General features: G+C 40.5%; 1 protein-coding gene across 4 annotated transcripts; it reads left to right on the top strand.

Moving 5' to 3' along the window:
* Positions 1-15,109: 15,109 nt before the first annotated feature.
* Positions 15,110-114,212, top strand: EPSTI1 (epithelial stromal interaction 1). 4 transcript variants are annotated; one of them, XM_045477533.1, is made up of 12 exons: positions 15,115-15,420; positions 32,427-32,485; positions 34,940-35,023; positions 37,261-37,334; positions 37,977-38,060; positions 48,549-48,622; positions 67,935-68,028; positions 76,049-76,081; positions 78,409-78,492; positions 100,947-101,020; positions 107,219-107,318; positions 113,668-114,212. In XM_045477533.1, exons 1-12 carry the CDS (start codon positions 15,242-15,244, stop codon positions 113,674-113,676), a joined length of 948 nt encoding a protein of 315 aa, XP_045333489.1. In that variant the 5' UTR covers positions 15,115-15,241; the 3' UTR covers positions 113,677-114,212. The 4 variants fall into 4 exon arrangements, with proteins under 4 accessions (XP_045333497.1, XP_045333490.1, XP_045333506.1 ...); XM_045477541.1 differs by lacking the exons at positions 107,219-107,318; positions 113,668-114,212 and adding an exon at positions 106,855-107,103 and having other exon boundaries at positions 15,110-15,420; XM_045477534.1 differs by lacking the exon at positions 76,049-76,081 and having other exon boundaries at positions 15,111-15,420.
* Positions 114,213-131,770: the final 17,558 nt, after the last annotated feature.

Raw genomic sequence — 131,770 nt, forward strand, 5'->3', positions numbered from 1 at the left:
TGTTTCTTTCTGGCTGTCAGACAGGGCCATTTTCAGCCCCTGGAGGCCACCTGCATTCTTCAACATATTGTCCCTTCATCTTTATCTTTAAGCCAGCAACATTATGTCAAACCTTCTTGTGCTTCACATCTTTGACTTCTCTTCTGCTTCCAGCTGAAGAAAACTCTCTACTTTTAAAGAACTCACCTGAATAGGCAAGACTTACCTACCTGAAGCATCTGATTTGGGGCTTGAATGATATCTGCAAAACCACTTAAGAGCAGTACCTACATTAATGTTTGATTGAGTAAATGAGAGACAAGAATCTTAGGGAAGCTATCTTTAGAATTCTTTTTTTCCCCATATTGTTATGGGAATCATGGGAATTAATCCCAATGGATTAAAATATCTGTGTGGATGGATATGGAAGAGTGTGTGTGTGTGTGTGTGTGTGTGTGTGTGTGTTTCTTATGCATGTCTTTGGAAAGAGCTTAGAAACAATGATACCCCAGTAAAAATATATACACCTTGCACTCAAATGGTTTCTAAATATCATTCCTCACTAAATGGAGAGAGGGTTTCTTGGATAATTGTATGGTTGAAGCAGGAAAAGTACAAGATAAGCCTGGAACATCTTGTAACAGAAAGTAAGGAAGTACTCGAAAAATGATGGGGACATGTCAAAAGTATCAGGAGCCAGCATGAAGGGATTTCTCATTGGCCAAATGTGGCAATCTAAATAAATAATGATAATAATGGATTATAACCCATTGAATAAAATAGATACCCATGAGTCCTTATTTGTATAAATGGATATACAAGGGAAAAGAGAAAACTCTTCCTTAAAGCAGAATGTCACCTAATAAGTGTTGAAGAGATGATGGAGCCAGAGATTAATTTTGCAATCACAAATGACTCAGGAAAAAAATATCAGTGAATGTTAAAACCAGTGTGTAAAAGTCTGATGAGGAAAGGGATATTTACATAGTCTCAGAGTATCTTCCCACAAATGACAGACCAGTTGCTTATTAATTATTCATTAAGTATACAATGGAGAAATTGAACATGTACTATTTTCAGCAAATAATAATAGCATGACCAATATTGGAATAAACTGCCATAATACATTTCCCAATCTGATGTACTGAGGAAAAAAGACAACCTCTGTTGTATTTCTGCCAAAATGCATAGCTTTATTGGAATTTTGAGGAACCATCAGACAAACCTTTGCAAAGAACACTGCAGAATTACTGGCCTGTACTCTTCAAAAAATGTCAAGGTCACTAGCAACAAGGAAAAATTGGGAACAGGTCTAGCTTGAAAGAGATAAGAGTCACGACAGCTAGATTGTTCTAGACTGGATCTTTGATCACGAAGAAAGGGGGAATGGGGAAAAAGTTTGCTCTTTGTTTGCTTAGTTATGAAGGATTTTTTGAGGCAACTGGTAAAATTTAAGTGGAATATGTGGCCTAGATGGTAGTATGGTATCGATGTTAATTTCATGATTTTTATGTGTATACTATGGTCATGTCGAAGAGTGTCTCAATTTTTAGGAAATGCATGCTCAAGTATTTACGTGTAATGGGGCTGTGTGTTGCTGAAGGTTGAATTGCGATCCCCCAAAGAGATAATGTTGAAGATCTAACCCTATCCCTGTGAATGTGTCCTCATTTGGAAATGGGATCTTTGCAGATATAATCAAGGTAAACTTGAAGGCATACTGGTTAGGGTGGGCCCTAAATACAATGACTGGTGTCCTTATAAGGACTAATGCCCCCAAAGGTGATGGCATTAGTGGGTAGGCCTTTAGAAAGGCAGTTAGGTCATGTAGGTGGAACCCTCATGAAGGGGCTTAGTGCTTTTATAACAGAGATTGACAGAGCTTTCTCTGCTCCTTTTGCTATGTGAAGATACAAAACAAGAAGTCTTACCCAGAAGGCCCTCACCTGACCATGCTGGCACTTTGATCTTGGACTTCCAGGCTCTGGAACTGTAAGCAGTACATTTCTGTCTATAAGCCACCCAGTCTGTGGTATTTTGTTCTAGTAGGCCCAAACGGACTATGACAGTATCTTTTAATTTTTATTTTCTTACTGGATAGTATCTCCTTTAAAATGCCCAATACGATGAAGCAGAGTAAGATAGTGCAGAGGGTAGTAGAGAATTAGGGGAATTCGATTTGAAGCCTACTTTGGGAACTGACATAACACAGGTAAAAATGCCTAACCATGTCTGACACACAGCAGTATGTACCCAGTAAATGTATATGTAAATATGTGCGTGCACACACACACACACACGTGTGTGTGTGTGTGTAAGAATTCTTATGCAATAGTTCTGAATTGCTTGCTTGAAATTAAAGATCAAGAAACTAACATTCTTCACAGGTTGTGTCAGGGTAAATAATGAGATAATAAACGGAAAATTTCTTTTTAACCTTGAACCTCTCCTGCAGAGAACATTTACATTATCTGTAAAAATGCTACCATCACACTACTGCATGCTTACAATACTATTTATAGATCCAGATTATTGGGTATGCCATTGTTAACTTGTTAAGTAATAACTATATATATAAAAAAAAACACCTTTATGATTTCCAGTGCGGAAGGATCACATTTGGCCCTGAAGTCATGTAAAAGCAAATGGGGAAGAGTGGTTTCACACAGAGGGAAACAGGTTCAGAGAGTCGCATATTCGCTCAAGGTCATGCCGCTTCTAAGAAGAGACAACATGGGGAACTTTTCTTGTTTAAAATTCTTAAAGTGCCCGTGTCAGTCATCTCTTTGGAACACGTAGCCAGAAGTAAACACCTGGTTTGAAGCACAGATTGTTGATGGTACCAGAGAACGAATCCACCTATTACTATCATAACAGAATACTTTTGTTTGCTTCATTTATTTTCCCAGCGGGTTGAACATTCCTCTTGGCATATTCCGTAACTCAGGAGCATGGTTTTTTTTTTAATTTTTTTTAATGTTTTCTAATTTATTTTTGAGACAGAGAGAGACAGAGCATGAGCAGGGGAGGGGCAGAGAGAGAGGGAGACACAGAATCGGAAGCAGGCTCCGGGCTTTGAGCTGTCAGCACAGAGCCCAACTCGGGGCTAGAATTCATGAACTGCGAGATCAGTATCTGAGCCGAAGTCGGTTGCTTAACCTACTGAGCCACTCAGGCGCCCCTTTTTAATTTTGTTTTAATGTTTTTTTTTTTATTTATTTTTGAGACAGAGACAGACAGAGCATGAGCAGGGGAGGGGCAGAGAGAGAGAGAGGAGCATGTTTTTTTTCTTGGATTAAATACACCCCCTAAAAGGGAATAACAGCATGATGATGCAAGGCCATTTGCGTCTGAAAAGCATTGCTGACAAACACAACTAGGAAATACAAAACATTGGTTTTTTGTTAGGGTCCCGACTTCCTGTTTTGTGGCAGCCTCTGTGTGAGTATGTGAGGTTTTGAGACCAAATCTACTGGGTTGTTTTAATCTACCTTGAGCAGTAAAGAACCCCTATCTAGTACTGACAGAGTACGAACTGTGCCACTTCACGCACATTTTTCTTGTTCTTCCTACTTTACAGCTGTGATAAGTTATTGAATGCACAAGGGAGTATGGCTGATGTGGGCTTGTTCTTCAAAATACTTTTATTTCTATAACACTGTGCCACAAAACTCATGTCATCAAGCTGACGTCCCCATATTCCAGCCACAAGAACAGTGTGAGCTTCTCAGGGTCAGCTGCACGGGGGGCCAAGCAGAACCCACAGAATCTCTGACAAACAGATTTCCCAGATGTGTGTTCAGAAGGAGTTTTGAAAGCACTGCCGAACCAGAAATTTCTTACATCGATAAACAATGTTTGTATCCTTACCTTTTCCACATTCTCCTAAAAAGTGTCAGGTATTCCATTCACGGAACAGCCTGTGTTTTAGTACACTCTGTGTGCATATTTTGTTGTCCTTTGTTCACAGGCCAGCCGATGAGTCTGCTCTATGTGGTACAACACCTACTCTATCACAAACCTCAAAAAAAAAACCCGAATTGTTGTTCTGCGAGCAGCCAGCACTTAGTCTAGGCCTAATGTTCTGAGAAATGACCTACGGGAAGCAATACAAAATATAAGTTCAAGACTTCTCCCTATATATATATATATTTTATCAGTCTTCTAAGCTGTTGTTTTGTTACAGTTTAGTAACCTCTCTGTAATGTCCTTCTGGACAAAAAGCAAGCCAAGAGCTGCTCCTAAAGGAGCTGATAAGGATGCCTTATGAACTGTAGTGTTTTTCATCTACAGGGCTGATTCTCAACCGTGGCTGTACATGGGACTCCCTGGCAAGTATGTAAAACCCCCAGTGTCCATGCCGTACCCTAGACCAATGAAATTGGAAATCTGGGGTGGGACCCAAGTCTCAGTGATTCTAAAGCTCTCCAAGTGATTCCAAAGTATAGCCAACATTGAGAACCACTGAGCTAGAATATAAAGAGTTGGTTCACCAACTGCAGTGTTGGTCAACAGCTTTTCCACCTTGTCTGTGATTGTGTTCCTGATCGGACTTGAGTTTCGGAGGTTCGGGTATGTCTGTTTGTTCTTACACTCTCAGTGTTCACCCCACACCACCAAAACATTGGCCTGACTCACTAATGTCCACTCCTGGATACCTATACATTCTTACTAACTCATGGGCCTAGATCTGGAGTAAGCAGGGAGAGAATTCTAGTTCTCCTTCGATATTGATGTTTCTCTTCCATAGTGATAAAATTCCTTCTATAATTTAAAACTAGGGAAAAGGACACCCAAATTCTCTTTTCTGTTTAAACTCACTTTCTAGGTAGTCTCATCCAACCACTTGACTTTAAAAACACTTCATAAGCTAATGAGTTCCAAACTTGTATCTTCAGTCTGGACATCTTCCTTGAACCCACACTGGAACTTCAACAGCTTACTCTACTTGGATGTCTAAACTCGACATGTCCAAACGTGAGCTCATGACAATACCCTTCCTCACCACCAATACCAGAAACACCCGTCTCACAGCCTTCCCTAACTTCATTGATGGTAACTCTATCTTCTAAGGCTGAAAACCTACATATCATCCTTGACTCTTTTTCTACAAGTCAAATCCAATCTGTTTCTGTTCATCCTACACTTAAAATCCTGTTCATTATACTTTTAAAATATATCAAGAATCTAGGCATTTCTCACCACCTCTACTGTGTGTGTGTGTGTGTGTGTGTGTGTGTGTGTGCGTGCACGTGTGCACATGTGCATGGTACAAGCCAACATCATTTCGCATCTGGATTATTGCAGCTGCCTCTCAACTTGCCTCCCTGCTTCTACTCTTGCTTTCCTTCCCATCTGTTCTCAAAATATCGGTGAGAGTGACCTTGTTAAAACATGCTATATCATGTTACTCCCCTGCACCAAATCCTCCAAATGCTTCCCATTTCACGCAGAGTAAAAGCCAAAAGCTTTACTATGACTTAAAGGACCCTATATGGTCTGGCCCCATATTAGGCTTTTATCCTCACTTCCTAGTACTCTCTCCTTCTGCTCACATCAAACTTTTTGTTGTTTATCAAAGACAGACATTCTCTCACTTCAGGGTATTTGACTATATTCCATTTGCTCAAGGCTGAAAATCAGCTGGGTTTCAACATGGGGCCCTAGGGAATGTTTTTGAACTGTATTAGCTTTTATTGGGTGGGACATATGCTGTGATTGGTCAGTCCCTGTGTCATATTGGTTGTTCAATGTTTTGAGTATCAACACGCTCTTCCTGTACCCTTGCATCCCTGAGATCCCTATTGAGAGGTCACAAGAAGATATTCCCTGGCCACCCTATCTAAAATTTCATACAAATTTTATTTCCCATTCAATTTCCACTTTAATTTTTCTCCTTGTACTTGTATTCGTTATCCATTGCTGCATCATGTATTACCCCCAACATATAGTGGCTTAAAAAAAACATTCAGTATGTGTTTCCCCCAAAAGTTTCTGGAAGGCAGAAATTCGGGAGCAGCTTGGCTGTGTGGTTCTTGTTCACGTTGCACCAAGATGTCAGCTAGAGTTACAGTCATCTTGACAGGGGCTGGAGGTTACACCAGATGGCCGTCTTCAAAGTTGGAGGAAACTAATTAAGGGCAAGAATAGCAGAACACAAGAATCATTGGAGGCCACCTTGGAGACCAGCTACCACAATACAACCACTGGTCCCCACAGGTTCACATGCAAGTTATCCTCATGTCCTCCCAAGACCCCCTCCCCCCAAGTCTCATGCCATTACAGCATCAGCTCAAAATCTAGACTCTTGTTATCTAAAGCAAGTCTGGTGCAGGTGAGACTCCACACATGTAGTTCTCGCGTATAGCTCATCTAGTATGGTTTCTCTTGACCTGAGACCTGTGAAGTAAAGGGTCAAGTTATCTGCTTCCAACATATCCCACATAAAATGGTAGGATGTGCATAGGATAACCAGTATAGGTGTTTATTCAAAGGGGGAAAATGGGAGGAAGTTGGTGCCGTTGGGCTATAGCGATTCTAAAATCCAGCAAGATAGGGGTTGGTACTTCCTTGATTAGGACTCAAGGCATGAGAATAATTGTTTGTGGCATTTGGCTACACACTGTGGGCTTTAAGTTCTGCCCTTTGAGTTATCTTTCCTTTTCCATGAAAAACAACCCATGTATGTGGTTGCTGGTATTCCCCGCCTGATCTCTGTCATAATGAGACTTTTCATTTCATCATGAATCTGTCCCTTTCAGTCCAAACTGGTGGTATTTCTGAAAATACAATTGTCTTAAAAAGTCTGAGGGGTTTTTTTATAAATCTTACTTGGGCTTATCCCATTGGACAAAAACCATATCTTGTCTTCTGTCTTCTTTGGTCTTCTGCCAGACTGTTAAAGGACAACATTTTTAAGCTTCTGAAAGTTTTATTCTTTGGCTGAACGGTTCCTTGAGATATTTATTTCCTTGGATCGTTCTGATGTCTTAACAAAGGAATTAATAGCCACTCTCGCATTTTCCACTTTAAATCAGGCTTTCATGATGGTTCTCTGATTTGATCTCTTCCTGGAGCCAATTCTTAACCTTAGCATAGTTTGCCATTTACAGAGGTTGAGAACTACCAAAATCAGCAATTCCTAGCTCCTTTTTGGGCAATAACCTTTCATTTAGGTTATCTCTATCTTCCCACATCTTAATATAAGCAGCAAGAATGAATCAGGCAGGACCTTCCACATTCTGCCTGGCTATCTCCTTACCCAGCTCACTTAGGTCATTAGGTACCTTTGCTTCCCACATCACCGCAGGTAACAGTGCTGCTATCTAACACCAAATAAGAGGGACCCCTTCTATAAGGTTCCTAAACTTGTGCCAGCATTTTCCTCAAAGACTTTCCAGCTTCTGCCCTCAGACCAGTTCTGAAGACAAGCCCATGTTTTCATTTTAGACTGCACCACACTTCCAGGTGCTATAATCTATAAGTTGTTTCCTGCTGCATTACAATTTATCCCAAATTTGGGGTAGGAAGCGAGAATCACTGGAGGCCGGCTTGAAATCTGATTACCTCAGTATTTAACAGTATCTAACACATTACATATTTTACCTACTTGCTTTGTGAGTTGCCCATCTAGAATGAAAGAACATGGCAGAGGGATTTTTTTTAATGTTTATTTATTTTAGAGACAGAGAGAGACAGAGCATGAGCAGGGAGGGGCAGAGAGAGAGGGAGACACAGAATCTGAAGCAGGCTCCAGGCTCTGAGCTGTCAGCACAGAGCCCGACGCGGGACCGGAACTCACAAACTGCGAGATCATGACACGAACCAAAGTTGGGCACCTAACGAACTGAGCCACGCAGGTGCCCTGAGGGATTTTTGTTGGGTTTATCCACTACTGTAGCCTCAGTGTCTGGTTTATACTAGATACTCAAGAAATGTGTGTTAGGTGTCTAAAGTAAGACTACACTCCCTGGCCTTTCTTATAACTAGGTGTAGCTGTGCAACTAAATTTGACCAGGGAAGTGTGAGCAAAAGTGATGAGTGCAATCTCTGGGTTGTACACCTAGAGGTAAACTCGCCCTGCAGTTTCCCTTTCTCCCTCCTCACTGGCTGGATTATTTATGCATTTGATGTAGATAAGGGAAGCACCCGAGAGAAGGCAGAGCAACACAATAGAAGCCTGGACCCTTGACACCATAGTAACACCATCACTGTGCCAGCCCTGGCCTGCGTGTGCTGAGACTAGCACCTAAGAGACAATTTCTAAGCTGCTAAATCACAGTTATTTTGAGTCTCGACTATTGCGGCCGAACCTGTAGTTTAACTAATCTAGGTGACGTGAGTGAGAGGGGCTAGATAGAAACACCATCATGCCTGAAAAGAGCTTGAGGAAGTAAGAGAAATGGCCAACTAGCCCTTTAGGACGACGACTATAGAACTTCTCATAAGTAGTATTACACTGTAGGAATATACCACCGTTTATTCGTCGGTTATCTTGTCTTTGCCTTATTTCGCGTAGTTTTCTGGTTTTGTTAAGATATAATTGATATCCGTCGCTGTATAAGTTCAAAGTATACAGCAGGATGGTTTGATTTACAATCCATCTACTATTGATAGGTATGTAAATAGTTTCTGTTTTAAACTCTGATGAATCATGCTTGCACTGGACTTGGTGAGCACGTGAACAGTGGAATGTCTAGGTATGAAAATACTCGGCCCTAGAAGGTTCTGCCAATTTTCCAAAAAGGCACTAATTTACCAGTCCTCTAGTGGAGCACAAGAATTTCAGTTTCCCATCCTGTCGCATGGTAGCTTTTTTTTTTTTTCATTTTAGTAATTCTGTTGAGTGTATAGAGGTATCTCATTGTAATTTCAGTTTGCATATCCATATATTTACTAGCCATTTGGCTGTCTTCTTTTTTTTTTTTTGAATTTTATTTACTTATTTTGAGGAGGGGGGAGGGGCAGAGAAAGAGAAAGAGAGAGAGAGAGAGAGAGAGAGAATTCCAAGTAGGCTCTGTGCTGTCAGCACGGAGCCCAACGTGGGTCTTGAACCCACGAACCCAGAGATCATGACCTGAACCAAAACCAAGAGTTGGAGGCTTAACTGACTGAGCCACCCAGGTGCTCCTGCGAATTTAAATAGTATTGATCACTATATTTATTGAGGATACCATGTTGGATACATGGTACTGAGCACTTTATGCTTACCTAACATGTATGACAACTATCTTCAGTAGGTTTAGAACTCATTCCATTCTATAGTTGAAAAAACCGAAGCCCTGAGATGTTCAGTGGTTCACCCAAAGTCTCTCGTGTTATAAGTAGTGGAGACAAGATCTAAACACAGGTCGATCTGACAAAGCCTGAAGCACGCATGCTGAACCCTTGTTGAATAACACGGGATTCACTCCCTTTCTTCAGACTGCATGAAACTTCATTATTGTAACCATTTTCATCACCCTCCCTTTGTCAGAGATTGTTTTACTGGAGCCCCAAAAGAGAAGCCATATAGTTGGGTGGCTGCTGAGGACTACTCAGGAGAGTCTTGAACTCTAGCCGCTGTGGTATGCCTGCAGGGAATTCCGACCCCAAATCGCACTCTTGGAAGCCTGCAAGGCCAAGGGAATTTCTAACATGACTCCTTTCTACAAGTAAAGTAAAATAGGAGGATCCTAAGTTTTATCCATAGAAATGGAACTCTTGTTGGCTGCCAGAAGATATTAGGGATGGAATACTGCCCCAGAATGTCTATAGAGTGCTCAGGGCCTTCCAGTTATGCCAACGGAATTCCAGCTTCACTGGGGACTGTACTCCTGTGACAGGCGTTTATATAGTGGTAGGTAAAACTATATACTGCTTTATTTCTATTCTGAAAGGGATTTCAAGATAAAGCACACTGAGGATATAGCTCTATGATGTTTTAGCAATTGGAAGCTGGGAGCTGGTAGAACTAAAGTTAAGAACTCTTTGAGGACAAATTTAAGTATTATTGGAAAACATATAAAGTGCTTGCATTGACAGCTCAAGAAAAGCCACAACACGATCTTCCATTTATATGGCATCAAGGTGCAATTTACGAACCACTTCCACAAATGTTCTCTCATTTGGCCTTCACCAACCCCCGAAGGTAGATTGGACAGCTGGTCTTATTATGATTAATATTTCATCTTACAAATGAAGCAACCAAAGCTCAGAGAGTTTCAGTGTTTGCCCGAGGTCACAGAATTCTTTTTTTTTTTTATTTTTAAATTTTTTTTTTCATTGTTTATTTATTTTTGGGACAGAGAGAGACAGAGCATGAACGGGGGAGGGGCAGAGAGAGAGGGAGACACAGAATCGGAAACAGGCTCCAGGCTCTGAGCCATCAGCCCAGAGCCTGACGCGGGGCTCGAACTCACGGACCGCGAGATCGTGACCTGGCTGAAGTCGGACGCTTCACCGGCTGCGCCACCCGGGCGCCCCGGTCACAGAATTCTTAAATGGCTCTGCCAGGTCTCAAGTTCAGGTCTTTCTGCCCTTTGTCCCTATGCCATACTCTCTGTTACATACCTGGCTATACTTACAAAGGATGTGAATACCCACAGGAGTTGGCTTGGAGTTAAGACGTCAGGACAGTCAGAAGTTCCCTAAGAGAGGGCATTTTTGGAAAAGGCATAGTGGTGGGGTTTAAAATGGGTAGTGCTATGGAAAGTTTCTGTTTGGTTCATTTATCATGGCTAAAGAAACTCTTCAGGGGAATTTCTCTCCCATGCCACTGACAGAGTCTTCAGAACTTTCCCCAGTGAAGGGAAATTTCTTTCATCCCTGTAGCCAGCAGAGGTCTGGTGACAGCTACCATACAGTGTGACAACTCAGAGATGGAAGCCATTACGCTTTCCTCAGATATGAATTTATAAACAAAGAAATGCAGCCACCTTCTGGAAGATCGCAAATATTATTAAAAGCACATTTCTCCTCATTTCCCCAAGTGACAGTATTCATTGTCATCAGAAAAACAGAGCGAACAAATGTACATCTTTCCGTTTCTACACTATGAAGCTCACTACTTTATCACAGTTAAAGAAGAGGAATTCTAACCCAAATTTAGCATGTTTTCTATTCACAAAAATTTGACAAGTTGTACAAAGCACTGTCTATTGTAAAGATTATTTGACCACATAATTATAGGGATGAATGTTGGAGTGCAACGGTTTTTATTAATGTTGATTCTAATAGGTTTACAGACTTTGCCATAACCGTTCTGGGAAATAATACAAAGCTGCTCGTGGGGAAATTATAACAAATGAAAAGCATTCCAAATTCTGGATTTTGTCAAAAGATATATATTGTCACAATCATCTTCCAAAATGTAGAAAGCTCTATGTGGACTCAGAAGACCTAAATTCGGTTCTGCCACAAAGTTGTCACACAATACTGGAAGTCACTTGACTTCCCTAAGTCTCTGTTTCCTTCTGTCTAAAATGAGGTGATCTTAATCAAGGGGTTAGCATAAGAAGGTTCTGTCTGTTCCCCACTGTAGCTGCTGGGTCTGATGGAGTGAATGGTCTGTGCTTATTATTAATAAATATTTATTACCTGAACTTAAGGTGACTTATAATTGTAGCATTCCATGATTTATGGCATAAATTTAAAGAATTTCTAAAGAATGTGATATTGCCACAAATGTGCTCTTATGCAAACACACACACACACACACACACACACACACACAAAATGAGGAGTGCCTAGTAAAGTAGTCACTGATTCACGTAGATCCTTTGTTGGAAGAGAGAAATCAAATCTTTAGCTGCTGTCCTCACCCTACTGGATTAATGTAACTTTTCACTGCAGAATCAAATTTAAGGAAGCATGACTTTTTGGAATTTTCAGAAATTAAGATTTTTCTCTTTCTTTCTTTCTTTCTTTCTTTCTTTCTTTCTTTCTTTCTTTCTTTCTTTCTCTTTCTTTCTTTTTTTAAAGTAGGCTTCATGCCCAACACAGAGCCCAGGGTAGAGCTTGAACTCAGGACCTTGAAATCAAGACCTGAGCTGAGATCAAGAGTCCAATGCTTAACCAACTGAACCACCCAGGTACCCCTAGAAACTAAGATTTTCACTGAGACGTTTTATGACAAGAAACAGCTGAGAATCTATGTCTGTATTTATTCACACTAATGAGAGAGTAATCGAAGGCAACTAATTTAAAAACCAGATATGTATCTTCATTTAGATCCTTGGAAGATAAAAGACATACTTGGATATGTTAGCATAAGCCCAAATTGGTGAAGTTTCTTTTTGATTTCATCTTATCTTTAATCTTATCCCAGCACGCTGGGCTAAAACTGCTCATTGTAGCCTTGAATTGCCATTTCCTATCAATGTCTTATTTTACAACGTTTTCCTTTGTGTACCCTTTTGAATCCTCTTTTTTTTTCCATTTTAGCTTCCCTCTTCCCCAACCAAAATATCTTTTGCTTATATTAAACTCCTTTACCTAAGGAATGAATAAATGATTATTTCCCGGATGCAGTTACATTTTACAAGAAGGCCATTTCCTAAGGGAATCTTTAATTGGCCAAATTTCAGGCCATTTAACAATCTCCCTAGATTTCAGGTAATCCCCCTTGTCCCTTAAAATATACAGGTAATTGTCTAGTATAATGATTCCTTGAACTTTCAAAGCCATGGAGCTCTTACTCAAACAAAATCAGGTAGCAATCCAATAAATAGAAGAGATAAGGGCTGAGGCAGGGGTGGGGATCCAGAATCTTCTCCACTCTCCCTATTTCTCTCCACTAGCCATTGCTGCAGAGGCACACATCTCTGAGCAACCCTAGTAAAAGGCCAGCCCATATCTTCACACAAATACACAGACACATAAGGTGAAAGAATATGTGATATGCAAATAGATAACCCACTCTCAAGTATCTTAAAGGAGCCTGTAGTGTCTACTGCAATAATAAACCACATTCACATTTTTTAACACTTTAGGAATGTAGCAAAATGACAAATGAACAGAATAAGCAATCTAGATTTTGCCTATTATCCTCTATTTCTATTTCATGTTTGAAACTTGGGTGTGCTACGCGGTCGGGTTTTAAAATAAATACGGTCACCCGAGTGTATTCCTTGAAGTCAGCATTACTCGTACTAGTTCCTTTAGAAGAACTGATTTTCCTTTATTCAAACTTTGAATTGAATCCAATCACCAAAACAACTTCTTTCTTATCCTCTGAAATAAAAGTTCCAGTGGTATTTTCCCAGCAGTTGACAATTTGAAGAAAATTGCCTCCAGGAAGATCACCCAGATCCACTTTTGGGGGGACTCTGGAACTGCTTTTCTCACCCTGCAGGCACCTACAACCCGGAAGTTCCCCAATCAAACTCTTTCACCCTTGCCAGAAACCTGTCCCTCCTCGTGGTTACTGATGAATGGTTCCGCTTTCCTCCTATACACAAAGCTAAAACCTTATAGTTACCATCAAACAGCAACCATTAAGTTACTGGGACTCTAAGCTAGGCATATTACCTAGATCAGGATTTTCCAACCTCAGCACTATTGACTTTTTGGGCAGGATGATTCTCTGTTCTGGGAGGCTGCCCAGTCCATTACAGTATATTTAGCAGCATCCCTGGCCTCTACCCACTAGATGCCAGTAGACATACCCCTCTCCCCCTTCTAGGCTTCACAAAAAATGTCTCCAGGCATCATGAAATGTCTGCTGGAGGCAAAATCAACTGCGTTTGAGAAGCATTGATGTGGATTGTCTCTTTATTCCTCACAGTATCCCACAAGGTACATACTGTAACTTCATTCCACATAATGCAGATCAGGAAACTGGGCCTCTAGGGAATTGAGTGACTTGTCCTTGGTCATGGGGCCGGTATGTGGCAGAGCTGGGTTTCAGAGTACTGTACAAACTGTCTCCCCATCTGTCCCATTTGCTACCTCTGGAGCTCAGGTCCCTTCTGCATCTAGTTTTTTTTTTTTTTTTTTTTTTTTTAATCCAACTATGTTAACCTTTCATTTGGAATGTCACGGTTTTGTCCCCTCCTTCCTACTTCCCATGCTGTTGCCTTAGCTCAGATTTCCCACCTAGATTATAATAACTAGGCTTTCAGTTTCTCTCTCAGATTTCAGCCTCTTCGTTTTTCAATCTGTCTTTCACATTGCTGACAGAACTTTCTCAAACATATTATTACATAACTGCCCTACGGAAAAACCTTCTGTGCCTCCCACATTGCCCACAGCAGGGTTCTCAAAAGGTGGCCCCAAACCAGCCCCATGGGTATCTCTAGGAAACTTGTTAGAAATGCAAATTCTTGGGCAAGCTGAGGGCTAGGCAGCAATGATTCTCCAGGCAGCCTTGGTCAGTAATTGATCAAACATTCAAGAAGTATTAGTTTCATACACGGTCTGTGCAAGACATTGGGCAATGATTCGACTATGGAATGGAGATTTTTTCCTTCCAAATTTGGACTTGCAAGACTCTGTATCTGTAGGTCTGGGGGGTGAGTCTCAGCATCCATATTTTTAGAAAGCTCCCAGACGATTCTGATGTGTAGTGGGTTGATCATGACTGTCCTAATGCTGGCTATACAAAAATGAGAGAGATCTCTTCCGTCCCATAACCTATGTGGTAGGAGACACGTAAGCAAACGCTAATGCCGCCATCATAAATAACAAGAGCTTGCTTCCCCTCTTTTGGGCTTTCTTTGGCTTTTGATTTCACTTTCGGCTTTTGATTCCACTTCACATTTCCTTTAACTTGAAAGTATGTGCACAACAACGTAAGGCAAAATTTTGTTCAGATGATTTTATTTATTCACCTAATCTCTGGCGTTCCAAGGTTAATCTATTGTTCAGGGTCTCAAATTTCCAGCAGTAACCTCAAATTAGGGGTTACCTATTACACAGCCCTAAAGTATCTTTGAGGGTTCTAGTCCCCTTGCGGCTACCTCCTCATCCGGCGTCCGTGGTTGACCACAGGTGGCTGCGAGACCTTGAATCACCACGGGTAGGGGCGGAGCAGGCTCACTTCTCCCCGCCAGGGCGGCGCAGCGAGAGCCTTCACCCGCGCTGAGGTCAGAGGGCGCCCGAGTGGAGCCCAAATGGGGAAGTCCTCCGGGGGCGGGCGCACCTGCCGCTGCTGGCGGGAAATCGAAACTCAAGCTGTTGAAACCGCTGCCCCTGCCCTTTCGAATCTCATCTCGAGACTCCCGAGGCGTCTCAGCCCGCGTCCCCGCCGCAGCGGCGGCCGGGCACCCGCGGACTCAGAGCTATGTTCACCCGCACTCGGGTGGTGGGCTCCGGGCTCGGCGCCCCCCCCGCCCCCCGCCCGGCCCGGGACCCCCCCGGGCGGCCTCGGGAGCCGGGCCAGCTGCAAGGTCCCAGACCGGGTTCGCAGGCGACCCCCCAGAGCCCTTCGCAGGAGAGCCCACGGCTCGCCGGCCAGCGGTGGTAAGTACTTAACAACCTGGCTTGGGGGCGGGAGCCCAGACCTCAGACAGACTCGCGAGCACTTTCTTGATCATCGGAGTTTGAAACCACGGGGGCCCAGTAACGGGGTTTCTGAGAGAGTGCAGGCTCGTTTGCCTACCCAAAAGCTTTCAGGAATTATTACCTTATAAATTGAGTGTGCCAGTCTGCGGTTCTTTGCTAAATAACAGCTCTCGTTCCTTTCAAGAACATTGCTTCCCCAATTCTCGTGACTGGCTACAGGATTGAAAAGACGTGTGGAGAACTCGCCTGAGCTTCCTACGAACTTTACAGGTGTCTCCAGAACTCATACTCTTTAGCATGAATTATTGTTTTCCTTCCTGGTTTAAACCGTCGATGCCCTCAAGTGGTGTCTCCGCGTCAGCTGCCGGGGCAAGGGCGGAGAGGGAATGTGTTATGGGGTAGATGCTCCAAATGCTGGCTCTGGGAGCACGCTTGCATCTCAACCAAGTTCCCAGATAAATGACCTCTTACGACCAGAGGAGTGGGACCGGGTGAGGTCGAGAGTGGCCGCAGGGTTTCCTGTCATGTAGGTAACCTCGATCTTGGTCTTTGGTTCAGAGTCTACAGTTGGTACCCTGAAAACGTTTGTTACGTCGCGTCAGTGATCCTCGCTTTCCTCCCAATGGAAGGAGCTTCTTTAACAGGATAGTATGGCTACACAGGGCTCCGGAAGTGCTGCTTCTGTGCATTGGAATCCTCTGAGTAGTTTCATTTTCAGTTCCCCCCTTTCCATCAACTTGTAGTCGCACAAAAGACCTGCTGGTTGCCAAGGAACAGTGTATCACCATATGACCCGTAAACGGTAACTTTTCTTTCATCCCTTAACTTTGAAAGAAGTCATGAGTACTGGGCTTTTGATATTATTCCACTTAGGGTTGCCCTTAGATGGGGTTGGTGACCCGGGTGGTTGCAGTTAGAGATTGCCTCATTTGTCACCTTTGCGGAATGAGAGGTGTCTTGCTACGATAGAGGTTCATTAAATTCAAGTAATCTCAGTAAGCTGTAGCATTTAATGTAGCAGAGGTCATGGGCATACAGTCTCAGGTTGATGATGAACGCCCTTTACATGCCTTTTTGTTGTTAAAGAGCATCTAGTTAGATACAGTCATTTATTTGCAAGCTCATATCATCTCATAAATATTAGCATTTGCATCTATCTGTTTTTTCTTTCCCTTTTTTTTTTCTTTTTTCTTTCTTTCTTTTGTTTTTTTTTTTTTTGTTTTTTTTTTTGTTTTTTTTTTTTTGGCCGTCAACATCCCCAGAATCTTGCTGGACGAAATTGCTCGGAAAGGGGCGGTTTTCTAATTCATTGTCCAGGCCTCAATACCTGAAGAACTCACTGCATACTATTTTGTGATTTTTAAGATTTGCCGGTAGACCGTTAGAGAGTACATGGGAGAGTTGGCTTTCACAGAGCTCTTTTATTTTATTTTTTATTTTTTTTTCAACGTTTATTTATTTTTTCAACGTTTATTTATTTTTGGGACAGAGAGAGACAGAGCATGAACGGGGGAGGGGCAGAGAGAGAGGGAGACACAGAATCGGAAACAGGCTCCAGGCTCTGAGCCATCAGCCCAGAGCCCGACGCGGGGCTCGAACTCACGGACCGCGAGATCGTGACCTGGCTGAAGTCGGACGCTTAACCGACTGCGCCACCCCGGCGCCCCAGAGCTTTTTTATTTTCAAAAAATGCGAACCGGTTGCAATACGTAGAGCGTTATGAGAGTCATTCCCTTTTAGGTGTTCAGTAGAGGAGATCCTGTTTGGACCACTCCGAATTCTTACATCTCCATTAGTCACTCCTATTGTTTATTCTCACTTGTATCCTTTAATGGGACTGGAAAACCAAGGAAAATGGTTGAATGGTAAATAATAGTAAAATGCACACACAAACCCTAAAAGAGGGCTTTATTCTTTTTTTTTTTTTTTTGGAGCGGAATTATAGCATTTTCTGGTGGGAAGTAGAGAAAAAGGAAGGATGAAGTGCTTAATAAGCTTCATTTGTTCATTCTCAATATGCGCTTATTTACATGACAAAGGATTGGGATTTCACCTTGTATTGTGCACATCTTTCCATTCATTCCTTAGGGAAGTGCCAGTGAGGGCACAGGAGCATGGGCTTTGATGCCAGACTCCCATGTTCTCATTCTGCCATTACTTGCTCTCTGAACTTCAGCAAGGTGCTCAAGGACTTTATGCCTCAGTTTCCTCATTACTTAAAATGAGATAATACCAGCCTCTGAGGGCTTCTTTATTTGTGTGTAGGTGTATGCGTAAAACAGAACTTCATGCCTGGCAGGAAGGAAATGTCCAGTAAATGTGGGATGCTGACAACCTGAAATTCATTTAACAGATGTTAATTGATCAAGTACTGTGCCGTCACCCTGAAGCGGAGTATTCGTGCATTGTAAAAACACACTGGTTTAAAACACCTACTTCCACGTGGAGATGTTAAGGCAATCTCTTAATATTTTAAATGACTCCTGAGAACCTCCAAATAGACTCTAAGGCAAGGCTGTGTTCTTGACTATGTTTGGATTTAAATAATTATAAGTGCTAATTCATGTTGGCTTTCCCAATTATTTTTAGTTGGTGATTTTTATCTTGTCCCTAGGTATCATAAGCAATTTACACAGATTTAAAGAGAAGAAAGGCTTATATATACTTCGAATCCAAAGTAACAATTTACCTTCACTGTCCCTTTCAATATTTTGCTTTTGTAAAAAAATTTTTTTAAATGTTTGTTTATTTTTGAGAGAGAGTGAGAGAGCACTAGCAGGGGAGGGTCAGAGAGAGAAAGAGAGAGAGAGAGAGAGAGAGAGGGAGACACAGAATCCAAAGCAGTCTCCAGGCTCTGAGTGTCAGCCCAGAGCCTGACATGGGGCTCGAACCCACAGACTACAAGATCATGACCGGGGCTAAAGTTGGATGCTTAAGCAACTGAGCCACCCAGGCGCCCCAATATTTTGCTTTTTTGCAAATATCTCCCACTCACTTATATAATTTCTAGATAAGTATATGATTAAGGCATGGGTTTAATCTTATATATGAAGAAGGAGATTTTTCACCTGACTTTACCCAATTCTGGGCAATAGACTCTTGCTTGTGATAGCAACACAGGGTTCCCTCAGCTCAGGTACTTGTCTATAATCATACCCGGAAATAGTCCTTTAGCTTGATGCCATTTAAAGTAAATAAAAAGATATTCTGAAAATGAACCTATAATGTGGAGTCTTGCTATACAATTTACTTTAACATCAGGTGAACTGAATTTGTATATAAATTAACATATTTGTGGCCTACTTTATGCTGAGAACTGAAGAGAGTTAAAGATAAGCAATAAAATAACATATGTAACAGTTAACGTGTGAAAGTGTGTTATGTATATGAACTCAGTCCTCACAACAATCCTGTAAGAAGAGAGGATCTCTGGCTCTGGATATTTAATTACGAATTCAGGGACAAATAACTACTCAACAAGAGATAAGCCCTCATATGGCTTATAGTCTAATTGATGGGGTACACAGTTATTAGATAATTATAGGAATAACAGTATATGCACTATAAAGGAAAGCCAGGGTCTGAGTTCGTCTTGGGAGCAGGAGAAGCATTACCAAGAAGTGATGTTTGCGCCGCAGTCTACAGGCTGGTTAGGAGGCGTGTGGTTTTTTTTCTGACATCAAACACATTATTCCAGCACCAACCAGCTTCAGTTCAATTCAGTTCTGACACTACCCAGAGTTAGTGCAGACCCCACAGGTTAGAGCTCAGTTTCACAAAACTGCCCCTGTTTCAGACACCAGCCACAAATGGGGTCCCCAAACTACCCACACTTCTGCCTGGCTGACTACAGATGTGGGGGTTTCCGTGACCTCTCTTCCCCTAGTTTTCTAGAACGAATCAGAGAAATCATGGAAACTGTTGTGCTTACGATTACAGTTTTATTATTAAGGATACAATTCAGGAACAACCAAATGGGACAGATGCAAGGGTAAGGTAGGAGGGTGGGGCATTGCACAGAACTTCCATGCCCTGTTTAGGTGGGCCACCCTCTCTGCACTTGGATGTTTTCACCATTCTGGGGGCTCCTCAGTCCCTATTCAAGAATTTTTATTTAGCTCCATTACACAGGCATAGTCGATTAAATCATCCTCTAATCTCATGGTTGGTTTTCCTGGCAAATCACTCCTATCCTGAAGCATTCTGGGGTCCTCTCGTTAGCATATAATCAACACTCTTATCACGTGGAATCCCAAGGATTTTTGGAGATCTGTGCCGGGAACCAGGGTTAAGGTCTAAGTATTTATCTGTTATTATACCACAGGAGTTTATGTGGCCCCTATGACAGCCAGGGAAACTTTGTGTTCAGATGTCCTTCAAAAGAACTTACTGTGGGGAGCATAGTCAACTGGTAGCCTCAGCTGCCACCGTCCATTATGCCCTTTGTTCTGAGAGCACTCTTATTCTGCACCCTTCCAGCCAGTGTCCGAACTTTCCAGGGTACTCATGTAAGCGTGTTCCTGGCCTATGTGGGACTTCTCTATTGGGCAGCTTTTGCCAGAAGACTCCCCACTGAACTCTCCGAGATTTTCTCAGAACTATACAGCAGTCTGAGGCTCTTCCCGCTCAATCCCCCCCTCCCCTCTCTCCTTTCATAGGTATCAGACCTGCTCATGTTCTTGAGGCTTTCACTGCCTACCCGTGCGCATTCCACTTTGGTCCTTCCTAAGCGTTTTCCCCCAAAACATCTTGCATGTCTAATCCTGTCCTGATGTCTTCGAATTGGAGGACCCAAGCTGACACAGCCTCTCAGATACACCACAGCCCTGCTTACTAACTGCTCAGACTCGATGCTGTTGAAGTGCTATATAAGTATACTAGGGAAACCCACTCCTTTTTCTTATTTCCTCCCTTTGCAGTTCTAGTTCCCTCATTTCCTTACTCAAAACTTCAATACTTTTCCCAGTTTGCTGTGCTCCAGGGAAGGAAATAAACCTGGTAACTCATACCCTTTGTCCTCAAAGTCTCAAGGAACAGTGAAGGGAAATAAAGGATGGCTTGATAAGACCACTTATTAATGGCCACTTCCCAGTTTTTCTCTCTTTTCTCCTTAAAGAACACTGTGAAACATTAGTATTAAGCATTTTATAGATATAGGATGGGGTATAAAGTGGAATATATGATCATATAGTCATTAAGTTATAGCGTTCAATTTTTATGAGCATCACTATTGGAATAATTGTTGAGTATATTCTGAATCCTGAAATATAATGTCTTATGTCTAAGACAGATCATCAAAAACTTATGTTCTTGACTCACCTCACTTGATTCTGAACTGGCTACATAAAATAGTCTTAAATTAAGTACAAGTTTTTACAAACTTATAAGAACTGCTTTCACTATTTCTTCTTCACCGCAATGCCCCAAATTTCTCTTCTGAATCCTCATATGACTCTGAGAAAGTAAGCTTTTGTTTATAGATGTTAAATGGCATGAAAGCATCAGGTTATTATTCCTCCCTGGGGTTGGAGAGCTCCAGGCCCTTTTAGTGCTATGAAATAATAGTACATGGGAAGAGAAAAATCTATGATTGATTCCGATGAGTAATCTTCTTGACGGCTCAATATAGATGGCTATTCATTAGAGGACTATAACTCAATCTTCAGGCAAGGCTCATAAGCATTCAGAAAGTTTGTAAAACAACAGTGTTTAACTCTTAATGATAATTATATGGCTCAATGAGCTTGTTAGGTGTCTCAATGATTACTATATTCTACTAGCAAACTAATCAGGAGAACTCTGCCTATCTGACTTATTTTTGAAATGAGCTGTATGGCAAAGCATTCCAATACTGTGGTAGCTTAAAGTAAATTACTTGTGACCTAGAATAGTCAAGGTGGGCACCCCAAGAGAATAAAACCGAAATAACAATCAATAGCTTGAACTCTTATGTCTTGAACTCTTAACCATGTGCTAGACCTTGTACTATGCATGTCCTATAATTGCTTTTTCTTGATACAGTAAACACTTTGCCACTTTACAGTTGAGGAAACTGAGTCTTTGGAGATTAAATGACGTCCTGGAATCTCATGGCTTTTTTTTTTTTAGTAAAAGAAGCAGCACTCAAACCTGAGTCTATCTACCTAAGTCTAGATCCCGAACATGATACAGAGCGGGAGGAAGGAGTGGGAGTGCAGCTAGTTAAGCTTCCATCAATTGTCATATTTTCACATCAAGAAAATAGAAATTCTGTAGGCTAAAGGGAGTGGCATTGTACAAACGGTAATGTGACCTTTATGTACAGCTTTAAAATTATTTGGACAAAGAAGTCGTTTGCAAGAATGAAGTTTCTGTGGGGGTTCTCTTGTCTCTGCTGCTTTTCTTTTTTATTTATTTATTTATTTTTCAACGTTTATTTATTTTTGGGACAGAGAGAGACAGAGCATGAACGGGGGAGGGGCAGAGAGAGAGGGAGACACAGAATCGGAAACAGGCTCCAGGCTCTGAGCCATCAGCCCAGAGCCTGACGCGGGGCTCGAACTCACGGACTGCGAGATCGTGACCTGGCTGAAGTCGGACGCTTAACTGACTGCGCCACCCAGGCACCCCTCTGCTGCTTTTCTTAAATGACAGCTTGGTGGGCTTGCATTAAAATAATTCTCTTACTGTTTCTGTTTATGAGCAACCTAAACAGCATCCTGCCTTCCAGTGATCTTTCAGACTTCTGACCAAAGGCTAGTGTATGCAATGCATCTGACGTTCATGATCTGGTACAGGTGTGGGTAGGTACGAGTTTATATATAACTGAAAAAGTCTTCACAAAACAACGCTCACCTTTCTTCTATGTGATGAACACTGACCTTTTCTACACTCATTTGTTAAAAATAAGCCCATTAAATTGGTTTCATGACCCATTAGTGGGTTACCTGTATAGTGTGAAAAGCATGGTTCTGTGCGTAGCAGAAGAGATTGCTGGGGTGGATGGAAAGGAGAGACAGTCTGGTTTGCTTAGATCCACTTTCTCTTCCTGTTTAGACAGGAGGATCGAAATTATGGTGGTGTTTAGAAGGAATTTCCAACTTTTCTGCACTGGATTTCACCCCTCGGGATGGAATACATTTGGCAGTCCGCCAAGTCTTGGGGCGCAATCACTTTTGCTCAAATACAATATCAAAAATGAGTGGGCATTTCTCAAAAAGTCTTTGACAGCTAAAACAGTGAAACAATAAATCAACAGGATGATGAAAGCCTGAAAATACATAATACCTGCAATAATCAGTAGACGCATAGCAGAAATGAGAAAAAAGAAACTTAGTTCAATTACACAGTAAGGTTACTTAACTCAAAGTCAGTAGAATGCTGTAAGGTTATACATATTGTTAAGGTTAATTGCGTCTATTCAGAATCTATTTGAATCTGAAACAAAAGCTTAACAGGAAAAAAAAAATCATCAAAGATGAAGACTGCTTTTGAAGGGTCTGTTCTGTATCAGAGAATCAGCTAATGACAATCTTCCTTTGTTCTGTAATGTTCATAATTTTCCCCCCAAATATGAAACTTAAAAGGCAGTCCGTTAAAATCCGATAGAAAACCTAACGACGTTTATCATCATTAACACTCAAGGGCTAGTATTGCCCAGTGTATATTTTACTGGTGCACCAGAGAGTGGAAATCCTATGCGACCTAATCTTGTAAGCAAATCTGAGCCCCTGCTTGAAGTCTGAATTTTAAATATTTCCTCATTGAAAAATTCTTTTTTTTTTTTGGAATGTTTCCCCTGATTGTAAAAATAAAGTTATGCCTGCTTATTATAAGAACTCAAACATTACAAAAATAATATACAAAGTGAAAGTTCCCTGCAATTCTAATCCTTAGGAAGAAACACTTCAAATGGTTTGATATGATGACATTTTAATTAATTAATTAATTAATTTTAATGTTTATTTTTGAGAGAGAGAGAGCGCGCATGAGTGGGGGAGGAACAGAGAGAGGAGACACAGAATCTGAAGCAGGCTCCAGGCTCTGAGCTGTCAGCACAGAGCCTGGTGCGGGGCTTGAACCCATGGACTGTGAGATCATGACCTGAGCCGAAGTCAGATGCTTAACCAGTTGAGCCGCCCAGGTGCCCCAAGACATATTTATTTTTAAAGTGTAGGCTGTGCTTTTTGACTCTTTAGGCCAAGTAGAAAGTCTTAGAGCCATTATGCCTTCTGATTTCTATTGCCAATAGAAGGTGACAGGCAGGAGAAGATATGTTCTCTTTCTAATCTTTATTTTAAAATGTGATTGCCCGCTAACTTACAGGAAGATTCTATTCTCGCATTGATTTATTATTTAGTTGTGCAAGGAAACAGCCCTTGTTCTAACAATGGAATCTTGGATAATATCTTTTATGTAGTACTCTTCCCCCACGTTTCACCTGACTATCTAATCATGAGGAAGTCATCAATGTTTCACATTCAGATTGTGAGGCATTCTATAAATTCTATTAGACAGTTTACCTGGTGTATTAGGGTTCTCTAGAGAAACAGAACTAATAGATTACATATATGTACTATATATTATATAGATTATCATTATAAATATATAATATTTATTACGTATATAATATGTATTGTATATGTAATATGCTTATATATTGTATATGTTTGTATTAAGGGATTATTATTTCATATATATAAAGGAATTTATTATAAGGTTATAAGTTATTGGCTCACATAATTATGAAGGCTGAGAGGTCCCACGATCTGTCATCTGCAAGTTGGAGACCCAGGAAAGCCACTGTGTAGTTGGAAGTTCTAAAACCGAGAGAGCCATGGTGTACATTCCCCTCTAAGTGTGAAGGCCTGGGAACCAGGAGTACCACGGACAGGAGATCAATGTCTCAGCTCAGCAGTCAGGTTGAAATTGGTTTCCACCTTCCTCTGCCTTTCTTGTTCTGTTGAGGCCCTCAAGGGACTGGATGATGCCCCCCCCCACCAAGAGGAAGGGCCATCTGCTTTACTCAGACCATGGATTCAGATGCTTACATTTTTCAGAAACACCCTCATGGACAACCCAGAAATAACGTTTAGCCAGACACGGGGGTATCCTGTTGCCAGGTCAAGTTGACACACAAAGTTAACCATCACACCTGGACTCTTCAGAATTGTTAGTCATGAAAGGAAGAAAAAAGTCAAGGAAACAGTCCAGGATTATAGGAGTCTATAGAGACTTGTCAAAAAACAGGTGTGTGTAACCCATGATTGGATCCAGGGTGTGGTGGGGGTAGGGAAGAATACTTAAAAAATTGGAACAGTTTAGAAATTTGTACAGAGACTACATAGTAATATTAATTTCCTTGGGTGTGATAGTTTTTAATGTGTAAGTAGGGGAATGTCTTTGTTCTTGAGAGACACAGGTTAAAGTATTCAGGGTTATGCATTAATGACTCTGCAGCTTGCTTTTATATGGTTCAGAAAAAATAAACATGAAGGGAGTGAAAGAAATATGGCCAAACGTGAGCAATTGGTAAATATAGGTAAATAGTATATGGGTTCTCATTTTACTAATATTTTAATTTTGCTTATAGGCTTAAAATTTAAGATACAAAAATAATTTCAGGTGATATTCTAAAGTTTTTTATGCCTCTCTCTTTTTTCCTTTATTCTTTTGGAATCTGGATAAATTAAAAGGAAGTTTGTCATGGAGCTGTATACTTAAGATTTGTGCAGTTTGCCTAAAAATATTATATCTCAATAAATAATTTAGCAAAACACCTGGGCTCAGAACCATGCTGTCTTTTACAGAAGACTATATACTAATCTTGAACGAGAGATTTATCAACACTACTTTGTTTCATGTAGTGGTTCTTATGACTCCTAAGACATGGGTGAAAGGAAACAATCAGGAACTAGGATATAGATGTGAGTGGCAAATGCCAGAACCAGGAGGTAAAAAGACAGAAAAACTAACTCACATACATTGTTGAAGAAGATGGGGCAAAGAAATGGAATCGCAGCATATGATTCAGGGCTAGGTTTCATTACATATGGTAAAGGAGGTGTCATATTACACATAGGTTATATGTAATTATTATATTACAATTACATATAATACAATATCTCCAATTAGGTGTCTTAAGCAGAGATGGCTTTGTCTATTTGTTTCTCGCCTATGAGAGAGGTCTGAAGGTAGCTAGCCTACGGGTGATGTAGTACAAATAACAGGAAGCCATAATAGAACATATATTTTCTAGCATTGTCCTAAGTACTTTATGTCTGTACTCTAAGAAGTAGGTAGTGGTTAGCCCCATCTCACAGGTGAAAAAAATAGAAAAACTTAGTAATTTGCCCAAAGTTGTAGGTAGAACGTAACGGAATTAGGGTTTCAAGCCAGGCAGTTTGGCAATAGATTACCACTAATGTGGAGGTTTTATAGTCTCAGAGCACCAGATTGCTTTTGTCTTTCTGTTCTGCCATTTTTAAAAATGTTTATCTATTTTGAGAGAGAGAGAGAGCGAGAGAGCGAGAGAGAGAGAGAGAGAGCACGCGCATGCATACGTGGGGGAAGGGCAGAAAGAGAGGGAGAGAATCTCAAACAGGTCTGCACTGTCCCTGCAGAGCCCGACACTGGGCTGGAACTCCCAAACCGTGAGATCATGACCTGAGCCAAAATCAAGAGTTGGATGCTTAATTGACTGAGCCACTCAGGTGCCCCTCAGTTCTACCATTTCTTTTCTTTTTTTTTTCATTTATTTTTATTTATTTTGATAGAGATAATAGAGAGCGAGTGGGGGAGGGGCAGAGAGCGAGGGAGACAGAATCCCAAACGGGCTCTGTGCTGATGTGGGGCTCAAACTCAGGAACCGTGAGATCATGACTGGAGCTGAAGTCAAGAGTCAGATACTTAACTAGTTGAGCCACCCAGGTGCCCCATTTCTGCCATTTCTGATGCATATCTGCCATATTCAAGTTGCCTCGTTGACCAAGATACCTGTCTGAGCACCAGCTACCACTTCAGCCTTCCAGGTAGGAGAAAGCAACAAAAAAGCTTTTCCTGCCTGTCTCCATTTAAAGGAGCTTTCCTAGAAACCTTTCTCAATAGCTTCCCCTTACATTTCAGGTTTCCCAAACTTAATAGCATGGTCACACCTAGCTGTAAAAAAGGTTGTGGACTGTAGTCTTTTAATTGGGTACTTTGTGAAGCTGAATAATACAAAGGTGCCATTTAATAAGAAGGAGGTGAAAAATCAATGGTTGGGTAGGGCCAGCATCTTTCCTAGTTTAAGAATTGAGGAGAGTCAGGCACCAGAACAGAAATTAATCATTTGATCATACTGTTTCTGGGATTTTGGAAATGCAAATGAGATAGCTAAGGAAGAAAAATTTAAATGTCCACATTCCTGTTCAAAGTATTGATTTTTGAGGACTATTGTTTATTTATTGTTTTAGAGTTTTGTTCTGGTTAATATTCTGTGCAAAGCTGTATTTTTATGCTTTGTACATGGTGCAGTATTGTTTAAAACTGTGAACAATTGAAACACCTGACATAGTTGAGTGGCTACATTATGATGCATCCATGTTGTGAAATACTATGTAGCCATCTAATATTAAGCTTGTTACATGAATAGTTGGGAAAGCACCTACAAGTGAAAGTAAGACATAAAATTGGACTTAAGATAGGTTTGCAACGGTGTAATAATATGTACAGAATATAGATTGGACTGAAATTCACTCAAATGAAACTAATTGTCATCTCTGAGGCGTCAGATTATGAGTGCCTTTTAAATACTTAAAAATATATTTTGTGATTTTCTTCTATAAGCATATGTCTTTCAAAATCAGAAATAAAAGATGAATTTTGTTTTTAAATGTTTTATGCAGAGATTTAGATAAAAATCCCTCATGCCTTGCATTTGTCTCTGACCCAGGAGTCTCATGGCTTTTGCCTGTATCTATGAAACAGTAACATGGCTAAGGTTAGCTTGTTAGGTTAAGCAAGTAGTTTGCAAGTAGGCTCAAATCAAGTCCCAGATCCAACATCTCTATGTTCTGAAAATATGAATTCAATTTCATACATTTTGCAAGTATACCTAACAGTTGGTTCCCATCTCCACTCCCATCATTAGTTTTTGGCCTCTTAAAGATGGTGAGTCTCGATAATACTATGTTTCATATATATTCTTTGTATCTTTAGAGTGAATCCTTCTTGCTTTTCTCAAAGCCCTTATCATTTATGTCTGTATATGTGTTTTAAGTGATTAAATGTGACATCTTTCAGGTCTACCCTGTATGGTTGTGCAGGTTGGTAACTACACAAACTTGTCTGGCGAAGGTAGTAATTTGGAGCTGAAATACATACCAAACCATGCACCCTAGTGTAGGGTTACCTCTACCTGAAAGAAGGAGCACTTTTTTCTCATTTGCATAAATTTTCCATATCCCACTAAACCACGAGCCTACATAGGAATGCTGGGATGGAGGGTGTGTGTGTGTGTGTGTGTGTGTGTGTGTGTATACCTTTTCGACTTTCCATAAAGTTATCCTATGCACAAAGGTGCTGATGACCTGTGATCTCTTGTGTATCTTTTCCCTCTGGGTGTCTGTTCTGCCCTCTGGGTATCTATTCAGTTGTCCACCAGAAGCTGTGAGTTCAAGAACTAACTTGCTTCACATCAGCTTCTTGGATGTGTAGACAGTGTTTTGGGCTCTGCAGATATTGAAGTCAAAGAATTCATGAGCCCTTCTTCACTGGAGTTGTGGAGTGCTGGATCAGGGTTGGTGTAACAGGTGTAGTGGTTAAGTATGATTTACTCAGCTGGATCTTGTTATTTTTTGTTTTTCTTGGGAATATGGTCTGTTTATTAAACTTTTGGAAACCTGAATGCTTCAAGTTTTGACACATGTTGGCTAAAAACAGTAAGCTTCAGATGCCTATATTGAAGGTCATATAACAAAAACCAATATGGAAAGCCATAGCAAGAAAAATCCAGTGCCTTTGATTAACCAAAAATCTTTTTTTTCAAGTTCATGCAAGGTTAAGGTTTTCTTGAACTAAGAAAACCTCAAACTAGTTTTTTGAAGAATGGTAGACTTTACATGTCTCCTATACTGTTTGAAAAGATGTGTTTGTTACTTAATCTTCTGTTTCTGAATTTTTGCTCCTATGTTTCTTTTTCAGTCAAACCAGTGTTGTTCCTAATTAGAAATTTAAATTACATCTGCTGCAGTTTGTACACACCAGGGGATATATTTATGTAATACTTTTAGCCAGCCAAGATATTTTTCATAACTTCAGCATAACATTTTCATAGGGCGCTTATTGATGAGATGTTATAAAAATTGTGCAAGAATGGACACGAGAGAAGCAATTGTGTAGCTCAGGAGAGACCTTGCAAGAAAAACATTTCTTAAATATATTTTTCTTCTCTCTATTTTTTTTTGTATGGTGCAGGAACACATTTTCTCTTTGTCTTCTGCTCTTCTTTATATGTTCTCCCTCAGTATGTCTCCTGGATGTGTGCTGTTGGAAAGTGAAAATAATCTTACAAATTGCGAGATTTCATTAAATTTCAATGAGGTAATTAAGGAAACTCATTTTCAAAGATATACATTTACTTCAGTGGCTTGAATGTTGCTTAATCGGGAAATGCCCAGAATACTAAATATAGGCAGGTTGGGCTTGTCTGGATCAGCATCTTTGAGAGTCAGGCTGTTGAAAGGGAAGACATGCAGGTTAAAACAGCAGAGGCCCTTGCTGTGGGTGGAAATTAATTGGCTGAAAACATGAATAAGTTATACTTGCTATTCATGTCAAGAAAAAGGGAGGAGAGAAGGGACGGATATTTGTATCTACCAAGGCATTACTCTCTGCCACATGATAATAAAAAACCTAAAAAACAGATCCTTAGAAGTAGGCTCCTCTTTCCATAGCAAGTCAGAGGACTAGAAGAAGCCCAAACACTTGCCATGCTTTCTTCTGAATATTATGTTTCAGATTTGGCAATTTCAGCCGAGAAAATGTTACTAAGAAGGTTACTAAGGAATTCTCTAACATGAAACATTTATTACTGGGACCTCTCCTTGAGCCTGGGGTTATGTTAAAAGGCTTTCAAGTTAAAAGGCTTTGAATTTAGGGTTGGATAATTCTTTCCCTCTTTTCATGGCCCCACACTATGTCTGGGTACGTGTAGGCTACACAAATTGCAATAGATTGACCGCAGTTCTATTCCTAAAACTGAAGATGCTACTGTGATGTTATCAGACTTGAACATATTCAGATTAGATATTGTGGAATAAGATCTTTTACTTATAGAATGATTTTTCTTTCCAGATCTTTAACGAAATTTAAATTTTGGGCATAAGGGTGGCCCATGGGACTTGGAAAATTCTCTGTGAAGCTGCTCTTGGTAAAGCCCTAGCAAAGAAACCCTTCTTTGGCCATTTCAGACCCTGTCTTTTAAACCTCAGCTAGCTATACTTCTCATTTCTATCCCTCTGTGACTGTCCCCCACCTTGAATTTCTACTTAATGTCCTCTTACTTTGACATTTGTTTGGATATTCTTGTGGTATGCTCCAGAGGCTTCAGAAATTGTTCCTAACTAAAATATAAGCTCCATTAAAGTGATTGGTCTGCTTTTTCATATCTCCCTTCATTCTTCATAAACCCCTTAATGTGAGTCCATAAATAGGTGCTCAGTAAAGTAGGTTACTTTGGAAGTCTATCAAGAGGCTGGAAATGAGTGACGATCATATCTTCTACTCTCTGTGTCAAGCTGAAGGGTTAGCTGCAAACACCCAACTAATCTAAAACAAAAGTCCTGCATTTGAGTCTGAGTACCATTGCTTAATTAACCTTGTGACCTTCGGTGTGTATCTGTATCTATATCTTTATCAATGATTTAACCCCTGAATTCCCATAAGTCTAAATGTTCAAATATAACTTGATTGATCTACAGCAGTGGTTCTCATAGTGTGGTCTCTAGATCAAGAACATCAACATTGGGGCGCCTGGGTGGCTCAGTCGGTTAAGCGTCCAACTTCGGCCCAGGTCATGATCTCTGGTCCGTGAGTTCGAGCCCCGCGTCGGGCTCTGTGCTGACAGCTCAGAGCCTGGAGCCTGCTTCAGATTCTGTGTCTCCCTCTCTCTATGACCGTCCCCCGTTCATGCTCTGTCTCTCTCTGTCTCAAAAATAAATGGATGTTAAAAAAAAAAAAAAAGAACATCAACATTACCTGGGAACTGTTAAAAATGCCAGTTTTCACCCCTCGCCCCCGCCCCCAGACCTACTGAATCAGGAACTCTGCGCTTTAACTGACCCTCCAGGTGATTCCGATGCGTGCTAAAGTTTGAGAACTGCCGATCAGTGTAGAGTCAAATCCCTGGGTTGGCGAGAAGCTCTGTGCCACAATGTTGAGTAGAGTCAAATCCCTGGGATGGCAAGAAGCTCTGTGCCACGATGTTGCTAGACTTGAAGGATTGTGCAATCATGTCACGGCGAGCATTTAAATCCAGTGCCTTGCGTTTCATCTTTAAGGCTCTGTACAATGGCTCACCATTGCATCATATTCAAGTGTGTAGCCATTCCCCACAGAACTGCAGCTCCCAAGCTCCTATGAATTGAGGAGTGAAAAATCTTTCTTAGGGTGAACAAAGAATATGCAATGGACAAGGGATTAATTTTCAGTAGCAGCCTCCTCATTTTGTATTCATAACGTTGTATGCATGTGAGGCTACAAATGCAATGTCTGCTGATATATGTTAGGTAATTGGGCATCTTGCAGCCCCATTTGCATGCAAAGGTGATTGTACACTTCCCATTTACAAGTCTAAAATTAAAGCCCAGTTTGAAGCAGGCTGAAGTCTCACTGCTAGGAAAATAACAAGATAAGGAAGAAATGACTTCTGTTAATCAGCACTTTTGGCCTCTACTATTCAATCTTTGCTAATTTGTCCTTTGAAATTGTACATTCTGTGTTGAAGAGAGAGAATTCTAAGAGTATCTGGGGTTTTAAAAAAAACAACCTTCACTTACAAGCTGATTGTGTTTATTCATAGCATTCCCCCTAAAATTGTACCCACACATATGCTGCAGTCTGTTGCTCTGTGAGGTATTGGTGCTCTTGTGGGGCCACATCCATCATCTCAAAGAAGAGCCTCTCTCCCCCTGCCAAACAGATTTACAGACTGGGTCTGTGGCATCATTTCATTTCAGTTCAGCCCACAGTCATCAAGCAGGTACCCTGTGCCAGGCATTGTGCCAGAGGCTGGGTGGGTACAGATCAGTCAAGTTCCAGCCCTCAAAAGCTCACAGTATTTTAACAGCCTCCTGGAATCTCAGTGCTGTGTATATTTGGTTAAATGCCATCTTCCCAGATCCGCACCCCATGAGTTAAAATGCTTCAAGGATGCTTCTCTGAGCTCCTGATTATGTTCTATCTGTGTCCCCAGGAGAAGAGGAGACCTAGTAGATCCATGCCTAGGAGAGTCAGAGCCTGGAAGCACAAGATGTGGCCACATGGCCACTCACATGGGTCATGAAGAGAAGGTGGCCACGTTGCAAGTGGCATGTATTTCCAGTTTGTAGGACCAAAGAATGCATGAATGTTTTCTGTACTCCCAACGTGGGTCATGATGGAAGAGAATGCCCGGCTAACGCCATCTCAAAGGGACTTGCCCTTGAGTGCCACCTGGAGGAACGGTGGATCCCTACAAAGACAGTTTACTAGAGCGAACTGTGAAGCAGTCACTTGTCGGTCTTGATCAGTTGCTTTATATTTCCATATTTGGCCATGTGCACTCGTTTTACTTGACAACTAGATTGTAACCTCCCAGAGAACAGAGCTGGGTCTTAAGAAGATTATCTTCCACAGTACCTATTTGATGGTGATGATCATAAATACAGTATATTAGCAGCAAGAGTGTCTGGAAGTTATATGTATTAGTTTCTCATGATAATCAATTTGTTTCCTCTTTATTCCAGCACAGGCGCATATACCTTGATAACACCAAATGAAAACCGAAGAAATCAGATACAAAGGAGTATGTATATTTATTCATTTAACATTCAGAATGCTTCTCATCTTATAGAGTAGGATTGATTTACTTTGGTTTATGGTTTTCTTTTCTTTTTTTTTTTTTTAATTTTTTTTTTCAACGTTTATTTATTTTTGGGACAGAGAGAGACAGAGCATGAACGGGGGAGGGGCAGAGAGAGAGGGAGACACAGAATCGGAAACAGGCTCCAGGCTCTGAGCCATCAGCCCAGAGCCCGACGCGGGGCTCGAACTCACGGACCGCGAGATCGTGACCTGGCTGAAGTCGGACGCTTAACCGACTGCGCCACCCAGGCGCCCCTATGGTTTTATTTTCTGATACGTATAGACTCACCAAATCTTACAGAGTTTTTTCTTTTTTTAACTTTAGCAGCTTTAATTATAGCTTTTAAAATTATTCTATTGTTAATCCTTCTAAATTAGTTTCTCTATGTTAATAGCAGAACTCATAGCACAATGGCAAATCTCAGATTTCTGTTGGACTTAAACAATTTCACATCTATTGCCAATAAATTATCTAGTTCCCATGAAATTGGGTTGACTGCAGATATTTTTACAGGGCTATGAATACTTGCAGAGCAGATGAGTTATATATGAAACAGATCATGACATAATCTGTCCCCTTCTTGATCTGTCCTGTCCCATCCCTCCTTTTTTTTTAACGTTTTATTTATTTTTGAGACAGAGAGAGACAGAGCATGAACGGGGGAGGGGCAGAAAGAGGGGGAGACACAGAATGGAAGCAGGCTCCAGGCTCTGAGCCATCAGCCCAGAGCCCGACGCGGGGCTCGAACTCACTGACAGTGAGATCGCGACCTGAGCCGAAGTTGGATGCTCAACCGACTGAGCCACCCAGGCGCCCCATGTCCCATCCCTTCTTAATGGAATTTTTCTTTAACCTCTGTGCTCCCATAATTTTGTAAGTATCAGAGTCTGTCCTCAGCTGTTTTTATTTGAGAGCGTCCATTTCCTTGTTCTAGATTACAGCCTCTTTGAGGGCAGGGACTACACTTTACTCATTTTTGCCCTCCTTGTACCTAGTGGGTGCATAGCCTATTTGAAGTTGTACCGTAAAATAAATGCTGCCATTTAAATTACAGCATTATAACTTAGAGGTAGATGGAGAACTCAAGTTCAACCAGTTCACAAAGAAGTTATGAGGCCTGTTCAATTCAAGCTGTGGGGCTAGCCCTGACATTCTGTGCTCTCGTGTATTAGATCTTTTTTTTTTAATTAAAAAAATTTTTTTTAAATGTTTATTTTTGAGAGAGAGAGAGAGTGTGTGTGTGTGTGAGAGTAGGGTAGGGACAGAAAGAGAAGGAGACACAGAATCTGAAGCAGGATCCAGGCTCTGGGCAGTCAGCACAAGAGACCAACACGGGGCGCAAACCCACAGGCTGTGAGATCGTGACCTGAGCCGAAGTCAGACGCTTAACTGACTGAGCCATCCAGGTGTCCCTCTCCTTTATTAGATCTTGATAGGAAATTTAATATTGTGACTAAGAATGGACATACAGGCACAACGGGGAAGCAGTTGTCTAAATTAGAGACTTGAGTCTCCACCAGACATGTTGCACCCTGGATGGTACACCTGCATCAATGCAGAGTATGACGGTCATAGCTATGCAGACAGAGACTGTGGGTATTGCCAGCAACTGAACCAGCGACCCAACTGAGTCCCAAAGGTTCTGGCATTTTACGAGCTTGTGATTTAAATACTTTCCAGGAATTTATGCCTTAGTGTGGTCTGGATTTGGGGTATGTTTCAGGAGTTTTTTTTTCCCCTCTAATAATTAAAAATACTACATACGGCGTTTGAAACAATGGGGTCTAAGGTGGGGGAGATCTGGAGGCGCACTGAACAGAATTACTATCACGGGCGCCCCCTGCTGTCATGCAGAGTGTGTTATTTGGGCAGCGAGCACTGCTCCACCTAGAGGAGGCTTTCCTGCCTGGTGGTATGGAGTGCAAGGGGCTGGAGCCCTCACCCCTAGTTGCGGTAAGCTTGGGGGACGTTCGAAACACAGTGCTGTGGGCATCAGAATTCTCTGGGGCTTTGTTTACTGTGTGCAAAGAGTTCTCACTGACATACGAATATTCTAGTTTTGTACACACTCTCTATAGAAAATTCAAAAAGCTAATTGGATCTAGGGTTTTAAAAATGCCAGAATGAGAGGAAAAACAAAACTTTATTTTAGTAAGAGGTCAGGATTTTCCAAATTTGGACTTTCAGTTCATACTCTTGGAGAGAGAGAGAGAGAGAGCCTCAGGGGTGGGCGCAGCGTCGCCCCAAAGGGTGCCTTCCTTTCCTGGCTATTTTGTGCACTCATGCTTGCATGGAGTTAATTGCCCTCTGATGCTTGTTTCTTGTGCTATCAACGGAACTGTTTTCTTTTCACATTCTAATCATTGATGATTTGACATTTCTCACCTGGCTTAGTTGCTGAGAAAGAGCTGGAAAATCTTGAGAAGTGGAAAGAACAACAGCGAGCGAAGCCTGTTACCCTGGTCCCAAGGCGCTTAGGTAAGCCAGTAAACCAGGTGCCTGGATCGGGGGGAGACAGGGCCACCCAGGGATCCTGTTAGCGCCTTGCCTGGATCTGTCTTTGAACGTGCGTTATTGGTTTGGGGGGTCATTGTGCTGCTTGGAATACAATGCATTTAAACTTGAAACTCTTAGGTATGCAGGTATGTTGTTTTGGATCTTCTGCGAGAAGCAAATGTATGATGCCCCAGTTATGTGGGAATAAAGTGATGGCTTAATTGCTGAATAATTTAGAGTCTCCTAGAGGATCACTTCTGAAGAAAGTACCTGGGACGCTGCATATGCCTTGTCATAGCACTAGACAGGACGGGAGTAAAAGCTATCACAAGCATATTAATCCTGGCAGTATTGAATGCTAATGGAAAAAAAAAAAAACAGATGGAGATTCAATTCTAAAACGAAGATGAGAGTGAGCTGGGGATACGGTGGTGGGTATAAAGAGAACTTCACCTGTGTTTTCATTCTACAGATAGAGACCTTTGGGCCCCCAGAGCACATGCCAGTGTGATGAATTGTGTGGGCTGCCTGTGCCTGGTGTTTGAATCATTCAACAGGGATGCCACCTAATGGGAATCATTCACATCCTTTCTTCGCTTTTCCTTTCTCCAGCAGCAGCTGGGAACTGAAAAGACTGGAGACACGGTTCCCACAGATTTCGTTAACAACAAATGCATTAGAGTCAGGGGTTACTTGCTGTCACGATAGTTTTAGGAAAGTATTTTTTCCAGGACAAAGGTAAAAATGAGCTAATTCGGAAATGATTTAATGGGTGAACGTAATGGTATTATCACTATCATTCCATTGTATTTCATGAGCGTCTAGGAGGTAAAAAAAGAAAATCCTAGAATATATGAAACTTTGAGATGAGTTTGGAACAAAGCCTTCACATTCTTAGACATCTGACTTTCATTATTTCTTTTTTAAAATGTTTTTATTCATTTTCGAGAGAGAGACAGAGCGAGCACATGCGTGAGAGCATGAGTGGGGGAGGGGCAGAGAGGTGGGGGGCAGAGGATCTGAAGCAGGCTTTGTGCTAACAGCAGCAAGCCCCACATGGGGCTTGAACTCACAAACTGTGAGATCGTGACCTGAGCTGAAGTCTGGATCTCAACTGAGCCACCTAAGAGCCCCTTTCTTTATTTGTTTTAACTCTCCACTCCTCCCCTATTCATCTACCCTTTAAAATATTGGAATGGTTCCAGGAGATACTGACAGTGGCTGTAACATTAGATAATAGCTTCCATATTCCTCACTGTTTCTTTCCCTTTCCCCAGTTCCCCACAACAGAGACCGAAGGGCCACAACCAACTAGGCCTTATATATCTTTTGGGACTCAGAATAAATGTCTCTGTGGTGTGTTTATCGGTTCAATTACAAAAACTACAGTGAATGCAAATTGTTTTAATGCATCTTCTGTGCGAATGAATCTTTCAGAGAACTGACACTTTTAGTGACCAAAGCACCAGAGAATCATTTCAAAGGAATCTTTATAATACACATACCAAGCTTGCATAAACACCAAGAAATCCCTAAACAGCAATTCTTAGATGATTGGCAAGCTGCAAGGATTTCTGTCCCCGAATTATTTTAGGTTTAAGAGAGAATAGGCAAATAATCTCACCTCCATATTTTTCTCTTGAATACCTCAAGAAAGAAAACTAAGGGGTATGGATTGACAGTCATTAACTAAAATAGTAGTAGTTTTAAAAACCTGGTTATAAAGACTGTGTAATTTTCTGGTGGCAAGACCCCTGAGGATTTCCTACACTATGCTACTAAAGAATGAGGCAGTAGGGTCAGGAGAAGACAAGACAAGCAAAGCAAAGCATCATCAGCCTGAGTAGGCTAAGGAATGGCCATCCTCAAGTAGGAGGAATGATCTAGAGTATTTAAGACCGGCACTATTTAGCATGTACCTTCAGGTGTAAATTCAGTCTAAGTGAAGACGTGAATACCCACATGACTGAAAACCTTTGTAGGATTCTCCTCTTCTTTTAGGCATACGGTAACCATGCTCTGTCCAGAGCATGTTTCTCTTTTAAGAAATTCCCATTCTCTAATGTCTTGTTAAGAAAACTGTTTATATCCTCATTTCCAGGGGTATGAAAATGTTAAAGAAACTCCTGGCATAGACTTATCATGTATTAATTAGTCTCTGATGGCTGACATTTCAGCTTAATATTCATGTTTCACCTTTGTGACTTTTTTCCCCGTAGGTGGAAGCCAATCGGAAGCTGAAGTCAGGCAGAAACAACAGCTCCAACTGATGCAATCGAAATACCAACAAAAGGTCAGAATCCATCTCTTTTAGTTCGGTTTTGGCAAGGAATTTGAGTACTGGCACTTTCAGTCGCCATGAAACAATACATTTACCAAAAGCATAAAACCTTGAAACCAATTACAAAAGGAAACTCTCAAAATCAAAGAAGTCAGGAAGTAAGAAATGAAGAGACGACTCTCTAGACTTCTTATCCAAGCCGGACATCAGTCAGCAGGACCCTTCACAAAGGGATTTATTTTTTATAGTTCAACCCCTGCCATGTTTTGAAGGTTTTGCACCAAGAACATGGGTTTGCACAAAAGTAGTACAGAAAAGATTGAAGATGCCAGGGACTTTTTAAAAATAATGAGGCATATGAGTTTTATAATAAGGAACTATCATCTGCTGTCTCTCCTCCCCAACCTGGGTGGGTGGGGTGGGAGGACAGAGAGACAGAGACCAAGGAAGAACCGTGAGAGAAATGTCACGGACAGGAGATGCAGCCTGACAGTGCTCTGTGATCTTAGTAGTGGGAAATGCCAGCCTATCATCATGGCGAGGTAGAACACAAACAATACTGTAATTTGTCTCTCATCATAATTTCGTGTTCCAGAGGTTCAGACTGAAAGATAGTAACTGTTTTTTGTCCTCTGTAATTTCAATACAATTTAGCTAAAAAGAGAAGAATCTGTAAGAATCAAGAAGCAAGTGGAAGAGGCCAGAATACAACAGATGAAGGCAGTTCAGAGACAGAAGGTAAGATAGTGGCAAGGATGGTGAGCTACCACTGACCGAAGGCTCCCTGTGTATGCCAGGCCGTCTTCTGCACACCGCCCATATGCAAATTCATTCAATTCTCGCAACAGGCTTACGAGTATAGATTATTCTTATTCCTTGCATTTACAAATGAGGAAACTGACACAGAGAGGGTAGGTAACTTGCCCAAGGGCTCACGGCCAGTAGATAGGAGAAGTAGGATGCAAATACAGGCAGACTGGCCTCAGCGCTAGGTTTTTGGTTTTTTTTGTTTTTCCTGTGTTTGTTTAGTTCTTTTGAGAGAGAAGGAGAGAGGGAGACAGAGGGAGAGGGAGATGGTGAATCCCAAGCAGGCTCTGTGCTCTCGGTGCAGAGCCCGACGCACAAGCACAGCTCAAACGCAGGGAACTGTGCCATCGTGACTTGAGCCGAAATCACGAGTTGGATGCTTAACCGACTGAGCCGCCCAGGTGCCCCTCAGAGCTGGAGTTCTTAGTGACCACACAATCTCACCTCCCAGGCAAGTGATCAAGTAGTGGCTGTGTATTTGACCAGAAGGCAAAGCGGTTAGTAACACCAGCAATTCACGGTGCACTGCCTTTTCCAGGGTGAGTGTTAGATAGGTGAACATGCCTCTCCTACCGGTGCAAGAAAAAGTGTGCATTTGCATTTCAGTATTAGTGACGTGATGAAGCTCACAGTGATGTGTTTAGTTTTGATAACTCTTTCTGGAGCTTGGCAAAAAAATCTCTCTTAAAACATGCTTTTCTGCTACAGAAGAAGGAAGAACGTAGTGTTGTTCTACCCCCACCCTTCTTCCTCCTCCCATTCCCACAAGGTCCTAAGCTGTAGTAGGTTTTAAGTATTAGAGGTATGGGGGCGAGGGGTTGGCTCATGATACTGACCACCAAGTATGGCACCTGCTCAAGTAGAAGTCATGGAAACACACTTCCTATTCTTGCTGTCCTCCTGCCTGTCTGTCTGTGCAGCTCTTTCTCCCTCCCTCTTTCCCTTTCGTTTTTTCTTTTCAAGATTGAGGGTTGGTCAAAATTTAAGCCTGGTTACCAAGCAATGGATATTTTTACCAGTCACAGTTAATGAAGCCGAAAGGTGATGGCCTGTAAAACACAGGAGAGTATATGAGCCTTACCTGCTGTTTACCTGGCTGGTGAGCAGACTGTCTTTCTTTATAAGGTGTCTTGTTGTATGATCTCGGGCAGCTCTCTGCCATGCCTCTACACTAAGCCCCACCTCCTCGTCTTCTCTCAGGGCTCCGGGAACATCTGTCAAGTGCAGAGATGTGGGCTGTAGGGTAGAGATAAGACTGGACTTCTGCATGCGGAACTGTAATGAAATGCTGGAGGTGTAAGACAAAAGAATATAGGAACTTTGCTCGCAAAATCTGATTTGGCAGTCTGTTTCCAATTGATCAGCTATTACACCTTCACTGAAAAGATTTTTGTGACACTAATTTGTTTTTAATCTTTAAAAACATGATTTCGTCTTTCTACCTCTCTGTTCCCCATTCTTTTTCATCCAACCGCCCCCTGCCAATTTTTCTTCCAAGGGAAGTTCACACTTTGGTCTTGTGATTGTAGAGGAGACGGCCCCTTTACATAGTCCTTCTGCATTTCAGTTGGAACTGAGAAAATCGTCAGATCATCACCAGGAATTGAATTAAGAGTCTTGTAGATCCTGAAGAACTACTGTGTTGCAACTTCTTATTCTAAAAGCCATTTATTAGTTGTCATTTAATACCCATAATTAGCTGACTTGTGGGTTATTTATAGCTCATTTCTTCATGGGATCAAATAATGTATACTATTCAGAAATGCTAGTGGCCAAAATGGTCTTCATTTTTTTTAAGCCTGTTTATTTATTTATTTTGAGAGAGAGAGGGGGCGGGGGAGAGAAAGGGGGCAGAAAGAGGGAGAGACAGAATCCTAAGCAGGCTCCACACTGTCAGCACACAGCCCAATGAGGGGCCTGAACTCAGGAGCCGGGAATTCATGACCTGAGCTGAGATCAAGAGTTAGATAGATGCTTGGGTGGCTCAGTTGGTTAAGCGTCAGACTTTGGCTCAGGTCATGATGAGTTCAAGCCCAGCATCAGGCTCTCTGCTGTCAGACTTATGTCCCCAACTCTCGCTCTGCCCCTCCCCTGCTGGTTCTCTCTCTCTCTCTCTCTCTCTCAATACGTAAATAAACTTAAAAAAAGAATCAGAGTCTTACCTAACTGAGCCACCCAAGTGCCCCTGAAATGGTCTTATTTAACACTGAGTAAAAGCAGCATCTTCCTCTTTCCAAGTTGTACTATAACACTAGGTGTATAACAATCATTAACTACAGAAATCTTAATTGGATTTGCTTTTCTAATGTGATAATTGTAATGATTATTGGTATAATTTCATCCAAAAGTGAGAGATGGGGAGAGAAAGTTGATATGTTGATCCTTCCCATTCAAAAGATGTTCCTTGAACCAGCCCCATGGGCATCACTTGTTAGAAATGCAGAATCTTGAGATCCCCAAACCTTTGAACCAGAACCTGCATTTTAATAAGCTTCCCAGTTTATTCTTGTGCATATAAAATCGAGGAGCATTAATGTAATCTACATAACAAGATAAGGAGCAGCCTCCCCTGGTCCTTCTACGGACCTGATTTCTTTGGTTAATTGCCCTGCGCTGCCACCGTGACCTAGCGGTTCTTATTGTACATAAATCTGTGGCTTTTTGTAGTAAATGTGAGCCTATTTAGTAGCATGTGTCAGATAAAAGAAAAATGGACATTAGCCATCTAGAAATGGCATACTTCACATTGCCAGTGTGAAAATGGCCAAGGGAAGCAATAATGGCTGTACTTATGGAGCATTTATTCTTTAAAATGCACGGCAAACACACATATGGACACCAGCCTGCAAAATACCACCCTCCTCCCCAGGCGAATGGCTACTGTCCAGGAACTCCGAGTCAAGTAGGAGCTGAGCAGCCTGTTGCCACCCGAGAACCCCTAGCTTGGCCTCTTGTCTTAACCCTGTTGCCCTTCAGTTTTCCCCTCTCCCAAGAGGGGTCACCTCCTCCCCCAACCCTGGGCCTCTAATTGCTTACCACCTGTGTGTGAGTGAGGGGCGAGTAGACTATTCTCTGCTAGCACATGGGGGTGTTCTTTGATCTTTAATAAGCAGAAGGTTGTGAAAGGCAGCCAGCCCTTTAGTATCCGGTCTTGTCAATGGGTTCAGGAAGAGTTAGCCCTATAGGCGAGGGGGAAATTTGGAAAGGGCACTAGGATACGTTAGTCAAACTTTTATTCCCGGTCCTAGACTAGGTTGATGTTATGTATTCTTCCCCTGGTGTACGAGAGCCTGCTCAAATCCACCGGTGAGAGTGGATTGTTACGTTTTCAGGATTTTTGTAAACTAGTTGACTTCACTGTGGTAGCTTGAAACCCTCCCTGTTGGGAGTATTTTCACCACGGAAATCAGTAAACGCTGCAAATCAACCTCCCCCTCCTCCTCTTTGCTAGAGGAGGTTGCTGAGTTTATCAGTATACCCCTGCTTGGCCCTAAGCGAGAGAGGGCCTCGCTCACCTCCCCCCACCACACACATTCCAAAGCCAAGTGCCTGGGGGCTAAGGAGGGCAACAGTTTCGTGAAGTATCTGGCATATTATATGTCTGATACTTATTTAAAAAAAAATTTTTTTTTTAACGTTTATTTATTTTTGGGACAGAGAGAGACAGAGCATGAACGGGGGAGGGGCAGAGAGAGAGGGAGACACAGAATCGGAAACAGGCTCCAGGCTCTGAGCCATCAGCCCAGAGCCCGACGCGGGGCTCGAACTCCCGGACCGCGAGATCATGACCTGGCTGAAGTCGGGCGCTTAACCGACTGCGCCACCCAGGCGCCCCTGTCTGATACTTATTGACTTAAAACTAGATTATAGCTCATGTGTTAGGTAGAGTAACAACCCTCCCCTGCCCCTCTGTTCTAATCCCTGGAACCTAGGACTATGTTACGTTACGTGACAAAGTGGAGGGATTACATTTGCAGGTGGAATTAAGGTTGCTAATCAATTTACCTTCAGGTGGAGCTCTGCACTCTCCAGGTGGGTCCAGGGTAATCACAAGGGTCCTTAACTTGGAAGAGGGGGGCAGGAGATTGAGAGTGTGAAGAGATGTTAGCAGGGGGAGATATGGCCTGCCGCTGCTGGCTTTGAGATAGAGGGAAGGGACCACGGGCCAAGGAATGTAGATGGCCTCAAGAAGCTAGAGGAGGCAAGGACAGAGATTCTCCCCCTGGAGCCTCCAGAAGGAAAGCGGTACCGCTGACGCCTTGATTTTAACCCAGTGAGACCACCTTGGACTTCTGACCTCCAGAGCTGTAAGATTATTAGTAAACTTGTGTTTTTTGAAGCCACTAAGTTTTGGCAAATGCGGCTTCATAATGATGTAAAGGAAGTTGTTACATAAAAGCAGTGTACGAGTACTTTGTACATACGACTGCACATACAGGGGTACAAGTACTTTCTTTGCCACTGGATCCTGCAACATAAGTAGACAGATTTTCATAATCCTCCCAGAAAGCCTTTTACCTGCAATTCTGCACTGTGGGAGCAGACCTCCACTGCAGTTTCCCCCCATAATCCTATTGATGAATTAGGTAATACTTCGATTCCTCCTCCAACCCCACACCGCCCCCCCCCCCCCCCGCTTTCATAATACCCACAAACTTGCGAAATGAAAACCTTTCGGTTCCGTGTTAAAGAACCTCCCTACCTCCCGGATTACTCTGATTCTGCCTTTGTTCTACTTCTGTTTGAAATAATATTACACAGTGGCATATAGTTTGTAAATACTTTCACTTAATACACAGAACCTCCTGGGGTATCATAACGTCAGAAAGGGCAGAAGCCAGCCTGAGATCTGAGTGGCACCTGATGACTCTCCTTGTTTTTTTTCGCTAAACCAAAAGTCATAAAGCTGATAGTTATTTGGAGCACCGGGAGTCACTGGGTTTTATGCAGGCCCTGAGAAGCCTTGTTAGTTAATTTTCATGCTGTAAACTGAAGTAGGAACCAACGAGTAGAAAATAAGTAGATGCAGAGATGCATACTTACACATATTTTTAAGGAATCATGTGTCACTATTTCTAGCAAGCGTGTAATAGCAAGGGCTAACAGTTTAAGACAGATTGCAGGGTAAAGCCACAGTGAGGAACCACTTTCAATATTGTCTTTATAAATTAGGAAAAATGTCCATTTCTGACATCTCAAGGAACACTAGTATTTCCCAGAAATATGGTTCCTATGTTTTGCATTTCATGGTGGATGAATTAGTGTGGGCAGTTAGCGCCTATTGTTAAAATCTAGTAGGATCCCGTTAATCCCCTAACGTTGGGATGTCTGTCTTTGAAATATAGAGGTAGTACTAAGAAGGTAAGCTGTTAGCTTCTCTATGCCTCACTTCCCTTATCTGCAAAATCGGTACAGTAATAATACAATGGACCGGAAGGCTTAGAGGTACAGTATGTGCAAAGCCCTTAGTACAACGCCTAGTACGTAGTAATCAATGACTAGGGGTTCCCTAACCTAATTCCTTGTAAAGGAAAAGAAGTGCTTTAACACTATCTCGTTTGACTCTGTTGTATCAAGCTGTTTTGTGGAAGGCCAAGAATTATTCTTGTGTTACATATGAATTGGTTCCATTTTTTCATTTTTACTAAACCTACACGAACGAGGTTGCTGGCGAGAAACAAACACACATGACGTGTGTGTGTGTGTGTGTGTGTGTGTGTGTGTGTGTGTGTGTTGTAATTTTGCCCCACCAGATTTGTGGGCTTCCCGCTCAGCTGGGTCTCTAACAATACCTACTCTGCATTCCTGGCCCACCCCTAAGTACCAAGATCTTCCTCTCCTCATGTTCTTCTTACTGTCGTCTTTCATTTTCAGCTCACGATCTCCTCTCTGACTTGCTAGGCAAAAAAAGTCCATCAGGCATAAGCACCCTTATCTTCCTGTTTCCTTTACTCTTCCTTCGCTGTTTTTACTCCTATCCCATCTCAGGAGAAATAAGAAAGGGTTTTCTTCATTGCTACGATAGATGCTTCCACCTGTGTTTGTTTTCTCCTGTTTCGTCTCCTCAGGAACCTTGCTGCCCCATCGGTTAAGCCTCCTTTTGTCCTGTTTTGTCCCTGTCCCACCCCCACTCCCTCAGTCTCTTGGTGTAAAATCCTGCTCAAATCTCTTCTTTTAAGAACAAAGGATCTCTCCCTGTTCTGGTTTCCTTTCAACTCCTCTGTGCCACGCATCGTGGTTCAGCTGCTTGAAGGCCTTTCTACCACATTTGGTTCCCAAGTGCCAGTCTGTGGACTGACTTCCAGCAATCACCTGAACCAAAGAATCTCTTGTTTTAAAAAAAAAAAAATGTCCCTTAGGTGATGCTGAGCGCAGCTGGCCTAGGAACCTGCTGTCTTTGTGTTCTCCCCTCTAATTGTTCCTTGGTGGACTGAGTTTGACTTCTGTCTCTAGTACTCCACGGTACTGATCTAGCTAAGAACACCAGAGGTGCTCTTAATTGAAAAAACCACCACCACCACCAACAATGGAGACTCTTTAATTCCTACCTTACTTAAACTCTTCGTGATATCATAACTGTTAAATACTCGGTCCTTCGAATTCCACCCCTCCGGATTTCCAGATCCGTTTCCCTCATGTTTTTCTGCTACTGATGTTCTATGCAGGTGCCACCTGTGGGGTCGTCTCTCATCCCTGTGCCACCATAGTCTTAGGTAAAAGTCCTCACTTTTCCACATTTAAGGATTAGTTATTGCTTGTGCTGGCGATTTTTGAAATCCGTATCTCTAGCCCATATTCCTGAGTCCCAGGACCATGTATTATACCGTATGCTCGATAGTTCTTTCCAGATGTTCCCCAAGTAGAGCTCAAATCCAGTAAGTTCAAAATGAAACTTCTGTTCATTCTGATGCTCTTAGTGGCCACCCTGTACCATTCCCCCTTGCCTCACCCATTCTCTATGGATGTAGTCCTCCTCCTCTTATTTTCCCCTGTCCTATTATATCTGGCCCCTGAATGTTTCTGGGATTTGCCCGTCCTTCTCTGTCCCTGTTGCCTTAATTTGGGACTCCTAATTTATGGGCCGATTACCGTGAGAACCGCTCCATTGGTTTTTATGTTTGTGGTGCTTTCTGCAGCTCACTGTCTACACTGCTTCCAGAGTGAGCTGCTTACTGTCCTGCTTAAAATAACATAATGGCTCATCATTGCCTTTACTGAAGCCCAAACTCCTTCACTTGGCATATAAATTCTTTTGTAACTACCCCTTCCCTTTTCCTCAACCTTCTCGTCCACCGTGTCACTACAAACACCTTTTAATTTATCCATGAGCTGCTCCAGGCTTCCTTAAATTGGCTAATTCTCTCATGCCTTTGTGTATTGAAAAAATGGCAAGTTATGGGAATATCCCTTCCCTCTCCAGGGCCACCACTAGCCCATCATTGCCTTTGTGCAAATTACAAGCAGATTCTTCATCCAGGTGGTCAGTTCTGTGGGTGCTCAGGTTGGTGATTGATAGTACTTTTGTGGAACATAGAAAAAGATACTTGTGCTGCTCTGAAGCACCCTGTGCTGGGATCTAGGGTTTGGTGAGCTGAATGCCAGCCCTCCTTTAGCCTCCCCAATCCCTTTGCCGGCCCCATGGGTAGTGAGCAACCTGTACAATGGAGTTAAGTAGCCCTGTTCCCATCACCTCTTCCTCCTCCTGGAAAACTTGCTTAGATTTGTCTAGAATTTCTACCTCTCGTTAGACCATGGTTCGTATCCTTTAATTTGGTCATTAACCCCTTGGGGAATCTGAACAAAGCTATGGATGAGCCCACTCTCTGTAGAAATGAGCATACTCTTAACCGAGTTCATCATGAACCCAGGGGTTAGAAACTACATTCTGAATGTCACTCAACTTGGCTCCTGTGCCCAGGGTGGGGTCTGCCACTTAGTAGACACTGAATGAATGTTCATGGAACTGTTGAAAGACTACCTACTTCCGTGCTTTTTCTCTGTTCATATTATTTGCAAACCTCTAATCCCCCAATGTATTTTACTGACTGTCATCATTGGTTCCTTGTCTGTGTTCCCAGCTGCCTCTGAAATTTTCCAGAGGAGGCACTACTCTGCTCATATGTATTCTCAGCATCTAACATAGGACCGAGCATATAATAGGCATTTGATAAATGTTTGAGCAAATGAGATTGGGTAATATTAAATGATTTGTTTCAGGTCACTCGGTGAGGATGGATCTAGAGCTGGTTACAAAATTTTTTCTTTTAGACCCCATGCGTCTAGACATTTTATACTTGTGTATATATGTATAAGTATGGTTGGATGACTTCTTAACTCTGTGCAAAATGAAAAGACCTAAACAGTATGACTAAACTTAAGTATTTGGATTATTATACTAAAACAGCTCCTACGTTGTTAGGTATTGAATATAATTTTTTTCTGCAGATACTCTGGTAGTTTGCAGTACTTCTCCATCAACCTCTGAGAGATAAACAGACCTTTGTTGGACAGAATTTAGCTACTGAATAACTCATGAGTTAAAAGTTATCAGTTATTCATGAGTTGAATTCAATGCTAATCTATTAGTGACAAGATTAAAACTGGGTTTCCATTTTGTGACCTTGCTAAAGGAGCCCCGGTCTCCAGATCCTTGTGTGGTCTTTTTGCCATTTTTGAAGTAGCATTTCTAACAGTAGTCTAATGAATACCTACTGCGTGCTTACTGTCTTTTACCGCCCCCCACTTCTTTCCAGAGATGTAGGGGCTCCTCACAGTCCACCATTTTGGTCTCATGAGTCAGGATTTTTTTCTAGGTTGAGATCCTGTTCATTTATTTTCACAATTCTCTATTTGTTTGCTTCCTAGAACTTGTTTAATTAATAATCCAATTGCTTTGTATTCTAATGGGTTCCTTTGGCAGTAAATTTCCTTTATGTTTTGTTTTGTTTTTTTTTTTTTCCTGAAAGTGAAATCCTCTGTTTCACCTTTCAAAATGGGACCAGTAAATGGCTCTGTGTGAATGAAGACTTTCATGGAAATGAACAATATGAACTGTTTTCCCCCCTCTTTGAAAGATGGGAGCCAAACTAATGTCAGGGTTTAGAAATGATGCGTTCCATTATTCCCTTTTCACGGGTCTTCCTGCCAGGAAAATCCAATTCCTTTTATTAAAGCAAACCCAGCTGCTTGCTGCCTCCCTTGGATTCATTTAAAACTTCAAGTCTCTCCTGTGTTGTAGAATTTGTTTCAACTCCCCATTAAGCTTGTTTTCTAAGAACTTTACTTGTTTTTCATAGGCAAGTTTTAAAAAACAAAAACACAACAGTTTATGTCATAGTGAACAAAAAGCTCCAGGATTATTTAAATTGGATTAAAATATGCCAGACTGTAATCTCAAATATGAAGTCCTTTGTTTCTAGATTCTCCAAACAACTAATTAAAAAAAACCTCTTTTCCATTCCATTTTTTATGACATTTGCTGTTCAGTCTCTCAACAGCTTTAAGTATATGATCCTGAGTCAGAAGGGACTTGAGTTGGCTTACTGAAAATCTTTTTCCGAATGCTTTAGTGGGATGTGGGTTTATATGTATAAATTTTTTATGAACTACTTAACCATTGCTTATAATTTTCATTTAACATACTTGGTGTGGAAATTTTATGTTTCCCTTAAAACATCTTGAAAACACTTCTTAAAATATAAATGTTGCTATCATTTGAAGTAAAGAATAAAAATGTGAATACTGATTCTGCGATTATACCAATCAAGTTGGGAGAGGGGAACCATGGAAGGAACTTGGGACTCCTCACTTTCAGTAAATAGTGACCGTGGGTGGGGCGCCTGGGTGGCGCAGTCGGTTGGGCGTTGGACTTCAGCCAGGTCACGATCTCGCGGTCCGGGAGTTCGAGCCCCGCGTCAGGCTCTGGGCTGATGGCTCAGACCCTGGAGCCTGTTTTCGATTCTGTGTCTCCCTCTCTCTCTGCCCCTCCCCCGTTCATGCTCTGTCTCTCTCTGTCCCAAAAATAAATAAACGTTGAAAAAAAAAAAAATAGTGACCGTGGGTTGAAAGAGCACATCTGGGAGCAAACCATAAGAGACTCTTAAAAACTGAGAATAAGCTGAGGGTTGATGGGGGAAGAGGGGTGGCAGGGAGGGGAAAGTGGGTGATAGGTGTGGAGGAGGGCACCTGTGGGGATGAGCACTGGGTGCTGTATGGAAACCAATTTGACAATAAATTTCATATTAAAAAAAAGAAAAAGAAAAAGAAAAAGAAAGGGCACATCTTGGAAGCCCTGGTAGGTACCAAATTGAATAACTGAGGCCACTTGAACCTAAGGCTTTGGGACCTTGGATAACTTTAATACCACGATTCTGCCTCAAGTTTCCCTAATAGATTGCATTTTGATACTTGCAATTTCAGAGCAATAAACTAGAGGAGAAAAAAAGACTTCAAGAAAACCTCAGAAGAGAAGCATTTAGAGAGCACCAGCAGTAGTAAGTTTGTATCTTCAGAACTTTGTACCTTTAAGACATTGTTTACTCTGCTTTTGAATTCTAGGTAACTTTCCAAGACCTCTGGTATTGGATTATGGGCTGTTATATTAATTATGTAATTGAACTCTGTCATTATGTAAGGTTTGAGGTTGGATACCTCTGTACTCACCAGAGTATTCTTCATCGATTTGAAATAATACTGCTAAATTTGAGAAATCCTTGATTCTAAATAACTTGGAGGGCTGATTCTTTGGCAATCCAAGGTACTTCTGATAATGTTGACTTTCAAAACACTGATATAAGGAAGATAATATTTGAAAAGAAGCACTCTCAACAATAGCCAAGTTGTGGGAAAAGCCTAAATGTCCATCAACTGATGAATGGATAAAGAAATTGTGGTTTATATACACAATGGAGTACTACATGGCAACGAGAAAGAACGAAATATGGCCCTTTGTAGCCACGTGGATGGAACTGGAGAGTGTGATGCTAAGTGAAAGAAGCCATACAGAGAAAGACAGATACCATATGGTTTCACTCTTATGTGGATCCTGAGAAACTTAACAGAAACCCATGGGGGAGGGGAAGGAAAAAAAAAAAGAGGTTAGAGTGGGAGAGAGCCAAAGCATAAGAGACTCTTAAAAACTGAGAACAAACTGAGGGTTGATGGGGGGTATGAAGGAGGGGAGGGTAGGTGATGGGCATTGAAGAGGGTGTCTTTTGGGATGAGCACTGGGTGTTGTATTTGACAATACCAATTTGACAATAAATTTCATATATTAAAAATAAATAAAAAATAAAAAAAATAGGGATGCCAGTATCTCTTCCATAAGCCATTTGTAAGGATGAAATAAAATAGTTTACATAAATGGCTTCAAAGTGCCTGAATTCTATGGAGACAGAAATGAAACTTACAGGAGTCCTTGTTGAATGGATCAGCCAACTTATATTTTGTAGAGACTGGATAGTGATTCTGGTCCCACCCAGAATTAGCAATTGGCTTCCACTTTCAGATGGATTATCATCTGACTTCCTCCCGTTCTCTCTTTCCGTTATTGTACCTCATTTTCAGAATTTCAGATCATTCTAATGTGGAGGTGAGCATATGTGACGCCCTAATGCGTGTTGCTCTTCTAAGTACAGTGTCCTCTGTTTTTCTCCTTCCGCCACAATTATCCTGCCTCTATCCTAAGCAGTTCCTCCTTGCTTTGAGTCTCAGAGAGAGGAGTGGGAAGAAGTTTCTCAGTGCTCTACTTTGCTTCTTGGCAAATTAGGTTACTTGGCCTCTGCTACCCAGGCCACAAAATGGGAGATGGGGTGGGTTGGGTACAAGTGCCAATGAGTAACGTCATCTTTTTAAAGTTAAAATAGGCATTGCCCTCATCTGAGTCATTGATTCCATAGCGTGTCTTTCCCCGCTGTTCTTCTAAGATAGGCATGGGGGTGAGGGAGCTGGTGGGAAGCTAAACACCAGGAAAGATGAACTGTCTTAGAGCCGGCAGGAGGGAGGCAATAGATTAAGGGTATATTATTGCCTTTCCCTTCATTGCTTAGAGGATGGATGAGTGTATTTCTAGGCCAACCAGAGGAGTTGAAGGAAATAAGGGTACAGTTGTAGCCTAGAGACACAATAAGAACAAATGTATTTATCCCCGTGTCATTCTAGTTTTAGACTGGAGAAGGGAAGACCTGCTTGCCAACGAGGGATCTTAAGTACAGGACAAGGAAGTTGAACAAACCCATTCTCTGGAGAGTTTTAAACATGGTAAAGTGGAGAATAAGAGGTTCTCAGAGTCTGAAAGGACATGGGAGGTTGTGATACTCAGTCACCTTTCTTTCATAGTCCAGCTTTTTTTATTTTTTATTTTTGAGAGACAGAGAGGTGCAGAGAGGGAGAGGGGAAGGGGGAGAGAGAGAGAGAGAACCCCCCTCCCCCCCACCTCATGTGTGCACAGGGGAGGGGCAGAGAGAGGGAGACAAAGGATCCAAAGCAGGTTCTGCTCTGGCAGCAGAGATACCCATGCGGGGCTCAAACTCACGAACTGTGAGATCATGACCCGAGCTGAAGTCGGACGCTTAACTGATTGAGCCATCCAGACGCCCTGTCTTCCAGATTCTTGAGGTGTGTTTTACTAAACACTGGAGATCAATCACCCTTTTTCTCTGAAGAAAAAAGTTTTACCCTTAGCCGCCTCCTATACCATCAGTGGAGCTGAATTCAATTACACGCACATTTCACTCGTGCTCTTTCTTCTGCTTATCATGAAAGTCCCAGTTAACCAGGAAAAAGGAGTTGAGTAAAAATGAGAAGTATCTCAAATTGATTTTTAAAGCGTATTGAGAAACATAAAAAATATATGTGAGGGTTTTTTTTTGAAGAGTATTTTGTTTTGAACTACTTTTGAAATTAAAAGACTAATAGCTCATGAAATGAATGATTATATAGCTAGAAATATGAAAGGGACTCCTTGGAAAACAGGGACCCTCTGTATAACAAGCCTTTATCATACCTTCTTATAATCGATTTTTTATGGTACAAAAATTGCCTAGGAGAACTGTTAGGATTGTTTTTTACATTTTTTTTACATTTATTATTTATTTTTGAGAAACAGAGTGAGACAGAGCGTGAGCGGGGGAGGGGCAGAAAGAGGGAGACACAGAATCTGAAGGAGGCTCCAGGCTCTGAGCAAGTGGTCAGCACAAAGCCTGATGTGGGGCTCGAACCCACGAACTGTGAGATCATGACTTGAGCCGAAGTTGAACGCTCAGCCGTCTGAGCCACCCAGGCGCCCCAAACTGTTAGAATTTTAATAGCACAAAGATTTCACCAGACCAACCAGGCTACTCTCCATTCCCCAATGCGCCCTTCCCCCACCAAAAAATTTACATTATCCTGAAGCTGTCAAACCAAGGAACACAAAATAGAACACAGCTAAAATTCTTTGAAACCCGTCAATACCTCATGTCCTTGCTAGTTTCAGCATGCTGTGATATGTGGTTCAAATAGCAGACCAGGAATGGTGGTATGTGTGTGTGTATGTGTGTGTGTGTGTGTGTGTTGTAAGTGCATCCATGGACTTGAGCAGACTATAAATCTAAGCTGCTGGAGAAAAAGCTCACGATAGTATCCTGGGGCACCACCATGAGAATCTTAATGTGCTCTTTCTTAACACCTTATTCCTGACTTCGTTCATTTGCTTCTGATTATTTTTAGTGTTGTCAATTATTTAGCTAACAGGCAGAAAACTAGGCTTTTATTGACATCCAAAGGGACTCTCCTGAGTGTAATAATGAAGGCAGTTTATTGAATGCCTGTGAGGTTGCTTTCTAATTGTACGCATTAATCTGCCCATGCAAGCTGGCTGGAAATACACAAGCAGATTGCGTGTGCAGATGGAGCACACAGGATGGCTTTTGTGAAAAGACCTCTGGAATGTACTTCTGCAGTACTGTCTTTTCCTTAAAAATCGAAGGACTGTGACTATTTCAATTGGCAGCTGAGAGCAGACCAGATTAATGGTGCATTAAGTCTGCTACTCTGGCTGGGGACAGATTCATTTCACAATTTAGAATTAGTTCTAGGATTCTTGAGCATGAAAAGCAAAGGGCAAAAATAGGCCTCTAACCTTGGTGTAGTTTCCCCCATTATTTTTGCTCTCTGTAACTACCTATAAAAAGTCAAATGTGGCACTTTTCAGGAAGGCCTTTTCTATTAATCATTATTACTGGTGGATTTGAGGGTTTGAGGTGATAGTTAATAAACTTTTGATTGTGCTTTTTAAAAAACATCAAAGGGAGGACGTTGGGATATAGGTGATTTAAAAACACAGAGTAAATACATCTCCACATTTAAAAATTTGAATGGTAGCTGATTTGGGGGGTTCTAGTCGTTTTTCTAATTATGTTTTTTACATAGATATAGAGACAAGTTTGAATTTTGAGCCTATTTAACCAGTGGCGGGGGCTCACATAGGGTGGGAGCAATGGGATACATTTTGTGTGTGGGTCTTAGGAAAAAACAAGGTTCTCTTAAGGATATGCTGGAGAGCTAACAATTGGGCATCTTCCAAACATTTGAAATGTTAATTCATATCTAATAACCATTTAATGTAATAGATTATACATTTGCACAGTTTTTTTTTTTTTTTAAATACAAAATGCTTGGCTCTTTGAAATAAGCAAAATAATAATAAAAGCTGCTGTTTTGCTGAGAGCCTCTGGAGTATCAGGAGTATTAGGTATATTATATGCATTTTTTATTTTTTATTTATTTATTTTTTAATTTTTTTTTAACATTTATTTATTTTTGAGACAGAGAGAGACAGAGCATGAACGGGGGAGGGTCAGAGAGAGAGGGAGACACAGAATCTGAAACAGGCTCCAGGCTCTGAGCAGTCAGCACAGAGCCCGACGCGGGGCTCGAACTCACGGACCGCGAGATTGTGACCTGAGCCGAAGTCGGACGCTTAACCGACTGAGCCACCCAGGTGCCCCTATTATATGCATTTTTTAATCTAATTTTCAGACCAGCCCTATGAGGGGTATATCCTCCTCATTTTACAGATGGAGGGTTGAGTAAATTACCTGAAGTCCCTAAGACCATAAGTGATGCAGCCAAATCTTGGTCTTGAGATTTGGGGGTCCAGGGGGGCTGGGGAAAATAGGTCATTGAGAGGCATGATATAGTTGGAAGGTCAGGAATATCTGGCTAGGGTGGGGGGTGATAAGCCCTGGAGTTAAAGGGGGGGGGGGGTAAAGTTCAGTTCAGAGAGCAAGATTTGGCCAGTGTTGACTTCTGTTTCCTTCTACCAAGATGTACATTTTGCCTAGGGTAGGTGAAAGAAAAACTGAGGAAATAAGTTGACTTTCTCTGATTTTCATCATAGATGAATGCTATCCTTTTCCAGTCCCAACACTGGGTTAGTACCACACTTAAACTTACTGTAGGATATGTGGGTTTTTATGATCTTTCCAGGCAGTGCTTTGCTCCTACGTACTGTTTCCAATATTTCTAGGGGATGGGGCGGGGGGGGGGGGGATGCTTAGTTCTTTAAAAAACTAGTTGAAAAAGCTCTTGGCACCAAGCTCATTCCAAAACAGGACCTTCCTATTCCTCAACTGCCAAGCACTACCTTGAGCTCAGCCTGTCGATTGAAATGTTGGGAAGTTTACTTCATTTCCACCATCGGAACCATGCATCTCTTTTATTTCCATTTGAATAATCGTGTGATTAGGTCCTAAGAGGCACATCTTCATCTGTTTTAGTTTTCTAAGAATGGAGGATCTAGGCAGGTCTGCTGAATATGCACACTTAGGCCCCAAGTTTGCCTTCTAATGTGCTCACAAAACTTCTAATGCCCTTCATGGGAGCTTGCAAAAGACACTTAAGGGCTAAATCGATCCCTTATCCATATGGTAGGCTTAAATCCAACTTCACATTTTATAATCCAAGTAAGGTGAATTGAAAGTCATCCTATTCATAACTTTCTATCTTATGCTAATGAAGTGAACTTATAGATACAAAAATCCCCTATCTATTTTGTTCAGAATAAGACTGAATATTTTATGGGAAATCTGATCTGAGAGAATCCTTGCCTACTGAATGTGAAATCATGCTGATGGTTAAGACCGTATCAATATTTCTACCACTGTCCGTTCTTCCTGTGGATGTCCCAGCACACATTAACTTTTTCATTCCCACTGCCACCACCTTCCGATAGGTATTCCTCACATTCCACTTGCCTTATGGCTTCTGTCTCCTTGTCATCCCCTGGCATACTCGAATGGCTTCATTGCTGTCTTCACCAACTGTCTTTTTCTTTCAGTTATCTTACATGTTTTGTTGGATTTCATTTTCTAAAGCACGGCTTTCATCATGTCACTACCCTATTGTAAAAGGGTATTATTTCCCATTGCTTATAAAATGAATTCTAAACTTCTTAGCTGCATCTTGGGGGAACTGTGGGCCACCTTGGTAAGAAGATGTCAGAACATGCTAAGATTTGGGCCTGTGTCAGGTGACTGCAGGAGACTTTGCAGAAACGGGGCTTCATTCTGGGTTGAACGTTATCAGGAGGCAGGGGTGATTGTGATTAGGTATCTTTATTTTATTTAAAAGGAGGGAAGACCTGAGTGGTTAATTGCAATTGTAATGTAATTGATAAAGAAGCACTGTCACACAAATCAGGTAGGAATTTGGGGGTGTTTGATCACTTTGGTGGTTTAGACAGGTTCGTGTATCTTTTTTTGCTCAGACATGTTAATGAGGGGGTCTTATTTTTGTCAGTATCCATCACAGCCCCAGGGTGACTCTTTTGATGTTGATACTGTGTGAATTGCTTTCACCAGGAGAACACCAAGGCCTAGCCCTGAGTGCTAGACTAGCTCCTGGATGTCAGGGACAGCTTCTAGCTTTCGCAATATGTAATTAATAATTAGTAAAAGGTGAGAGTTGACTAATGTCTTTTTTATAAACTAGTTTCCCTTAGTTATCTCGTCACTGTGACCTGGTATACCTGGGGGGATATGTGTGCACCTTCCCTCCATCCTTCAGAAAAGCTGGCTGCAGAACCAACTTTATCACTTCTGTGTGAGTTCTAAGATCCTTACTGAAAAAAATAATTAACACCAAATGAACTCCGACCAAACAAAGAATGAATCCAAGAAAAAGGAAGGGAGTAGGTATTAGAACAGTTGTGAACAAAGAATATAGTGGCATGTATAGTCAGGTATGTGATAGACTTTTCTCTTTTCTAAAAATTAAGAATAAGCATGATCAAATTAATATAGAGGATTTTAGTGCTAGAAGAGGCACAAGGAAGAGGAGATAGGAAGTAACGCTGAGTATTTTTTTCTTTGTACGAGTGAAGGCTGGTGAATTCCGCATATTGTTAGAAGACTAATATGTGTTTTATGTGTTTAATTATATGGGATATAGGAAATATAAAAACAGGTGAAAAATACAGTGAAATACAATGAATACAACAAAAATTTGATCATTGTAATATAAGGCAGAAAAGAGCAAGAACTATGAACAAGTCAGCAATCACAGAAAAGGTATACATGCCAAATCTCCTTATTAAAAGAAATATTCTCGGGTGGCATAAAAAGATGAAATTCTAGCTATCTGCTACTATAAGAGATGCCATAAAACAAAAGAGATGAAAATAAAGGAATGGAAAGTATAGCCATAAATGCTAACAATAGAAGGCAGATTAATTAATATCACTGTTAATAGGAGACAAAATTAAATTCAAGGTGAAAAGCATTCAACAGGATGAAGAGTATTTTATAGAGATAAAATATGTCAGCCAAAAGATAATGTGAATAATGGGTCTTTATCAATTTGAAACCTATAAAACAAACTGCTAAAGTCTGTAATATAGATAATGGATTTGTCACATTCTCTCTTTTTTTTTAAGTTTATTTTTGAGAGTGAGCAAACATAAGTGGGGGAGGGGCAGAGAGAGAGGAGACAGAGAATCCCAAGCAGGCTCTGTGCTGAGCCCACAGAGCCCGATGCAGGGCCTGAACTCATGAACCGCAAAATCATGACCTGAGCCGAAATCAAGAGTTGGACGCTTAACTGACTGAGCCACCGAAGCGCCTCAAATTTTCCTTTTTAACTAATTCTCCATTGAAATTAGCAGATCATGTGAACCAAAAAATGATATAAGGAATAGAAGATTTGAATAATAATCAGTATGATTATGTAGACAGTTATAAAGTATTGTACCTAGTTTATGAAAATACAAAATCTTTACAAATATTGACGTAACTACAATTGGCCTTCACTAAGGTTTCAGAGTTTCTCAGAAAATCCCCCCAGTACTCCCAAATCCTAGAGAACCACCATTCCTAAGGAAAATGTAATAAAATCATAAATTAAGCAATAAGAAATGTTAATGTCAGGGGCGTCTGGCTGGCTCAGCTGGAGGAACATGTGACTCTTGATCTCGGGGTCAGGAATTTGAGACACATATTGGGTATAGGGATTACTCAAATAAGCAAAAAAAAAGAAATTTCATGTCTGTTCACATAAATGTTTTTCTTTTTTTTTTTTTTAATTTTTTTTTTTCAACGTTTATTTTATTTATTTTTGGGACAGAGAGAGACAGAGCATGAACGGGGGAGGGGCAGAGAGAGAGGGAGACACAGAATCGGAAACAGGCTCCAGGCTCTGAGCCATCAGCCCAGAGCCCGACGCGGGGCTCGAACTCATGGACCGCGAGATCGTGACCTGGCTGAAGTCGGAGGCTTAACCGACTGCGCCACCCAGGCGCCCCCACATAAATGTTTTTCTAATCACTTTTCTGAATGACTGTTAGGGTACAAATTGAAACCAAAACTGAAATTACAAATTACTTGGGGATAAAAGAATACAAGTTTTAAAGTATCCTGTATTATATAAATCTATAGAATGTGGCTATAAAATTATTTAGAAAATAGTTATAAAAGCATTTAGTAAAAATAGAAACAAACTAAACATCATATTAAGATAGTAATAGAACAATAAAATAAGTACAAATAGGTAGAAGGAAGGATAATACAGGAAAAAAAGTTTTAAAATGTTTATTTATTTTGAGAGAGAGCACATGTGCAAGTAGGGAAGGGGAAGAAAGAGAGGGAAAGGGAATCCCAAGCAGGTTCTGTGCTGTTAGCACAGAACCCTATGCGGGGCTCAGTCTCAGGAACCATGAGATCATGACCCGAGCTGAAATCAAGAGTCAGATGCTTAACTGACTGAGCCACCGAGGCACCCCCACCCCCCATATTTGTTTTAATGATGTAGAAAATGAATTTATCATCTGTAAATTAACCCCAAAAGTAGTTTTTTGCTTTTTTAAAAAAATTCTTATAAAATTTCAGGCCGATTTTGAACTTGTCTGATTCAAAAATAAAAAAAGAAGAGCCCCAAGGATAAGAAAGGAAGTACAACCAGAATTCTGGAAGAGCAAAATATTCCTAATTATCCTACTTCTAATTGTTAATTTTTTGTCACCCAGTTTTCCTCATTTATTTCCTGGGGAAAATATACATGACTAGACTTGAAGCCTGAATAGAGTAGTAACTAGAAGTGGAAGAGAAAATACAGTTTGGCTTTTACCTAAAAAAAAAAGCCCAATTGGGTTTTGGTTTTGTTCTGTTTTTGTTTTTTCAGTGAGTTCTACTAAACCTTCAAGGAAGGTGTTAGATTTCATTTGAAATCCTAAGAAAGAAGCCAAATTTTCCAGTGAAGTCTGGAACAGGGTGTTGAGAATGCTTGTTATTACTGCCCTGTAACTAGAGACTGTTTCTATTTTTAACAAAGAAATAATCTAAATATTGCAAAGAAAGAGATCAGTGTCCCTGATTATCTGTCTAAACCATCCCGAAGGGATCAACCAAAAAATTACTGGACCTAATACTAACAGTTCAACTAACATGAATGAATCTAAAGCCAATATGCAAATATTTGTCTATCTTCTATACCATCAAAAGCTCATTAAAAAATATAATTAAAGAAAAAGCCCACTTAAAATAATCATCCACTGTAAAACAGGTGAGTCGAATAGATAGATCCTACATAAGATGCCTAAAAGAAGATGAAAATAAATGTAGACCATTAACTCTAGAAGGAAAAAAAAAGTCAGTATTATAAAGATAGTTCTCCTGAACAGGACCTTTTGTGGAATTTGATAAATCAAGTTTAAAGAGAAAATACTAAAAAAACAGATACACTTGAAAGAGAGAAATTGAATGGGGTTGGGAGAGGCTTGTTGTACCATGTATCACATGTATTAATATAAAAGTATGGTAGTAATAAAGTGTTATTGGCATTATAATAAATCTATTCAGTGAAAGAATCTAGAAGCAGGCCCATGAATATAAGGGAATTTAGTATTTAGGACTTCAGCTATTGATAAAAGTATCCTTTCAAATCAGTGTCAAAAAGACAATTTGACAAATTGTATTGAGCCAACACAATTAGAATATGATGAAGAATGTTTTTGGAAAGGAGATTCTACCCCCAAAATCATAAGTCACACACACATAACTCAGAAGCCATAAGGAAAAATACAGATTTGACTGCAGGAAAAAATTGTAGGTGACAACAGTGAACAGTATTACAAGTGAGTCTAGGAGAAAATATTTGCCTCAAGAGTAATGGACAAAGGCTTAATTTCACAAAGAACTCTTATAAATTAGTAAGAAAAAGACAACTCTAGAAAAATTGACAAATGGCTTGAACTAGCAGTTAAAAGACAAGAGATATAAAATCGATAAAAATATTTGGCCTCACTGATGATCAGAGAAACATAAAAAATTTTATTTTGACACTGGCCAAAATGTAAATGTATTGATAGTATCTAGCATTAGGCAATGGGCTTTCATGTATTCAACTGTGAGCAGCTGGTATAGATCAAGCACTATACTAGGTTACTAGGTTCTAGACATGTATGATGAATAAAGCAAATCTAGCCCCATGGCCAAGTGTGGAAATTCAGATAATCAACCAGATGACCAAGGAATATATAGGATAATAGACTGTAATTCCTATGAGAGAACATAGGGGAAGATAGTGATCTCTACCAGTGATCAAGAATACTGAAACTGGGAGGGGAGAATGTAGGGAAGACCTGAATCTCTGAGAAAATGACAGTTGAGTGGAGGGATGAGAAAGGAGCGAGTCCTGCTGAGAACCAGGGAAGTGGGTCCTAGGCTGCGGGAGCAGCACCCAGTATATTCGGAAAGGAAGCTGATATATTTGGGTTGAAGTGGGGGAAGAGAGATCATGAAGTTGACAAGATTGATAGGAGCCAGAGAGATCATGCAGGCCATGGCACATAGTTTGGGTTTTATTTAAGCTACAGGAGCAAACCTTCAGAAGCTGTTTTATTGTTTTTAAAGAAGTGATTACTGTTTGCTGTGTCAAGAATAGATTTGAGGAGGCAAGAATGGAAATGGAGAAGCTAGAGACAACGTTACGGCGGTAGTCCAGGCAGCAGTTGGTGTTGGCTCTGATCAGAGTGATGTCCGTGTTCATGAGTTTCATGTGAAGCCTGTCTACACCCCTGCCCCCATCCTCCTCCATGTCTACCATCCCCAAACACCTGATAGGTTATTTTTCTTCAAGTTTGATTCACTTGCTCTGGTGCCCATGCAGAGAAAGCAGATGGTCGGCTTTATCTTAGTCAAAGACGTTTGTAAAGGAAAGATTGTAAAAATGCACTGTGGGCTCTAAGCTGCACAATAAATAGAGATGGGTAGGAACTGATGGTGAGAAAAAGGGAGGAATGATGGCTTGGAAATCCCAAACCGGGCAGAACATTGTTGTAGTGATGATGTTTGTGCCAAGAACACGGAATGATAGAAAGTTCTGTCCAAGAGTGGTGTTTGTCAGTTCTTCTGTTGGAGGGAGGATACTTGTTCATGACGGTAGAGTTTAGGGTAGGACTCTGGGAGTGTGGCTGAGGCAGACTGAAGAGGTGTTGGAGATGAGAAAATAAAAAGTGGAGCCTGGGAGCTGGAAGGCAAGGAGGAGATCCGGGACATCCATGTCTCCAACAGTAGTTGAGATAGGGAGGAAGCCTGGTCGTGATGAATGAGAGATGCTTCGGACCAGAAGGTTTGGAGTGTGTAATAGCAAAGAGGGGAGAAGAACGTAGGGTATACTGATGTCAAGGGCACTAACCGGAACAGACTTTTTTTTTTTTTTTTTTTTTTGCAAGTGATGGAGGGAGAAGTAATTGTCTGAAGTAACATGAGGAGCAAAGAAGAGGCCTGTGTTCCCCGCCCCCCCCCCCCCCCGCCCTCCAGGCACTGAGGAAAATGTATGAGAAATAAGATGCCTCCACTTAGGGAACTCGGAGGCAAATGCTGTCTTTAGGTTTTGTCTTCTCTTGGTTTCAGGTAAGGAAGAGAGCTGAGGGAGATTCCTTTTTTTTTTTTTTTCTTTTGAAATAATTTTCAGCTTAGAGAAAGGTTACAAAAATAGTACAGAGTTTTGCACTGAGACTTTCCAGCTTCCCCTAATGTTAATATCTTGTATAAACCATAGTGCATTTATCAAACTAGGCAATTAAGATTGACACAATAAACTACAGGCTTTATTAGAATTTCACCAATTTCTCCTCAATGTTCTTTTTTCTATTTTAGGATCTGATTCAGGATCACATAATATAATTAGTGGTCATGACTATTTAGTTTCCTCTAGTCTGTGACAGTGCCTCATTTTTGCCTTATGTTTCATGACCTTGACACTTTCAGTCAGTACTGGTTAGTTACTTTGTAGAATGTACCTCTAATTTGGGTTTATCTGATATTTTCTTATGATAAGATTGAGGTTTTAATTTTCAGAATACTAAGAGGTGATCCGGTGTCCTTGGAGCATCCTATCAAGAGGGTATATGATGTTGATGTCCTCATTACTGGTGATACTAACTTTCATTATTTGGTCAGGGTGGTTTCCACTGTAAAGTTGTTTTTTTTTTTCCCTTTGTAATTGATATTTTGTAGTTGGGGGAAATACTTTAAGACTATTCTAATATCCTGTTATCCTCAAACTTTTCCCCACTGATTTTAGCTTTGAGTGCTTATAAGTATATGAATGTTTTTTGTTCACACCCACTTATATGAAACTGACTCAGTCAAAACCATCTCTGTTTAGTTTATTCGATAACCCATATTACTAAGCACAAAGCAGAGACTGAGGAAGAATTTGTTGCTGGCGCAAATGCGTATGTGAATGTAAGAATGATTACTTGCTCACCTAAACCTCACAGTGGCCAAGTTCAGGTTTGTGAAGCTATTGTGAAAGACAGGAAGAATGTATTGTTAGACAGTCCTCCTAGAGAAGAATTCCTAAGACACGCTAAGATTGTGTTTCCAAATGTGTGTGATAGCATGATTTAATCATTAAGTCAGAATCATGTGGACCTCAGAGAATTACGCATGTTAAATATCCATCTGTACCTGTATAGTAGATCCCAAGATCACCAGGGGTGCTTTTGAGAAACACGGGTTCCCGGATCCGATACCAAACATGCTGAATTGGAAAGTTTAAGTCTTGAGTCCAGGGCTTGACAAGAAGCAGTGTAGATGATTCTTACGGTGTCAGCCACACGTGGGTCTTCCTGGTGGCATTTTGGAAATTATTGCTCTAAGGAATCCAGAATGGCATCTGCAAAACTTTTCCCCATAAGCACCACAATAGTGTGTATGCTTTTTCTCTCTTTGAGAAGCATTGCAAAATCACAGAAAATATGTATCAATCACTAAGGTCACACTTACGATTTTGCCTACATTTGTTTCATTTTTAAAAAAGAAATTAAATGGTATAGTGATGGCTAAAGTGTTAGTTACCCTTTCACTCTCATCCCTTCCCTCCATTTTTTCTCTAACAGCAACAGTGTTCTGGTGTGTAACATTTGTCAGTGCCCTTCAGCAGAAGACCACTAGGGACATACCTGTAGTTGAACATTATGGGTTTATTACAAAAAAGGAAAACATGGGACACCTGGGTGGCTCAGTCGGTTAAGTGTCAGACTTCGGCTCAGGTCATGATCTCATGTCTCATAGGTTCAAGCCCCACATCTGGCTCTGTGCTGACAGCTCAGAGCCTGGAGCCTGCTTCGGATTCTGTGTCTTCCCCCCCCGCCCCCCTCTTTGCCCCTCTTCTACCTGTGTTCTCTCTCTCTCAGAAACAAACAACTAAAAAAGAAAATAGGGAAAACACTCACTGTAAGAAATGGAGGGATATCTCAGTAAGAGTGTTAGAAATAACTGATGAGGATTTAGGTTTCAGTTAGGTAATTTGGGGAAGGGTCTAAAGAAGCAGGAGATTGTTCTAGATTGTGTGTTGTCAGCATGTGGGGACAATTCTGTGATTGGATGTCTCACTAAATGTTACCTATAGGGAGGACAGCCTAGATGAGTATGACACTGTAATTGGTAAGGAAGTCTGCATTCATTTAGCAAGATGGGGGATATTTGGTAATTTGTGAGGTCTACTTGGGTAAAGCGGATATTCTGTGGGACCATTTATGTCCATCAGTAGAACAACATGGCTTAGCTGTAAACGTCGGATTAGTTTGTAATAACATTGAGATTAAGATGTGTCAGAACAGTTCCTAAATATCTTGGGCTGCTTTTCTTTTTCTCATCATGTACATTGTTCCAATTTTATTACATATATGTGAATCCACACAAGGTACAGACTGTTGTTTTTTGTCTTTCAGATACTTTGATCACTGTATCATACCTTTACAACTCCTCCCCTCGCCCCCCCTGCCCCCCCGCGCCCCGACTGGATACTGTTTTTTGAGATTTCACCATATCGATTCTTTTTTTTTTTTTTTTTAATTTTTTTTTTCAATGTTTATTTATTTTTTGGGACAGAGAGAGACAGAGCATGAACGGGGTAGGGGCAGAGAGAGAGGGAGACACAGAATCAGAAACAGGCTCCAGGCTCCGAGCCATCAGCCCCAGAGCCCGACGCGGGGCTCGAACTCCCGGACCGCGAGATCGTGACCTGGCTGAAGTCGGACGCTTAACCGACTGCGCCACCCAGGCGCCCCACACCATATCGATTCTTGATGTAGATCTAGTTCATTCTCTTCTTCCTTTCCATTCTCATCTTCCCCTCACCCCCACTCCACATCTTCTTTCTATCTCTGGGACCCTCTCTCTCTTTTTTTAATGTTTTATTTATTTTTGAGAGCGAGAGACAGAGCACTAGCAGGGAAGGGGGCAGAAAAGGAGGGAGACACAGAATCCTAAGCAGACTCCAGGCTCTGAGTTGTTAGCACAGAGCCTGATACGGGGCTGTGAGATCAGGACCTGAGCCCAAGTCAGACGCTTAACTGACTGAGCCACCCAGGCACTGCCCCCCCCCCCCTTTTTAAAAATTCTATCTCTGGGACTCTTATAGCAGTGCTGGATTAAATTACCTTGTTCAGGTGTCTTTAAATACCTATGCAAGAGTTTCTCTAGAGTTGGTACCTAGGCATTATGCACATATTCATCTCTACTAAGCACTGTCAAATTACTCCCTGAAGTGGTAACACCAATTTTCCCTTCCATTAGCAATTTATAAGAGGACCAGTTTTGTAAGACACCCTCCCCAGTATTTGGAAGGTTCATGCTTTTTTATGCTCTGAGCCTAGGTAGCTCCTAGGCCTAACAGGAAGACAGCTCCAGAATGAAGCCCCTTTCCCACCTTCCCCTCCCCTGACTAAGGTTCTGAAATATCTGCTTAGCTGAATCCTTGAGAATCCTTGTTTCTCATCTTCCTCAACTCTTCTTGGCTGCCTCTTACACTTTTGGAATTGATCACTTAATTGAGAAATGATTCTCTTGTACATATTTCTTTTCTTTCTTTTTGTTTTTAATTTACATCCAAATTAGCATAGAGTGCAACAATGATTTCAGGAGTAGATTCCTCAGTGCCCCTTACCCATTTAGCCCAGCCCCCCTCCCACAACCCCTCCAAAACCCTCAGTGTGTTCTCCATATTTATGAGTCTCTTCTGTTTTGTCCCCCTCCCTGTTTTTATATTATTTTTGTTTCCCTTCCCTTATGTTCATCTGTTTTGTTTCTTAAAGTCCCCATATGAGTGAAATCATATGATACTTGTCTTTCTCCGACTGACTAATTTCACTTAGCAAAATACCCTCCAGTTCCATCCACGTAGTTGAAAATGGCAGGATTTCATTCTTTTTGATTGCTGGGTAATACTCCATTGTGTATATGTGTGTATATATGTGTGTACACACACACACATACACACACACACACATATATACACACATATACACAATGGAGTATTACAATATATATATATATACACACACACACACACACACACCACATCTTCCTTATCCATTCATCCATCAATGGACATTTGGGCTCTTTCCATACTTTGACCATTGTTGATAGTGCTGCTATAAACATTTGGGATGCATGTGTCTTTCAAAACAGCATACTTGTATCCCTTGGATAAATACCTAGTAGTGCAATTGCTGGGTCATAGGGTAGTTCTATTTTAGTTTTTTAAGGAACCTCCATACTGTTTTCCATAGTGGCCACACCAGCTTGCATTCACACCAACAATGCAAAAGAGATCCTTTTCCTCCGCATCCTCCCCAACATCTGTTGTTGCCTGACTTGTTAATGTCAGCCATTCTGACAGGGGTGAGGTGGTATCTCATTGTGGTTTTGACTTGTATTTCCCCGATGATGAGCGACGTGGAGCATTTTTTTCATGTGTAGTTGGCCATCTGGATGTCTTTGGAGAAGTGTCTATTCATGTCTTTTGCCCATTTCTTCACTGGATTATTTGTCTTTGGGGTGCTGAGTTTGATAAGTTCTTTATAGATTTTGGATACTAACCCTTTATCTGATATGTCCTTTGCAAATATCTTCTCCCATTCTGTTGGTTGCCTTTTAGTTTTGCTGATTGTTTCCTTCGCTGTGTTGTACATATTTCTTATGTTGTGTTATTAGGGTAGTCTAGGGGTTGTGACAGACTTTAAAATATAGAATAGTTTGAATACTATGTTGTTTTTTTCTTGCTCATTTAAGGAATGGGTGAACAAGTTTGGGTGGAGGCCCTCTCCACTCAGATATTCAGGCGCCACGCCATATGGGCTCTCCTACCTTCAATATTACAACTTTTGGGTTTGTGCTGGGGGTTGTCTTTACTCCAGCCAGCCAGAAAGAGAAAAACACATGGAGGTGCATGGGTAAGAAGTTTGTAATTAGTCCTGGAAAGGGTGTGATCACTTCCTTTCACAGTCTATTGGTCAAGACTCAACCCCGTGGCCAACCTTAACTGCAAGGGAGGCCAGGGTATGTAGTCAAGTTGTGTCACTAGAATAAGAGAACATGAATTTGATGGACATTTAGCAGTCCCTGCTGCATCTGAATTGTATTGAAGTGAGGTTAGGATAAGCTATGGGAATCACCCTAACAACAAACACAAAGTATCCTTGAAGATCTTAAGTTGGATGTGAGTGAACTAAATCTTCTAAACCAAGTCTGAATTAATTGGTTCATCCACTCTGTGGAGAGTAAAGGAAGGAGTCCTGTATTTATGCTTATGTCACAATGATGAACAAAAGAGGGTCATCCTTTCTATAGGTGGCAGAGTCACAGGGATGACAAAGAGCAAGAAACTCCCAAGGGAAAGGTGACCTAGTGCTGCAGTCAGGGTTCTCAGTCTTGTTGGACTTCCCACCAGGAGATTCTCCTGGGGGGAGGGGAAGAGAGAGAGAGGGAGACACAGAATCTGAAGCAAGCTCTAGGCTCTGAGCGGTCAGCACAGAGACCGATGCGGGGCTCGAACTCACCGACCATGAGATCATGACCTGAGCTGAAGTAGGATGCTTCACCGACTGAGCCACCCAGGCACTCTGAGATTCTCCCACTTTTGCCCTCAAGAAGGTTCTTCTGTATTTTATTTTTATTAAATGTGACCATAATTGCCTACAAGTATCCCAGGTCAGTTTAGTCAATATATGGAAATTACATTCTATACCTAGGCCTATACTAACAGTTGAGAAATACCAGTCAGTTAGTTTAGTAACTTGGAACGTGGCTTGTCAATATGGTTCATCTTTGGGAATAATCCACATTCTTCACAGACCCGTACTTGAATTCCTGTGGCAGCCCTGTGGCCCTGTCATTATGATTTAATCCTGTGGCATAAGTGGGGCAGTGATAATTGGTAGAAGGGCCATGGCTAGTGGTTGGCTATGCAGGCAGTTTTGTCCTTGGCACCGGCAGGTAAGAAGCCACTGTCAGAACACAACGTGGGGCTGCCCGTCAACTTGGTCTGAGGTTCTTTCCTTGTTTATTGCAGTGTTTCTTTTTCGCCACTTTTCCTAGGTCTGAACTCAGGATATTCAGAAATCTCATCCAAACTTCTGGCAACTCTCTTCTTTTAACACTTTTGACTGATGACTTCATAAAGCCCCAGACAGTGGGGCAGCTTCCAGGCTCTGAGACTTCATTAGTCTCCTTGTCTATTCTGGGCAAGATAAGCAATCCTAGACAAATGGAGAGGCTGTTTGTCTCCAGTGCCGAAGCCTTATGTTTCTCAGGGTGATGTACGTCGCTTACCTTTTTGCTCTTCCTTTCCCAGCTCAAGCTTCTGACCTTGTTCAAATGCCATGTTCTATCTAAGTAATTATTTGAAGTGGCGTTGGCATCCCTGTTTAGTTTTGAATTCCTTGTTTTGATTTTCCTCCACTGGATACCATTTATTTTTACCAGACCATTGATGCGTTTTTGGGTGTCCGTATCTTAAGTGCTTGACAAGTTGAGGACTAAAATATCAGGGGGGAAGAAGGGGGATAACTGAGGGAAGGAGGCAGGCAGTGAGAGGGGTGCAAGAGGCTGGTGCAATATGCATTAGGCCTCCATGGATGAAGTATTTTGTTGTGCATCGGAAATAAGGGGGGAAAAATCCCACAATTTACATGGGGAAAGGACAAAGAAATGGAGATCAGTGGTAGGCCAAATGGGGAAGTCACTGAAATAAGGTCTAGGGAACAATTCTAGTGTTCTCTGCTTGACATAGGTGAGAGGAGAAATTGGGGTGATGGTTTGGGGTTTTTAAGGGAAAAACAAAGACCTTCGTAAAACTGAGGCTATTTCTCGGCCAATCTTTCTGAGCTAACAAGAGATGTCGGAAATGCAGGCCAGAACCAGCAGCATTTCTTACCTTCCATGGAAGGTACAAATCAAATGCGAAGGTGTGTCTGTGTGCATGTGTCTGTGTAAGGGGCGATAACTGCTTTCAGAATCCCATAGGGGCTCCATGATCCATATGTGGTTAAGAGGTACAGGATTGGAGGGCCTGTATCCCGAGAGCAGCCAAAGCCATGAGGGCAGCGAGAGGAGAAAGCGGACGAAGGGCCACAGGAAACCAGCGTGGAATGCGGTCTCACAGGGGACTCAACGTGCCACGGCTCTATTGTGCGGTCTGAATGTCAGGCTTTAAATACTGAGACGGGAAGTTAGGACCCCACACTGTAGAATCTGAGGGAGCATTTATCTCCATGTCAAGGAGATAAAAATGAAATCCAAGTTTCACATGCCACAAACCTAATTTTATACTTTTCAGATGAATGTTCTTCAACAAGGCGGTCTTATGGTAGCATTTTATTTTGGTTTTCTATGCGACCTTGTTCTCACACTAACCTTTTGTTCTACCCAGGACACTTTAAGTCATCACCCAATGAATGTCTTGGCTAGTATCCAGAGGCATGATGAGTAATGATATTTCTGTTTTTATGAAGGCCCTAACACCTGTTTGTGTCCCTGCTAGCAAAACTGCGGAGTTCCTGAGCAGACTGGACACAGAGTCGCCAGATAGAAGTACCTGTCAAAAGGCTCTTCATGACTCACAGTCTTCAACTTGGGTAAGTGGGAGGCCATGCAGGGTTGCTGTCTGGTACTTTATAAAGAGGCATTTGGTGAATGAAGGCTAAGGGCACAGAGTGAGCTGTGTATAATAGATGGCTGGAACTAAAGGCAGATGGACCTGATCTGAAACTTAAGTTCAGCTGTTGCTCCCTTGAGCTATAAAACAATGCTTGCACTTGGTTATCTACATTACGGGCACCTGGACTAAACACCACCCTTTGAAAAGCCTTTGATCTCATCCAGTCATCCATCCATTTATCTATCCTCCAAATTTTATGTTTACGCAAGGTTACGTAAGGTCTACCAAGTGCATACAGTTTCTGCCTGGGAGGACTGTAACTTGGGTGGGACAGTTCATTGTATGGGCTGCCGTGGGTACTGCAGGACGTGGGCACAACATGCTAGAGGTGTCCCCCAGACATCAAGACATCCAGAAATACCTCACATGGGGAGCCAGCAGAATACCACTGCAGAAATTTGTATGCTGCATTGGAGATCTTGGACCTCATTCTGTGAGTGCTGAAGGCACTAAAAATTTTCAAACAGGGAAGGTTCAAGGTCAGGTTTGTGTTTTAGTGGGGTCACACCGGTAACCATGTGAAGGATGGCTCTAAGGGAATGGAGAGGCAGAGAGGCCTCTGAGAGGCTCTGCGTTAGTCCAGGTAAGGAACGATAAAGACATGAAATAGGGCAGTGGATGGGAGGACGGAGATGAGAGCACGGGTCAGAGAACCGTTTAAAAGGTGAGTGGAAAGAGCCTACATGTCCATCAACTGACGGATGGATAAAGTAGATGTGGTTTATGTATACAATGGAATACTACTTGGCAACGAGAAAGAATGAAATCTGGCCATTTGCAGCAACGTGGATGGAACTGGAGGGTATTATGCTAAGTGAAATAAGTCAGTCAGGGAAAGACAGATACCGTATGTTTTCACTCGTATGTGGATCTTGAGAAACTTAACAGAAGACCATGGGGAGGGGAAGGGGGAAAAAAAAGTTGGAGGGAGGCAAACCATAAGAGACTCCTAAGGACTGAGAACCAACTAAGGGGAGATGGGGGCTGGGGGAGAGGGGAAAGTGGGTGATTGGCATCGAGGAGGGCACCTGTTGGGATGAGCACTGCGTGTTGTATGGAAACCAATTTAACAATAAATTATATTAAAAAAAATAAAAGGTGAAGTTGGCAGGGCCTTGGTTATTGACTGGTTAACTGGGGACAACAAAGTAAGTATAATTCAGGATGCCTCTGGAAATGGTTGTAGTTGAAAGAAAGGATGGGTTTACGTTTTTAAAAGTGTGCGCTTTAGTGACCATGATTTAAAATGTCGAGAAGCTATTATGACACTCCTTGGGATAAGTTCATTGTACTCTTACTTACAAATGTTTAAATGTTCCTCCCCCCACCCTCGTCCCCCGCTTCTAAGGTGGTGCTCCAAAGTCTAAGATTTGCCACGGATCCTGTCACATCTGTCCTCTCTCCTCTCACTGCAGGGCATGAAAGGACAGACTTGAAAACTGTGGGTAGAGAGCTAAATCCTGTGTAGGGACAGTCCTTGACGTCTGTCCAGATACCCTGTGGCCGTGAGGGAGGGAGAGAAGACAGGAATTGGATAACTTTATCAACTGGGTGCTTGGCTGCCAGGATGGTCTTGACCCTGTTTGAAGGCTTCCCAAATCCTACGAAACACCCGGCAGAATTGTGTGTGCCTGGCCTATTGATTTTGGTTTGTTTCTTCAAGTTAACAAGATCATCCTGAATTTTAATATTGTTGTCCATAACATGAGTAATGTCTCCCAGGACTGCGTTTTCTGTGGATTGATTAGTGCATTAGTCACAAGATCCTCAGAGCTATTAATAGAAAATATGGAGCAGCATTGGACCCAGGATGATTCTTTATGAACTGCATTCAATAGCTGCTCCCATTTCGACAGCAAACTATTAATAATTTGTTGGTGTTCAATATATTTAAGTGACTTTTTTTTTTTTTACCAATATCGTACTCTTCTTCTGTCTAATCCATCTGCGTAGAATTCCTCTGAGAATGCTTTGCAGAACCATTTCTAATGCTTTAGGAATGACACGCCTTTACAGTGCACTTTTGTAACATGGAAGGAAGACACCTGTAGTTTGCCTTAACTGTGGTCAATGTATAGAATGTCAATGTATAGAATTTCTATGGGGGTGTGATAAGCTACAAGCTTTCAAGTTCTTTTAAAAAAAATTAATTCTCACATAATGTACCTTTTCAGAGAAAACTGTTCTTACTACATTTATTTACGTGTGGCTCTTCCATGGGCAGCTGGGAATTTAATACATACTCTATAATTACATCAGTGGAAAAGACGACAAGAATATTCCTTTAAGCGATACGTAAGAGAACTTCAGACCAAAGATATTTACAGTGTTTACTTACACATGGGTTGATACAGTTCTCTGTACCGTGTGTGTGCCTGTGAGAAGTGCCAGAAAATATGCCGCCTTCCTCAATCATAATCATTGAATATTTCTGGTTGTACACTAAATGGTTTCCAGTCTGCTTTGTTGCCTCTTGCCGCCTCCTCTACAGCGAATAGTTGTTTAAAAACATCTCATCTGGTTGTTCCACTGCCCGTGGCTCCCTGTATCTTCAAGGATAAAGTCAGAATGCCTTAGCTTGAGCACAGAGCCCTTTCTGCCCTCTGCCTTCCTCCCTTCCCTCATGACTCCTTTCTGTACGTAGAATCTAGGTCTTGGCTACTCTAAGTAGGGTCCATGGACCAGTAGCGTGGGCCTCACCCGGGAGCCTCGAAGGGTGTAGATGAAGCTCAGGCGCCACTCCAGTCCTGAATATGAAGCTGAATTTTAACACGGTCTGTGGCGACTTGTGCACACATTAATGTCTGCGGAGTGCTGCTCTGTAGCTTGTGCCTTTCCAGCCATTTCCTCTCACTTCTGCTTGGAACTCCTCGTGCGGATGGTTTAATTTTTATCCACGTGCCACATGTTTTTTCAAAAAAAGCCAACACTTGAAGGCCTGTGTCCCTTGCACTCCTTTAATCTCACTCCCGCTCCCAGTATTTTAAACTCTGTGTATTAATTTCCTATTGCTTATAAAATAAGGCCTGGCGATGTAATGCACAGCCTGTGGCCACAGTTAACAATACCGTACTGCGTATTTGGAAGTTGCTAAGAGAGATCTTAAAAGGTCCGTCACAAGAAAAACACTTTTGTAACTACGTGTGGTGACGGATACTAACTAGACTTATTGCCGTGATCATTTTGCAGCACACACGAACGTTGAATCATTATGTTGTACACCTGAAACTAATATAATGTCATGTCAGTTATGGCTCAATAAAAAAATTTTCCATCGCTGGTGTAACAAATTGCTAAGGACTTAGTGGCTCAACACAGCACAGATGTATTGTCTTACAGATCTGGAGGTCAGAAGTCAGGAATGAGTATGAAGGGGGTAAAATCAAGGTGTCAGCAAGGCTGGCTTCTTCTGGAGACTCTAGAGAGGAACCTGTCGCTTGCGTCTCCTAGCTCTCCTTGGCTGCGGGCACTCTCGCCCCCCTGGCATGTGGCTGCGTCCAACCTCTGCCCTCCTCCTCATGCCTCCTTCTTCCTGCTCTTTGGCTTTCTTGCTTTCCTCTTACAAGGACCCTTGTGATTCCACCTGGATCATCCAGCGTCCTTTTCCATCTCAGAATCCTCAATTTCTGCAAAGTCACTTTTGCTAGATAAGGTGACGTTCACAGCTTCCGGGATTGGGAAGTGGACATCTTTGGGGGGGGCCATTATTCCTCCCACCACACTCGCCTAAGTGGTTTCTTTGTTATGTGGACCCACGTACCTTTCAATGTAGGTATTGCTGTTGCTTGGCTAACCAAGTTCAGATCTTGTTAATTTATCCCTTCCCCTAATTATTCAGTATTTCAGGCTTTCTCTTACTGTAATGACTACATGAATTTTTTTCTCACTGCCAAGCCAGTTAGTATACTTCACAGTTTCTTTCTGTTAGGACTTCTTAAAATTTTTGCTTTAACATTTGCTTGGTTTCCTCTGAACGTTTGACTGGCTGCCTTCAGATTTTGTGACCGTTCCACAAAGTGTCTCTGATGCAGATTTCCATACAGTTTTCCGTTTTGTGTCTGTCAGGTAACTTGTCAGTTTCGGATTTCTTTCCCTTCTGGAAACATCCCTCTTCTGCCTTAACCTGGCTGGTGGTTCATTTGGCCTCCTACACAGCAGTTGTTCTGGGACTTTGCTTTCACAGAATGGTTCTCAACCTCCTCTACACATCGGAATCATCTGGGGGACTTTAAAATTCACTGACGCCTGGGTCGTACCCCCAGAGATCTTGCTGTATTGTGGCCTGGGCTTCAGGGCTTTTAAAGCTCCCCCGGTAATTCTAATGTGCAGCCTAGGATGAGAATCATTGTTTTAAAGTCATCTGGGGAATTGTTCTTACTGCTTTCCTGTGTTGGGTCCCCTGATTTCTAGGCCTTCTGTCTTCTATTTTCTTGTTTTATTTCCTTGTTTTGATGGAGCATATTATTTAGTAGCTTCCCAGGAGAAGATGTATGGTCAGGTCATTGCATATCTGAAGGTATCTTTATTCAGCCCACACACTTAGCTTGTAATTTGCTGGTAAGTAATCCAAATTGGGAATCCTTTTCCTTCAGAATTTTGAAGGCCTTTCTATTCTACTTTTGAGTATTTGTTCTTGAGAAATCCAAGGCCCTCTGAATTTCAGTCCTTATATATAAGGGCTTTTCCTTGCTTCCCCTGGAAATATTTTAGTTATCTTCTTCTTTTTTCTGGTATTCTGTAATTTCATAACGATATGCCTTGGTATGAGGGTCATTAATATTCATTTTCAGTCTGGAAACTCATTTCTAGTTATAGGTGATTTTCTTATGTTATTTCTTTGATTTATTTCTCTTCATTTTCTCTAAGGAATTCTTACTGAAATCCTAGGCCTCCTGGATTTATCTTCATTTTTGTGAAAAAAAATTTTTTTCTCCTTTAATTTATCTCTGACATTTTTTTCTACTTCTTGGCATATTGGGTTAGAAAAAAAACCCAGTCCTTTCCCCACTGAGTGTCTCCTTTCTTCTCACATGACTACCACATGCACACTTCTGACAGCAGATGTGGGGGGACTTGCTTTACCCCGAGTAATTCTGTGACACCAGCTGGGGATCCTACAATTTAATTCAGTTCTGACACTGTCTATCTGGAGGTTCCCAAGGTAAAGGGACCCACAACCCTGCCCTCCCCTTAAGATGCCAAATTGCAAGTAGTAGGTCCCCAGGTTACCCACAACTTCTGTCTAATATGGCTACAAGTTGGGGGTTCCCATGACCCCCTCCTGGGTTCCATTAATTTGCTAGAGTGACTCACAGAACTTGGAGAAACTTTTACATTTACCACTTTACTAGAGGATATGATAAAGGATACAAATGAACAGCAAGATGAAGAGATACCTAGAGCAAGGTCTGGGAGTGTCCTGAATGCAGGCACTTCTGTCCCTGTGAGTTGGGATATAGTGACCCTCGCAGTGTGAATGTATTCACTTACCTGGAAATTCCCCACCCTCAAGTACTTTTGGGATTTTGTGAAGGCTTCTTCACACAGGCAAGATCAATTATTAACTCCATATCCATCCCCTTTCCCCTCTCTGGAGGATTGGAGAGGATGGTTGGGTCTGGAAATTCCAAGCTTCTAATTGTGGCTTAGCCTTTCTGGTGACCAGTTCCCATTCAGGAGCCCACCCAGTGAGCCTCATTCGAACAAAAGATGCTCCTACTACCCTGATGGCTTAGGAAATCACAAAAGTTTGAGGAGCTATGTTCCAGGAACTGGGGTGGAGACGTGTGTGTGTGTGTGTGTGTGTGTGTGTACATACATGTATATTTTTTTCTGTTTTCTCACACATTTTCTTGAGTATCTCCTAAATATTTTACTGGTCACATTTTTGTGATGGGAGGGAAGATCTTTTTATTTTCCAAGAACTTCTTTTTTCTCTGTTGCTTCATAAAAAATAGCAACCTGTTTTTGTTTCATGGATGCAATATCCCCTTCTAGCTCTCGGAAGGAACTGTGCGGGGAGCAGAAGACGACTTCAGAGAAGGGGGCCCAGAGGCTCACCACTTAGTATGCAGCATTTTATACAGGCCTTTCATTCTCAACCTGGGTTTAACCACTGTGACCTTCTGTGCTAGGTGTGTCCGATTTAGTTTATCCAGAGAATACACTTCTGATTTACTGTCTGGGTTGGGAGAATTAGCGCCTGAATTCTCAGGGTGGGAGCTGGCTTAGGTACTTTCCTATCATCCATCTGTCATCCTTGATAGCTGTTACGTGCATGTCTTGGGCCCTCATGTTGCTCTGTGGAGAATATTGGCTTCTTGTGGGTGTCCTACATCCCTACCAGAACACCTTCTGTTTTGCTCTTTTCCTCTTAGTCACTTACCATTTCTTCATCTACTTTGTCTTCATAGATTTTTGTCTGAGAATGCAGATGTCTCTTGGTTTCTGAATGTAGAGCTTGTTTCATTTTCTCTTCTGTTTAGTATAATTAAAAAATTTTTTAATGTTTATTTTTGAGAAGGGGGGCAGAGAGAGAGGGAGAAACAGAATCTGAAGTAGGTTCCAGGCCCTGAGCTGTCAGCACAGAGCCCGACGCAGGGCTTGAACTCACGAACCATGAGATCATGATGACCTGAGCTGAAGTCAGACGCTTAACCGACTGAGCCACCCAGGCGCCCCAAATTTAGCGTAATTTTTGAGAGAAGGATGGTGCAGAAACATTTTTACTCCACCGTCTTGAAGCGAGGACTTAATGTTTGTCAGGGATTGAACTGTGATCTCCCAGGCCATCTCAGAATTCATATGTTGAAATCCTAACCCTCACTACCTCAGAATGTGACCTTTCTAGGAGATTGGGTCTTTATAGAGGTAATCAACCTCTAATGAGGTCATTAGAAGGGGGCTGTAATCCAACAGGAAAGATGTCTTTATAAAAAGGGGAAATTTGGGATGGACACGCATAGAGGCAAGATGATGTGAAGACACAGGGAGAAGGTGGCCATCTACATGCCAAGGAGAGAGGCTAGACCCTTTCCTCAAAGCCCTCAGCAAGAACCAAAAGCACAGATACCTTGATTTTGGACTCCAAGCCTCTAGAACTGCGAGACGATAAATTTCTGTTTTTTAAGCCTCCTGGACTGTGGTACTTCACGGCAACCCTTAACAAACTACTGCAATGCTATTTTTCCTTTGTTCACACACTGCCCCTCCCCCTGCTCAGTCTGTTTCCTATTCCCTCTTTAAAACACAACTCAGTGTCACCCACTTTGAGGAGGTGTTCTTGATCCAGTTTAATTAAATGTCCTTTTTAGCTTCTTCTGTCATAATACCCTTCACGCTGTGTTTCAAAGAATTTAATTTTTTTTTTTCAACGTTTTTTTAATTTATTTTTGGGGCAGAGAGAGACAGAGCATGAACGGGGGAGGGGCAGAGAGAGAGGGAGACACAGAATCGGAAACAGGCTCCAGGCTCTGAGCCATCAGCCCAGAGCCCGACGCGGGGCTCGAACTCACGGACCGCGAGATCGTGACCTGGCTGAAGTCGGACGCTTAACCGACTGCGCCACCCAGGCGCCCCAATTCACGCTGTGTTTCAATCCTCAGTCCTCGCATCAGGCTTCCACACTAGGCTATTAGTGACTTGCTGTCTGAGAGATCATGTCTTATGACAGTGCCTGCACATAGAGGCTTAAATGTTACTTGTTGACTGGACGTATTATAAGCATAGCTTTTGGGGTAAAGCAAGTAAAAACGTGTATTTTAATTGAATAACAAAAATTTAGTATTAGTATTATACTAATACTTAGTGATAGTGAATACAATGTTTTCAGTACAGTAATACTTAGTGTACGTGAACACAATGACAGAAATTTCTGGGATTTAGAGCTGAGAAAAATAGTGATCAAAGGTTCCCCCCCCCCTGTTATTTTTGAGCAGAAACTTCCTGTCCTGCCTGGGAATCCTACCTCCGTAAGCCTTAAGATAGCAAGTAACTTTGAACTCTTCATAGTTGATGTGCCATGTGACTGCCCTTTTAAATGACATTTTGTGTCTAATCCCTCCTTTTTTTCTTCTGGGTCAAAAACTAGCACCCATATTCTGATAAAAGACCAATTAAGTGGTTAAATTTTTTGTTTTTAATTTTTTCATTCATTTCGTTTATTCATTTTTGAGAGACAGAGTGCGAGCAGGGGAGGGTCAGAGCAAGAGGGAGACACAGAATCCGAAGCAGGCTCCAGGCTCCGAGCTGTCAGCACAGAGCCTGACACAGGGCTCGAACCCGCGAACTGTGAGATCATGACCTGAGCGGAAATCAGATGCTCAACTGACTGAGCCACCCAGGGGTCCCTAAGTGGTTAAGTTTAAAAGGAAGGTATGCAAATAGAATTTAGGTTCTCATCTCTTGAGCAGAAGTTGTGTCCCCTGGTCCATTTTCCTCTTTGAGGTCGTATATGGAGTATTTGTGGCAAAGACTAGCTTTCTCTAGTGTAAAGCGAAGAGGTCACCGGAGAACCACTCTCCGCTTTCAGTGTCTTATCACAGTCCTCCTGTGTTTAGGACTTAGATAAGAGAAAATCCGAGGATATGTTTGTCTGTCCCATGAAGCAGGGTTTGAATGTGTGAGGACTTTCTGAACACAGCTGGAGTTCCAACATTCCAGTTGGTAGTGCTGTAGATGATCCCATTCCGAAAGCCTCCCCTCTTTCTGGCAAGTGCCTATTATTTGATGGAATATGGGTTTTTACAGTGACATAAATGGGGGAATGAATTAAGAAGTGCTTGAGAAAAATTATAGTAAGGAAAAAGGCGGGAACCAGCCTTCATAAGCTTTATGGATTATTAGTGTGAAGAACTAGGCCTGAAATATGTGGTCTGCTGCCATGATGCCTGCTGGTAGTTTTATGACAACAGTGGAATTTCCTACGTATTAGCTTATCAGGCTGCCCGCAGAGGGTGGGCTACAAATCACTGTGAGCAGAGAAAGCATCTGACAAATGAACAGACAAACTACTTGGAATCTCATAAATTCCAGAATGCATGGTCACTTTGCCAGTGTGTGAAACCCCGCCATGGTGGGTCAGTGGGGCTGAAGGACACCTTACTGCATGTACTGGTCCTCCTAAGACCGCCCCTTGAGACTCTTAATTCAGCCAGAAGTAATGACTCCTGTGTTCCTGAACAGCCTTTGTTTTTCTTCTCAGAAATAAAAATAAGCTTCAGGTACTGCTTAGGGAGGCACAGACTTGGAAAGAAATGCATCTCTGGAATTCTATGGTATCAGTCACCAGTTGACAAGCTATTTAGTAGGGTACCATTAATGAGCAGTAGGCATGTCAGTGATTCTAAAGTCACTGTCTCTATTGCTTATCTCTGATATTAACTGATCAGCTACTTGGAATCCATATATATATATATATATATATATATATATATAATGCACACACACACACATACACACACATACACACACACACATACAGAAGAATATAGCTTTGCTGGGCAAGGCCCGCCTTCCAGAATCTACATGTGTGAGGCATTGTTTGAGTTCTCTGTATGTTGGATGCAGCAGCATTTTAGCTGAGCAGCAAAGCAGTACGAAGGGCTGAAGGAAGGACATTCCAGGCAAGGATGAGAACAGTGGATTTGGGGCTTCAGCATCAGATAAACAGGAGTTTTAGATCTATCTTCGCCTCATGATCTTGTCAAGTTATTTCACGTATCCAAGTCCATTTCCTTATTCACAACATGAGGATAATATCTACTTCATAGAATTTAAAGGTTAAATAAAATAATAGAAATAAAATGCCTGGCAGTTTAATGCATTGACACTGCCGTAAGTGATGTAAAGTCTCCTCTTCCTTGGTTAGCTTATCCTGAGTCCAGTTGGATCTCTGTGCTCTCTCCTTACCAGAGTCTAGTTAGAATTGTTGCCAGTTAGTTGGAATATCCTTGAAAAACATATTTAACTTTCCTCTGTTTCAATCCTTATCACTAGAAGAATAAACCATGTTGATTATCTCTGAGGGGACATTTTTTTTAAGCTTAATTAAACAAACATTTAGATCATCCTTTAAAATGTGCTGGATGATTATGCTTATACTAGCCTTCTTTTTATATATCCCCAGGGACATCTTCAGATGATATGCATAAATCACTCAGTAAGCAAGTGTGTATGGAGAGCTTAGTGTATGCTTAGTACAGAGGTTGAGTTATTAGAACCAGTCCCATGGTAGGGAGACTAGTAAATTGTGGTGGTGATGTTTTTTCCTATGGTTTTTTTTCCTGTACATTCACAGGCCAGAAGCTGGGCTTACAAGGATTCTCTAAAGGAAGAAGAAAATAAGAAATTGCAAAAGATGAAGGAGGAACAACGTCAGAAGGTAGTCACAAGACCTTATTGGTCACTGCTAATTGTTTGCTTGTAATACTAGATAATTTTTAAGGTTTTCTGAACAGAAATACTTACATATATGAAAATTGTGAAAAAACCCATTAAATATAAAAGGTGAGATTTTGGTGTGTTTTAAGAGTATGGTGGGGTGTGGTCAAAACTTTGGGTCAAAACTCTTGTGACACTTAGCCTCATGGGGTTTGTCATCTAGTATGTGTGCTGGAGGGAGGCCAGCAGTTTGCAGAGAAGTTCTGATTTGCAAAATGCAATCACTGTCACTGCCGTTTTTTCAAACCAAAGATGTATAAAATTACAAATCATGTCCATAGAATAATGAATAATAGATATCCATACAAAGTTATGAAACTGGCTTAAATGTTCACCTAAAAATACACCTGTTATACAATGAAAGATACTCCACACATATATATGAATTTGTGAGGTATTCCAGATTATTCTGAGCAACAGAAATCAGGGAAATGAAGGCAGAGCTTCGTAAGAAGAGCGCTTAAAGGGTAATTCTCGTTAGAATCTAAAACTTCTGGTATGTTGACTGAAAACATTCAATGTTGTGACTTGATGGTCATACCTGCCTTTCCTACATCTGCTCAGATGGGGCCAGCGGCTCCTCAGCAAGGGATCAGATGATGATCAGTGGTTAGCTCCAAGGCACCACCTCATTCCAGATCCTTTAAAGAAGCAAAATAGACTATTCAGCTAATTGGACACCATTACCTTCCCCATCATTATTTTCCAACTTGCCATATTGGTGGCTGATAAATCCTGTCCTTTTGTCCAGAATCTCTCTCAAAGCCATTTCTTCATTTGTACAATTAACTTGACTTCTAACTCCTATTTGATTTCCTTGATTCAGTTCAAATTATTTTCCTTATGCCTTTGCTGCACAACATAATTTATTATAGCAATTGTGTGTAAAATCGTTTTATGAAATAGGCTGTATGTATCGTCACTGCTATAATTTGACCCTTCTAAGTGCTACCCTCCTTCCAACAGTGGTCCCCCCCTTCCTTGTTTGTTGTTTCTGCCAGCATGCAGTCTAAATGACTGTGTCACTCAACTGCTTTGTGCATAGGAGGTAATAATTAAATCATTGAAGGAAATAATGTAAGTTGTGTATTTAGTTATTAAGTTACTATGTAAAAAAGGAAGAAACCAGAAAACATTTTTATTCCTTGGTGTTTTTTTAATATCTTTGTTTTGACAAAGACCTCATAATGAAAGCATAATTAAATAATATTATAGTAACAGTCAGCAGTAATTAGCACATAGAAGCTAAGTCTGGTATATACTCGTGGTGTATTTTCAATAATGTCTGTCAAGGGATATGTAAATGTTAGTCTGTTTCTGTGACCTTTGAAGTCAATATCAAGTCCTGAGGTGTTTAGATACTGAGGAGAATGTTGTGAAGTCAGCGCAGGATATGATTTATATAAAAATAACTTCTAGTGAATTTTAAATAGTACTTTATAAAGTTTGGGAGCATATTTGGAATGTGAAAACCATTAAAAGTAGAACATTTCACAAAGAGAATGCTCAACAGATTAGAAAATCAGATCTGGGATTTAATTTTCAGGTTGAGCAGTTATTTTAAACAGTGAGAATTAAGCTTTTTATTTCTTAATCTTGTTTTTCTTCTAGAGTTAGACAAATATTGATACATACATATTTTCTGGTTATTGACTGAGCGTATGTTTCTTTTGCATAAATTATTTCCCTTTACTTACTGTAGCTTTCAGTAAAATGAATAACTTTGACATACACATAATTCCATCATTAGAGTTTTCAGTATCAGTAGACTATATAAGGGTATTTACCTTATTTTTATTTCTCTCCTTTTTTCCACTCTATTATTTACATGTCCACAGAAGGGCATTTCTTGATTGGTAGAGTCTCATTCCGTATCACTTCAATGATTTAGCTTAAAAAAATAAGGATCATGTTTATGGTAAGAAGATACAGGAAAAAAAAAACATGTATAACATCACATCTATTCATGTGTTTGTTCTTTTCATTCATTCAACAAATATTTAGTGAATTCCCGCTATGAAGTGAGTCATCAGCAAATAATCTAGGTTAGGTTGAGATGATGGCACATTTATTTTGTTCTGTGTCTCTTTCATATTCTTTCATTACTCTGGGAACAGTAGGTTCTTCCTTAAGGTTACCCTTTCAGTATTTTACATTTGATTCAGTTTCTTCTAGAAATTTTTTTATAATTTCCCTTTCCCCCTATACACTCAATATGTTCTTCTCTTTTCACTACTTTGTGTGTGTGTGTGTGTGTGTATGTGAACAGTTACACTTACTCTTGCCTTTCTAAAATAACCCCTTCCTTGATTCTGCTATCCTCAGAGATACTATCTTTTCTGTTTCTACCAGAAAAAAAAAAAAGACAAAGACAAAGGTAATCTTCCTGTAATCACATATTTATTAGCCATTTTGCCCTTTGTTCCTTATGTTCTGGTTTACATTTAGCAATGATCATACTGAAACTGCTCTCCAAAGGTAAATCCCTTCTGACCATTCAATTCAGTGGTCTTTTGCAATCCCTGTCTCCGTCTCTAACTCTGTAACAGTATTTAATACCACTTTAAAGCTTTCCTTTTCTGGCTTTTTTTTTTCACTCTATTACTCTGGTGGATCTACCTCAGAGTAATCTATCCCAGTATTCAGCCAGCCAGCCAGCCAGCCAATCAACAAACGTGTATTGAGCTCCTATTATATTTGGAGTCTTTTGTAAGATGCTAGAGCAGGATAGACCAGAACCCTAACCTCCCAAAGTTTACTTTTTAATGGAGGAGATAGACAATTAAAAGGAGACAGAGAAATAAAACACTATATTTTTAAATTTATAGTGATCAATCACTTTGTAGTAATTAATGCTGTGAAGGGATAAATTGTGTGTTGTGATAACTTCAGGGTGATGTATTGAATGCTATCGATTGCCTGCCTTTCTCTTAAAACTCTGATTTATTTTTCCTCAGTATACATTTTACTTGGCATGGGCCATGTTTCAGAGAAGGCAGGCACTTCCCGGTTCCAGGGATCCAATCCCAAAGGGTCTAACTGCTCCTGGGAGTTCCATTCTCCTCAATGTGATTGGTTCAGCTATGGACATAGGAAATAGTTCCAACCAATGAGACTTACAGGAAACCTGTCATTTAGTTCAGATTTTTATCAATATGAAATGGACTAGTCTTCCTATTCGGTGATTTTCAGCTTTATTTCTTTTTCTGTCTTTTTATTTTGTCCGATTCTAATATTTTCTCTGCTAGCTTTTTTGTTAGAATTTGGCGATATCTTTTTCTATCACTTAATTTGAACCTCTGTGTCATTTGGTTTAAATTATATTTCTAGTGATAAAAAGTGGCTGATTTTCTTTTTACCCAGTATCATAGTCTCTTTTAATTTAGTATATTCTCATTTATTGTGATTACTAGTGCTTTTGCACATACTCTTGGTACATAATTTACTTTGTAGCTGTATTTTCTTGTTTTCTGTTCTTTATTTTTTTTTTGACTCTTTGAATTTTCTCTGTTCCATTTATTTACCTTTCCTCTTTTCTTTCCTCTCCTCTTTCCTTTCCCCTGGCTCCCTTCCCCAGTAGTAAGAAATTTCAGTGTTTTTATTATTTTATTTTTTACTTTCTATAATTTATTTATTTTTTGTAATTTACATCCAAGTTAGTTAGCACATGGTGCAACAATGATTTCAGGAGTAGATTCCTTAAGCCCATTACCCATTTAGCCCACTCCCCCCCGCACACAACCCCTCCAGCAACCCTCTGTTTGTTCTCTATATTTAAGAGTTTCTTATCTTTTGTCTTCCTCCCTGTTTTTATATTATTTTTGCTTTCCTTCCCTTATGTTCATCTGTTTTGTATCTTAAAGTCCTCATATGAGTGAAGTCATATGATATTTGTCCTTTTCTGACTAATTTCTCTTAGCATAATACCTTCTAGTTCCATCCACGTAGTTGCAAATGGCAAGATTTCATTCTTTTTGATTTCCAAGTAATACTCCACACACACACACACACACACACACACACACACACACACACACACACATATACATACCACATCTTCTTTATCCATTCATACATTGATGGATATTTGGGCTCTTTCCATACCTTGGCTATTGTTGATATTTCTGCTATAAACATTGGGGTGTATGTGCCCCTTCGAAACAGCATACCTGTATCCCTTGGATAAATACCTTGTAGTGCGATTGCTGGGTCATAGGGTTAATATAGGTCATAGGTTATAGGTCATAGGTTAATTTTTTGAGGAAACTCCATACTGTTTTCCAGAGTGGCTGCACCAGCTTGCATTGCCACCAGCAGTGCAATAAATACCTTGTAGTGCAATTGCTGGGTCATAGGGTTAATATAGGTCATAGGTCATAGGTCATAGGTTAATTTTTTGAGGAAACTCCATACTGTTTTCCAGAGTGGCTGCACCAGCTTGCATTGCCACCAGCAGTGCAAAAGAGATCCTCTTTTTCCACATCCTCCCCAACATCTGTTGTTGCCTGACTTGTTAATGTTAGCCATTCTGACAGGTGTGAGGTGGTATCTCATTGTGGTTTTGATTTGTATTTCCCTGATGATGAGTGATGTTGAGCATTTTTTCATGTGTCGGTTGGCCATCTGGATGTCTTCTTTGGAGAAGTGTCTATTCATGTCTTTTGCCCATTTCTTCCCTGGATTGTTTGTTTTTTGGGTGTTGAGTTTAATAACTTCTCTATAGATTTTGGATACTAACCCTTTATCTGATATGTCCTTTGCAAATATCTTCTCCCATTCTGTAAGTTGCCTTTTAGTTTTGCTGATTGCTTCCTTGGCTTTGTGGAAGCTTTTTATTTTGATGAGGTCCCAGTAGTTCATTTTTGTTTTGGTTCCCCTTGCCTCTGGAGACATATTGAATAAGAAGTTGCTGCAGCCAGGGTCAAAGAGGTTTTTGCCTGGTTTCTCCTCGAGGATTTTGATGGATTCCTATCTTACATTTAGGTCTTTCATCCATTTTGAGTTTATTTTTGTGTATGGTGTAAGAAAGTGGCCCAGGTTCATTCTTCTATGTCGCTGTCCAGTTTTCCCAGCACCACTTGCTGAAGAGACTGTCTTTATTCCATTGGATATTCTTTCCTGATTTGTCAAAGATGAGTTGGCCATACGTTTGTGGGTCCATTTCTGGGTTCTCTATTCTGTTCCATTGATCTGAGTGTCTGTTTTTGTGCCAGTACAATACTGTCTTGATGATTACAGCTTTGTAATACAGTTTGAAGTCCGGGATTGTGACACCTCCAGCTTTGGTTTTCTTTTTCAAGATTTCTTTGGCTATTCAGGGTCTTTTCTGGTTCCACACAAATTTTAGGATTGTTTGTACTAGCTCTGTGAAGAATGCTGGTGTTATTTTGATAGGGATTGCATTGAATATGTAGATTGCTTTGGGTAGTATTGACATTTTAACAATATTTGTTCTTCCTATCGAGGAGCATGGAATATTTTTCCTTTTGTGTGTGTGTGTGTGTGTCTTCTTCAATTTCTTTCATAAGCTTTCTATAGTTTTTAGTGTGTAGATTTTTCACCTCTTTGGTTAGATTTATTCCTAGATATTTTGTGGGTTTTGGTGCAATTGTAAATGGGATCAATTCCTTGGTTTCTCTTTCTGTTGCTGCATTAATGGTGTATAGGAATGCAACAGATTTGTGCATTGATTTTATATCCTAAAACTTTGCTGAATTAATAGATCAGTTCTAGCAGTTTTTTGGTGACATCTTTTGGGTTTTTCATATTGAGTATCATGTCATCTGCGAAGAGTGAAAGTTTGACCTCCTCCTGGCCGATTTGGATGCCTTTTATTTCTTTGTGTTGTCTGATTGCTGAGGCTAAGGCTTCCAATACTATGTTGAATAACAGTGGTGAGAGTGGGCATCCCTGTCTTGTTCCTGACCTTATGGAACTGAGACCTTAAGCTCTTAGTTTTTCCCCATTGAGGATGGTATTAGCAGTGGGTCTTCCATATTTGGCTTTTATAATCTTGAGGTATGATCCTTCTATCCCTACTTTCTTGAGGATTTGTGTCAAGAAAGGATGCTGTATTTTGTCAAATGCTTTCTCTGCATCTATTGAGATGATCATGTGGTTCTTGTCCTTTCTTTTATTTTAGTATATGTGCTGCCAAAGCGAGCACTGTCCTTTCTTTTATTGATGTGATGAATCACAGTAATTGTTTTGCAGATATTGAACCAGCCCTGCATCCCAGGTATAAATTCCACTTGGTCGTGGTGAATATTTTTTTTAATGTATTGTTGAATGCAGTTGGCTAGTATCTTGTTGAGGGTTTTTGCATCCATGTTCATCAGGAAAATTAGTCTATAGTTCTCCTTTTTAGTGAGGTCTTTGTCTGGTTTTGAAATCAAGGTAATGCTGGCTTCATAGAAAGAGTTTTGAAGTTTTCCTTTCATTTCTATTTTTTGGAACAGCTTCAAGGGAATAGGTGTTAACTCTTCTTTAAATGTTTGGTAGAATTCCCCTGGAAAGCCATCTGGCCCTGGACTCTTGTTTTTTGGCAGATTTTTGATTACTAATTTGATTTCCTTACTGGTTATGGGTCTGTTCAAATTTTCTATTTCTTCCTGTTTCAGTTTTGGTAGTGTATATGTTTCTAGGAATTTGTCCATTTCTTCCAGATTGTCCATTTTTTTTTTTCAACGTTTATTTATTTTTGGGACAGAGAGAGACAGAGCATGAACGGGGGAGGGGCAGAGAGAGAGGGAGACACAGAATCGGAAACAGGCTCCAGGCTCTGGGCCATCAGCCCAGAGCCCGACGCGGGGCTCAAACTCACAGACCACGAGATCGTGACCTGGCTGAAGTCGGACGCTTAACTGACTGCGCCACCCAGGCGCCCCAGATTGTCCATTTTATTGGTGTATAATTGCTCATAATATTCTCTTGTTATTGTTTGTATTTCTGCTGTGTTGGCTGTGATCTCTCCTCTTTAAATCTTGCTTTTTATTTATTAGGGTCCTTTCCTTTTTCTTTCTGATCATACTGGCTAGGGGTTTATCAATTTTGTTAATTCTTTGAAAGAACCAGCTCCTGGTTTCATTGATATGTTCTATCATTTTTTTTTTTTTTTGGTTTTGGTAGCATTGATTTCTGCTCTAATCTTTATTATTTCCTGTCTTCTGCTGGTTTGGGGTTTTATTTGCTATTCTTTTTCCAGCTTTTTAAGGTGTAAGGTTAGTTGTGTATCTATGACCTTTCTTCCTTCTGTAGGAAGGCCTGGATTGCTGTAAACTTCCCTCTTATAACTGCCTTTGCTGTGTCCCAGAGGTTTTGGGCTGTGGTGTTATCATTTTAATTGGGTCTATGTACTTTTTCATTTCTTCTTTAACTTCTTGGTTAGACCATTCATTTCTTAGTAGGTTGGTCTTTAGTTGCCAAGTATTTGTTACCTTTCCACACTTTTTCTTGTGGTTGATTTTAAGTTTCATAGCATTGTGGTCTGAAAATATGCATGGTATGATCTCAATCTTTTTATACTTGTTGAGGGCTGCTTTGTGTCCCAGTATGTGATCTATTCTGGAGAATGTTCCAAGGGCACTGGAGAAGAATGTGTATTCCACTGCTTTAGGAAGAAGAGTTCTGAATATATCTGTTAAGTCCATCTGGCCCAGTGTGTCATTCAAAGCCATTGTTTCCTTGTTGATTTTCTGTTTAGATGATCTGTGCATTGTTGTAAGTGGGATGTTGAAGTCCCCTACTATGATGGTATTATTATCAATGAGTTCTTTATGTTTGTGATTAATTATATATTTGGGTGCTTTCACATTTGGAGCATAAATGTTTACAATTGTTAGGTCTTCTTGGAGGGTAGACCCCTTAATTATGATATAATGCCCTTCTTCATCTCTTTTCACAGTCTTTATTTTAAAGTCTAGATTGTCTGATATAAGTATGGCTAGCCTGGCTTTCTTTTGGTGACCATTAGCATGATAGATGGTTCTCCATCCCCTTACTTTCAATCTGAAAGTGTCTTTAGGTCTATAGTGGGTCTCTTGTAAACAGCACATAAATGGATCTTGTTTCCTTATCCATTCTGTTACCCTGTGTCTTTTGATTGGAACATTTAGTCCATTGACATTTAGAGTGAGTACTGAAAAGATATGAATTTATTGCCATTATGTTGCCTGTAGAGTTGGGAGTTTCTGGTGGTGGTCTCTGGTCCTTTCTAGTCTTTGTTGCTTCCCACCGTCCCCCCACCCCCTAGTCTTTTCTCCCTTCAGAGAGTCCCCCTTAAAATCTCTTGCAGGGCTGGTTTAGTGGCTACGAACTACTTTAATTTTTGTTTGTCTGGGAAACTTTTAATCTCCCCCTCTATTTTGAATGACAGCCTTGCTGGGTAAAGAATTCTTGGCTGCATATGTTTCTGATTCAGCACATTGAGTATATCCTGCCACTCCTTTCTGGCCTGCCAGGTTTCTGTGGATAGGCCTGCTCTGAACCTGATCTGTCTTCCCTTGTAGGTTAAGGACTGTTTTTCTCTTGCTGCTTTCATGATTCTTTCCTTGACTGAGTATTTTGTGAATTTGCCAGTGATATGCCTTGTTGATGTTTGGTTTTTGTTGGATCTAATGGGAGTCCCCTGTGCTTCCTGGATTTTGATGTCTGTGTCTTTACCCAGGTTAGGAAAGTTTTCCTCTATGATTTTCCCTCAACCCTTCTACCCCTTTTTCTCTCTCTTCATTTTCTGGGGCTCCTATGATTCTGATGTTGTTCCTTTTTAACGTCACTGATTTCTCTAATTCTGAAATCATGCTGTTTTGCCTTAGTCTCCCTTTTTTTTTCTGCTTTATTGTTCTCCATGAGTTTGTCCTCTATATCACTGATTCACTGCTTTGCCTTATCCATCCTTGCCACTGCAGCATCCATGGAGATTGCAGCTCAGTTATAGCATTTTTTATTTCATCCTGATTAGCTTTTACTTCTTTTATCTCCACAGAGAGGGATTCTAATCTGTTTTCAACCCCAGCTAGTATTCTTATTAGTGTGATTCTAAATTCTGGTTCAGACATCTTGCTTGTATCTGTGTTGATTAAGTCCTTGGCTGTCATTGCTTCTTCCTATTCTTTTTTTGGGGTGAATTCCTTCATTTTGTCATTTTGAAGGAAGAAAAGGAATTAATAAGGTAAAAAAATTTAAAATTAAAAAATTAAAAACAACACAAAATAAATCAAATAAAGGATGCTTGATCTTAGGTGTGTTATGGTCTGGTTGTTGAAAGGAGCTTGATAGATTAGAGAATAAAGGGAAAGGTAAGAAAAAAAAGGAAAATGTTTGAAAATTTGAAAAAATAAATACAGTGTAATAGAATAAAATGAAATTGTGGCAGTATAAAAATAGAATTTGAAATATTTACAAAAAAGGAAAACATTTAGTGGAAAAAAATTAAAGAAAAATATTTTTAGTAGAAATGGAAATAAAAAATAAATTTTTTCTCTTTCTGTATTCAAGTATAAGAAAAGAAAAGAAAAGAAAATTGAATAGACGGACCAGCAAACAAACTCAAGTACAATTGAAATTACATCAATTTCCCCTAGAAGTCGAACTATGAAGCACTTTGTAGTCCATAAACTAAGCAGGGTGGAGAGACTTGTGTTGTTCCTGAAGAGCAAGGTTGGCCAAGTTGGGCAGGGCTTAGTGTAATGGCTCCATTCTCCACTAGATGGTGCTGCTCAGCTTACTGGGGTGGATTGTTGTGGCACCTGTAAGATGTGTATGTGCATGTGTGGGAGGGGAAAAAATGGCATCACCCAGCTACCCAGTCTCTAGTATTACAACTCTTTGCTCTCCCCAACCAGCAATCATGCTCTTTTGTCTCTGGCTTCCATCCACTCCCCGCTTCTACACTGTCTGTGACCAATCTGTTAGGCTGCCAGGCGACACTTCCCTCCCAAGTTTTATCTCAGCTGCGGCTGAGTTTCCCAACCCCTCACCTCTGAGGGACTGTGGCTTTGACCTGCTCAGTCCCTCTATGGGAGGGTCTCACTAAGCAATAGCCGAGTACCAGCCAACCCCCAGGAACATTTGGGAGACCGTGCTGCTGATGTCCAGAGACTGCGGCTGGGTGCTAGTCCACTCAAGAAAAAGTTCCACGATCATGTAGCAGCAGTGTTTTGGGGGTTATGAAAAATCTCAACACACATCTGGTGCCAGGTTTCCCCCTTAATGTCCTTGTTCCAGCACCAGGTAATGTGGCTGTTCTCTGGGGTTCACTGGGACCTTTGCCTGTGGGGATGCTGAATAGCCTCTACCAGATACCCTCCCAGCAGGGCAACTGCTTCTTCCTGTGTGGCCTGAGGACCCCTCGGACCTGGCTCTCTGCTCCTGGAGATTTGCCCTTCCCACCAGAGCACCACCAGTATCGAGCTGCGGAGTTTCAGACTCTGCACTCCCTGTTTATAGAGTCTTAATGGGATTTAAACTCTCTCCTTTCTCCTTTCTCCCTTTTTTTTTTTTTTCCCCAGTCCCTTGTGTATTCTTTCTTTTCTCTCTAGCTGCTTTTGGGTGAGGGTGGGGGGTGGCGAGGGGGGTGCTTTCCATGCTCTCCCCTCTCTCTGTCCTCTCTCTGCAAGCAAAAACAGGTCCCTGCCCTCTGCAGCTGTCTCCCCTGGTTCACCTCTCCATGCTGCTGGTACCTGCAGAGTTCTGGGGTTCAGGTTGTGCGGATTGTTGTGTTTATCCTCAAATCAGTTTTCTAGGTGTGCAGGATGGTTTAGTGTTGATCTGGCTGCATTTCAGGGATGAGAGACGCAAAAAAAAAAACCTTCCATGCTGTTCTGCTATCTTGGCCCCTCCACCTCAGTGTTTTTATTTTTAATCTTGTATGACCTTTGACCCATTTAATTTCAAAATATATATCTCACTTTAGGGAAATTTCTCTTATGTTTATTCTACTATATTGTCTCTGTTCTTTATTATTGGGATGTGTATCAAATGGATTTTGGAAATCTGTTCTTTATATCTCTTAATTGTTTTCCTGATACTTTCTGTCCGTTTGGCCTTTTTCATTGTGTTCTGGGAGAAATCTTTGATGAGATCATCCAGCTCACTAATTTATTTCATAAGTTTCCATTCTGCTTATTTGGCACATGTATTGAATTTGTTTCTTTACCAAGATTGCTGATTTGTTCATGACCATGTTATGTTTTAACAGTGCCATATTCTTCCTAGTCTCTTCATTGAGGGTAATTACACCAACATTAAAGTTTTCGATTTACTATTTTAGCTGTACTCTTTTCCTTTCCATTTTGAGTTTTATCTCCTGTGGTTTTCTTTCTTAAATGTACGATTCTTGGTTATCTTCTTTCTTTGGGCGTGCTGTCAAGTGGGGTATGTGGGAGCTCGGCTTCTGGGAGGAGTAGCCTCTTTTCCTCCTATAGTCAGTAGGCGTCAGGGACATCGTCCCATTTCTCTGAGCCCGGACACCGCTCCTCTATTCACTGGTTAGCCAGTGGGCCATGTCCGTGCTGTCTCCTGTGTAGTGCAAGTGTGGGAGGAGAAAGGGCCCAGTTCCCAGCTGCTCTCACTGCACTTCTCCAACTCATCCTCTTAATGACCACCTCAGTATTCCCTCCTGGAGCTCTTTCAGAAGCACAGCTAACTCAGTCCAGTTTATTCTACACACTTGTTTCCCTGTGTAAGTTATCCTGCCTCCTTCCTACCATTCAGGAACTTAAACTTCTGATAGGCCAGTTGCACGTACCGATTTTGCATGCTTATTGACTTCTATGTAGCCATTTGGAAAGTAAAAACAAGCTGAAAAGTAAGAAAACACTGAAATAATTGGGTGGCAGAGAAAATTATTGTAGAATATATCAAAAAATTATGAGGGCATTTTATGGGGCGTGCTTGCAAAGTTGTATTTTGAGATGTTGTACTCAGAAAGGAAAAATCGTAACTTTTAAATCCAATCAGTACTAAAAAAGAAATGAATTAAGCACCCAATCTAAGAATTTAGAACAAGAACAATAAACGACACTGAAGGAAGTAATTAAGATAAGAAACATAAATTAATAACAACTTCAAGAAACAGCTGTTATAAAAATCCAACAGTTTGTTTTTTGATAAGGTCGCAAAATGAACAAATCTATGGCAAGTCCAATCAAGAAGAGATGAGTAAAAATGCAAATACGCAACATTAGAAATGAGGAGCCAGGACCGTACATTTGGAAAAGATTAAGCTTATATTACCAGAGATAATGCTATGCTAATAATTTGAATATGTGGATTAAGTGAAAGATTTTATAGGAAAATATAAAACTCTAAAATGACTCAGAGTTAAAATACGTAAAGACAATTGCAAATGCATGTGATTTGTAAAGTTTTATGAGAATTACTCTCCCTCAACAAGCTAAACTTGGAAAATTTTACAGGCAAGTTCATTGGAATTTTCAAGGAACAGTTTTTTTTTTTCCTATGCTTTACAAATGGTTTTTGAGCAAGGAAAGAGATTAATGTAGAATTAATATTGAACTCGAATCTCTATATGTCACAGCCTGATAAAGGGAGCACAAACATGGAAACTTGTAGAAATTAACATTTGAAAGAAAACTTTAGTTAATGATATTTTTTTCTCTTAGATCATTTACCAAGGCAAAGTAAGGTTTATTCTAAGAACATAAAGATGACTAGCTATATGTTATAAGTTTTTATATCTTTTCCCTCCGGTAGGGTAGGTTATGAAAGAAAACCCATTGGATTTTAGCAACAACAAAAAAAAGCATTGATAAATTTTAATCTTTACTACTAATTAACAACAAAAAAACAATTATCATGAACTAGATATTTAAAAGATTGTGTTAACATACATATAGTTTTCCAAACCAATAACCAACATGAATTCAATGGTGAAATATTAGAGCACTAAACAGTATCAGGATATCTGCAACACCTACTACCAACCAGTATTGTTCTGGAAATTCTAACCTATTGCTTCATGGGTTAAAGTTATTTGATGGAAAAAAAAATTTTTTTTTAAAGCTGAAAACTCTTAACATAGTGTGGAACAAAGTTTGGGAATTGTTTTTAGCTAACTTGATAAGGCAAAAATACAAAACGGATCTTTTCTCATTATTGGAAAGAAGTTATTATTTTTGGGTGAGAGCAATTTGCCTGTACAGCCTAAGAGAGTCTACTGAAAAATGATTAGAACAAATGAAATCAAAGAATTGGTTATAAAATAGAGGAATCAACAACTTTCTCAAATAGCAGCAAACATTAATTAGAAAATATAATAGAATAAAAAGTCCTTATCAAAAAGCAACTATGTGAAGAAATTACTCCATTCCCTCCCTTCCAAAAAAAAAAAAAAGTGAATAAGCCAAGAAAAAACCCCAGAACTTTCCTATGATCATGTCAGTTTGAATAATATAGAGATGGGTGATGGTCTGAGTGGTAAAATTCAATATTGTCATAACTATAGTTCTGTTCAAGTTAATTTGTGAGGTTAGGGCAACTCCAATAAAATTTTCAGGGGAATGAGGTGGTTTGAAAAGACTGTTTCCACATTTCAACCATGAGAATAATCACAAGACTAAACAAGAAGCTTTACGGAATATGGATAATAATTTGTGTGTGTGCTGGGGCAAGGAGAGCTTAAGGTATTAGCTGTTTAAAAATATCTGAAACTCCCTTGTACTGCTGTGCATAAGAGGTAAACTGAAGGGCTCTTTGACAATATCAAATTATAGTTTCCTAAATGTGAAAGTATTGGGTATAAAAGGTGTAAGTTTGTTGTGTGGAAATAATCAGAGGTCAGAGATGAACACAAGGTGTACATACAGTGTTGTTTATTTTCAAAATGATATTACTGGAAAGTTTGAAACCATTTGCTCAAGAGGTAAGAGAGGATTTGAGGACTTTGACGTTCGGAATACCACGGCGCAACTGCTGTGGTTTTTTTTTTTTTTTAATTTTTTTAAATTAAAAAAAATTTTTTTTTCAATATATGAAGTTTATTGTCAAATTGGTTTCCATACAACACCCAGTGCTCATCCCACAAGGTGCCCTCTTCAATGCCCATCACCTACCCTCCCCTCCCTCTCACCCCCCATCAACCCTCAGTTCTCAGTTAAGAGTCTCTTATGCTTTGGCTCTCTTCCACTCTAACCTCTTTTTTTTTTTTTTTCCCTTCCCCTCCTGCGACTGCTGTGTTTAAATGACATGGGAACGTGATCACCCATATAAAAATGAAACAAATAAGTTTTATTAAAAATAGACTCTGGGTGAATTTTGAAGACTGCCTCTTCTTCTTGTACTTTGTGCAGATTATTTCATCCCCCTAAGCTTTATTATGTACGAGAGTTATTTGCCCCGTGATACTGTTTCTAGGGTCAGCGGAGAGAAAGCTTGTAGAAAGTTTATCTTAATGCCTGGCACGTGATAAGCACGTGATAATGCGACCTGGGGTGCTGATAGGAAGTTATAATCTGTGTATATAAATCAAGAGATGAAGGAAATACACTGACATGTTATCAGTAGAGAGATTTTATGAGTGATTATTATGTCTGGCTTTATCGCTTCTGTACTTTCTACGCTTTCTACAATGAATAAGTAACTTTTATGAGAAATATTTTTTTAAAAGAAGAATGTTGACAGGCAATATTTCTGGGCTGAGAGAGAGCTGTGTGATTCAATGATTATTAGTAGCTGGAAGTCCATATGTCTTTAGATTAAAATGCTAGAACTAACAATAATTAGTAAAAGGGGAATGCACATTATTGCTATTTTTTGACTCCCCTACTTTACCCATTATTATTTACTTCCTCTGATTTGGTTATCTCCTCTTAATTTCTTGAAGTAGTTTCCACTTTGTTCCCCAGTGAAGGCCATCTTTGCCCTTCTGGGCAAAGGTATTCCCGTGGGGGGCCCCAAAAGCAGGAGTTCTCTGAACTGCCCCCTCCCCCTGGAGCTCTCTCTCTTCTATTGAAAAACATTCAAAGGAAGGGGTTCTTTAACATTCATGACATCACCTCTCCTGCTTCCACTGTCCTCTTCCTCTTGAGTTGAGAGAACATCCTCTCCTGGGAAAAGTTTGTCCTGGCCAGGCGATGGCACTTTAATGTTTACATAAAGCGGTCAAGCTGAACCATGTCGGAACGCGCCTCACTGGGATTCAGACATGATTTCAAAATGACCCTATCTTCGTCTTCAGTTACTGCACAAGAGCCTTCCTCTGGAGTATCCCTGTCCTTCTGGCCTCATCAGGTTTCTCCAGCATCCAACTTGCACACACCTAGCTGTTGTGTGGTTGACCCTTTGGTTCAATGGACCACAGAGAAGTGATTTCTACAACCTCTGGCAGGAAGTGGTGAGCCCTCTACTTCTTGCTGTTAACTTGGGCCCCGGCACTGATCCTTAGAGCTCCCCAGCCCCGTAGCCCATCCTTTGGCGAGAGCAACCTCCCCCCCAACACACACCCCGGAAGTGTGAGCAAAGGGAGAGGCATGGATGGCTGTGTTGTCTGAATTTCCTCCCACCACTTTGGCCAATGTTCACAGCAGATTCTGCTGTTAGCATCTCCAAAATGGTATTTTATTTATCCTATTTCTTTAGTGCCCTCTTAACATGGAGCTCTGTTAACGTAGGGAGACGTGGGGAGTGTGGGGAGACGTGGTCTCTTCCCTCTGGGAGTCTTCAGGCATGCTTGCATTGTTGAGCCACACCCAGCACCATTTACTCCTTGTTTCTCGGCATCCCTTCCTTTGTAGCCCCACGCCCTATTGCTTGAACTGGTGTTCAGCAATACATTTCTTTGGGCTCTGTCTCATCGTTGCTTCTGGGTCTGTCTCCCTCACTGCACTTTGGCTTCCTTCAGGGTGGAGCTGTGTCTGTTTGCATCTGTACCTTCAGCATGAATCCGGGTGTCTGGAAAATGCTCGCTGCTTAGCAAATCGGTGTGGAGCGGGACAGGATGTGACAGCGTCTCAGATGCCGTGTGTCACATTCCTCCTGCTTAAAGCATTTTGATTTCCTTAACGTCCAAAGCTCAGCCCTTGGAACAAGAACCACTTATTTGTATCTGTCCAACTAGATATTGCACTTCTGTATGAGAAGCCAGTAAATGAACCAAGGATGTGTTTATAAGGCATGCAGATGCATCTGCAGTGGCTATCAATTCAGCAGAACAAATGAATTAGTCGAAATTATCCTTCGTGGTACCAAAGGAGAACCAGCCTCTTCCTAGTAAATACGCTTTGCTACATATAGAATAATAACCCTGAGTGCGGTGACGCCAGAGCCTCCCCACTGCCATCTGGAGCAATGTTCTTGCATGGTGATGCCTCATCAGCTCTGCCCTGGTTTCCCGCCTGCTCTGGGTTTTCTCCTCTCCCTGGCCTTGCTCTGTCATAGGATGATGCATGTCACCCTCTTCCCGTCCTCTTTTCTTCCTGCCTGGCAGTTCTTGGCTTCGTAATGTAGTGTTTTTCCTTTTTTGCACCTTCATGTATTAAAAACTGTATGAATTGATGAGGATTCTTTTTAAAGTTCGTTTATTTATTTTTAGGGAGAGAGCTGTGGGAAGGGCAGAGAGAGAGAGAGAGAAGAGAGAGAATGCCAAGGAGTGCACAGCCCGATGTGGGGCTCGAACCCACAAACCACGAGATCATGACCTGAGCCAAAGTTGGACTCAACTGACTGAACTGCTCAGGTGGCCCTCATTAGGATTTTTAAATAGAGGAAAACCTACAGAACCGGAAATGGTCTCCCACACAGATAAACCTCTGTGGTTGGTATGACAAAGTAATATATGCACATGGGTTAAAAGTCAGAAAGCAAAAATTATATACGATGTTAAAGCTTCCTGCCCTGCCCGTGCACTCCACGCTTCTCTCCCCAGCGATAATCACAGTTAACATTTTGGTGTATGTTTTTTTTATAAAATTGTTTTAAGTATGATACACATCTATAGATAAAAGTTGAAATGGATATATGTGTATCTTTTCTACTGACGCGGAACAGTCCCAAGAAAAGTGCTCTGAACCTACCTTTTTTTCTATTTATTTTATTTATTTGTCCCATAAAAATTTTTTTTTTGAGTATTTGACACACAATGTTACATTAGTTTTAGGTGCACAACTTAGTAAATTGATAAGTTTATAACGTTATATGTTATACATTACAAGTGTGGCCACCCTCTGTCCCAGTACATCACTATTAAAATATCATTGGCTGGGGGCGCCTGGGTGTCTCAGTTGGTTAAGCGTCCGACTTCGGCTCAGGTCATGATCTCGCGGCGTGTGAGTTCAAGCCCCGCGTCGGGCTCTGTGCTGACAACTCGGAGCCCGGAGCCTGTTTCGGATTCTGTGTCTCCCTCTCTCTCTCTGCCCCTCCCCTGCTCACGCTCTGTCTCTCTCTGTCTGTCAATAATAAATAAACATTAAAAATTTTTTTAAAAAATATAAAAAAATGTATTTTTATGTTGTACTTTTTATTCCCATGACTTGTTCATTCCATAACCGGGAGCCTTCACCCATTTTGCCCAACCCCAAACCCCTCCACTCTGGCAGCCATCAGTTTGTTCTCTGAACCTTTTATTACTTAATGTATCTTAGAGATCCCTCCATAGGTACCTCTCCTTCTCTCCCATCTATCTTATTCTTTGTATCTCCTGCATAGTATTCCATTATGTAGATGGTTTAACTTTCTGGTCCAGTTCCTTATTAATGGGTAGAGACTTTCTCTTGAACTTTTACTGTTTCAGTAATACAACTATGACTATCCCTGTACGTATATCTTTGAACAGTTCTGCAAAGGATGTGCATGTTTTCCATGTTGATTGTTGTTGCTAAATTGTCCTTCAAAAACTAGATTGGTTTTCACTAATTTAGATGTACCACCAAAGTGCTTGAGTGTACTTGATTCCCTGTCAATCTTTTCTAGTTTTTGCCAGTATGATAGAAAAGTTTTCTCTCCTTGTTCCGATATTTCTTGGATTGTGTGTGAAGATGATGACCATTTTGAATTTATAAGCAATCTGTACTTTGTGAATTTTCTCTTCCCGTCCTTTGGTTCTTTTTCTGTTTGGTTGTTTTTTGTTTTTTCTCATTAGTTTAGATGAAGTCTTATCAACCTCCTCAGACCTTTCTTGAGCCTTGATCTAAAATTGTAACTGAGTCTCACCTCAGTGTGTTTAATCCTCTGCATAGGATTACAACTGGATATATTTCCCACTTGTTTGTGGGTTTCTCTTTTTCTAGAGTAGAGACTCTTAATCATGGATCTCATCTGTCTTGTTCATTATTGTATCCCATCACATAGATCCACACCTGGCCCATGATAAACATTCAGGTGTTGTTGAGTGAATGAAAGAATAATTGAATTAGCCTATATGGGTTATAAAAATTTTTTGTTTGTTTCCTAATTTTGTTTATGGAATTTTTCCCAGTGGCAGCTTTGAAGTGTTTATGCAACCACATTTATCAATAATTTTCCTTGATGATTTCAGAAACTTCCTTGTTCCACATTTATAAATAAATTTACCTCTGCCTCCTTTAAAGACTCCTGTGGCTCCATCTTCTAAGTTCAAGTGTTAGACCTCTATAAAATTTATTTTGATATTTTAAAAATCTAGTTTTAATTTTTCTCACAACAGTTGGCTAGTTCCTCGTCATTCGTTGAATTGGCTCTCCTGCATGCATTTAGCATACAACTTTATGGTAAACTACATTTCCACGGGTTTCTGGCCTCAGTCAGATTGTTTTAATTGCCGCAGTTTCATGATATGTTTTCATATTTGGCGAAGCTGATCTCTCTCCTTTCTTTTCTGTTTTTCTTGGTATGATTGCCTATTAGCTTTTTTCCAGATGAATTTCAGAATCATTTTGCCAAGGCTGAAAAAATATTTTAAAGCAATGCATAATAGTATTCACATATACTCAGAATATATGCCTTGTATAGTTTTTGTCTCATGTTTCGAGCTGATGAGAATTTAATTTGTTCAGAATTCATGTTATTAAACTTAGGATGGGCTGGATATCAGAAGTTGCTTGCTGGAGAAATGCATGTGAGAAGAGTTGGCACCCTTTGGCAAGAGGGATTTTGATTTAGGCTGGATATGCTCTGTTAGAACTTTTGAGTGTCAGTGGGTGCTATATTTCCGGATGTGGCGTTTATACTTGAGTGTGATGAACTACTGACGAGTTATCCTTAATCTTAACTGCCTGTTTTGGATGCATCTTGCAAGAGACACTAGATACAAAAAAAGCCTAAACTTTAGTCTTTATTTTGCTACTAATGAGCCATTTAGCTCTTGATAAGTTAAACGGAGTTTCTGATCTTGTTCCCTCATCTGTAAAACGAGCATAATCTGTACTCAATTCATTCACTCATCAGATAATACCTTATTTTTCTGCCTACCTTTGGGAATTACCGTAAGGAACAAATAACAGAATTCTGGTAACATTTTTGTTTGAAAATGTTAAGTCCTGGTTAAGCATTGTTCCTTGAAAAACTTTTCATTTGCTTATCTCCAGTCCCCCTATCCCCAAACCCATCGAAAAGATGATAAAGGAAAAAAAAAATTAAAGCCATAAGCCAGGAAGAGCAAAAAAAAAAAAAAAAAAAAAAAAAAAAAAAAAAAAAAAAAAAAAAAAAACAGGCCAGCAATTGCAGCAAAGAAAAGAAATCGGCAGAATTTTGGGAGCTGAAAAGTAGAACAGAAAAAGCCAAAACTCATTTGCAAGATGTAGTGAGGTGCCAGTTGAAGCAGTCCCAGTGCCATTCTGGAATTGGAGGCACCTGGTGCGTCCAGAGCTGGGGTTGAAAAGATGATGATGAATTGGAAGTCTAAATGAGGACCTGTAGGACCCCAGGAGCCCCTCCCTTGCCACAGTGAATGTTGGAAAATGTGGTAAAGATGAGGGCTGAGGAAGGTGATGTACTTGGGAGGGGAAGTTGGGACTGGGATGGGGGTAGTAATAGAGACATAAATCTTCTCCCGTAGCAGGAAGTCAAAAGATAATATGTTTTTTAAAAGTTAAGACATAGAAGACTTTGCATGCTATTAAGAAGGAGGCAATTGAGAGGTGAAACTACACACAGGAATTGAAAGTGATTCTGTGGGAGGGGCGCCGGGGTGGCTCAGTTGGTTTAGCATCTGACTCCGGCTCAGATCATAGTCTCGTGGTCTGTGGGTTTGAGCCCCACATCGGGCTCTGTGCTGACAGCTCAGAGCCTGGAGCCTGCTTCGGATTCTGTGCGCCAGCCCCCTCTGCCCCTCCTGCACTCGCACTCTGCCTCACTCTGTCTCTCAAAAATAAATAAATGTTAAAAAAAAAAAGAAAAGAGAAAGAAAGAAAGTGATTCTGTGGTTGATGGGGAGGACAGGAGCTTCTTCTTTTTTTTTTTTTTTAAGTTTATTTATTTATTTTAAGAGAGACAGAGACAGGGTGTGTGGGGGAGTGGCAGAGACAGCAGGGGAGAGAGAGAATCCTAAGCAGGCTCCGGGCTGCCAGTGCAGCACCCAATGCGGGGCTTGAACTCAAGAACTGTGAGATCATGACCTGAGTCAAAATTAGTGGGTCGCTTATCTGACTGAGCCACCCATGTGCCCCCTTTTATTTTTGTATAAGCCTTGGTAGTATTAATAACTAGCACGTTGCTTGGTAGACTTTTAAAACTAGGTACATGTATTATAGTGACAAAAAATAAAATGAAATAAATGACTTCATGCCATTGTAGAAAAGTGAGTCTCTAGCACAAGGCTTGCATAAATGCCTGTGGAATAGTTGAGTGAACATTATTCAGTTATTTAGAAAACTTTTTCCCTTGTTGATGGTGCTAGATAGGAAATTAGAATTAAATAGTGTGCTTTATGGATTGACAAGTAATATATGTGGAATATCACAGTATATAAAACCAGTCTCGGGGCGCCTGGGTGGCGCAGTCGGTTAAGCGTCCGACTTCAGCCAGGTCACGATCTCGCGGTCCGTGAGTTCGAGCCCCGCTTCAGGCTCTGGGCTGATGGCTCAGAGCCTGGAGCCTGTTTCTGATTCTGTGTCTCCCTCTCTCTCTGCCCCTCCCCCGTTCATGCTCTGTCTCTCTCTGTCCCAAAAATAAATAAACGTTGAAAAAAAAAATTAAAAAACAACAACAACAACAACAACAACCAGTCTCTTTATTTTGAGGACTATAGAATGTCAGAAGGCCTTTGAATAAAGTTAAAAAAAATACAAAATGTCAGTCTGGACTTTGGATTTACTTTATACTTTTAATTAAGGAAGTTTTAGGGTTAAAAATACATGTGTTGGTATGTTTTTATCAAGACATGTCATGGGGCGCCTGGGTGGCGCAGTCGGTTAAGCGTCCGACTTCAGCCAGGTCATGATCTCGCGGTCCGTGAGTTCGAGCCCCGCGTCAGGCTCTGGGCTGATGGCTCAGAGCCTGGAGCCTGTTTCCGATTCTGTGTCTCCCTCTCTCTAACCCCTCCCCCGTTCAGACTCTGTCTCTCTCTGTCCCAAAACTAAATAAACGTTGAAAAAAAAAAATTTAAAAAAAATAAAATAAAAAAAAAAAAAAGACATGTCAGTATTTTCTCTACCAGAAAATTCTCTGACTCAGGCATTAATTTATGACACAGTCCTGATAACTCTCTTCCCTTTGCCTTTTTCTGTTTTTGAGAAGAGGTTAAAAATCAGTCTGCCTCAAGGAAGGCAGTTGAGTACTGGAGAAATCCTGGCACCTAGTTCTTTGGTTTAATATCAGAAGCAGAGTAACAAAGTTTGGAAGTTGCCTCTTCTAAGAGAATAATTGGAATGTCAGGAGCAGAGATCTAGTTGTAGTAACATGATCTCCTACCTGAAGCAAAGTACCCCTCCAGGGAGTCCCGAGTTCTGCTGGCATTAGAAGTAACAAGTCAATAATCGGTAAGTTGGTTATTTTCCAGGATGAAGGATGTTTTACCAATGGAATTGTACTACAAAATTGAGTCCAACATTTATTTGCAAGTTACTATAAATTTTGGGGGAAAGAAATGCTAGAGAAATACCCGGAAATAGTACTGTGTGGCATTTCTTCAAGAACTAATTTGATTTTTTCTTTGTAAGACACAGGTGAGTTTGACTCACATTGCACTTTCCTCTGTGTATGTTGTACCTATTAGTCTAATATCTTGAGCATGCACACTGGCTTTTTAATCTTACGATTTTACACTCACAGAGCTATTGTTTGACTGAGGCACAATCATTTTTGCTACCTAGTTATATAAGAAAACTCACATGGAAATGGTACTTAAGTAAAAGTTTCAAAAATGAAATATTATACCAGCTAAGGTTAAATATGTAATTGATTTGGGTATCTTTTTTACAACCATGTTACTTGAAAGCCATATTTTAAAACTTTTATTGTTCTTAGAGTGAATTACTGGAATTTAACCGGCAGCAACAGGAGGAAGAGAGAACCAAAACCCACCAGGCTGAACACAAGAGGTATAAATGGCTAATAAAATTAGCATCTTTGGTTAAAACAATTACTTATAAAGTTTCTGCAGTTGTTTTAAGACATCACTATAGTTATATTGAATGTGTTTTAGAACCTGTATTACCTTTTTAATCTTTATATTATTGGGTATTATATGTATATGAGGATGCCCACTGTTACACGCGTGGGCGTGCACGCGCGCACACACACACACACACACACACACACACACACACACACAAAATCCAGTTTTTCTGGATAGGTGGCATAAATTCACACTAGAAAACAGAATCATGCTCTCAAGCTATTTATTTGGGTTATACTTAATTTGCCTCCCAGGGAACAAAGCATTTTAATACTTTGAGATGATCCTTTACTGTTTGTAGACCATTTTAGAATAATTGAACTCATCCAGATGGTGAGATACTCATACGAAAGCTCAGACAAGAACTATCTTATATTGACTAACATATTGGGGAAAATAGCTTAAAATAGAACCACTAAGCAAATTTCAAGTACTCTCTGTCTTATTCCTAACACCCAGTAAAATATCATACTGGTATTGGCCTGGTATACTGACTCACATTGGTATACTGATATGATAGATACCTGCCATATCTATCCTTATTCTAGGATTCTCCTGGGGGCACTTGGGTTATCCCAGTTTATTGCAGTGTGGTTGAAGATCTCAGAAGTATTTAATGTAGAGGCTCTCGTGATCTAAAGGAGCAAATTCTTTTTCTAAAACCGAGTGCTTTCACTTACAGGTTTAACCTTCCCACTGTTGCTAATGTGTGGTTTTAAATTGTGGTGCTTTCATTTTGTAATTGAGACTTTAAAAAGTGTTCACGGAAGCTCCCGATTCTGCTGGAGCTGTGAACTATGGATGGGTACTCATATTCTTTTGACTGGATTATTATTGTGCTTCCATAATCCAGTCAAAATAGTTTTAAAATGTCAAATGTGAATTTATATGTTTTTTTCCAATTAAAAGAAAACATCAAAACTCTGAAACACTGGTTAGGCTACTTTGTTAGGTAAGGGGTAACGGTTACTGCTACCTTTGTTTTTGTTTTTATTTTAATAAAATAGGTTATAAACTAGCTTAGTCTCTTATTGGTTTTTGTCATTTTCTGTTTAAAATTCTTTCTATTAAAAAAACTAAATAGGGGCGCCTGGGTGGCTCAGTTGGTTAAGCATCCGACTTCGGCTCAGGTCATGATCTCACGGTTTGTGAGCTTGAGCCCTGTGTCGGGCTCTGTGCTGACAGCTCAGAGCCTGGAGCCTGCTTCGGATTCTGGGTCTCCTCCTTTCTGTGCCCCTCCCATGCTCATGCTCTGTTTCTCTCTGTCTCTCAATAATAAATAAATAAACGTTAAAAAAATTTAAAAAAGCTAAATAGTGTATTTCTTTAACACCGGTTGTTAGTGGTAGCCAGTTATTTCTCTTTATTTCTCCCCCCCCCCCCTTATTTCTCTTTATTTCTGAGGACTGATTGGATTGTAAAGCTTTAAACATCTTAAAGATAGTGTGATATGTCACATTAATAGGCCCTGTTGCTAAGAACTTCATCTTCAATGGGCCTCCAATAAAAATGCAAGTTATTTGATCAGAGGTGGAAAGGATTACTTTCTTGTTACAGGAAACTTGGCCCTCATTCTTTAAATGTATTTCCATACTGCTGCATACCTAAATATTGAGGGGGGGGACTATTTATTTTCTATACTTTATTTTCTCTTTTTATGGATTCTAGTTAAATATAGATACAAATTTAATAGGATATCGCTCTGGGCAATAAACTCAGTAACCAGTTTTGAGATAACTGATCAAGGTTTTACACACATATTTTATGTTCTCAATCAGTTTTTGAAGACAGTGTGTGTTTGTATTGGGCTTTAGAGTTTATAGTGAGCTTTCCCATATTATATGAAAATACTCATTTGGTAGTCTTATAACGAATAAAATGCTGTGACCATTTCTGCTGAGGGCAGCAACACCAACTGTGTGTGTGTGTGTGTGTGTGTGTGTGTGTGTGTGTGTGTGTGTGTGACGTAAGTTAGATTTTCTCCAGGGACATAATTTTATTGGAGTCAAAAAGACAATGTGCTTTCTACTGTTTAGAGGTGAGTTTTATAAGGGAAAGTTTATGGTATTCCTCACAAGTTTTTCAGTGTATCCAATACTGACTGAGCTTGGCTGCACCTGAACCTGACCCATCATAACTTTTTGAGTAAGAGAAGAAAGTTGAAACCTCAGAAAGAAAAGACAGAGCATGAGGGTCAAGGACTTGAAAGGATCTGGGCCATGAGCTGCAAACTGGAGTGAATTGAATCAATTTATTGAAACTTGAACCATCCTTAAGTAGTTTTTATCCATATATATATATATATATATATATATATATATATATATATTTTAAATCTTTATTCACTTTTGAGAGAGAGAGTGTGAGCAGGGGAGGAGCAGAGAGAGAGGGAGAGACAGAATTCAAAGCAGGCTCCAGACCCTGAGCTGGCAGCACAGAGCCTGACGCGGGGCTCGAACTCACGAACCGTGAGATCATGACCTGAGCCGAAGTCAGGCGCTTAACCGACTGAGCCACCCAGGTGCCCCAGTTTTTATTGATATTAACCCTTAGAAGAAAATCCAGAGTACTGCAGTAAAGGGCATGCACTTTCTAACGCTAGTAAACAAAACTATATAAACAGGTACTTTTTCTTTTGTTTGTTTTTCTTGATTCCTATTGAGAATTCAATCTCTTTAGTAAGTGATGTCCTCTTAGTAACTGGTGCTCAGAAGTGAATCATACCACTTGCTTACATGACAAGCCATCAGTCCTCCCAGTGTGTGAGCAGACTGAGAGCAGTGGACGATGGGCTGTTCTTCAGCCTGTACTCACCACCTTTGGGGGTTTCACGATGCAACTGCAGTCACAGAAGCAGACAGATGTGGGGACCACGCACCTGCATGATTCATTTATTCACCTTTTACATACCAAGGCACACTGTGTGAAGGCTTTGTTCTAGGCACTGGGAACAGGCGTAAAATAGCAGAGATCATCCCTGACTGCATGGAAATTACAATCTGGAGACGAGAAATAGAAGTCAACAAGTTGATAGCAGTGGTATTTCAGACAATGATATGTACCGTGAGGAACACATCCGGGGTGAGATTAAGGGAGAGATTGGAGGTCATAGTTCCTCCATGAAGAGGTAACATGAAAGGACAAGAGACCATCACATAGAGATTGGGGTCCAAAGTATACACTTAGATGTCCCCTGTCATCTGGTATGGGAGAAAATGCAAAGGCCCTAAAGTGGGAGTGACTTTGGAGTTTGAGTCTTTAGTGATTGGATTGTAGATGGTGAGGAAGAGAATACGGTGAAATGAGGTTGGCAGGAGCCAGGAAGTACAAGGTTTTGGAAGCCAGTGATTTTATTCTAAGACTAATGGGAAATCACAGGAGGGTTTTAAGCAAAGGGAAGGCATGATCTCTTTTATAATTTAGGCAGGTGGTTGTGCGGAGACCAAATTATAGAGGGTGGGAGTGGAAGCAAAAGCAAGGCCTGAGAGGATAATGATTTGTACTAGAATGATGGCCATGGAAAGAAATGGGTGAATTCAGGATGTGTTTAGCGGGTAGAGTCAACAAAACTTCTAGTGGTTTGGATGTGGGGTGGATGGGGGATGTGGAAGGAAAGCCCATCTTTGCTGACAAAAATACTAGATGAAAACAGTCCCAGGCACATGGGCAATCCAGAATACCCTTGGTTGTGTGGTTAAGGAGGATGAGGATCAGTTTTCTCTCTCTCTCTTTTCTTTTTCATCATGATAAGTGTACTCTTTAATCTCTACCATCTATTTTATCCATACCCCACCCACCTCCCCTGTGGTAACCATGTTTATTCGTGATAGTTAAGAGCTTGTTCCTTGGTTTTCCTCTCTCTCTCTCTCTCTCTCTCTCGGTCTCTCTTTTTCCCTTTGCTTGTTTTGTTTCTTAAATTCCACATATGAGTCAAATCACATGGTATTTGTCTTTCTCTGATTTATTTCTCTCGGCACTATAACTCTACCTCCATCTGTGTTGTTGCAAATGGCAAGATTTCATTCTTTTTGATGGCTGAATAATATTCCCTTGTGTGTGTATGTATGTCCATTCATCTATCAATGGACACTTGGGCTGCTTCCATAGTTTGGCTATTGTAGATAATACTTCAATAAACATAGGGGTTCATGTTTCCCTTTGAATTAGTGTTTTTGTATTCTTTGGGTGAATACCCAGTAGCACAGTTACTGATCATAGGGGGTAGATCTACTTTTAACCGTTGTATTTCTCTTAATATTCAGGTCTCTAGCTCAGTAACATACTGTTCAATCTGCATGCTGAGAAGTCTAGAAAAGGGGACATAAATATCATACTCTTCAGTGAACCAGGCTGACTAGAATATGGCACTTGGGTATACTTTATGGTGAGAGAGGAAAAAAGAAAAACCTTTCTAGCAGCTAAGATGTGACTACCATCTGATAGGTCTTGAAGTTGTTGAGAAAATAGCAACCCAGTAAGCCAGAGAGAGCATTCTGGGTCAACGTGCAGTTGGTATTTTAGCTAGCACTGAACATTTTAGCTAGGCACGAAACAAACCCAGCCTCTGGCTTTGCTACCCAGCAGTCATTATCCTCATGGTTCCCAAATTCCCCAGTCATTGACTTATAGCCACCTACCATGACTACTTTCTGTTAATCTTCATGACTGAAAAGGAGGCTGTGAATGGGGCCTGCCTACCCTTCCTTCCATGAACATATATTGATCTGCTGCTATGCATCAGGCACTGTGTTTCTTTTCTTTTAAAATATTTTATTATTTTGGGGAGAGCACAAGTGGGGAAGGGGCAGAGAGAGGGGACAGAGGATCTGAAGCTGGGTCTGCACTGACAGGCTGACAGCAGTGAGCTGGATATGGGGCTTGAACTTAAGAACTGCGAGGTCATGACTTGAGCTGAAGTCAGGTGCTCAACTGACTGAGCCGCCCAGGTGCGCCAGACCTGTTTCTGCCAAGAAGCTTATGGTCTTAATGATGCTATTCCTTAAGAATCAGTTGACATCATAGGGTACCTATTACAGCATTGTTTCTTCAGCTTCCACGTCCCTGACTCAACAATACATGGGCAACTGAGAACATGGTGTTGCCTTTAATTTACTTTTTTTTTTTTAAGTTTGTTTGTTTATTTTGAGATAGACACAGTATGAGTGGGGGAGGGAAGAGAGAGGGAGGGAGAATCTCAAGCAGGCTCCATGCGGCCAGCACAAAACCCAATGTGGGGTCCGAACTCATGAATCATGAGATCATGACCTTAGCCAAAACCAAGAGCTGATGCTTAACCGACTGAGCCATCCAGGCGCCCCTAATTTACATTTTTTAATTCAAAAGTTGTACTGTGTAACACACAGGAAAGTCCATGGATTAATTATAGGGGGAGCCTCTAAGTAGCCAGCTCTAGAAGTAGAATACAACCATCGGTTGTATTCTGACCTTTATGATAATCATTTTCTTGCCTTTCCTTAAGGTGTCAACTCCTATGTGTTAAATTTAATTTTTGAAATCAGTTGCTGCAAGCATCACCAAACACGAGGGAAAGCTCTGCCCATTCTTTCTTTTGAAAGGTCGAGTTTCCCTCTTCTGATATTTCCCCTTTCTTATACTCTCTTCCCATTTTCCTTCTACTCTTCACTTACAGGATTTACTTTAGCGAGACTGACAGTGGGGTACAGGGCATACGGGAGGGACATCTGTGTTGCAGCAGCAATGCCACAGAGCTACTTCGGGTTCCCCTTCACGTTTTAGGTCTTGCTGAAGCTTCCGTCTTCCTTCAGCCTCCGGAGCTCACACCTGGCATGGCCCGCAAGGAGACAGTTGCTCGGGAACAAAGCTCTTGTTGAACTGGTAGAAGATGAGGGAATGAAGCTCTGAAGTTCAGAACTGTTCCCCCTCTGCCCACATCTGGCACCAGCTCCAGCCGATGGCTATTAACAGCCTGTCATATTGTCATATGGTTAATGTGAGAAGAAGTTTCTGTAGATTTCTTCTAAGCAGTGGGGGTAGGGGAAAGCAATCCCCACGGTCAGTTCATACAGCACCTTAGGTTCTCAAAAATCTCTCAGCCCTGTAGCACGCTTTCTGCTTACACACATTTTTCATTGTTTTAAAGGGTAAATAATGCTTTCCTGGACCGACTCCAAGGCAAAAGTCAACCAGGTGGCTTCGAGCGCTTTGGAAGCCATTGGAATATGAATAGTGGTAACAGCTGGGTGAGTTTTTTCTTGTCTCTTAAAAAAAATCTTTGAAAGTTGAAAAGTAAAAACAATGAGAATTTTAAAAATATGTTGGGCCTTCTCCCAAGGTATTATTTTTTTGGTGTGCTGTTCAGCTGTGTGATGGGCAGTCAGCCAGGGTGATTACTGTAAATTCCACAATAGTTTCTAGAGAGAAGGAGAAAGTCCAGGTTTCAGCTCTGGCCAATCACAATAAAAAATGACACCTGCCCTTTGCTCTCAGGGTAATTGCCTGGACTGTAAGGATTTTTTTTTATCACCCCTTTCCCAGACCCTACAACAAAAACAAATGAAAAAAAAATTTTTCAAGAAGACTTTAAGTGCAACATGGTTATAAAAATAGTAAGGATTCTCTAGTAATATAGTCTTTCGGTGAAACTACCACATCAAAGAAACCAGTATTTAATTTTTCACTACAAAATGATTTTTAAAAAACCCTACAGCAAAAGGCACTTTCTGAAAATGAAATGTCTTTCTGGATTTCTGTGAAGAAAACATTGCAACTGTGTTGTAATATGTGTTTAATGTGTTTTGCGTGCACAATCTATCATCGAACCCACACCAGACCTTCTGAATGTATGATTGCAGGGTTTGCAATGCATACAGAATCAAAACTAACTATAGTGGGTTTTATAATTTAATTTAAGCCAAGTACATATGTACCTACTGAAAGAAATGGAACAGGTAGAGATCTTTAAACTGGTAAAATACAACAAAAGAAGTGCTTGCTGGCCCGGAAACTCTAGAGATCACCCTTTAATAAATATTTGATGGACAAAAGATAATTTTTGAGAAGACAATCTGTTGGAAATCTTATGGATGTTTTCTTGAAAGACATTTAGTAGTTAAAATTGATGGATAGATCTAACAGTTCTCTTCAGTGTATACACTGGGCATGTCTTTCCATAACGCGTGCCCACGTGTATCACTGTGGCATTGAGAATAGGGACAAGATGGAAGAACAAGAAAAGAATCAAAACACAGTATCTTTCCATCATGAATTACAATTTACAAATTATTGACTTCCTTGTAAGAATATGTGAGTAGGAGTCATGTGGAAAATGGGGCATTGTGAGTGAGTTTGAGACGTTATCCAAATTCGTGGAATTTGTATGTCGTGAAACACGACTGGAAGTTTGATTTTGGACAGGACTTGGGAACTCTCTGCACGTTCTCTCCTCTACCTACCAACTCTCAAAATTTAGAAACTGCTTAGAAAAATACCTGGGATTGAGGGAGGATAATGGGAAAGAGTAAATGAATACCACATGGACTGCTGTTAAGGGAATGAGAATTTGGGAATCTGGTTCACCACCGACCATTGGTAGGCCTTATGGAAGTGAGCTCTGAATCTCTGCTTAGATTCTTCATGGGTAAAAAGAAAGGAACATCATTTTCTCATGATAGGAGTGAAGGCTATTAAAGTTTCCTTAGTAGGACAATCAGAACGAAGTCCAAAGTGGTTATCGGCTCTTCCCTTACTTGAAGGAAGCTGTGACAAAGATGAGAGTTTCTTCAGGCTCCCGACTCCACCTCCCTATAGACATCCTTACCTATATGTCTGTTTTTCCTTGGAGACCAGATTCTTACTCCTCCACCTACTGAGGGACTTTGCTCTAATGACACTCCCCTCTCTTCTGAATCATCAAATATTCATCTCAACTAGAAAATTCCCATCAGCATAAAATAGAGATACAAATTATATTGATATCCCCCTCCCTCTTGCTACTGTTCTATTTCTTTGTTCCTCTTTCAAGCAGAACTCCAAGAGGTATCTGTCCTTCAGCTTTTCTAATTTCTTTGTTCCCATTTCGCTTACACTTATTTAAATCAGAATTTAGACCTTATCCATCCAACCATAATGCTCTTGTCATGGTCATTTACAATGTCCACATTACAGAGTCCGGTGGTTATTTTTCAATCTTCGTCTTTGGATGTACCAGCATCATTTGTCATGGCAAGTCATTCCCTCCTCTCTGAAACTGTTTACTTGGCTGCTGGGGCACTAGTCTGTCCTGAGTTTCCACCAACCTCAGTGGCTACTCCTTTTCATTCTCCTTTGCTGAATCCCCTGCATCTTGTCCTCTCACCATTGGAGCACCTCAGAGATCCACCTTGGACCGCCTTCTGAATTTTATGTTCACTTAATACCTTGGTGGCCTTATTGGTTATCATTACGTTAAATACAATTTTTGTGCCTATTACTCCCGTGTTTCTTTTTTTTTTTTTTAATTTTTTAATGTTTATCTTTGAGAGCGAGAGCAAGCACATGAGCAGGGGAAGAGCAGAGAGAACAGGAGACACAGAATCTGAAGCAGGTTCCAGGCTCTGAGCTGTCAGCACAGAGCCTGACCCAGGGCTTGAACTTGAGAACCACGAGATTATGACCTAGGCTGAAGTCAGACACTTAGCCGAATGAGCCACCCAGGCTCCCCTTAATACGCTCACATTTCTAATTCCAGCCTCTACCTCTTCCTTGACTCCAGACTTGCATTATCGATTTGTCCCTGCAACATCTCTACTTGTATGTCTAATGGACATTTCAACCTTCACATGTCTAAAACTTGGTAGGACATGATTGTCCTACTAAAGAAACCTTTGATCCGCTCTACCCAAAGGCTCCATCTGCACTCTTTGCTGTTTATATAATGGTACAACCCATCTCACATCTCATAACTGATCCATCAACAGATCTTTTTTTTCTTTTCCTTCAAAATATATACAATCCAGTAGCTTCTCACCACTTCCACCACTATTACCCTGCTTCTAACCTCCATTATGTTTATCTAGATTCTCGAAAAAGTCTCCAAGATGGTTTCATTGCTTCCACACTTAGCCACTTAGAACCTATTCTCAATATAAGAGTGATCCCTTTGGAACAGAAGCCAGATCCTGTCACTTTCCTGCTTAAAATCCCCCAGTGGCTCCCATGACTCTCTAAATCCAATGGAGTAAAAGCCAAAGTCCATATAGTCACCTACGGGGTGCTACCTGATCTAGACCCCACTTTACCCCACTGGTACTCTCCTGCCACTGCCCTTCTTTCTCATTCCTCTCAGCCATGCTAGTTTTCTTGCTTCTCTTTGAAAACTTAAGGACCTGGATGCTTTCACCTTAAGGCCTTTGCACTGGCTGCTCCTTCTGTACCTTTCTCCATATGATTTATTCTCCAAGCATTTTGTAGAATTCCACCCCATTGAGGTTTCCTTGGCCATTTATTTAATGCTGCCACCGGTGCCCTCATCCCTGGCTCTAGCCATACGTTTTCCAACCTCCACTTCCTTTTCTCTGGCACTCTGCAATTTCTTACATCTTTCTAATATTATTTGCTTATATGTATTGTTGACTGTTTACTCTTAGTCTCTCCCTGTGATAATGCATGTTCCGTATTGTGTCAATCAGGGTCCTTTGATTGTTTTGCTCACTGATCTATCCCAAGCATAAAACAGTAATTGGAACTTAGCACAGGCACAAGGAAACAGGTGGCTGTGATTGAAGGTTGGCCAAACAACAAAGATTTAGGACCAAATGATTTGATATACCAAAATGCTTAGATACTAAATTGAAAATAGCTATGTATAAAACATTCAATGGACCAAATTTTGGATTTGAGACAATAAGGGAAAACAAGAGACAAAGACAAACAAAAAGATTTGAAAAAAGAACAAAATAGAACTTCTAGGAATAAAGAAATTTAATCTTTGGAATTAAAGCACTCAATGAACTCATCACAATAAAAGGAATTCGAATTAGGAACTAAATCAAAATACCATTTCCCATCTATTATTTTGGCAAAAGAACAAAAGTTTGGCAATATACTCTGTTGGCAAGGCTGTGGGGATAAAGGTTCATTCACACACTGTTGGTGAGAATTCAAAATGATGTAAACACTATCTAAATTAATTTGTCACTGTCTTTTCATAAAATAAAAACCAGACCTAGACATATTGCAGAAAAGTTGTATGAAATGATGAAGGAACAGATAATTTCAAATGTCTAGAAAGTTTTCCAGATAAATGAAAAAAGAGAAAATATTCTCTCAAAGGATTAAGCAAGTGAATATAACTTGAATCAGAATTACACAAACACTATACAGAAAAAAATATATGTATGTAAGCTCACCCATAAACAGATTGAAAATATCACAAATTTTGACAGATTTATCACAAATTAAAAAACAAAAAAAACTGAGATGGTTTATCTCATAAATTATAGGAAAAATACCATATGATCATCTCAATAGATACAGGAAAAAGAAACAACTTGATAAATATCAATACTCGTTTGTGGTAAAAATTGCTAACAAAGGAGGAAGAGAAAGGACATTTCTTTAGCTAATAAACTGATCGAAATTCTATAATAAAAATACATCAAAAGCATTTCCTTTAAATCATATATAAAGGTTGAAAGGAAAAGAAACATTTATAATTAATAGATGATACAATCATTTACTCAGAAAATCTGAAGGAATTGATATTTAAGTTATTAGAATAAACGAGGAGCCAACATTGGTAGATGCATTGGTAGATGCATTGGTAGATGCAGGATCAGTATGTAAAAACTCACTTCATTTTTATACATTGTGAATAAACAAAAAATTTAATAAAAAGATAAAACCAAAAATGCACATAACCTTTAAAAATATATATAAATTTTTTATAGAAAGACCCTAAGGAACAAATGAATGAAGAAGTTATACCTTGTTTAATGGGTAGAAATAGGAATGAGCTCTCAAATTATCTATAGATTTCATTAAATCCTAATCAAAGCAAAGAACCAAGAATAGCCAATTCACTCCTAAAGATAAAGAAATATGTACGGGGACTTAGTTAAATATTTAATATGGTCTGGAATTGGCCCAGGTGGACCCAGCCATTTCTGGAATTCTGATGTATGACAGAAGGCAGAGCACATCATTGGGGGAAGGTGAACTCTTTAACAAATTGCTGGCGGGACAAATTGAGAACCCACATGGCATCGTAACCAGTTAATTCCAGGTGGATTAAGGCTTATAAGTAGAAATGAAGACTTTTTAAATTTTAGAATAGACTACAAAATTGAGGATTTTGTAAGACCCCAGGTATAAACCAAAAACTAATGATAAATATGCATTAAAATGAAACATCTGTTCATCAAAGGACACTGTACAAAAGAAAGAAGTCATATATGAAGATTTTGTAAATAAGTGGACAAAACGTTAGTATACAGAGGTGTTTAGACTGTGTCATTTATTTAGAAGTTGGTTGCTGACACCTGAGCTACCCTGGGAATGATCGAGAGGAGCTCACAGATAGGGCTTGGAGGAAATACTGGAATCAGTAAAAGTCTGAAAAAGAAGAAAAGGAAGAAGGCAGAAAATATGACAAAACAATAATGAAAGCCAAAGAGAGAAAAACTTGATTTTTGAAACATCATATAAGCACTTAAGTAGTAGGCCTTTAATAAGTATATTTTGGGTAGACAAATGAGATTGATCTTTATCTTTAAATCTTTGACATTTAAGTCACATTCTTCTCATATTGCTTTATATATATGTATTTTTTTCTTTGATAATTTAAAATTGCTGTTACATTTTAAAAAATTTTGGTTTTCTCGACCCCTCTACTTTTCATGATGTACGTAGGGTAGGATGTTGAAAGAATCACTTCAAATTCTCTTTGATGTCAGTAGGTGACACCCTTTGAAATGCTGTGGAACCCTAAATCCTATGTCTTCAAAGGCATTTGAGCATTTGCCATGACCTATGAGGCAACCTGAGATTTTAGTTTCCCAGAATGTTAGAACAGCAATAGTCTGAATGCCAAGTGTAACTTGGCCCCAGCATTCTGGAGACCTGATGGAGAATTCTTGATCGTTTGCACATGGTAGGTGGCAGAAGGAACTCATTTAGTCCATCTCCCTAACTCAAGGTCCCCTTAGAAGTCAGCTTTCTGCTGTATAATATGGCGCCATTCTACTCCATACATTTCCATTTAAATTGTTCTGCTTCACACTGTGCTTGTCCTGTCCTTGCTGTAACTATGGAGGTGGGTGACAATATTTGTGAACACTATTATTTGTGACCTATGTTAGCCTATCTCTAAGAACACAGCTGATGAGCTGTCATTCAACAAGCCATTACATTGTTGACAGAGACTATTTTGTGAATCCAATGCAATGGGACTTGAAAATTAAAACATGTCACTGGGACATTAAATCATTAAAAAAATAGGCATTAAACTCAATATAGTAAGACTATTCTTTGAAGGAGCTTCAGATTGGACTTTAAAAGGTTTTGAATTTTGTTTTGCTGCTTGTACTAATTTTTGTTTTCTTTTGCTTCCAGGATGTATGAGAAATATTTACTTACATCTGTCCTTTGTCAACGGGCCTTGAAGAACATCACTCAATGCTTTTCCTTCATGCTGCTTTGTTTATCCTTACTGTTTTCACCTTGACTTCAACTGCCCACTCACTCAGCTGAACACGTGGGAATGACCCGTTTTCCCCTGTCATTATTTACACATGCTTGCAGGAGCTGATTGCTGAGCTCATACTTAATTTCTACTTCCAGTGAAATGTTGCACTGTTTTTCTCATTGGTTTCACATCTTATTGGAAGTATAATTACAGCCATGTTAGTAAGATGAAAAAGGAGGGAATCATTTGCTGCTTTCAGGTGTATAAGAGCTATACGGGTGCTACAGGCTTATCTCTCTGAGTAGCTAACTCTTATGTAATTCTCAGATCAGGTTTGGGGAATCTTGGGCATTTTTTTGGATTTTAAGCTCTACTTAATCCAGGGTACAAACTTGATAAAAAGATAAAAAATAAATCTTTTATATTCTTTTGAACACACTTTTAAATAAATTTTGAAATACTTCTGTGTAAATTGTTTTATTTTTAATGAAAGGCTCTTGAGTTTTTCTCTCTTGATGGGTCTCATTTTTATATTCTTCTTCGTAGTTCATATAGATTAATTGTAAGACCTTAATCACTATTGGATATGCCTTTGGTCTTGATTTACTTACTAATACTGTTCCTCTGCTTTTTCATAGCGGTTCAGTTAATTCCCTGAAAGGATGTTGTTTATATGAAAATCAACTAGATACAAATGTAGATACAAAGTGTGCTTTATAGGTGTTTGGGAATCCTGTCTTTTCTCTATGCAACCTATTTATTATTTATGATAGCTAATTCAGTAGGCTTCTCTATTCTACTTTTATGACCTTTAACCAAGTTAAAAAACCTTAGAGTGTAAGAATATTGGTTTTCCATGCTTTATGCTCCACCCCACTCCATGTTATATAGGAAAGCATTGCATTTAGTCTTAGAATGAGAGTTGGAAGAGCAAATAATTTTTGCAGGTGGGCAGTTAATACTGTTTTTTTTTTAATGACAGGTAGTTGACATACAATGTTATATTAGTTTCATGTGTATAGTTTAGTGATTTGACATTTGTATACATTGCAAACTGATCACCACAATTAGTCTAGTTACCCTCTATCATCTCGCAAGGTTAATACAATATAATTCAGTATATTCTCCATGTTGTACATTCTATCTCCATGACTTACTTATTTTATAATTGGCAGTTTGTGTTTCTTGATCCCTTTCATCCACTCCCCCGTTTCTCCAAAACTCCTCTGACAACTTCTAATCTGTTTTCTGTATCTGTGTGTTTGGGTTTGTTTGTTTTGTTTATTTGTTTTGTTTTTAGGTTCCACATACAAGTGAAATAATGCAGTATTTGTCTTTCTCTGACTTATTTCACTTAGAATAATGCCTTCAAGGTCCATCCATGTTGTCACAAATGACAAGATTTCATTCTTTTTTATGGCTAAGTAGTATTCTGTTATATATATCTACCACATTGTCTTTATCCATTCATTCATTTTTTTAAAGAATTTTTTTAATGTTTATTTATTTTTGAAGGTGAGAGACACAGAGTGTGAGTGGGGGAGGGGCAGAGAGCGAGGGAGACACAGAATCTGAAGCAGGCTCCAGGTTCTGAGCTGTCAGCACAGAGCCCGACATGGGGCTTGAGCTCACAAACCGCTAGATTGTGACCTGAGCCGAAGTCGGACACTCAACCAACTGAGCCACCCAGGTGCCCCTATCCATTCATTCACTGATGGGCATTTAAGCATTGTTTTCATATCTTAAAAAAATTTTTTTAATGTTTGTTTTTGAGAGAGGGAGAGAGAGAGAGAGACTGTGAGCAGGGGAGGGGCAGAGATGGAGACACAGAACTCGAAGCAGGCTTCCAATCTCCGTGCTGTCAGCACAGAGCCTGACCTAGGACTCAAACTCATGAACCATGAGATCATGACCTGAGCTGAAGTCAGACACTTAACCAAATAAGCCACCCAGGTGTCCCTGTTTTCATATCTTGGCAACTGTGAATAATGTGGCAATGAACATAGGGGTACATACATCTCCAATTAGTGTTTTTATTTTCTTCAGATAAATATACAGTAATGGAATTGCTGGATCGTATGGTGGTTTTATTTATAAATTTTTGAGGAAACTCCATACTGTTTTGCATTGTGGCTGAGCTAATTTATATCACTACCAACAATGCACGAAGTTTCCCTTTTTCTCACATCCTTGCCAACACTAAATTCTTGTCTTTTGGTAGTAGCCATCTGACAGATGTAAAATGATATCTTCTGTTGTTTTGATTAGCCTTTCCCTGGTGATTAATGATGTTCAGCATCTTTTCATTTGCCTGTTGGCCATCTTTATGTCTTCATTGAAAAAATGTCTGTTCAACTCTTTTGCCCATTTCTTATTTGAGCTTTTCGTTTTGTTTTGTTACTGAGTTGTAGGAATTCTTTATATATTTTGGATATTAAACCCTTACTAAATACATGATTTGCAAATACCTTCTTCTATTCAGTAGGTTGCCTTTTCATTCTGTTGGTTTCCTTCACTATTCAGAAGCTTGATGTAGTCTCATTTGTTTATTTTTGCTTTTGTTTCCCTTGCCTTTGGAGTCAGAAAAAATATCCCTAAGACTGATGTCGAGGAGCTTACTGTAAAGAAGTTTTCCTTTGGGAGTTTTGTGGTCTCACGTCTTATATTCAAGGCTTTAATTGATTTGGGGTTAATTTTTGTTTATTGTATAAAATAATGGTCTAGTTTCATTATTATTATTATTTGCATGTAGCTCTCCAGTTTTCCTGGTGCCATTTGTTGAACAGTCATTTACCCATTGTGTATTTTTGCCTTTGTCATAAATTAATTGGTCATATATGCACGGGCTTATTTCTGGGCTCTCTGTTCCATTGATCTATGTGTCTGGTTTTATGCTAATACCATACTGTTTTGATTACTACAGCTTTGTATTATAGTTTGAAATCAGGGAGCCTGATACCTCTGGCTTGTTCTTTCTCAAGATTGTTTTGGATATTTGGAGTCTTTTGTGGTTCCATATAAATTTTAGAATTATTTGTTTTAGTTCTGTGAAAAATGCCATGGGAATTTTTATAGGGATTGCATTGAATCTGTAGATTGCTTTGGGTAGTGTGGACATTTTAACAATGTTAATTCTTCCTTCTAACATATGAGCACAAAATACTTTCCATTATTTGTGTTTTGTTCAGTTTCTTTCATCAGTGTCTTACATCTTTCAGCGTATGTGTCTTTCACCTCCTTGGTTAAATTTATTCCTAGCTATTTTATTTTTTGGATGTGATTGTAAATAGAATCATTTTTAAAATTTCTTATTGTTCATTATTAGTGCATAGAAATGCCACAGATTTTTATATATTAATTTTGTATCCTGCAACTTTACTGAATTCATTTATTCTAATAGTTTTTTTTTTTTGGTAGTCTTTAGGGTTTTCCATATATAGTATCAAATCATCTGCAAATAGTAACAGTTTTGTTCCTTTACAATTTGGATGCATTTTATTTCTTTTTCTTGACTAATTGCTCTGGCTAGGATTTCTAATATTATGTTGAATAAAAGGGGGCGGGGAGTGAGCATCCTTTTCTTGTTTTCGATCTTAGAAGAAAAGCTTTCAGCTTTTCACCATTGACTCTAATATTAGCTGTGGGTTATGAATGTTCCCTCTATACTCACTTTATTGAGGTTTTATCATGAATGGATGTTGAATTGCATCAAATGCTTTTTCTGCACCTACTGTGATGATCATATTTTTATCTTACATTTTATTAATGTGGTATATTGCAATTGATTTGTGGGTGTTGAACCATCCTTGCATCGCTGCAATAAATCCCACTTAATTGTGGTATATGATCCTTTTAGTGTTGTTGGATTTGGTTTGCTAAAATTTGGTGAGCATTTTTACATTTGTGTTCACTAGGGATGTTGGCCTGTAATTTTGCTTTTTTTGTGATGGCCTTGTCTGGTTTTGATGTCAGGGTAGTGCTTATAAAATGAGTTTGAAAGCATTGTCTTCAATTTTTTTTGGAAGCCTGTCCCTCAGGCTGAAGCTCCAAGCTAAGTAAATAAGGCTTTTCATAGGAAGACTGGATTGTTTTTCAGTCTGCCATCTGTACGGTACCCTGGGGGTGGTGGGCTTCCAAGAACTGTCTTTCTTATTGTTCTATTCCTGGGAAGCTCACAATGCTGGCCTCCTTGGCCACCAGGGCCAAGTGATTAAGGGGAATTCCTGTGTGTCCCTGTTGGCTTTAGCTAGGCAGTGGAAAGTGGGGTGGGGAATGCTCTCTGGCTTCAGAAAATGTCTTGACTGAATGTGCCCCAGGGGCTTCAGAAATGCAGCGACAGAGTGCCTTGTCTGTGTGCATGTACCAGCTTTAGGCTGGGAGCAGAATGCCATGACTGCTACACTTGTTAGCCCCAGCCAAGGATTGGGGGAGTATTGCAACCTTCCATACTTCATAGACTTTAGCTGGGGAACAGGAGAATGCTGCCACTGTTCAAATTTGCCGGCTCCAGCCAGGGACTAGGGGAATGCTATGGCCACCTGTGCTCTCTGGCGTCAGCAAGGCGGTAAGATAGTGCTGTGACCACTGGCTTCTGGCTGTCTTAGCAAAGTGCTGGGAGGGTTCTGTGTCCAGGCTCACCCATCTGTGCCAGCGGGCTAGACAGAGGGTCCAAAAATGACATCTGCCAATACCTCCATCTCTGGGGGGCGTTTCAGCCGTCTCCTACCCCTCCGGCAGCTATGTTTAGGTTAGTAAATGTATCTCTTTCACATATAGTCTAGGTGCTTTTCAAACTGCTATTTATTCCTGCTGGGTCTTGGGACAAATGACACTGTATTGAGCCCTTTACATGGAAAATCTCAGTCTCCTACAGTACTTTGAGTCCCTTGGATGTCAGCCCTGTTGATTTTCTAAGTCAGATGTTTGGTGGAGGCGGGTGCTCATCTCTCTGGTGCAGATCCCAGGGGTTTGGGTACCAACCCCCCACTCCAGCAGAAGTGCCAGACTGGTGAGGTCCCTATTGTAGGTCCCAAGCTGGGGGTGGGGTCTTTTGGTGAGACTGTGCCTGTACTTTGCTACCCATCTCAATATTGGTCTTTTTATCCTTTTTGTGGAGAAGCAGTTCATCTAGTTTTCAGATCTTTATCAAAGAAAAAAAATGATCCGTATGTAGCTGTAGATTTGGTGTGTCCTTGGGAGGAAGTGCGTTCAGGATCTTCCTATGCCACCATCTTGTGGAAATCTCCCCAAAACTGATACTTCGTAGCATTAAGAGATCTTCTGTGCTGCCAATCACTCTTCAAATTGACTTTCCAAATGTGTATCCAGGGAAGCGTGGGGACTTCAGGTTCTAAGGCCAAGACTGAGGGGGCTCATCGAAGCAGGACAAAGGTATAGTATAGAAAGGGCTGCATTGGGGGTGGTGGGGGCTGAGAACAGATGGCGTTCAGCTAGCTTCTCTGGAGTAAATAAGGTAGATACGCTTGGTTTTCCTCTCTTCTGCCAGCTGAAGCTGCGTTAGTGCTGTTGACGCCAATATAAAATGTTTGGTCCATTTGAAGTCTTTGTCATTGCCTAACATGGGGAAAATGAAATCCCTCAGCCTGGGCTGGAAGCATCGCCAAAACAATTGTAAATGCGTGAATGTTGCAGGCATTTTACTGCTGTGGCATGCCGCCATTTAAGCCCTCCACCTGCCAGCCTGGCTACCTCAGAGTCCATAGTCATGTTCTGGTGTTTGCGTCTAGGGCCAACATTCTTCACTTGCTGCTATTTTCCAGTATGTAATCAGGAGTTGATGTAGGGGAAAGCGATGCCTTCTCACGTTAGTGGATCTCAGGACAGTTGGCATGAATTTCTCTTCCCCTGCCTGCTGTATCCTGCCTCCCGAAGTGAAGATTTTGTTCAGGTCTTTGGTCTCACTAAAAAAAGAAAAAAACCATGTTGCCATTGTGCAGGTAGGGGAAATTGTGACTTCGTGGCCAAAATTATCTAGAATATGTATGGGGTTGTGAACATCTTCCTTGAACAATTCTCTCTGTAGGTGGAAGGAAGCAGAAAAGACACACGAGTTGCTGTGTAAGGGAGCCTCCCATCAGCTTTTCACATTTAATCTGCCCTGTTGAATCAATTGGAATAAAATTTTGACTTGTGGATAACTTTGGAAAGGAATCTCAAAGTTCTCATCACAATTTCTATGCTTTTGAAGTGCTTTCTTCTTCTGAAAAAGAGAATAAAAATGAGACAAATTGTTACAAAAGAGGTGTTTGTTACAGAAACTGTAGACATATGGAGGAGTAATAAAAAGCAAAAAACTAGTGATTTTTTCAGGTTATTTGTAAATAACCACAGTTATTATTTTGGCATGCACCCTTTCAGATACTTTTCTGTATGATTGTATATCAAAATCCCTGCAATAAAAATCCTTACAGATACTTGTCTGAAGATTGGATAAGGACAAACACCTTGATTAGAATTGGCGGTTTAAAGTAATCCGCATTTATAGAGGTTTTAACGTAGGTAGTCAAATTTCTTTCTCAAAAGGTGGCACAAATATTTATTACCACCAGAGGCATGCCCTATAGCTAATACTGTTAGTGGTTTGTAAGTCGTTGCTTATATCCTAGGCAAAAAAAAAAAAAAAAAACAAAACAAAAAAACAAACAACCACATCATTTGGAGAGCTTAACCGTTCTATTTTCCACAGGTTTACTGGTCATTCTTTATCTTCTGTGTGTGTGTGTGTGTGTGTGTGTGTGTGTATACAGTTGATTTTTGTTGAATGTTTTTATTTTTAAGAAAGACGGTGTGAGTGGGGGAGGGGCAGAGAGAGAGAGGGAGACACAGAATCTGAAGCTGATACCAGGCTCCGAGATATCAGCACAGAGCGCAATGCAGGGCTCTGCTTCCTGAACCATCAGATTGTGACCTGAGCTGAAGTTGGATGTTTAACTAACTGAGCCACCCAGGTGCCCCTGTATATAGTTGATTTATCAAAGATCTATGTAATGATACAATTTTTATGGATCTTTTAATACAGCATTATTTGACTTAGTATTGAGTTTTAAATATTTATGTCTTTGGATATATCAGTCTTTTTTCCTTTGTGGTTTCCTCTTGGTCTTATGTTGATAGACTTTTAATTTTTTTTTTAATTTTAGTTAATTTTTTTATTTGATTATAGTTGACGCACAATGTTGCATTAGTTTCAGGTGTACAACTTAATGACTTGACAAGTTTATGTATTATGCTATGTTCACCCCAAGTATAGCTACCATCCGTCTCATTACACTATTACAATATAATTGACCCTGTTCCTTATGCTTTGCTTTTTATTCCTGTCACTTACTCATTCCATAACTGGAGGTCTGTGTCTCCCTCTCGCCTTCACCCTTGCCCTGCATCCATCCCCTTGCCCTTGGGCAACCATCCATTTTCTGTCTATATTTATAGTTCTGATTCGGCTTTTTGTTCATTTTTTTAGGTTCCATTTATGAATGGAATCCTATGGTGTTTGACTTTCTCAGTCTGATTTCTTTCACTTAGCATTATACCCTCTAGGTCCATCCTTGTTGTCTCAACTGGCATGATCTCCTTCTTTTTTTGTAGTTGTGTAATATCACATAGTATGTGTATGTGTGTGTATATGTATATACATACATGTATGGATACACACACATATACAGACACACCGTTTTCCCTATCTATTTGTCTATTAATGGACACTTAGTTTGCTTGTATGTCTTGGCTATGGTAAATAACAGAAGTGCACATATCTTTCCACGTTAGCATTTTTGTTTTCCCTGGGTATATTCCCAATAATGGAATTATTGGATCATATGATATTTCTATTTTTAATTTTTTTTTGAGGAAACTTGATACTGTATTCCACAGTAGCCGTACCAATTTACATTCCCCCCAACAGTGCACAAGGGGTCCTTTTTCTCTATATCCCCCACCAACACTTGTTGTTTCCTGTATTTTTTATTCTAGCCATTCTAATAGGTGTGAGGCGATATCTCATTGGGGTTTTGATTTGCATTTCTCTGATACTGATGTTGAGCATCTTTTCATGTATCTATTGGCCATCTGTATATATCTACTTTGGAAAAATGTCTATTCAGGTCCTCTGCCCAATATTTAATCAGATTGCTCTGTGTGTGTGTGTGCGTGTGTGTGTGTGTGTGTGTGTGTGTGTGTGTTGAGTTGTATAAGTTCCTTATATATTTTCTATACTAACCCCTTAGCAGAAATGTCATTTGCAAATGTCTTCTCTCATTTAGTAGGTTGTCTCTTTGTTTTGTTGAGGGTTTCCTTTACCGTGCAAAACCTTTTTATTTTGATGTGGTCCCAATAGTTTAGTTTTGCTTTCGTTTCCCTTGTCTCAGGAGACCTATCTAGAAAAACATTGCTGTGGCTAATGTCAGGGAAATTACTACCTGTTTGCTTCTAGAATTTTTATGGTTTCAGATCTTTTACTATACAAAAAATTTTATTTTGATGTGGTCCCAATAGTTTAGCTTTGCTTTTGTTTCTCTTGTCTTGGGAGACCTATCTAGAAAAATGTTGCTGTGGCTGATGTCAGGGAAATTACTACCTGTGTTTGCTTCTAGAATTTTTATGGTTTCAGATGTTATGTTAAGGTCTTTAATCCATTTTGAGTTTATTTTTGTGTACAGTGTTAGAAAGTAGTCCGGTTTCATTTTTGTACATCCAGTTTTCACAGCATCGTTTATTATATTCTTGCCTCTTTTGTCATAGATTAATTGACCATATGAATATGGATTTATTTCTGGGCCCTCTATTTTGTTCTGTTGATCTATGTGTCTATTTTTGTTCCATCTGTTTTGATTACTACAACTTTGTAGTATATCTTGAAATCTGGAATTTGTAGTATATCTTGAAATCTGCAATCTCCAGCTTGGCTCTTGTTTCTCAGGATTGCTTTGGTCTATTCAGGGTCTACTGTGGTTGCATACACATTGTAGTATTATTCTAGTTTTGTGAAAAACTGCTGTTGGTGTTTTGATGGGGATTGCACTGAATCTGTAGATTGATTTGGGTAATATGGACATTTTGACAATATTAATTTTTCTAATTTGGGAGCATGGAATATCTTTCCATTTGTGTCATCTTCAGTTTCCTTCATCAGTGTTTTATATTTTTCAGAGTGCAGAGGTCTTTCACCTCTTTGGTTAAGTTTATTCCTAGGTATTTTATTCTTTTTGGTGCAATTATAAATGTGTTTTTTAAAATTTCTTTTTCTGCAACTTTGTTGTTAAGGTATAAAAATGCTGCAAATTTCTGGGCATTAATTTTGTATCCTGCCATTCTACTGAGTTTGTTTATTACTCTAGTAGTTTTTTGGTAGAATATTTAGAATTTTCTATGTATACTATCCTGTTTTCTGCAAATAGTAACAGTTTAACTTCTTTACCAATATGGGTGCTTCTTATTTCTTTTTCTTTTCGGATTTCTGTGGTTATGACTTCTTCTATGTTGAATAAAAATGGTGAGAGTGGGCATACTTGCCTTATTCCTTACCTTAGAGGGAAAGCTGTCAGTTTTTCACCATTAGGGATGATGTTAGTTGTGGTTTTTCATATATGGCCTTCATTATTTTCAGGTATATTCCCTCTAATTCCATTTCATTGACAGTTTTTATCCTGAATGGATATTGCATCTTCTAAAATGCTTCTTCTGCGTCTATTGAGATATCATATAATGTTTATACTTTGTTTTGTGGTTGTGGCTTATCACCTGATTCATATATGAATAGGGAACCATCCTGGCATCCCAGGAGTAAATACCACCTGATGGTGGTGAATTATCTTTTTAAGGTATTGTTGTACGCAGTTTGCTAACATGTTGTTAAGGATTTTTGCATCTGTGTTCACCAGGGATATTGGCCTGTAGTTTTCTTTTTTTGTGGTGTCTTTGTCTGGTTTTGGTATCAGGATAATGCTGGCCTCATAGAATGTTTTTGGAAATTTTCCTTCCACTTCTACTTTCTGGAATAGTTTGAAGATAATAGGTTTTAATTCTTCTTTAAATATCTGATAGATTTCACTTGTGAACCCATCTGGTCCTGGACTTTTATTTTTTTGGTAGGTTTTTGATTACCATTTAAATTTTGTTATTTGCAATCATTCTGTTCAGATTTTATATTTCTTTCTGATTCAGTTTTGGAATATTGTATGCTTCTAGGAATTAATCCATATCTTCTAGGTTGTCCGGTTTGTTGGCATATACTTTTTCATAGTATTATAATCCTTTGCATTTCTGTGGCATCAGTTTTTACTTCTCTGTCATTTCAGATATTATTTATTTGTATCCTTTCTCTTTTTTTCTTCATTAGTCTGGCTAAAGGCTTGTCAATTTTATCTTATCAAAGAACCAGCTCTTGGTTTCACTGATTTTTTTTTTCTATTGTGTTTTTAGTGTCTATGTCATTTATTTCTGCTTTGATCTTTATTATTTCATTTCTTCTACTCACCTTGGGCTTTGTTCTTCTTTTCCTAGTTCTTTTAGAAGATTAGATTGAATTTTTCTGATTTCTTGAGGTAGGCCTGCATTGCTACTGTGTCCCAGAGATCTTGAATCACTGAGTTTTCATTCTCATTTGTCCCTGTGTGTTTTAAAAATTTCTTCTTTGATTGTTTCATTGACCCATTGGTTGTTTAGTATCATGTTGTTTAGTCTCTGCATGTTTGTGTTTTTTCTAGGTTTTTTTTTTTTCTCATGATTTATTTCTAGTTTCATACTGTCATGGTTGGAAAAGATGCATGGTATGATCTCAATCTTCTAAATTTATTGAGGTATTTTTTATGGCATCATATGTGATCTATTCTGGAAAACATTTCATGTGCACTTGAAAAGAATGTGCATTCTGTTGGTTTTGGATAGAATGTTCTGTATATATCTGTTATGTCCATCTGGTCCATTGTATCAATCAAAGACATTGTTTCCTTGTTGATTTTCTGTCTGGATGATGTATCCATTGATGTAAGAGGAGTGGTAAAGTCCCCTACTGATATTGTATTACTGTATATATATTGTATATATTGTAATGATATCTCTCTTCATGTCTGTTAATATTTGCTTTAAGTGCTTTGTATTTAGGTGCTTCAGTGTTGGGTGCATAGATATTTACAATTGTTTTATCCTATTGTTGGATTTATCCCTGTATCATGATGTAATGCCTTTCTTTGATTCTTATTACAGTGTTTTAAAGTCTATTTTGTTTAATATAAGTATTGCTACCCTGGATTTTTTCTCACATACCTTTGCATGATGAATGTTTTTCTGTTCATTCACTTTCAGTCTGTATATTCATCTTTAGGTCTGAGGTGAGTCTCTTGTAGGCAACATATATATATATGGGTCTTGTTTTCTTATCCATTCTGCTACTCTGTCTTTTGATTGGAGCATTTAGGCCATTTAAATTTAAAGTAATTATTGATAGGTATATACTTATTGGCATTAAAATTTTTTTTCTGATTGTTTTTATAATTCTTTGTTCCTTTCTTCTTGCTGTCTTTCTCTGTGGTAGATGAGTATCTAGTGTTTTGTTTGGGTTTCTTTATTCTTTGTGCATCTATCATGGGTTTTGGGTTTGTGTTTACCATGAGATTTATAAATGGCATCCTAAGTAAATAATAGTCCATATTAATTTGATGGTCATTTAAATTCAAACACATTCAAAAAAGAAAAAAAAAAGAATAGTTTTTCTAGTTCTCTTCCCTTTCTACTCCCTTCACATTTTATGTGTATGTTATCATTTTACATCCTTTTTTCATATTTTTCTTCTGTGTCATGACCATTTTTTAATGTTTTTTTAAATTTATTTTTGAGAGAGAGGGTGTGAGTGGGGGAGGGGCAGAGAGAGAGGGAGACACAGAAGACCTCCTTGGGTTCATCTTACTTGGAACTCTGAGATTCTTGGGTTTGGAGGTCTATTTCCTTCCCTAGGTTAGGGAAGTTTTCAGTTATGGTTTCTTCAAATAAGTTTTCTACACCTTTCTCTCTCTCTTCTTTTTCTGGGACCCCTGTAATGTATTCACTTGATGTTGTCTAAGAGATCTCTTAATCTGCCTTCATTTTTTAACGTTCCTCTTTTTTTCTCTTCTTTTTGCCACTCAGCTTGTGTGCTTTCCAATTCCCTGTCTTCCAGATCACTGATACATTCTTCTGCATCCTCTAATCTGTTGGTTCTTTCTAGTGTGTTTTTTAATTTCAGTTACTGCATTCAATTCTGATTGATTCTTTTAAATATTTTCTATCTTTTTATTGAAGGTCTCACTGAGTTCTCCCATTCTTTTCTCTAGTGCAGTATCTTTAGAGTTATTAAATTGTTTATCAGGCATATTGGTTATCTCTGTTTCATTTAGTTCTTTTTCTGAGCTTTTTTTTTCTTGTTCTTTCTGTTGAAATATATATCTCTTCCTCCCCATTTTGCTTGTCTTTCTGTGTTTGGTTCTATGGATTAGACAAAATGGCTTCTCCACCTAAAGTTGAAGGAGTGGTCTTGTGGATGATGTCCCTCCTGCAGACTGTGTGCTTTGTGACTGCTGGCTGGCTGGAGCTGTGGCTGTCTGTACTAGTTAGTCTTTTAAACTGTGACTTTTTACAGGGAGAATTAAAAAATAAAAGAGAAAAGAAAAACAGAACAAGAAAGAACAACACCCCCCCCCCCAAAAAAAAACCCAAAATAAAAAAAAAAAACTTTTTAAAAGTAAAATAAAGTAAAAACGTAAATCCCCACAAGATCACCACTTGTTTTTGTGCCCTCGCACTACAGGGTGGCTGGTGTGGGCTTGTCTGAGGTTGCAAGCTCACAGCTCACCCTGTGCTGGACCCTGCTCTGGTCTGGCCCTTTAAGGCGCAAGAGGCGAGAACAGCCCGGGGTTCTTCGCCCCTTTTAAACTGCGGCTTCCCACCTCCGCGGTTCTCCAGCACTGGCGCACGCGCGACTGGGGCTGGTGTAGGCTTGAGGTCCCTGTTCTTGCCGAGGTGGCAAGCTCCCTGTGAGGGTTAAAAAGTGCAGGTTAGAAGGGTTAGAAAGCCCCATGGCAGCCAGACCCGGCTCCAGTTGGGGCTTTTAAGGGGGAGGGGGAGAGAGCGTTGTAGCAATTCCTTGGCCCTTTGAAACCTTGGCCTTTTCCGGTGTCCCAGTACAACCTGGGCTGGTGTGGGCCTGCAATGCCTGGGCTTGCGGGGGATTGCAAGCTTTTTGTGAGATCTGACCCATCAGTTGCGGTGTTGAGACCCCCTCCTTATTGCATCAGTTTGGGCTTTTAAAGCGACAGGGGAGAGAGTGTGCCTACAGCTCCCGAGCTCTTTTAACCCCACCACCTGCTTTTTCTGTGCCCTATTGTAGAGGTGGGCTGATGTGGGGTTATGGACCCTGGGCTTGCTACGGTTGCAAGCTCACCGAGAGGACCGGCCCCACCCCTTGGGGGTCCCCACCGTGCTCTGGTCTAGGCTTGTAAGGTAAGGGGGGGACCATGAAGGGTGTCCCTGGAGAGCTTTCCCATCACTCCCCTACCGCTTGGCCGAGTTCTAGCACTCTTTTCTGTGCTAGTTCCTCTTTTAACCCCCATTTTTTTCCTGTGATCCCTCCCTTACTTTCCTTCCTTCCCCACTGCCCTTCACAGTGTCAGGGGGCGGGGCTGAGGTGGGGCTTCCGGTAAGGTAAGTTACTTACCACGTCTCTGTGTCTCCTGCTGTTCTTTCCCTGGTTATTCGGCAGCTGTGCAGTCAGTGCTCGGTTTGCTTCCGGACCAGCCATTCTGTTAATAGGTGTGATTCGGTGTGTTCCGTGGAGAGGAGTTCAGAGTCTTCCCAGCCACCATCTTGAACTGGAACCTAGAAGTAGATTCCTGCTTGCTAGATTTTTTTTTTTTTTTAATATTTATTTATTTTTGAGAGACAGAGCCCACATGTGAGTCGGCAAGGGGAGGGGATGGAGATAGAGGGAGACAGAGGACCTGAAGAAAGGTCAGGGCAGAGCCTAGTGCGGGACTTGAACTCAGGAACTCAGAGATCATGACCTGAAGTCAGTTGCTTAAGGGCCCAGGCACCCCCCTGCACTGAGAGATTTTAAAAGGTGCAAAGCAGCAAGCCGTCCAGTGACTCATCACAAGAAAATGAAAACTGCTGGGGGTAGTTATGGACAATATGGGGCAGCTGGTCTTAATTCCATTCCTGGCATAGACCTGAGCACCCACGTTCGTTTTGTGTGTTGTTACACGGGAGAACTCCTGTGCTCTCCAAACACTTTAAGCTGGAAAAAAAAAATGAGATTCTTTCGTCAGATTGATTTTGTTAAATGTTTTAAAAATTTGGTGAGCTTCTTTTTAACTTGACGATTTGGTTGGCTTTCGGAAAGTTAGGTATTTCTTTCAGGAAGAAGCCCTGCATTGGAATCGTTTTCTTTTTGAACAGTCCACTGTTTAACGGTGGAGCTTACAAAGGATCATAGAAAGATAATTTCTTTTTTCCCCTCACAGAAATACATGCTGAAAAGTGAGGGTTTTAAAGGCAAATGAAGGCAAATAGAGGAACCTTTTCGGTACATGTATTGCCATGTCATTGTGCCATCTTCTGGAGCAGAGGCTACAGGGAGACTGGTGCCGCTGCAACTCACATGTCCCAGCAAGCCGCTGCTTACGACTCCTTTGCTTCGCCTCCCAGAGCTGCGTGCATGCACTCAGGGCCTCTTTGTGCCCAAAGAACTGTGTTGCAGCCAAGCTGTAGGAATTGTCCGGTCATCAGAGGGAAGACGTCTCCGTTTCTACATAAATGCTACGTGAGTGATCCCCACTGTATTATGAACTGGTTAGACCTTTTAATTACTACGAGTTAGAAACCATAATGGTGCCGAAATGGAACAGAAATTGTGCCTGCGTATTGGGGCCGCAGAAACAGATGAGAGAGGAATATTTGAAAGGGAACGTTGTGAATTAGGAAAGATCAGAGATCAAAATTTAAATACAGTATTTATATTCCAGTCTGTTTTGAACATGGGATGTGGAGACATAAAGATAAGTGGTAATTTCTGTCGTCAGGATACAGTTTCTTCCTCATGGTATCGTGGAAGTGATGGGAATCTTGTGAGGAAGTAGTTGTGGCATTTTAGGATTTCTGCTAGCCAAACAGAAAGCTTGGAATGCTAACACAAGTACTCAACACTTAGAGAAGGCAGATTTCAATGAATTCAAGACAAGATGGTTATCATCCTATTACTGAAGGGGGAATTCAAAGGGATAGGTAAGCTTTCAAAATTATAGTCTGTCTTTGCAATTACACATTATCCATGCTGAAGACCAAAAGTGAGGGCATCTAGAGCCAACATGGAAGCATTCTCTCTGAGAAACTCAGATTTAAAAAGGGCACGTGCCAAAAAGTGGAAAGACCTGTCACCAAAAATTATGTGAAAGAGAGGCAATGGCCAGTAACAGGGAACAGAAGGACCAAAGGCCAGAGTGTGCTGAGGCTTTTGAGAAAGAAAAAAAAAAAAAGTTAAGGGCAGGATAATGGAGGACTTACAACTTCAGAGCGAGAACAAGAAGGAAGAGGCAGGCCGTGTTGCTTGCGGCCAATGGTGTGATGTTGATGGATAACGTGAAGAAAGCAGAACTTGTTTCCTGCTGTTTTTCCTGTTTTCTCTGTCAAGGAGAGCTGTCTTTGGACTAAACAGGGTAGAATGAATGTTGTTAAGAGTTGGAAGCCCAAGATGGGTGAAGAGATTCTGTGCGAGCCATGCATTGTTTGTAAATGAGCCCAAGGTGCTGGCTCTGAATGAATTTCAGTGCATGGCTCTGAGAAAATGTGCCAGTGAGTTTACCCACCCACACAGGGAGAGTTTTGAGGGTGGAGGAAGGGAGAAAAGCAGGCTGGCTGAAGACAGGTAAATTCCACCACCTGGGAACTGTGGAATCCAGACTTGGAAAGGACCTTAGATACCCAGTTCGTTCCCTATCTGATACATTATTACATGTACGAGTAGGTGTTCTATGGATATTCAAGGGCGCATTTGATAGGCCCAGCCTATCTGTATTTGATCCCTTTCCTTAGCAGCACAAAAAGCCCTTAATGTGGACATTGTTTCCCAGTTGTCAAATAATCCATTCCTTTCTCCCTTTCTTTACGTTCTCTTTCCATAAACATTTGTCGACTGTACATTATGTTGTATTGTCTAGGAAGATAAATAGGACATAGTTCTTTAAAAATATATGAATTTACTTATTTGTTTATCCAACAAAGATTGACTGCCCCAATGTGTGCTGGGCACTCTTCCAGGTACTGGAAATAGGATTTTATTTTTTATTTTATTTTTTTAATTTTTTTCAACGTTTATTTATTTTTGGGACAGAGAGAGACAGAGCATGAACGGGGGAGGGGCAGAGAGAGAGGGAGACACAGAATCGGAAACAGGCTCTAGGCTCTGAGCCATCAGCCCAGAGCCTGACGCGGGGCTCGAACTCACGAACCGTGAGATCGTGACCTGAGCTGAAGTCGGACGCTCAACCAACTGAGCCACTCAGGCGCCCCAAATTTAAAAAATATTTAAAGGAGGGAGTTCAGTTTTCATCCCATCAGTAGGGAGGTTGCATGTTTGTATTAAAGTGGGGATGCCATCAGCCCAGAGCCCGACGCGGGGCTCGAACTCACGGACCGCGAGATCGTGACCTGGCTGAAGTCGGACGCTTAACCAACTGCGCCACCCAGGTGCCCCTGGAAATAGGATTTTAAATAAAACCACAGCCCTGCCCTCATGAAGCTTATATTAGAGGACAGATAGAGGACTAGCAATAAACATAATATCTAAATTCTATAGTCTACTTGGAGGTGTACATGCCATAAGAGACGTGTCAACAGATGAGTCTGGTGACGGCTCTTTGGGGACAGCGGGTGCACAGAGGAAAGAGGAGTAAATTCTTCTGAGGTGCTTGAGGACCCGATCAGTGAACTGAATCTTGAAAGATGAATAGTTTTGAAAATAGCTGGTTGCTTTAGGGGAGGAGCGGAGCTGGCATTCCAGGAAGTAGGAAGTATTTGATCAAAGAAGTGTGAATGGCAACAGTAGAATGTGTTAGAAGACGTCTGAGTAATCAGCATCATTTCATTTGATATCGACAAATAGAGGTAGAGATGTTTTTTTCTCCTTTTCCTCTTTCTCCTCCCTCTTTCATCCTCCTGCTCTCTCTCTTCTTCTTCTTGTAATGATTAATACTGTTGACTCCTTTTGAGTTTACCATCAGCTAAAATCCTGGATGTTTCCACTCACATTATGCCTGAGCCATATCACCCTAGTCTTTCTGTGTGGGAATACTTTGTATTCTCAATAATCTTTTATGAGTTTATGTTGTGTGTATTTTACGTTTTGAAAAAGAGTTGAAGTAACTGAAGTAATTAGACCAGAGAAGAGAAAACTCCAGAAACGGATAAAAGTCGTCTCCTCACAGTTGAAGATCCATCATGGGGAAGAGAGCTCTATTTTCTCTTTTTGTGGCTGATCTTACTAGTGGGTGGGACTTCAGGGATGTAGAGTTCAACTCCATGCCAAGAAAAGCCTCTGGAAGTTGATTTGAGAAAAGGCCAGCTGCATTTTTCAAAGCTGCATTTGGATCTCCAGGAATCTGTTGGAGAGATGGGGAAGTCTTGGGCAAAATACAGACTCTAGGGCCCCATCATGGACTTTGTGAGTAGGGGCAGGCATCTGTATTATAATAGGCTCCCAAAGAAATCCTATGCATACTGAGAATTTTATGCATACTCTCTTCTTTGAGAGTCCTTTGCATCCTGAGAGCCTTTGTCCCTAGAAGGGGGAGTCAGAGAACATTCATTTTCTTCAAAGTGTGAGGAACCTGATGACTGTGGGTGTCATCATAGGGTGATCATAGTATTTACCACTCAAACCAGAACACTTTTGAGAAGGAAGAAAGTGCTGAAAGTAACCATGTGTTTTTTGAAATATTTATTTAATGACTGATAGTTTCATTATGTTGGTGAACCCATAAAAGTTAT

The sequence above is a fragment of the Leopardus geoffroyi genome, chromosome A1, assembly GCF_018350155.1.
Source record: "Leopardus geoffroyi isolate Oge1 chromosome A1, O.geoffroyi_Oge1_pat1.0, whole genome shotgun sequence".
NCBI classification, from domain to species: domain Eukaryota; kingdom Metazoa; phylum Chordata; class Mammalia; order Carnivora; family Felidae; genus Leopardus; species Leopardus geoffroyi.

What these genes read in the sequence shown, in the direction of transcription:
- EPSTI1 (XM_045477533.1), top strand. Translation starts at nt 15,242, where the DNA reads ATGTTCACCCGCACTCGGGTGGTGGGCTCCGGGCTCGGCGCCCCCCCC. An exon ending in CCTGGTCCCAAGGCGCTTAG is followed by an intron (nt 35,024 to 37,260) that starts GTAAGCCAGTAA and finishes TTTTCCCCGTAG; the next exon opens with GTGGAAGCCAATCGGAAGCT. An exon ending in CACCAGGCTGAACACAAGAG is followed by an intron (nt 101,021 to 107,218) that starts GTATAAATGGCT and finishes ATTGTTTTAAAG; the next exon opens with GGTAAATAATGCTTTCCTGG.